This window comes from Adiantum capillus-veneris, chromosome 23 (genome assembly GCF_014529385.1).
Source record: "Adiantum capillus-veneris isolate H3 chromosome 23, ASM1452938v2, whole genome shotgun sequence".
In the NCBI taxonomy this organism is placed as follows: Eukaryota; Viridiplantae; Streptophyta; class Polypodiopsida; order Polypodiales; family Pteridaceae; genus Adiantum; species Adiantum capillus-veneris.
In genome coordinates this window covers 89,993,140-90,137,318 of record NC_140953.1, presented here as the reverse complement: position 1 = coordinate 90,137,318, position 144,179 = coordinate 89,993,140, and the positions used below count along the sequence as shown (strand labels likewise).

The window sequence follows — 144,179 nt, the reverse complement described above, 5'->3', positions numbered from 1 at the left end:
TAAGAGATCGTCGGATAGTCTTACCGCCTCTTATTACCTTGTCTTCATGTCGGAGAATGAACTCAGGCTACAGCACCTCTTCTTGGTCCTTGATCTCCGGTGGGTCTTCAATAGTTGGTTCTTGAGGTGGCTCTCCTTTGTAAGGCTTTATTAGGCTCACATGGAAAGCATTGTGTATGAGCCAATGGTTGGGAAGCATGAGTTGATAGGCCATCTCATTGATTGGCCTAAGAATCTGGAAGGGACCATAGTACCTTTTTGCTAACTTAGCATAGTACTTTTGGTGTCATGTAGGATTCTTGCCCGTCGTGTGCCTTAATCGAACCTTGGGAAATTTGAGTAAGACCCAATCATTTTCTTTAAAAACTTGGGCTCTTATGCAGCAGCCTTTTGCCTTTGCTGTGAGATAGAGATAGCATCCTTAATCTTTGGAAAGATTCTTGTAGGTCTCGGCTATACTCATCTGCAGCGAAGATCTTTCCATGTACCTTAAGTACCTAGGTACTTTTTGATCTTCCCTCAATTACCTCAAAAGGTGCTTTTCTCGTGGAAGTATGTACAATGTTATTGTAGGCATACTCCACTAAGGATAAGTACTTCTCCCATTGGGATCTTTGATTTACTTCCGTTACATAGGCTTTTAGTAGATCGAGAATTGTTAGGTTAGCTATTTCACTTTGGCCATCCGTTTGCGGGTGATAGGCCGAAGAGAAGTTTAGCCTTGTTCCTAAATTCTCAAAGATACCCTTCCAAAAATTACTGGTCATTCTAGGATCTCTATCCAACACTATGGACATTGGCAAGCCATGGTACTTGAAGATTTGTGAAATGAAGAGGGTTGCCATTTGATGGGCTTTGATAGTCTTTTTGACAGGTATAAAATGAGCTTGTTTACTAAACCTGTCTACTATCGTCCATATTCCCGTATTCCCATGGATAGAATTAGGCAATCCAAAGATAAAATCCATGGAGATGCTCTCCCATGGTGAATTAGGTATTGGAAAAGGTTGAAGCAGTCCAGGTTGCTTCCCTCTATCAAACTTTGTCTTTTGGCATACCACACATTTAGAAACATACTCTTGTATGTTTGCTTTCATGGTAGGCCAATAGAAATATGTTTCAATCCACTTTAGGGTAGATTGAATCCATGTATGCCCTACATTAGGAGGATCACGAGATTCATACATTACTTTCTCACGTAGTGAGCTAGTAACGCATAGTCTATTGCCGTAGAGAAGATAACCATCTTGTAAAGTAAATGGTTCCTCTTTCTTCCCTAGTGCAAGGGCTGAAATCACATCTCTAAAATCGAGATCAATAGCATACTCATCTATCATAGAAGATAGATCATTGTGAGTTGCTATGGAAACCGCATTCACTCTCGGCCGTCTTGAGAGTGCATCGGCTACTTGATTATGCTTGCTAGCTATGTGGGCAATATGAAAATGAAATTGCGAAAGAAAGTTTGCCCACCTCATTTGTTTGTTGGAGAGCTTGGTTTGAGTCATGAAGTACTTAAGACTTTGGTGATCCGTTCGCAAAATGAAAGGAGTCCCCAATAAATAGTGCTTCCATGAGTCTAAGGCATGTAGAACTGCAAGGAGTTTCTTTTCATATATGCCTAGAGCTTGCTCAACAGGGTTGAGCCTTCGACTTTCATAGCCTATGGCGTGCCCTTCTTGAAGCAAAACAGCTCCAAGATAATCACCACAAGCATCACATTAGACCTCAAATGGCTTTGGAGATCCGGTAGTGTAAGCACAGTTGAGAGATAAGCTTTTCTTTAAGATTTTCAAAAGCATTGTTCTCCTTGGCAGACCATGTGTACCTAATGTTTTTCTTTGTTAGGCCATGTAATGGTCCTGCTATTAGTGAGAACTTTTCTATGAAGCGGCTATAGTATGCACACATACCTATAAAGCTTTTTAACTCATGAAGATTCCTTGGTTTAGGTCATCCTTTTAGTACCTCTAACTTTGATGGATCCATTTGGATGCCATCTTGAGAGATAATGTGACCTAAATATTGAATCTCTTGTAAGAAAAATTCTTTCGATTAACATAAAGTTTATTCTCACTTAGAACTTGAAATATTACCTGGAGATCTCGCTTGTGTTCATCTAATCAATTAGAGTAGATGATAATATCATCAAAGAACACTCTAGTAAAGGTTTGGTGAGGCCTGAATAGCTTCTCCATCAAGCGGTTGAATGTGGCTGGTGCATTGGTCAAGCCAACAGGCATGACAATGTATTCATAAAGACCAAACGTAGTGCAAAATGCGGTCTTTACAATGTCTTGATCAACTATCATTATTTGATGATAGCCACTTTTCAGGTCAATCCTACTGAAGTAGGTGGAGCCTTGTAGCTTATCAAATAGGTCTTCTACCCGTTGAACGAGAAAACTATTCTTGATAGTGATCCTATTTAGTGCTCTATAGTCATCACACATACGATATGTGCCATCTTTCTTTTGCACTAATACCACAGGACAACAAAATGGAGATGAGCTAGGCCTAACCATTCCCTTCTCAACTAACTCATGCACTTGCTGCATAATCTCCTCTTGTTGAGCTTGAGAAACACTATCACGAGGTTTGTTAGGCGGTGAACTTCCTAGAAGAAGTTCAATTGCGTGGTCATCATTGCCTCGTTTAGGAGGTAGCTCAAAAGGGATGTCGTCAATAAAGACATCTTGAAACCCCTTGCGAAAATTGGATAACTCTAATTCCTTTTGATTGTGTATATTTTCTTTTGCTAAAACATTAGGTTCCTTTTGAGAATCTTTAACAAAAATCATGTACACGGAAATAGAGCTCTTTATTGACTTGTTGAAAGCTTGTATATGTACAATGGGTATCCATTTCCTTAGCATCTATATACATATCTTTTTCCCTGAACTTAAAGGAGATTCGCCATTCAGGGAATTTAACATTGGCAGCCATGCGATCAAACCATGGTGCCCCTAGGATTACATCCTCATGCTTGAGAGGAGAGATAAAGAAGTCCTCTTTTTCCACATAGCTTTGGACATGGAGCCTCAATTTCCCAATTAAGGGAGTGACTGAAGCTTCTTGCCCCTTGAAAGCACCGTCTGCAGGTAGGACATCTCCCATCTCATAGGCTTGTATGCCTAGCTTGGTGGCCAACTCTATAGATATAAAATTGTGAGTAGAACCGGGGTCAAAGAGAATTAAAGCATCATGTTCTCTTACCTTTCCCCAAGCATGGCATAGAGGAGATCCTTTGTGGTGAGTTTCCTCCTCTTGGATTTCGACCAAGGTAGCTCTAGGAGGATCATGGCAGTTGTTCTTTTTGGGACAAGCGCGGTACGCATGCCCTTGTTCGTTGCACTTGAAACACCGATTATCCTTGCGATAACGCTCAAGCTCTTCAGGAGAGAGTTTATTTTTGCCTTTATAAACTCCCTTCTCTTTAGCTTTATTGGAGTTACCCTTAGGAGACTTTTGGACATTGTCCTTTCCCTTAGGCTCATTGGAACCCTTGTTTTCAGGGGGCTTAGAATTCCTCTTAGCCCCTGTTTGTAAATTGATTCGAGAGGCCACCATAGTATGATGTATTACCACCAATATGGTGCGTGGCCTTTGGGAGTTGACATACTCCGCCATTTCTTCGGTTAAGCCCGCACAAAATTGCTGCTTTTGCTCTCCAAAATCCAACTATTTGAAGACAGTGGCTTTGAGTTGTAGGTCCCAAAACTTGTCTACATATTTTTGGATGGATTCATAGGGAGAGAGCTTTAAGCTTCGCCATTCGGTGAGTACTTTGTCTTTGGCATCGGTGGCCAAAAACTGCTTCATAATGGAAGCTCTTAAATCTTTCCATGTTCGTGGAGCTTCACTGTTGGCCCGTAGGCTAGACCACCATTGTCTGGCGCACTTTTGAAAGTGCATAGCTACATGGCATAGCTTAGAGGACTCCGTGAAGCCCTCATCTCCAAACGCCGCATCGAATTGTTGGATAAAGGCCAAGACTTTGTCCGTAGCACCAAAGGTGCCATCGTAGGTAAGGAAAGAGATGCTCTTCCCTCCCTCTTTGAAGTTCTTGAGCTTGGACGACCTCTTCCATGCGGCATAGGATTTCCTATGGCCTCTTGTTTTTGATGGTTCAAAGGTTGCACCATGACTTTCTTTAGAAGATGAAGAATTTGAGGAAGATGGAGAAGAGGGTGACCTCTTTCTTGCCTTTTTCTTGCCTTTTTCTTGCCTTGATCTTCGTTGTCTTGACCATCACTTTCATAAGAGGAAGAGGATGAAGAAGATGGAGAAGAGGGTGTCCTCTTTCTCGCCTTTTTCTTCTCTTGCTTTTTGTCATCCCTCTTTGAAGTATGGTTTGGAGAAGTATGCAATGGTCTTCTCCATTTTGGAGGTGATGGAGAGCGTTTATCCCGCCGTCTTCGTGGAGCCATCTCCATCGAGGTGATGGGAGACTCGCTTCTTTCTCGTTCCTTCGGTGGAGGCTCTTGAGTTCTCCTTTGAGAAGGAGAGGCATCATCAAGGAGTAAATTTCTCAGCCCTTCATAGGGATCCTCTTCTTCTTCCCGAATCGGAGAGAGACCTCTTTTGGAAGTCTCGCAAGGAGGCTTCCTAGGTGTTCTCTCTTCATGGTGGGGAGCTTGGAGAATCCCATGAGCACGAACCTGTCGTTGCACTTCACTTTGGAGGGATGGATTACCCATGGCTTATTGAAGCCTAGAAACAAGATAGTTAACAAGCATTGGGCATCATTAGTAGCTTGCTCATTAGCAAAATCAAAGTTATCAACATTAATTTCACTCTCTTTACTATTTTCATCCATTCTAACAGCTTTTAGGTGTAAACTTCTTAGGTGTACTTTGGCACTTCAAGCCCTAGTTGCTACTCCTCTTTACCCCTTTAGAAAAAGCACTCAAGCTATTGTACCCGTGGCTCGAATACCATTAATTGCAAGGAATAGAAGAGAGGGTCGTTCAATACCAAAACAGCATCAACTCCTATCAAGCTTCTAATAGCTCAATAGTGGTTAAGCCGTAGGCAAGCCCCATAGGACTCCACTAATAAGACCATAGCTCTCGACGGTGATCCCCCGTTAACTACACAAAGGCAAGCGCACTGCAAGGCTAAAAAATCCCTATTCTACTTACTCACATGCAATTAATAGTACCAACCATTTATAGCTAGCTTGAGGACCTCCCTTCTGAAGCAAGAAAAGAGAAACCTTGTGCTCTGATACCAATGTAACATTCAATGGCCTAGTAACTTGTGTGTAGTAGAAATTAGCATGAACATAGTGAGCATTTCATTAGAATAGATTCCTAATGAGATTAACAAGAGTTCTTGGGTGGAGAGAGCAACAAAAATCATAACATCAATTCCCTCACGGTCTCAGAACCAAGACCTCACACACCTTCAAAGATGGTGAGAGCTAGCAGGGTATGAGAGTAGATTGAGAGGAAGAAGGAGTATTCTTACAAGAAAGATGTACATCTCCTCACATAATCACTCATATTAGCATAGCTTAGCTTAGTAATTAGCATGGTAGAGGAGATGAGCATGCAATGAATCTTGGCTCTTGGTTGGATTTGCATCACAAAGCCAAGAGTTGTTGGTGTAGGCCTTCCTTCTCACAAGCTTGGAGTAAGGTGATAAGCTTTCCATTAAAGCTTCAGAAGGAGAGAGAGTCTTCTTTTCTTCACACATGAGCTAGTGTGAGTGTGTAGGTGATAATGCCTTTGAAAAATCAGCCCCCTCTCTCTCTTGGTCGACCCCTCTTGCTATTTGCTCTTGCTAGCATCATATTGGACCTCCCCAGGCTTAGCCAATGGTAATTAAGCAGCATAAGTGATAGCCTTCTGACATGTGTCCCCCTTTCCCCTTTTGTGAGAGCTTTAGGTAATTATTTAATTCAACTAAACTCTCATTCGACCCCTTTGCCTCCTGGCCAATAGGAATCAGGCAAGCCATTGGGCTGCTAAATGCTCATTGGTCCCCTTGGGAGATTGTCCAATAGTCTTCTAGAGAGCTTAATTCTTATTGGTTCTTTTATTAAGTGTTTTTTAAATTAATTAAACTAGATTTACTCTAGCCTAATTGTCATTGGTCCACCTCCAAGGCCATCCAATAGGAATTGGGTACACCTTGTGGGCATCTGGGCTAGGGAGCTAACATGTGTCCCTCATTCCCTTTGTGTAAAGGGAGCTTGTGTTTGTGTGTGTGAGTTTCTCTCTCATCCCCTACTTCTTGGGCTCGCCCCCTGCTATGTAGGCCTTAACAAAGACTTTTGGGACACACACAAAGCATCCAATTTTTCCTAAAGTTGACCCCCGGGGGATTCACTCTATATACAAAACAGGACGCCACCTGTGAGTGGAAAACTTTGAAAAAACCCCTATATATGACTCATATTAGGGAATATAACCCCCCTTTCTACGCTTATACGACAATCAATGAAGAAAAATAGCATACCCCTATCTTACAAATAAAATTTAGGAATCACATGATTTAAGTGAGTAAAACTAGTCAAAGAGTGTGTAGCATAGTGACTAGTAATGTACTAAGGAACCAATTTTGTTGATAATTAGATGTACCCTCAATGTGTCTTAGTTATACTTTCAAACTATGTGCCCGATCAACCTGCACTCTTGTGGCTACTCGTCCAATTCTGACCCATCCAAAGCTGGCGTAAATCAACCTTGACCTGCTCCAAATTAGGTCTTATCTATGATCGGCTTGATGCAAATTTGATTTGTGACCTGATAAAAAACTTTCCCTAAACTCATCCAAGTTCTAGTGCACATTGGTGACCAATCGTTACAAGTAATCAACCTAGGTCAAGTTCCCCCTCTCCCCATAGATATAACACCCCCCTCCCTTATTTTGAAAATAAATTAGTAGGGGTCTACCCCTAACTTATACGCTTATGTAACTTGTTAAAAAAAACCCCCCTCCCCTGCACTTACATAGTGCGGTAGGTTTTCCATGGTGAATCCCCCGGGAGTTGACCTTTGGACACAACCTTTGAATTTTGGAACCTTAGCATTTTGGAAGTCTTAATGGGCTGAACCTTAAGGTCTTTTAAGCCCATTGTTGCAAATAGCTCTTTTACAGATGGCCCCCCCTTTGGATCCCTACTGTGGCCGGTCTGTTAACTTAACTAATATTCTAGCCTTTTCTCCCCTGACACTTCCCCATATTAAATGATCAGTTTAACATGAGAAAATCATTTAGGAGAATTAGATATTGATTATTATGACATATCTGATGGTTGTGAAACTTTGTACACGTGGGGAAATGGTGATCACCCCCACCCATGGAAAGTTTCCCAATCATCCAACATGGTATGGGCAGTCAAGACCCATACTACGTTCTAAAATGAGACATATGGCTCATACAACAAATATTGGCACATAGTATGGGTCGAGACGTCCCAAACCATATAGGATGGCCACAAAATTTTGCATGGGTAGGGTTGAGTACTATTTTCTCACTTGTAAAAAGTTTCACAACCATCTAGGTAGTAAACGCCCATACTTGGGCCGTATGAGCCATACGATCCACTCTAGTACATAGTATGGTTTGAGACCACCGAAACTATATTGGATGGCCACAAGAATTTTCATGGACAAGGGTGAGCACTATTCTCTTATCCTTGCAAAGTTTCACAGCCATCCGATATGGTATGGGAGATTAGGGCTCATAATATGTGCGAAAATGTAACGTATGAGACATACGGTCCATTTTAGCACATACTATGGTTTGGGACCGTCTAGATGGACACACGGCTTTACACAAATGGGGCATAATCACCATTACTTCACCCCTACAATGTTACACAACCATCCAATATGTTATGGGCAGCTAAGGCCCATATTATGCACTAAAATGGGACGTACGAGCCATACGACCCATTTTAGCACATAGTATGGGCCGAGACTACTCAAACCATATTGGATGGACTCAAGACTTTTCACGAGTTGGGGAGAGTATAATTTTCTCACCCTTGAAAATTTTCTTAGTCATCCGATATCGTATGGGCAATCAAGGCCCATAGTATGTGCTAAAGTGAGACATATGGATCTTACAACAAATTTTAGCACATAGTATGGGTCGATACCTCTCAAACCATATTGGATAGCCAAACGACTTTGCATGGGTGGAATTGAGTAATATTTCATTAGTGTGCAAAGTTTCACAGCTATTCGATATGGTTTGGGTGGTCAAAGCCCATACTATGCGCTAAAATGGGCCGTATGAGCCATACGGTCCATTCTTGCACATAGTATGGTTTGAAACCACCCAAACCATATTGGATGGCCACAAGAATTTTCACGGGTGGGGTAAGCACTAATATTCCATCCTTGCAATGTTTCATAGCCATCCAATATGGTATGGGTGATCAAGGCCCATAATATGTGCTAAAATGGGCCATATGAGACATACGGCCCATTTTAGCACATAGTATGGTTTGAGACCGCCCAAACCATATCAGATGGCCACAAGAATTTTCATGGATGGGGGTGAGTACCATTAATTCACCCCTACAATGTTACACAATCATCCGATATGATATGGGCAGTTAAGGCCTATACTATGTGCTAAAATGGAATATATGGCTCATACAACCCATGTTAGCGCAAGTATGGGACTTGACCGTGCATACCATATTGGATAAATGTGAAACTATGCATGGGTGAATGAATAGTTCCCCCTCCCATCCATACAAATTTTGACAGCTATCCAATATGGTTTGGGCGGTCCTGACTCATATTATGCGCTAAAATGCGTCGTATGAGCCATACGACCCATTTTAGTGCATAGTATGGGCCTTGATCGCCCATAGCAGTTTGTATGGATGTGCATCTTTGTACAAGTAGGGAAATGGTACTCATATCCACCCTTGAAAATTCTCACAATCATTAGATATGGTTTGGACGATGCCGATCCATACTATGCGCTAAAATGGGCCGTTTGGCTCATACATCCCATTTTAGCGCATAGTATTGGCCTTGATCGTCCATATCATAGTGGATGGCTATGAAATGTTGCATAAGTGGGAAAATGGTGCTCACGCCCACCCCTAAGATGTTATAGCCAAACAAAATTTTATGGGTGGTCAAGCCTATACTATGTGCTAAAATGGGCCGTATGGCCATTTGAACACATAGTATGGTTCGCGACCACCCAAAATGTTGGATGGCCACATGAATTTGCAGAAGTGGGGTTGAGAAACATTTATCCACCCACGAACATTTTCATAGATATCCAATATAGTATGGATGGTCAAGGCCCATAATATATGTTGAAATGTGTCGTATGAGCCATACGGTCCATTTTAGTGCATAGTATGGTTTGGGGCTCCCCAAACCATATTAGATAACTATGAGACTTTACACGGATGGGTATGAGCACATGTACCCACCTCTTCACAGCCATCCAATATGGTATGGGTAGTCAATGCCCATACTATGTGCTAAAATGGGACATATGGCTCATATAACTCATTTTAGCGCATAGTATGGATCGGGACCAACCAAACCATATCGGATGATCCTGAGTTTTTGCACAAGTGGGTGTGAGTACCATTCACTCACTCCTAGAAAGTCACATAGCTATTTGATATGGTTTGGGCCGTCAAGAACCATACTTATATGTGCTAAAATGGGACATATGTCTCATACAGCCCATTTTAGCTCTTTTATCATAGATTAGGATATGATCATCTGGTATTGTTGGATCTTTGGCCATGTACATGGGTCTTTATATGGTTCTCTATATTTTCATTTATATGGTTAGATTGATTTCCATATATGTGGACCTTTATGTGTTCATCTACATTGATATCCATATATGTGGACCTTTATGTGTTCATCTACATTGATATCCTTTTATAATGGATTAGGACATGCTTATATAGTTTCTATATGGGTGTGTATATGGTCCTCTACAAGTGCATCTACAATGTTGTCTCTATGGTCATCTATACAATTGTTTTCATGGACATATACATGGTTAAGTTTGTTAATATTGGTTGTCTACGTGGATCATCAATATGATCGGCTAATGTCATCAATAGAGTCGTCTTCATTGCTATCTTTCTATGATGGATTAGGATATAATTGTCTTTATAGTGGCTCTATGGAAATTTATATTGGCCTCTATATGGTTGTCTCTATGAATATCTACATGCGAATTTATATAGTCCTCTACATTGCCATCCATATGGTCATCTAAATATAGTGCTGTCATTTTTCCATAGAGCACATGTATATGTAGTCTATATGGTCAGTTCTATGCTAGTATATATGATCGGTTCTACGATCTTCTATATAAACATGCATATGGGCATCTATATGATCATCTATATGGTTGATGTTAAGATCATATATATGGTCATCTATATAATTGCTTATAAGATTTCTCCAAGCCCTTTTAAATGGTTCTTTGTATGGGTAGCTAGATTTTTATCTGTATGGTCTTTTAAATTATTTTCTATATCATCATCTTTATTGTTGCATATATGGTCAACCAGATTGGTGTCTACTTAGACAACTAGCTCATCATCTATATGGACAACTAGATTTTCATCAACTAAAATTTAAAAAGAAAAATCTCCCTCCCTCCCTCTCTCTCTCTCTCTCTCTCTCTCTCCCCCAGGGGGATCCAAGGGGAAGGGGGGGGGGGGGGGGACAACTATTTAGGACCCCCTTGGTGGGGGAGTTTGGGGGCAGCGCCCCCGAAAGTTGGAAATAGATGTATTTTGGGATATGAATTTGTATATGATTCTACAAAAATGATATGATATTTATCATCTGGTGGAGGGACTCTTATACACATTATATGAGGAGACAAAGAGAAAGAGAGGGAAAAAGAGTCTCAATAGAGACAAGGAGTGACAAATATTTGATCCAGACATTATCCGAGTTAGATGCTCAGTAAGATTCTTGTAAAAAAATTCCATGCACGCATGTGGGTCCATGTTCAATCATCTCTGGAAGTCTCATCGAGTTCCACGTAACCCATCGAATTGCATGGCTTGCAAACTATCAAAGATGTGTTCACGTAACTCGTCGAGTTACATGGCGACCACATAACTTGCCGAGCGTAGTTTTCAAGAGTTCTTCCAGGATGGAATCCACGTAACTCATCGAGTTAGGTGGCCTGTCTATGTGACGATCTAGTAGGCTTTGCCACATAACTTGTCGAGTTACATGGCTTGCCTATGTTGGCACTGCCATGTTACTTGACGAGTTACAGAGCAATGCCATGTGTGCATGTAGTGGAAATAACCTGTCACCTTTCTGGCATGACCACGTCACTCGACGAGTTACGTGGAGCTTCTTACCACCAATAACTTACCGAGTTCTATAGGTGTGTTGCAAGTTCCTGCTTTGGGCACGAGGGTAACTCCATGAGTTAGTCGTATTGTGGAGTCACGCTTAGATGCGGACTGCGAGAAGTGGGTACACTCTATTTTGCATAGACTCTTTGATTTTCAGCAACTTTACACGGGTGATTGTGTACCTTATAGGAAAAGACAATAATCATGCAAGCTCTTTGTATCCATCACTTGTGGAATAGAATTCCGTTGTGATGGCACAACTCTTACCTCAAATTTATTCTCATATCTACCCACAAAGGACAGTAAAGTTCTTATGGGGTTGTTGCATGTTTTCTCTTTATAGAAGCTTCCATTCCAGCATCCCCGTAGAATGGGTGATTGAAGTAGGAGCACTACATTTTGCAGTAGACTCACTGGTGGTAGAAGAGACACTGCTAGTCTTGGTCTCTACGTCCTCGGTTACCTCACCGTATGTTTTGTAATTTTCAACCAAGTACAAGGCTTTCCTAGTGACTTGTTTGAATGTTGTGCATGCTTTTAAATGAAAATCCTATTTGAGAGCTTTGTTTTTCAATCCCTCATTAAAGAGAACCAATAAGCGATCATCTTGTGGTAACTCTCTCACTTGACATATTTTGATGTATTTCTTGAAGCGAAGTGAAGCTTCCTTCACCTTTTCATTTTTTTTCTACCTAAAAGCATGAATTTGAGAAACTGTGTTGTACTTGATTCCCCTCTTAGAGAATTCCTCCGCAATCTCTTGTAAGAGCTGATCATTTTTTTAAAAGGAAATCTCTAACATACAATGCACTTTTTGTTGGACTATCACAAAAGTCTCGTTTGACCAAATGAGTGTCAGCCTTCTCATATCATTGGCAATGGTATTGGTTATGGGTAATCACTAGAACACAAGCTACTACTTCCAAGATCTTTTGGAATGATAATGCCAATGTCACAAATGATATGCAAGTTAGTGTTGGAATTAGGGTTGCAGCTCATTGATATCCTTGACACTAGCAAGGAAAGTGTCCATATCATCTTCCTCATGCATAATCTTCGACTCCAGCTCTTTACGCAGCAAAGCAATTTTAGCCTCATTGCGACTTGCATAAAGACCAGCCAAAATATCCCAAGCCTGTTTTTCAGATTTTGTTGAACGGATTTGGGGGACAATGGTGCGCTTCACAGACAACGCAATCAATGCATGAGCCTGCGCATCCTTAACATCCCAACGAGCTTGTTCTGTCGTAGGCAAAGCAACTCTAACAGCTGCAATCCTTGCAGCAAGACCTGCAACATCCTCAACATCGCCTACATCCTCAGAACCAGGACGTACATCAATGCCCTGCACAATGTTCCAGATGCCCTTTGACACAAGAACATGTTGCATCATAGAAGCCCACATAGGGTAGTTGTCCCCATCCAACCTATCCTCAGCACAGCAAACATCTTGAACACATCTGTGTTGTTGTTGTCAACCATGGTAAATGCTGCACCTGATGTGAAAACTGCCCAAAAATAGGAGAAATGGAGCGGGAACAACCTGTGCTATATAGCACAAACCGTAGAAGACTATAAGGCACCTATTATGCAGAAAACGACACTGACAGAAATTCTGCAGAAAATCACGAAATAGCATGTGCAGCACTGCCTATAGTGGAAACGGAGGCCTAAATGAGCCCAAAGTATTTGTCGACCTGCGAACACTCGCCAAAGCTCACTGAAATCGGAGAAAGTGAGCAGGCGTGTGCTGGAGCAGCTGGCGACTAAGCCCGGGAGGACGTGACCTGCTCTGATACCAATTGTTGGAATTAGGGTTGCAGAGAAACGCACACATCTTGGAGAAGACGAAGGAAGCTCAAGGCACACAATAGCGAGTGTATTACTTAGTGTGCAATGGAAAGATAAATAGCCCTACAGTGATGGGCGTATATACAATGCACGGGGGAAAAAACCTCCTAAAGAGGGAAAAATTGCCCCGATGGTCCTAATGTGTTCACACACATCACTACCACATGTATATGGTAACAGTTATCTATCATGTTCGGTTGTTAAGAGAAATTTGTAATTTGAAACTGGGTCTGAGCTCTTATGAGTTGGGATGCATCAACTTGGGAGGGCAGGTTCAAAGGCCTTGGTGAGAATAGGGTCGACTTCTTATAAGGCCTACTTTCAAAGATCAAAATTTGATGTCATAAGGTCATTTTCAATAAAATAGTGTGAGATTATCATGGGAGACCAATAAGCAAGAGTTAGATGGCAAATAATTGCCTCTTAAATGATGTAACTAGGTATGTAATGGACGGCCAAAAGAATTAAAGACGGCCAAAGATATTCTTATATTGGGCGATCAACCATGGGCAACGATCGACCAAGACAGTGAGTTAGATAGGGGTGAAGTTCTTCTTTAGTAGCTAGACATGCAATGGGAGGCCAAAAGTGGTTAGAATGGGGTAGCCAAGAGAGTTTTCAGCTTGTGTTGGGTGGCCGACTAAGGAGATGAATTCAATGGTAATGTTGGCCGATGATTAAGAGGTGAAGCAGTGGCTGCTAAATTTATTTTTTTGAAGGTAAGTGAATAGGGGTGGACATGTAGTGGACCACCGATTTTTAACCACACTTTTTGAATAAAGTGTGTGAAGTGGTTGGGATTTTAGGGAGTCAACAACGAGCAAAAAGAGAGCAATAGCGTGAGAGAAAGAGAGGATGAGGGCAACACCTACTGACACCTTCAAGCCTCGATGTAGAAGAGAAAAGTTGTCAAAAAACCAAGGCGCGCCTTTGATACCAATCTTGCAGGCTTTGGTGGAGGTCAATAGAAGGGTTTCCTTCATGCAAGAGTTGGTCACACGAATTCTATCGAGAAATTCAAGGATGGTAAAACTTTGATATAAGCCGTCTTAGCATGGCTCTTGAGCAAAGAGACGTTTGAGATTTCTTTGGGAAATTCGTCAAAATAAGGCTTGAGTTTCTCAATAAAAAGATATAAGATGAGAACTCAAATCTTCTTCCAATAATTAAAATTTGCTTCAATCTTTTGGTATTGTCTTTGTTGTTTGCGCACTTGCTTGCTAACTTCTTGCAAGCACAATCAAGTGCTTTATTTTATACTTTCCTCCTCTTAAGCTGAATTTGCTACTTCCCAAGGCACTTTTATATCAAGTTGATACCACCGCTTAATCAAGCTCTTCAAAACTTCTCCTTCTTGTATCCTTGCTCTTTCGCCTTCACAATCCATAAGATTTAGCCACCATCAAATTGAATTTAAAACTTGTCATATGGAATCTTGATCATTGATAAAAGAAATTCATTGATCGATTTGTCGATTAATTACCACTTAGCCTTGATTTACAAACTTGATGTTGTCAATTTGTAAATTGCTCCTTAAAATTTGAATTCAATTGCCAATTTCCTCGAACCAGAAGCTTTGATACCATTGTTAGGGAGCATGGATGGGCTTCCACCCTTGGACATGAAATATAATTATTGACTTTGCTTTGATAGAGAAGGGAAAAGAGAGAGATAGAAGGGTTGATGTTGACATGCACATGTGCGTGCACACACACACACACACACACACACACACACACACACCTACACATAATAGTACACAAGGAAGGATAGGAGACAAACTCTTACACATGAAGATGACACAAAGAACCTCCGTAGACCAAGACATAGATTAAGGGAGGGGAGAGGAAAAGTTTTGAGCATTTTAGGTAAGAATGACGTAAAGATTGTAGGCCCAAGATCCACGGTACCTCAGTGCTGTGGAATTTGATATTTAATATTTGATATTGTTTATCGGTGCCAAAAATTGGAAGCCCCTCTTTATACTTAGTTCCACTTTAGTCTTTGTGTGGTGGATACCACTTATTGCATGACCGTCTTAGGGTGAGTTCTTGCTAATTATTTACAAGCAAATCATAGTGACTTATTGAAAAAATAAAATATAACGCTATGCAAATAAAAATGGCAGAGAATAATCTATTGTCGATGCCTTCTTCTCAACTCCCAGAGCTCTAATCTACACAACATCAACTCACTGTTAGTAAAAATAGAAATACACACAGTAATAAACATTACACTCAAGGTATCCCAATTGTAGTTAACCACATACAATAGGAGGGTGTCCAATCTCATAACTCACCCAATTATATATGACAACACTATGATAGAAGTTGTAGCACGAAAAGAAACATGGGCACTAATGATAGAAATTGTAGCATGAAAAGAAACATGGGCACTAATGATGAAGCAATCAAGCCAACATCATTAGTACCTATGACTTCATCTCATGGATAGTTATACATGTTCCTTTATCTTTGTTTCTCTGATGGTATAAGAGATAAAGTTATAATGACTAGCTGAATGAGGGAGAGCGACACACACACACACACACACACACATGCACGCACACACATACATATATATACAATAGCTTTGCAAGAACAATAGACACTACACCACTCGGACAACCTTTTCTATCACAAACTAGTAGTTGATGGATCCTTACATAAAGGTGAGGACTCACTCCTCGTTTTGTGTCATTCTCTTCTCTTCCATCAAATGGAGGCGCTTCCACTTAAATAATCATTAGGATGCATAACTCGCTCGCTTCAAAGGATTCCATGTTAGAGGCCTTTCATTTTGACCATGTATTCGTGGTGGATAATCAATTGTACTCATGCTAAGGTTGGTTGTTCTACTTAGGAAATTTGCTACTCTATATTGTAGTTCCCATTTTGGTACCTAGGATTATAATCAAACTCTTGAAGAATTTCCATCCATATGGCCTTGCGGACTTTGAGCCCTGTTTTATTAGAGATCCACTTAATGCTCTCTTGATCAAATACTATCTTGATTTTTTCACCATATGAACAGTGCCTCCACTTCTTTAAAGCAAGCACAATAGCATACAAATCCTTTTTTAGATTGAGTAGTCTGGTTTGTGCGGTCTAACTTTTTGCTTTCAAAAGCAATGGGTCGACCCTCTTGAGAGAGAACACCTATAACAAAGTTGCTAGCATCTGTCTCAATCGTAAACAATTTATTGAGATTCACAATAAAGAAGATAGGAGCTATAACTATAGCTACTTTAAGCTTTTGTATGCTACTTTTTTCTTCTTCCCCCCACTCAAAGGTTTTTCCTTTCCATTTGAGTTGGTTAGTCATGGAAACCGCTAACTTGGCGTAATCTCAAATGAATCATCAATAAAAACTAGACATTCCTTAAAAGATTTGCAAGTCTTTCAAATTCTTTGGATCTGGCTTGGAATCTAGGAACGTCTTCATCTTGTCTAGATACATTTGAATCCCATCACTAGGGATAATATATGTCCATAATACTTTACTTCTTGTGTGTAAAGAATTTACATTTTGATTCTTTACTATATAGAGAATTATCACTCAGCAATTGGAATATTTCCTTAAATGTTTCAATTTCTGTAACTTAGCCTTACTAAAGATGACCACTACAAATTTATATGGAGCATTGGTAAAGCCAAAGAGCATTACCAAGAATCCATAATGACCATATCTAGTTCTAAAAGATGTTAATTTATAAACACCTTCAGCTTTGATTCTAACTTGATGATATCCTAGCCTGATATCAAATTTGGAGAAGGATTTAGCTCTTGTCAATTCATCAAAAAGATCTTCCATGCATGACATTGAAAATTTGTTATTGATTGTGAGAGTATTGAATGCTCTATAGTCAACACATACTCACTTAGAGCCATCCTTTTTCTTTACTAACAAAATTGGGGATGCCCATGGTGAGGTTCTTGGCCTTATCAATGTATCCTTCTACATGTTTTTTACCTCTAGGTGTTGTAATTTTCCTAGTCTATAAGATGGTTAATAGACTTGTTTAGTATTACTTATCAAATCAATAAATTGATTAATTTTCTCTCTTTTTGGAGGTAACCCACAAGGTAAATAAATAGGAACAACATCTTTAAACTAATCTACCAACTCATTTAACCTTTGCTTATTCTCACAATCATTAGACATAGACGACATATTTCTTCATTTAAAAAACTCTAGAAGATCGTACAGAAACATTGGAAGACTATACATAAAGCTAACACCAGACTATGTACAACTCACAAGGAGCTCACAAGTCTCTCTTTTTACAAGCTTTAAGCATTTCCTTAAACTGCCAAATAAAGAGGCCCTCCTATACCCCATTCCCTTCCTAATGCATTATATAGGCCACCATGGGATTTCCACAACTATTCACATAGTAAAATCTCAATTTTATTGGCCCTCCCTTCGAAAAGATGTTGTCATATATGTTGCACAATCTTTTGTTTGTTAACAAATCAAGCTTCATCATGGGAAACAATATGGTTTATTGATGCCTTTACCTATTTTTGACTCTCCTTTGGCAACACATTTTTATGGATTTTATTACTAGATTTCCACTAACTTGTACACAAAATGATATGATTTGAACTGTCGTAGATAGATTGAGCAAACATGCTCAATTTCTACCTTGTAAGAAGACCCTCTTAGCGAAGCAAGCGGTTTTGTTGTTTCTTGAGCATATTTTTATTTTGCATGGAATGCTTAAATCTATCATACGTGATCAAGATACACGTTTTTGGAATGATTTTTGGGTGACACTTTTCACAAATTTTGGCACAAATAGACTTCACTTATGCATTTCATCCACAATCTAATGGACAAACTAAAGCGACCAATAGCACCAATTTAGATCTTTTACAAACATACACTCATGAGAGACTAGGAACTTGGGACACATACATCCATTTCCTTCAGTTTACATACAACGACACTTTTACAGGAAAATCACCATTTCAAACTGTATATGGGTACTCATTTCCTACTCCTTTGTCTCGTATTTCTCATGAAGTATCACATGTTGATGAAATTGCTCGACAACACACACAAAGCTTGGAGCAAGCAAAACAAGAACTTCACAAAGCACAAAATTCATACATGAAACAAGCAAATAAAAAGAGACAATCCATGGAATTCAAAGAGGGGGATTTTGTGATAATTCACATTGAATAGAGACATCTTAAGAGCATAGATACTAGTCTTGTTGTTATCAAGCTAGCACCACGGTATTATGGCTTCTTTAGAATCACTAATCGTATTAATGCCAAATCCTTTTGATTAGCTCTCCCCAACTCTTGGAAAATTCACAACACGTTTCACATAAGTCCTTTTCGTTCTTTGAAGGGTTCTCTACCATCACTTCCTTAGGGGGAATCCACCTAAAAATATGTAAGTGTAGAATGTGAGTTCACTGGACGGGGTCTTTTACATACCAAGGAGTTACAAAATTACATGTATAAAAGGGGTTTGAAAAGTTACAGGTTTATGAAAGAAGAGGGGCCTTTTGATTCATGGTGAATTGCGTGTGTAGAGGGGTTTAATAAATACCTCTTGAATGCACATGCTATAAGTATTTTTGAAAGGTGAAACCCCCCCCAACCCCCCCCCCCCCCCCCCCCCAATGTTCACTCCCTATCATTCATGATCCACACTTTTCCCTATTTGACAACTATTCATTGCATCATTTAAATCAATATGTGACTGAGGTTTTGCCCTTTGAACGGTGTAAGGTGATTTCTTTTCACTATTGTCAAGCTCTTCTTGTCTTTGTTAGAGAGCCCGCTAGCAAAGATCTCTTTGAATTTTCTAAATATTTTGATATACATATTACACTTATCTTTTTGGTTTCTTCTTTTTAGGATATTATGATGAGCAGTGGGAAGTTCCCTCTGAGTAATTTACTTGATTTAACATATATTATGTGGAGATCTGCCTCATCTCCACAAATTTTGAATATTCTTGGTTTTCTCTTTTTTTTTGCAGCTGAGGGCATTTTCCTATCAAGGAGGAATTTTTTCACTATTATTACTTTTTTATCAATTTTCCTTATGTTTTATTCTCTAAAACCTTTTAAAAAAAGCAATGTAAATAGAATTCTCCTTTATCTACTATTCTTAGAGTTTAAGTGAAAAGTAACCACTCCTATATTGGGTGCATGCATGGAGAGACGGAGAATTCCAAAATCACATCTTCGTGGGCAGCATACTTTTTCTGCAGGCATCATCTTCTTGACTCTTCACAAGGAAGACAAGTGCTTTGAAAGCATCATGACTATTTGACCTTATGTTTTACCCCTCTTTTGAAGGGCCAACGGAGCCATTAGAATCTCCTTCAAAAAAAAGCTATAGAAGATACACCTTTGGCTTCTTTTATGCACACTAATTTTCTCTCTTAATCCTGTTATACACTCTCTTGACGACGTAGCTCATGCTGTATTATTTTTCATATATTTATATTATTCTTATTCATGCTCCATGAGACAAATAAGAGTTGGAAGGCACATAATCATATTGATTGAGGGGGATGGTTGGTACCCAGTATGGTGTCTTGTGTTTTGATTCTTATTCATGTTGTTCTCTTTGTGTGTTATGATTACTTTTATTTTGCCAAATTTATTTTAATTGAATGAATCAATTTTGTGTTGAAAGTGTTGGGAAGATATTAGGAAGCCAACTTTGGCTTTACCCTTCTCCTCTTCCTTGCCAGCATCACACTTTTTCTTCTTGTTGTTCTCTTTTCATTTTTGACAATTCTTCTTAATGTGCCCCTTCTTGCAATGAAAACATGCAAGATCTCTCCTTATCTATGGACTATGTAATTTCCATAAGGCTTGCTTCCCTTAGAGAACTTCCCCTAAACTGCTTTCTACCTATATCAATAGATAATGTTGCATTTTGCTTGCCTTGATTCACGAAATTCCATCTAATCTCTTTTGCTAGCAAGCTGCTAAAACATCATCGAATTTTAGGGTATCACCATTAGCCATAGATTTGCTTATGTTAGTAAATGCCACATATAGAGATCATAATATGTATATAGCCTTAAATTCCTCATCCATATTCATCTTTTGAGGCTATAAGTAGCCAAAAATAGTGTTGAAATCATTAAGATGAGAAGTAACAAATCTACCCTCTTTCATTCGTACAGCAAAGGGCTTCTTCATAAGGTAAACCTTGTTAGAAGTTGTCTCTTTTTTTAAAGTGTTGCACAATTTCTAGAAAAGTGTGAATCTATGGTCTACTCATGATGATGGATTAGACTTAGCCAATGCATCAACCCAAACATGGTATTAGCTTATTAAACCAAAAGGTTTCAATTGCTTCTTTTGGATAAGAACATGTATTTGCTCTTTGATAACAAGAAGTTGCTATTATTTAACTTTTTAATATTATGAATTTCTTTGGTAGCATAAAGATTTCCATATTCAACCTCAAACCAATGGCAAGCACACTAGGAGAAAATGGTAGAGTTTTGGCAATAATTTGACAATATCTCAACCAAAACCGTGATAGGAAAATGAATAAATCAATGAGACACTATGGCAAGAATCTGATAAAATTTTGATTTTATTTTGGCATATGTCAAACAGTGATATCAACAAAATTACAAGAGACACAATGTACATGAAAATAGGCATAGATTGAATCTTACTGAACATAGTGTCTAGCCAACAAGGGCTAATGAGCAATAAAAACTATAGCCAACTATACACAACATTTGGTGAGGTGGCATAAGGGAATGCCTAGCAAACATGTTCCGTGATCGTAATGTTGCCATGGTCTACGTCATGGCCGATGGAGAAGGAGGTAAAGTGCTCGTGCTTACTACCCAACCATAGAGGACTAGAGAGTTCTCTAAGCACCAGACATGTTATGCATCATGATACAATGAGGATAACACCTCAAGGCCTAGCTATATAGTGGTGGCCTACCTGTTCACACTTGCCATGACACCCACATTCACTAGATCTTGGGCACCCTCACTCCTAAACCCCGAACACACTTAGCATCCACACTTTGGGGGACTTGTTCTTGATGCATGGTTGAGCTCTATCATTGCTACTAATGGTCCACAAGGTCCTTTACAAGGTACATGACATCCCCTCCCTTCCCCTTCCTCTAAAAAGAAGATTTTTTCCTCAAAAACATATCACAAAAATTTCTTGATAATAACATAACGAAATTCCCAAGTAGATGTATTATTTTTTATGCCCTTAAACCTAATTGGAACCTTTTAAAATACATCATGCCTAGTATGGTGATCCCTATATAGTTCCAAGGATTCCCTTAGGTTCATGTGGATGATAAGTGGCTCAATGAGTTGCTACAAGACTTTAAAAAACTACGTTCTTCCGATAATAAAGTTATTCATCAATGTGTTGTTATGCAAATTGGATGCATTTGAAAGCACTTTGGCAACTCAAATTGTAAGGCATTTAATTTTTAGAAATTGTCTACCTTATGTATCGTGACTATGCAAGATTTTTAAGGAATGGCATAGATTTATGTAGAGAAAATGAGTATTTTGTTTCACTAACTTGTGCACCTTGTATCTTCTCTTTTACCTTCCTTTAGGTTTTCGTCTAAGAATAAAGTCCATTTTACATATAAATGCCATATTGAACACTCTAAATAAGTACCACATGGTACCAACACATCATAACTCATCACTGACCATTAGACTATAGGTGTCTTCACAAGCATTTTATGCAAGTATGCATTACCTTTGTTCTTACATCACTACGAGTGTTTAGATGAGTTAATAAATAGTATTTACATGTTTTTCCTCTCTTTTTGGTCCTAAAAGAATTATCCCTAGCAATCTAGGTGCTAGTGTCATAAGTCCAAGATTAAAATCTTAAACAAAGTGAACCATAAGCACATGCTATTAGCACTTTTTTAGTATTTTTAGAGTTAGTCAATTTCTTTTATCCTTTCAAGAAACTTGACGTATCTCACAATAAGATGTTACTCGTCTCTACGTACTTTTAATTATTGATTTGGAATTTATATGTCCTACACGAGGAGGGGAGACAACTAGGTATGTAGACTCAGATCAATTGGGCAACATGGCATAGTGGATCGGATCCTTCCAAGAGGTCGAACACTTTCCTTGGATTCCTATTAGGATTGTTGGACCTTTTGGAGAGAGGAGAGAGGTGGATTCAGACTTCTCGGTGGATATGGCACCCAAATGGTGCTTGTGGATTTGAGAGGGTCAGCCTCTTTCGCACCTTGCTTGGGATCCAAGGAATTGCACTTGGCATGCTCTGCTGTCTAGACCGGGTATTGTGACATAATAAATTGAGGATTCATCGTCAATCCTTACTGCGTAGACAGACTCATAATCCACAAGATTCAGGATGTAGTAGCATTCTGGGTTGTTTGCTTTTTTGTAGGTATTGGACTTGGATATGGAGCCTACGGATTGCACACAAAAAAAATTTGTTTCTATGGATGGTTGCACATGCTAGATTAGCTATGGGTACTTGGGGGGTAACCATGGGTTGTGATCTAGCCTTGGGGGATGCTCGTTGCAGATTCTAGAGTCTCCAATACATTGTCTATGGTCCTATGAGAGAGCTTGCCACATCTGGAGAGCAATTGCTTTGCTTGTACGTAGAACCGCACAGTAGTTTGGCTTCCTCACTTGGGGTTTAGTGATTTGGTTGTTGCCTTATGTTGGGCTGCATCCTTTCTTCAAGGGTGAGGACTCGGATCCGTTCTTTATGCTTGTCGTGATAGGTTACCTTAGCGGTAGCCTAGGTAAGATTCCATCACTGGTTGCACATGTAGAGGATTGGCAAAAAGATGAGGTTTTCACAATGGTGGTATCGATTGCGATTTGGAACATTTGGGAGCATGTTTTCTTCATGTTCTGAGTTATACTCCACCAGAGCCACAACATACTCTATCCTTTATTTGGTTGGATATCATATGCACTCTCAGATCACAATATGACACGACTAGTGCTTCGTCTAGATCCTCCCAACATAGACACCATTCCTTTCTCTGATAGTGGGGATAGACCACTTTTTTCTTGGGCACATTAGATGGGAGTATTCCCCACTAGTTTGGTTTATTCTTCATTCTTTGCATCACCCACCATGGTTTGTATTTATAGTTAGCATGAGACAAATGGCCATACTTGTACTCTCATAACTTGTATATTTTAAAGAGTAGGCCACATTGGGACTCTTGGGAATCATATACTCAATAATACAGCCATATGTTTTTTTTTCGGGGGGGGAGAGAGAGAGAGAGAGAGAGAGAGAGAGAGAGAGAGATTGAAGGAGTGGGAGATAGAAAGAAATAGAGATAGGGAGAGGTAGTAGAAGACAAATGTGGAGTGAGAAAGAGGAGATAGAGGGAGGGGAGAGGGGGGGGGAGAGAGAGGGAGAGGTAGAGAAAAAAAAGCTTGCTCTGAAAACTCTTTTTGGAATGATTTTTGTAGCGCGATCCTTTTTTCTAGATTTGGTGAATTGAGCAATATTTGAAAAAAGCTCACTCAAAAAGCACGCTCCATTCCAATCCCCTATCTCTATGAACAAAGCACGATAGTTTGGTCCTAAAGGACACAACACTACGATTGAAAATGTTGGTGAGGTTTTTATCCTTTGACTGTAGTATTGTAGCACAATAAATGTGGTTGTTTTGACTAACGTTAGGGACGTAAGTAGGGCTAGCCTTGGTTGCCAAATGTTCAAACGCCATAAGCATTTCAACAGGATTTGTTTGCCTATTTACATGTGCCAGATTGTGATCCAACCTTCCAAAGACATAAACTCTTATATGTGCAAAAACTTGAGGTTATCTACATTGACCATACCATACACATTACTTTCACTGAAAAAAGTATAACCTTGATAGACCATCACCTAGCAAAGATGAGTATCTACCAAGGACCAATTCTTTGCAACAACTACAAGAAGTCCTTGGCAAAAACATATAGAGTAACTACATACTCTAGCACACATAAAACCTTTTATGTGGTCTGTATGCACCAAGTTCTCCCATGGATTGACATTTATGGGTCAATTTTCTCTCTGCTCTATCATCATCCAACTTGGACATGATAGCCAAATGATGCATATAAAACACATATTTGTTTTCTCCTAAAAGATTGAAATGTGGTAGCATAGTCTTGTATGAGTGTTGTTAAATCTCTTATGCTTCAAAAAAATAATCATAAGATTTACTTTTGATCAAGTAAATCCAATTTTTCAAGGAAACCATCTACTTGGTTGTTCAAGTACAACACTAATATACAACCTATAGGAGATTAAATCTAGACAAGGGTTAGGTCTATACAAACTTTCTTTACAGTAGAAAAATGCTCCCAATAGATTGATGTTGGGTCGATAATGAGAACTGCAGAGCATAAGACAAAAACGTAGCTATGGTACATTGCACATGTGTTTGTATAACATAGTATAAGTAATGATAATGACTCAATTATGATGCGAGAAATGAAAAGATGTGGCTATGTGATTGCAATATGCCAACAAGCAACAAGTGGCATGGGGAACGATGAAGCATTTACAAATTGATTACCCATAGTTTGACTCTATGGGAAGCTTGCACGTGCAAGATCTCCTCTATAGTTCATTTCAACAAGGTCATTTAGCAACTTTGACAATTAAGCTTTATTTGTGACAATGTGGTTGGGAACATACATGGACGCTTGTGAAATAGTCCAAAACACCTGGATGCCTACATGGCTATGGCATTTGCTTATGGTGCTTCATGCCAACACTATTACGACTTTCCTAACTTTACTGCGCACTATGGTCCTTTAGGCACCTTTCTCACACTATCACCTTGAGCTGCCATGGTAGACAGATGACCATAGCTCTCCCGTCTCTCCTTTTCACAATTGCCTTCCTAGTGTTCGGAGGGGTTGCTTCACTCCCATTGGTCATGGACAGAGGGTTGTGGGCTGAACAACAATGGCATCACATGTTTACAATCCTGCGGTCGTAAGTCTTTTCTAAGCAATCTATGAATCTTTTCTCGTTCATTTGAGGCATTGAACAACCCTTCATCTATGCAAAATTCAAGAGATGCAAACCATTTTTATGAAAGAAGAAGACACACATGCACAAATCATGTTTTGGGAAATGATGAATGCCGTGTTGCTGGATAACGGATACCGCCCATCCAATTTTAGAGGATTCACGGCTAATGAGGCTGGAGCAAACTGGAAAGCAATTCACATGGTGTTCAACGGAAGGCCTAACAATGTTATGGAGGGAAGAGAGCGCTCATGCTTGTTTCACTGGGAGCAAAGCTCTCAAATTCACACCATTCTATATGTACATATGAATTTCCAAGATGAGCACAAGCGTATGTGTGAATTATGGTGTTGTGCAAGGAGTGAGGATGAAGCAACTAGCTTGTACAAAAACATACAAGCTTGGTGGGCATTGTTGGAATTAGGGTTGCAGAGAAGCACACACAGCTTGGAGAAGACGAAGGAAGCTCAAGGCACACAATAGAGAGTGTGTTACTTAGTGTGCAATGGAAAGATAGATAGCCCTAGAGTGATGGGCGTATATACAATGCACGGGGGAAAAAACCTCCTAAAGAGGGAAAAAATGCCCCGGCGGTCCTAGTGTGTTCACACACATCACTACCACATGTATATGGTAACAAATCCCCCCTGGAGTGATGCGGTGAACGAGAGCTGGCACATGAGTAAAGGGAAGTGCCATGCCCTGAGGACAGGATCAGTCCACAAAGGGGAGTAAGCCCAAAGCTTTGCAGAAAGCTTCAAGCTTCTCACGAGACAATGCCTTTGTGAAAAGATCTGCAAGGTTGTCCTGTGTTGGCACATAAGCCAAACTGATCTCTCCTGCTGAGAGCCTCTCCCTGACATAGTGGTAATGCACCTCAATGTGCTTTGTGCGAGCATGAAAAACTGGCTTCCTCGCAACTGCCAATGCGCTCTGACTGTCAGTGTAGATAGTGTTGGCAGTGTCCTGTCCAACACCCAAATCAGCCATAAGGCGTCTCAGCCATACACACTCAACCGTAGCTGTGAAGACTGCCCTGTACTCAGCCTCACAACTCGAAGTGGCCACAGTAGGTTGCTTCTTGCTCAACCATGATATACATGAACTTCCAAGTATGAAACAAAAACCTGATGTGGACACTCGCGTGTCAAAACAACCAGCCCAATCTGAGTCCGAAAAAGCATGTAAGTCTGGCGGCAATGATCCCCCCTTGGGATAAAACAAGCCAAGATGTAAAGTGCCACTAAGGTAGCGGAAAATCCTCTTGACTGCCTGCCAATGCTTAAACCCTGGGCTATGCATAAATCTGCTGACCTGTGAGACTGCAAACTGAATATCTGGCCTCGTGTTGCATACATAAATGAGGCAGCCAACAACAATTTGGTAAAGAGTGACATCAGCAGGATCGCCAGCATCATGTAGACTCAACTTCAAACCTGTTTCCATGGGAGTGGCAATAGGTTTGCAATCCTCAAGTCCAAACTTACATAGCAATGTCTCTATGTAACTTTTCTGACACAAGGCAATACCACCATCACACTGCTTAAACTGTATACCCAAGTAATGATGCAACAGCCCCAAATCTTTCATCTTGAAAGTAGCATTCAAATCAGCCTTGAATTCAGCAATATGTCTCTCATTTGGTCCAGTGATCAGCAAATCATCAACATAAAGAACCACGGTGAGAAATACATCACCCTCACGCTTTACATACAATGTGCTTTCTGTTGGACTGTTACGAAAGCCTTGTTTGACCAAATGAGTGTCAGCTTTCTCATACCAAGCACGAGGAGATTGCTTCAACCCATACAAAGCCTTGTTACATTTGCACACTTTGTCCTCTTGTCCTTTTATGACAAAACCGCGAGGCTGCGTTACATAAACTTCTTCAAATATGTCACCATTCAAGAAAGTAGTAACAATGTCTGATTGATGTACATCCCAACCAAAATGAGCTGCCAATGCACATAGAAAATGCACAGTAGTCATACGACAAGTGGGAGCAAAAGTTTCTTCATAATCTATGCTTTTTGCTGTGCATAACCGTTTGCAACAAGTCGAGCCTTATGGCGATCAATCTCACCATCCGGCTTGCGTTTCAACTTGTAAACCCACTTCGTACCAATGGCCTTTTTGCCAGGAGGCAGATCACATAAAGTCCACGTGTCATTCTCTATAAGTGCATCATATTCTGATTGCATGGCAGCCATCCAATTTTCTGAATTCTGAGCTTCATCAAAATTCAGAGGCTCCTCAACATCATGTAAGCTAGACACAGCCAAAGCATAAAAATCTGATGCATAAGATGCATGGCGAGAGCCTGAACGAGTACGACTAGACAAAGGTGCATCCAATTTACTGTCACGCAAAGTGTGCACCAGCCATTTTGGCATACCTCTAGCCTGCTCATTTTCAGCCCTTTCCTCATCAAGTACATCATGTACATCTGCATCAGTAATAGGCTGATCTAAAACATTTTCAGAAACCCCCATAGGCTGTACATTTGCCTCATTGGAACTTACATTCGTATTTCCACCACTGAAAAGAGGCAACAAAGTGTCATAAATGTCCTGTGAGCTTACATTACTGTCTCTAGTACATGACAGCAAGGGCTGAACAGAATCTTCCACAAACACTACATCCCGAGAAACCAGAATACGTTTTGTTTGCGGATGATACAACCTGTAACCTTTGCTTTTAGCACTATAACCAACAAAAATACATTTGACAGCCTTATCATCCAATTTTCTGTGCTGCACTTGTGGCACCAAAGCATATGCCAAACAACCAAAAACACGCATGTGCTCAATAGAAGGCTTTCTATCATGCCACGCTTCATATGGAGTAATAGACTGCAAAGCTTTCATAGGACACCTGTTAAGTACATAAGTGGCACACATGATGGCCTCAAGCCAAAAAGAATGCGGTAAAGCTTGACTTTTGACCATACATCGTGCCATTTCCGTCAGTGACCTGTTTTTCCTCTCAGCAACACCATTTTGCTGAGGCGTATAAGGCATTGTACATTGGTGTTTTATCCCACGACTAGCCAGAAATGCATTAAATTCATGAGACATATACTCCCCCCGTCGATCGGAACGGAGGGTGCCCATAGTACATTTTGAGACATTTTCAGCCATAGCCAGAAATTGTTTGAAGCACATAAAAACTTCGGACTTCGCTTTAAGCGGAAATACCCATGCATGCCTGGAGTAATCATCAATGAAAGTCACGAAGTACAGGTAATTGCCCAAGGACGGAGTTTGCATGGGCCCACAAACATCACTATGCACAAGCTGCAACCTGCTTGTGGCCCGAACTGAACCATCCTTTGGAAACTTAGAACGTTGCATCTTACCCAAAATACAGCCTTCACAAACATGGTTGACAAGTGCTTCAAGAGGTGGCAAAGAAGCAACCATGTCAGATTTCTACAAACGCAGCAAACTGGCAAAATTCAGATGACCAAAACGTGCATGCCAAAGTTTTGCATCTGAAATAGCCCTTGAATCTGCAACAGCATTTGCAAAATTTTGTCCACACTTGTCATACAAAGTGAGCTTATACAACCCACGGCACAAAAGCCCAGATGCAACAATTTCATCACCAAAACTGAGATCATGAACTGTACATCTGTCATCCACAAATTTGACTACAAGTCCAAGTCTAGCAAGTGCGGATACAGACAAGAGATTCTTCTTGATCCCAGGTACATAAAGTGCATCAACAAGTGTGAAAGAACTGCCATTAGCAGCAGTAAGCACAATCTTTCCAACTCCCTGAACTGGATAAGAGGCGTTGTTGGCACAAGTGACAGAATTCCCATGAGGGACAGACTCGAGAGAGGTAAACAATTCACGATGTGAGGTAATGTGCTTTGTAGCACCCCTGTCGAAATACCACACATGTGAATCTGCAACAACTGACAAGCATGCATCATGGACAGCAGGATTGTAAGTGCACTCTGCGCTAAAAGCCCATTCTGCATCAACATCAGCAACACAGACTCCTTTCACAGAAGACTCAACAATGGCTGCATTTGTAGTGGAACCAGCATTTGCAGTGGAACCACCCTCTTTCTTCTTAGCCTCTTTGGCCTTCAACTTAGGACATGACTTGATCAAGTGATCATTGGCTTTACAATAATGGCAACGCATCTTCTTTTTGCCCTTATCACCAGAATTGCTAGATGAAGTACTGCCAGCAGAAGCATTAGGAACATAATTTTTGCCACTCGCAGCAGAACCATAAGAAGTGGCTGCATTGCGTTACCACCCTTTCTTTGAGAAGCAATAAAAGCCTGTTGAACTGCACGCTATCTAGTCCTGTTTTTTCTGGACAGTGACTCTTGCAACAACAATGTGCATAATACATCAAACTTGACAACTTCTGGATTTCCTTGGGTCATCAGTCTCCAAGTACTAGCAAAAGTCTGGTAGGAATCTGGTACGGCATCAAGAACAGTCTGCACAAGGGAACTGTCTAAAATGACTTCACCTGCAGAAATAAGCTGGTCATTGATATCCTTGACACTAGCAAGGAAAGTGTCCATATCATCTTCCTCATGCATAATCTTCGACTCCAGCTCTTTACGCAGCAAAGCAATTTTAGCCTCATTGCGGCTTGCATAAAGACCTGCTAAAATATCCCAAGCCTGTTTTGCAGATTTTGCTGAACGGATGTGAGGGAACAATGGTGCGCTTCACAGACAACGCAATCAATGCATGAGCCTGTGCATCCTTAACATCCCAACGAGCTTGTTCTGCCGTAGGCAAAACAACTCTAACAACTGCAATCCTTGCAGCAAGACCTGCAACATCCTCAACATCGCCTACATCCTCAGAACCAGGACGTACATCAATGCCCTGCACAATGTTCCAGACACCCTTTGACACAAGAACATGTTGCATCATATAAGCCCACATAGGGTAGTTGTCCCCATCTAACCTGTCCTCAGCAGCAAACATCTTGAACACATCTGTGTTGTTGTTGTCAGCCATGTTAAATGTTGCACCTGATGTGAAAACTGCCCGAAAATAGGAGAAACGGAGCGGGAACAACTTGTGTTATATAGCACAAACCGTAGAAGACTATAAGGCACCTGTTATGCAGAAAATGGCACTGACAGAAATTCTGCACAAAATGACGAAATAGCCTGTGCAGTACTGCCTGTAGTGAAAACGGAGGCCGAAATGAGCCCAAATCAAAATTCTGAGCAGACCAAGCTCTTTGAGCTTACCCAAAAAATTTGTCGACCTGTGAACGCTCACCAAAGCTCACTGAAATCGGATACCAATTGTTGGAATTAGGGTTGCAGAGAAGCACACATAGCTTGGAGAAGACGAAGGAAGCTCAAGGCACACAATAGAGAGTGTGTTACTTAGTGTGCAATGGAAAGATAGATAGCCCTAGAGTGATGGGCGTATATACAATGCACGGGGGAAAAAACCTCCTAAAGAGGGAAAAAATGCCCCGGCGGTCCTAGTGTGTTCACACACATCACTACCACATGTATATGGTAACAGGCATCCGGAAAAGTTTAAGACTATAATTTATCTCAAAGGGATTGTTGGCTAAGTTGGTGGCATGTACAGTACTCTTGTTGGAGGAAACACATTGTTGGGGTAAAAATTACCTAGCCATATTCTGGGTGGAGTTCATTATAGGCAGCATATATTGTCACTAAAAACAATTGTGTTGCAGGAAGTAGATGATCTGTCATTCATTCCCTCAACGAACTTGACACAAACAAAGCACACAAGTTGGTTAGCAGGTGAGGGCAACAAAGAAATGTTGAGCTTGTAGTATGATGCAGGTGTGTATGATCTATCGAACGCTTTGCTCCAAAGCGTGAAATGTGTGCTTTTGTGGAGGGAGATATCATGGGGTTGGACCTTCTGCATAAAAGCTGGCTCGTCCTACAGAACAAGGATGAGCACCCACACTAGCCGCTCTTGCAAGAGACATCGAGGATCAACTCGGAGGTACACCTCTCTGTCAACAATCACCAATTGAAGGGAATACTATCACAATATTTAGGAAGCGAAAACATGCAGGGCATGTCAGCTGTGAGGAAGAAAATGCTTCACATGGACTTGAGGTTCTAACAACACAAAACGTCTAGCGTAATCAAGGAGGTGTCCAAGCAGCTGGTAGCGTGGCCAATCAAGAAGGCGATGAACAAGAGGGGTGAATCGGTGGTTGAGAAGACTAACATCGACAAGAAAATGTGGAAAATTTGTTGTATACCAAAGGGCAATAGAGTTCAATACCAAGGGTGGTTAGGGTCTAGTGTCAAAAATGCAAAAGAAACATAAAATACAGCGATACAGGCGTTGTTGCATCATCCTTTTGGGGTATCAGACCTTGGGAAAGTGGGACAGATATTGCTCATGATAAAGGTTCAAAGGCCCAATTCATGTGGTTTTGCAATGAGAGTGTGGATCACACATGGTAGATATTAACACAATCACTCAATGCCCGCGGCTAGAGTACCTAGCATATGGCTAGTGGAAAAGGGAACAAACTTGACTCCTTTTGAGTTACAAAATTTGGACTTAGAAGGGTTCACAATAAAGAAGATTGCAGTTAAGGAAACACACAATGTGCGTTATTAGTCAGGAGTTTCAATTCAATCCTCCAATAGAATTGACTCGGTAGTAACCATGGAAGCTTAAATTGTGCACCATAATGCTATTAAGACAAACATGCATGAGAAATTTGTGGTTGAAACATCCAATTCACAGGTCTGATGCAAGAGGATGAAGTTTATATTGCAAGTAGCCCGATGTGTACATGTGGAGACTTTGAAGAATGAGTAGCATAGAGAAAACCGTACATGGCTTGCAAGCATATTTACTTTCTGTTCTTTTGCTACTTTGGCTTAGATGTGAACCACAATATGTTTATCCATATTCAAAGCAAGCTAAGAAATGAGGATCTACTTTGAGTGATCAATTGTCATCGTACCACTTAAGCAAAGAGTGAAGTGTACTAATTGTATCCCAAGAAATGAGGATCTACTTTGAGTGATCAATTGTCGTTGTACCACTTAAGCAAAGAGTGAAGTGTACTAATTGTATCCCAAGAACCTCTTGTCCCTCTGAGAACTTTTTTTTTACATTGTAATTCTTTTTTGAAAAATTCAAAAAAATATATTTTGCGTACATGATGGTGGCTTGTATTTGCTTGTTTTTCAACTAAATGGCGTTGAATAAAGAAAGTCTTGTTTGCTATCAATAGAGGGCACTATGTTGAGAGATTATAAAGACATTATATTTTTTGGATATAGAGAGGGTCACAGCAATCAGGTTGACATTGTGTTTTGAGAGAGATGGTATGTTGACACAGAGAGAGAGAGAGAGAGAGAGAGAGAGAGAGAGAGAGAGAGAGAGAGAGAGAGAGAGAGAGAGAGAGATCAATTTTTCAACGCAAGCTAATTGTTGTATTGTTTGAGGCTCTCTTAAAATAAAATAACAACAAAAAAAGCTCCCTACTAAAAGTTCTCTCCAGTACACTCTTAAGGAAGCATTTCCATAGAAAACAACATGAAAGTCTTGAAAAATATCTCTCCAAAACTCGTTTGAAAAGCTCGCTCTGTTCCCATCCCCCTCCATCATCCCCAACCTACATCACACCTTGCTCTTGAGCCCGCAATAGCCTCCCTATTTGCAAAGCTCTAGAGAATACACACCAATTGCACATCACTGCAAGTTGAAAGCAAGAGCAAATGAGGCGAGCAATCTTACGAGACGGGGTTATCTAAAGTCTCTTTTTTGCATGGAGGTGGAAGGGTTGTATGCATGGAGACTTTCTGTCAATTTCTCCAGCACGTACTCTTTTTAGAAAAGAGATCTCCAAGGAGGATCTTTCAAGATTCCCATCCTATTTCCTTTTGAAAATGTGTAACACCTGTTTGGCTCTTCTTTAAATAAATTCGATTAGTCAAAAGATTCTTTCGCCCCTCGTCTTCCCTTTTCGTCCCCACCCACTAGACCACTAGCTCAGCTCGTCTCACCTGCATTGTCTTGTCATGTGCTTCTCTATCCACCACTAGCCCTAGTTGTTGCCTATTGCAATCCCTCTATTCGACATCACTTTGCCATTTTCCAAGCCTACTATCCACCTTGGCCGCCCACTACCGTGACTTTGCTCTCAGCAAAAACTCTGCCAGTGCACCACTCACTCGCCTCAGTAATGTCCTACACTCCCCTACCATGTAAGGTCCCTACATGCTCGCATGCACAAATAGATGAAAAGTGAAATAAATTTTCAGTCGTGTGTAGGATGCCTCATGCACGAGCAAGAGAAGTTGAGCATGGCTCTCTATGCCACGATGAGAGGATGGGTTGGGTGTTACATGCATGCAAGTTTGAGAGAGAGAGAGAGAGAGAGAGAGAGAGAGAGAGAGAGAGAGAGAGAGAGGGAGGGAGAGGCTAGGGAGAGACACGACTCAAAGAAATAGTGAAAAAAGTGTAGTTTGCCTCTCCTCGAATGAATTTATTAGTTAAAGTTGAATCTCTCTTAATTTCATTTGAAAATTATTTTCATAACCTTGTGGGGTGTGCTTCCAATAACCCTTACATGTAATATGGCTGTCTCTATGACATCCCATTTACATTTTGTAGGTGCCTTTTCAAGACCATATCTTTATTGCTAGTGGCTGAGTAATCTTGCTTCTTTGGGTACCATACAATCTTTTTGCCCACACAATTTCACGTAGTGTCTTGTGTGTGCCCTCCTCCAAATTCCAGCAACATTTCCTAATGCACATACACCTATGAACTATGTGTTGTGATGGACACAATATTGATAATCCGTTCTCTCAAACGCATGATATGCTTGTTTAAAGAGAAATCTTTACAATAATCATATAACTAATGAGTAAGTTTGTAAGACTTATCTGTTTTACCTCTGGTTGCACAATAGAATGATGATTGTTACCTCTCAGTTGTTGATAGCAATGTTATGCACCCGTAACCAAGGAAGGAGGAGTTGAGGAGCTCAAATTCACCACCCAACAGTAGGGGTTAGAGAGTGCTCTAAGCACCACCGATGATATGCATCATGTTATGATGAGGATAACACCTCAAAACTTGGCTATATAGTGGTGGCCTACCTATTCACACTAGCTCGGCCACCATGGGTACTATGACCATGTGCACCCTCACCCTGGGACCCTGGGCATGGCCTGCTCTTGATGCTTGGTTGAGCTTTATCACTGTAACGAGTGGTCCACAAGCGCCTTTACAAGTTACATGACAAAACCTAATCCATCTCACACTAGAGATCTTGGTCCTCCATTGCTTGGCTAAGAAAATTTCAGCACGACCCTCACAAAACCTAAATCAATATATATCTACCAAAATCATACATCTGCCTACACTAAACTATCTAGAAATGCCAATATTATGAAGCCACACGAACATACAAAGATAGTACCGATAAGAGGTATAAAGGCTTCACAAATGAGTCCATTTTCTTTTATCATTAGTGTGGGGGAAGGAAGCAAGGAGAAATCTATACATACCCTCATACAATTGTGCATCATTGAGCATTACACCCACAAGGGGTTATACCATCGCAACAACTTCCCCAATTGGGAAGTGCGTAACACCCATCAAAGGTAGCATGTAAGACTTGGACCCTTTCCCTTCTTGGGGTTACGTCGGGAAGGCTCAAGCATTTGTGCTACTCTCTTTGGGTGAAATGAGGTCATCAAGCATCTTAAGATAGGAGAAAACCTTAGAATAGATTTGTAATCCTTTGCCTTTTCTCCTCTAAGGCATGTTCAGGCAATGCCAAAAAGGAGAACAACCTATAACCATCCATTGTGTCTTTGTCACATTGAGCCAATGCGTGTCTTCTTACTTCAAATTTCCTTGTTTAAACGAGAGATCACTCTCCCTCCTCCCCATTTTCCTGCTGGGAAGCCTTAACTTGCAGCAGCGAGGCTCCAGCGATCAAAAGGAACAACAGCAGCAGTGATGGCTCTTGGCTATGCCGAGAAGCTCTCTTACAGAGAAGACATTGGCAAAGTTGGCATGCCTGAGCTCTTTGATTCTCAAGAAGACATCCACTGCAAGGTCAGTAACGACCATTTCAGATCATGTCAGTATTTTCTATGATCGTTGTGTTCTCGTCTCGACTAGATGTTCCTTTGTTTGTCCATGCGCTCGAGCATGTGCAAGTGAGTGTGTGTGTGTGCATGCAATAAGAATATTTCATGTTCACATACACTTCATTCAATCACTTACTCTACACACACACACACACACACAAAAGAAACACCTGTTAGTTTACAGTTTCTGTAACCCTTTATTGCCACTGTAGATCAAGGAGCTTGCCAAACTTATCCAGGAGGTATGCTTCTCGTACGCTTGTCCTGAATGTTATTGCTAGAACATTTGAAGCAATGTAGTTGATAACATTGCATCTTTGCCAATTCTTTTTATGTCTATGCTAGAGCTGAAAGGTGGATAACATCTTTTGAAATATGCCCTGTAAATTGGTGTTCCTACTTTGAAAATGCTGCAGAGTCGTCATCTAGTGGCATTCACTGGGGCAGGAATATCGACTTCATGCGGCATTCCAGATTTTCGCGGACCTAAGGGGGTGTGGACTCTTCAGGTCTGCATGCAAATCCTTCATCTACTGATTCTTGTGTGGTCCTTTACATTTTGTCTTTATGTACTGTTGTTTTTATGGCGTCTCACTCTCAGTTCATTGCACATATTTGCATAGATCTACTAATTTTTTTTGACTTGAAATTGCAGCATGAAGGGAAACCACTGCCAAAATCAGACTTGCCCTTTCATCAAGCAAGACCAGGCATCACACATATGGCTTTGGTTGAACTACAACGCCGGGGTATTCTCAAGTTCATAATAAGTCAGGTCCATAGTTTTATATATGGGCCTCTCTTCTCGTACTGTTTTGATTTTATGAAGTTCATGTGAGGTGCTTTCTAGCGGATGGCTCCCTTATGGGCACACTTGCGCATTTCAGTCTTAATTAGAGCTCTATACTAGTCAGTGCATATTGGAAATCTCCTGTTGAGGGCTGTTAAGGCTTGCCGCCGTTGCCAAACAAGAGAGTTATCTAGTTAAATTGGTAAAAAATAGTCTACTTTCTCATTCAAAGGCACATATGTTTTTTCAGGTTTTGGGCTTTGTTTGGGCATGCACCAAGGTTGTAACTTCTCAAAACGGGTTCTAGATTCTTGCCTTGGCAATTGATATTTGTGGAAGTTTAAACTCATTCTTAAGCAGATTTGAATGTGCAGATTTGAATGTAGAAACATGTTAGTGCTAACTTGATTCATCTATTTGTGATCCACAATCTAGTTCAAATTTTCATATCTCAGAGTTGAAGACATTGGTCTTTTGTTTGCATTGGTGTGGCAAATTATTTGGAAATCTTATAATTTATATTGTATCCCAAAAAGTGTATCTCCGGTAAGAAAAATTCACTCTTCTTGGCATTGATCACCAACTTGTGATCTCGCAATGCCTGAAAGACCTGTAGCAGATGTGGTCTATGTTGTGCCTCATCCTTGGAGAAGACTATAATGTCATCAAAGAAAGTGCCGACAAAAGATTTGTACTCTCTGAAAATCCTGTCCATCATTCGGTTAAAAGTCGCTGGAGCATTAGTAAGGCCAAAAGGCATTACCAAAAATCCATATAAACCGAAGCTTGTTCAAAAAGCTGTCTTGTAGACATCTCTCGGTGCGATTCGGATCTGATGATACCCGCTCTCCAAATCCATCCTGCTAAAACAAGAGGATCCTTGTAGTCGGTCAACAATATCATCGATCCTCAAAATCAGAAATCTGTTCTTGATGGTGATTTTATTGAGAGCTCTATAATCAATGCACATTCTCCAAGATCTGCCTTTCTTCAAAACCAACAACATCGGAGAGCAGTAGGGTGAAGTACTCGGCTATATAAGACCCTTTTCCAAGAGGTCTTTCACTTGGTTCATAATCTCTTCATTCTGGGTTTGGCTCACATGGTAAGGTGGTCGGTTCGGTGGTGTGCTTCCAGGTATCAGATCAATAGTATGATTCTCAGGACGAGCTGGTGGCAACTCACCTGGCAGGCCCTCATAAAAACAATCGGCATGAGTGTGGAGAAAATCTTGGTGTTCTTTATCAAGTTCAGACATATTTGTCCTGTGTTCATCATTCAACTCTTTCAAAAAGATCGAGTAAGCAAACAAACTGTTTTCATTAATTTTGAAACGGCCGAATTCAATACAATAGGGACAGACTTGCCCTTCAATTTTACATCAAGTAAAATTTTTCGGCCCTTTTCATTTGTCAATGTTGCTTTCTTCGCTCAATAATCGACCACGGCGTTGTTCTTATGGTACCCAGGGACTCCAAGGAGGAGATCACAACCTTCCAAGGGCATTATGTAGAAGTCCTTGTGCCCCAAATACCCTTGACAATGCAACCGAAGTTTACCGATAACAAGTGTAATGGCTACGTCCCGTTCGGGTGCCGCTAGAATTGCCTCTGCTTGTGGTCCCATTCGATCGGGTGTAATCTCGAGCCGCACTGCCAATTCAGGTGAAATGAAGTTGGCCTTGGCTCCTCCATCAAAGAAAATCAGGGCTTCTTGATCTTTCACTTTGCCTCAAGCTTGGCAAAATTCTGGACTTTCATCAATCGTGCTTGGGTCAATACCCATGCAATTTGGAACCCGTCTTGCTTTCATCTTGCCTTTTCTTCCACGTTCCTCAGCTGCTCTCAAACTCTCTGGCCTATATTCATTCTGTTCTTGCTTTGCCTTTTTAGGGCACTTCACGGAGACGTGCCCATGTTTCCCACATCCGAAACACTTCCCCTCTTTGATGTAATTGGCCCTCTCTCGCAGAGTGAGCCGGGGTCGTGAATCCTTGTCTTTCTTTTCTTGGGAACTCTTTCTCTTTCTACTTTCATCATTAGAAGTCTGTTGGGTTCTCTTGGGTTCTCTGAGTCAAGATCTCATTAGTCGGGTAAGTAAGATTGCCTGAATGTAAAGCAAAACCCCGTTTCGCATGACCCATCAATTTTTGAATAGAATTTGACTTTTTTGTTCCAAGCAGTAGTCTCGGATCTCTGTAGGAAGTCCGCAGGCAAAACCGCTCAATCTGTTCTTTAAACGAGACCTTCTTAAATGAAGAGGTTGGTAGAAAAGAGCTCCAAAACCTCTCGCAATAAGCGTCCACAGAATCTCCCTTGGTTATCCGAAGATGATTCCAAGCAGTTCGTATATCTCGTTCATACTCCCGAGTCAGCCAAGGAAATAAAAAGCCTTTTGAATTTCACTTATTTAACCGGAGCTTCCTTTCTCAGTAGAAGGGTGGACCACCATGTTCGAGCATTTCCCTTGAAGAAAGATGCAGCCCTCCGAATCTTGGAGTGCTCTGAGTAATGCCCTTCAAAGAAAGCTATGTCAAACTGCTGTATGAAGGCCAAAGCCCTCGGAGTATCTCGAAATCTAGAAAAAGAGTCAAACCTAATTGACTGTCTGTCTTCTTTGAATTCTCTTACTTTCTTGCTTTTATCTTCAAGGAAGTCATACTAGTTGGCTTTACAGAAATGCTTCTTCTTTGCATAAAGCATGTGATCGTCGGAGTCCGAACTGTCCGAGGATGAGTCCTCAATAGAACTGTAAGAAATTGGGTAAAATTTAGGCTTCTTTAAGAAGAAGAAGAAGAAGAACTGGGTAGTCCTTCAAATCGTGCACGCTTCTTTTGCTTTCTCGCCGATGCAAAAGTAGATTGACGACCCAAATAACCCGGGAAGTCAGTTCCTTTCTTATGCTTTTTGTCGTGCTTTTTGGCTTTATTGTTTGCGTCCAAAAGCCGGTTGATTTGTGTCTGAACCACCTCTTGTAATTCTTGCTCTGTAAACATCCTCGGAGAAGGAGGTTTCTTGAGTGCCGGTTTGATGGGTGGCTCTGTGGCCTTCTGCCACTGAGTGTTCACTTCTGCGAGGGATTGCTGAGTCAAAAATTTTGCAAATTTTGGATCCTTCGCAATTTTAATCATCTGCTTTGTTGCCTCGTCAACCAATTGTCGACGCTCCATCTCTTCAATCTCAGATTGAGTAGGCCGAGGTGAGCCGTACTCTTCTGATTGCTCATGAGAATCTTCTCCGCAATCTCCTCTTGCATTCGTAGAAGTAGAAGAAATCGACCGATTTCTGTTGGAATCCATAAGTGCAGCGAGAAAAAGGATCGGATTTCCCGGTAGAAGAGAAATTGGCCGCGCTCTGATACCACTGTAACAAACTTGGACACCCCAAGTCGAGATTCTACCACGACACAACAGAGATTCGCTTCTAAACAATTCACAATTCACAATTAAGCCCGACGTAGTTCCGTGCCTAGAGATATTGGCCCCAAAGATTGGCGCCCCTTTCTGTATTTCTTTTTGTATTAATCTGTGTTCAAAGTACAAGAGAGTGGGTAGGTGCTCACTCTCAGACTCTGCGTCCAGATGCTCTGAGAAGTGAGGCCTAGCCCACTTATTTAGTGGTACAAGGGATGCCCAAAAGCAGAGCCCCAAAAGCAATAATTGAAAAGCCTCTTTTTTCAAAAACAATTATCCCCAAAAGCTACTAAAGTCAGCCAACGGATTTCTAGGAAATTATGCAATGCCACGTCAGCAGCTCCACAATTCTCGTCGCAAAATCCGGAATTCCGTATAGTAGGCCATGTCAGTATGTCAGCGCATATTGCGGGGGTTTCCGTACTGTCTGCCACATGTCACTGTCTGGGCAGTCCTCAACAGTGTGTGTCCGGGGTTAGCCACGTCACTAGTTGGTGACAATCCACGTAAAAGCGCATGCTGTTATCCTTCTTTTGAGAAAGTAACACAGGCGCTCTCCACGGGGATTTACTTGGCCGAACAATGCCCCTGTCAAGATAATCTTTCAGCTGCGGTTGAATCTCGTCCTTCTCGGTTTTACTAAACCGATAGTGTTGCTTTGAGAAAGGCTGACTACCAGCCACCAACTCAACGACATGATCTACTCCTCTCGAAGGTGGCAAGCCAGGAGGTAGATCATCGGGAAAAACATCCTTGAAATCAGTCATGATTTCTCGGATTAGGTTGGATTCGTCAAAATGTAACAGACTTGGACATGCCAAGTGAAGAATCAATCACGACAGCACCAAATAACCACTTCAAAACAGTTCACAGCTCACAATAGATTTGCACTGGCTCGGCGGAGTTCCGTGCTAGAGATACTGGCCCCAAAGACTGGCCCCCCTTTCGGTATTTCTTTATGTATTAATCAGTTCAAAGTACAAGAGTGGTTTGGGTCTCACTCTCAGACTCTGCGTCCAGATGCTTTGCAGAGTGTGAGCCCTCACCTTTTATTTATTGTTTACAAGGGTTGCCAAAAGCAGAGCCCCAAAAAGCTTAAGATCAAAAGCAAACTTTTTTCTCTCTCACATGCTCACTTGAGCTTTAATCCAAAAATAAAGCAAAAGTATTCTCTCTCTCTCTCTCTCTAGCTCAATTTGCGTAGAGAAAAGCAACTTCCGCCGCAGCCCGCATATTGCGCCGCAATTTACGGAAATTTTGCCACGTTATCACGGAAATTTGTGCTGTTGCCCTTTTAGGGTTAGGGTTAAGGTTTTTGTTGTTTTTAGGGTTTTTGGCAGATTTTAGGGTTTGCCGGTTTTAGGGTTAGAGTTTCCAGAATTTGGGTTTTCAACAATAGTCAAGGTTAGGGTTTCCCGCATGCTCTCGGGCACACGTCATCACTTTGTGACATACCCCCTCTTGAAAGCATTGTAATCGCCCTCGATTACGCCTGCAAAACAGACAGAGGCCATAAACCGTCTTCGTAGACACTGACTGTTAGTACCTACGTACTAGGAACACACATCTAGCACATGTACCAATCCATAGTCACATCACACGACATCACATGACATTCAACATTCATTCGGATCTTAGACCATGATTTATCGGCAATGTAGCTAGCAATCGCATCTAGATCCAATTGGGACCTCATCGATGTCCGATTGACTAACCCCTATTGCAACCATGTCTATTCAAGATCAATCAGACCAAAATGCTGCAGTCATTTCGTCTATTAGGTTCTGCACTTAAAAGAAGTAAAGAACAAATAAGTATCATAATCAGGAATTCCATTTCATGAAGTCATGCAGCAGAATGCTGTCAGCTTTTAGTATCCCTGAAGCTCGAAGAGACATCAGTGACTCTAGTATCTAAATCAAGGCATCTGTTGACAAAGGAGCGGAGTAACTCCCCTCTTGTGCATCCCACTGCAGCAGATCTCCGGCCAAGCTGAATTCTGGGTTCCATTTGGAGTAGACTATGCTAAACCAAAAGCCTCGAGGTAAAGTTTCACAATCTGAGGAGTATCTGCCAGGTGCTTCTCCTCCATCCACTTCGCATCTACTGCAGGATAGTTCTTGAACTTAACCAAGAACCGCCTTCGGACTTTACCTTTATTCTTCGTATCCTTATGTGCCAAAATCTGTTCAGGAACAAGGATCTCCTCGTTTTCTTCCAATTCGGGTTGCTCATCCGGCTCCCCATCATCAGCCACATCACCTTTAAAAGGTTCAAGAGACTCACATGAAATGCATTGTGAATCCTCCAAGTACCAGGGAGTTTCAGTTGGAAGGAGACATCATTTATCTTTTCAGTGATCTGGAAAGGTCCGTAATATCGCATACTAAGCTTTTGAAAAAGCCTCTCCTTTCCCTTTTTCTTTCTCAGGCGTGTCTTCTCAAAACGTAAGAGCACCCAATCATCCTCCTTCAATTTTAAGTTGCGAGGATGGCGATCCGCTGCCCTTTTCTGTCGTTCTTGAGATTTTTGCAAAGTCTCGCGAAACTTGGCAAAAGCCGTATCTAAGTCTCGCGTATATTCATCGACTTCAAAATTTTTATCTTTCGTACTTAGGAAGGGTGGAACCTTCGCAGCACCTTCAACTATCTCAAATGGCGCCTTCTGCGTCGAAGATTGTATCGTGTTATCGTAGGCAAATTCCACCAAAGGCAGGTACTTTTCCCATTGAGTCTTATGATCCGAGATATAAGACTTCAGTAAATCTAAAACCACTGAATTGGCAATCTCAGATTGCCTGTTAGTCTGCGGGTGGAACGATGATGAGAACTGCAACTGCATGCCAATGTTCTCCCAAATTGCCTTCCAAAACAAACTCGTAAATCTGGGGCCTCTGTCGGAGACAATCGTCTTAGGCATGCCTTGTAATCTGAAGATCTGGGCCACAAACAGTCTCGCTAAATGATCCGGCTTGACTGTTTCCTTCATTGGAATGAAATGAGCTTGTTTGCTAAATCTATCAATAACAGTCCAGATAACAGTCCAGATACCATCCTGACCACTCTGTGTTCTCGGGAGATCAAAAATGAAATCCATTGCAATACTTTCCCAGGGGCAGGTGGGTATGGGTAAAGGCTGTAACAATCCCTGTGCTTTATGTGTGTCAAACTTGACCTTCTGGCATACTAAGCAACTGCGCACAAACTCTTCGACATCCTTCTTGAGTCTTGGCCAAAAGAAGTATCTCTCTACCCCTTTCATGGTGGTAACAATGCCGCGGTGACCCGTAAGAGGTGGACAGTGGCATTCAGTCATAATCTTTTCCCTCAACGGCTGTGTAACGCACAACATGGTTTTTCTCATCAAGTAGCCATCCCGAATGGAATATCCTGCTATTGTCTCCCCATCCCGTATCCGTGTGAAAATGTCTGCAAAATCTGTATTTGTGGAATACTGGTCAACCATATCCTCGAAGCTCGTATGATGTATTGCGGACATAGCCAGAACCAACGGCTTCCGAGACAAAGCATCTGCCACCACATTCTTCTGTCTCTGCACATGGACAATCTGGAAGTGAAAATGTGACAAGATGTTCGCCCATTGCATCTGCTTTTCCGATAGCTGCTTCTGTGACAAGAAGTAGCGTAAACTCTGGTGGTCTATAAAGACTATAAAATCCGCTCCGAGTAGGTAATGCCGCCACTGAGTAAGAGCATGGATAACCGCCATAAGCTCTCTCTCATAAATCTGTGCTGTCATTTCCGACCTTGAGAACAATCGGCTCTCGTAAGCAATGACATGGCCTCTTGCATTAAGACCGCACCCAGACTACGGCCACAAGCATCACAATATACTTCAAATAACTTCTGCAAGTCCAGCAAAGTCAAAACTGGTCCTGTAGTCAATTTCTCTTTCAATGTCTGAAAGGCAGTCACCTCTGTGGATCCCCACGAGAAAGGGACTCCTTTCTGTGTCAAGATATGCAAAGGGGAAGCAACCTCTGCAAACTTTCGAATGAACCGCCTGTAGTACGAACATAGTCCCAAGAAGCTTCTAACTTCATGGACATTCTTCAAATCGGGCCAATCACGGATAGTCTCTATCTTGGCCGGATCCATTTGCACTCCTGCTGCTGAGACAATGTGTCCCAAAAAGTGTATCTCTGGTAGGAAAAATTCACTTTCCTTTGCATTAATCACTAACTTGTGATCTCGTAATGCCTGAAAGACCTGAGGTAGATGATCTTTGTGTTCTGCCTCATTCTTGGAGAAAACAATGATATCGTCAAAGAAAGTGCCAACAAATAGCCTGTACTCTCGAAAAATCCTGTCCATCATCCGGTTAAATGTCGCAGGAGGATTGGTTAAGCCAAAAGGCATCACCAAAAACTCAAATAACCCAAAAGTCGGTCGAAAAGCTATCTTGTAGACGTCTCCCGGTGCGATTTTGATCTGATGATATCGACTCTTCAAATCAATCCTGCTAAAGCACGAGGATCTCTGTAATCTGTCGAGTATATCATCGATCCTAGGAATCAGAAATCTGTTCTCGGGTGATTTTGTTGAGAGCTCTATAATCAATGCACATTCTCCAAGATCCGTCTTTCTTCAAAACCAACAACACTGGACAGCAATACGGTGAAGTACTAGGCCGGAGAAGACCCTTTTCCAAGAGGTCTTTCACTTGGTTCATAATCTCTTCATTCTGTGCTCGGCTCATGCGGTGAAGTGGCCGGTTCGGTGGTGTTCTTCTAGGTATCAGATCAATGGTATGATCTTTAGGACGAACAGGTGGTAACTCGCCTGGTAGGCCCTTTGAGAAGCAGTCGGCGTGAGAGTGGAGAAAATCTTGGCGTTCTTTATCAAGTTTAGATAAATTTGTCCTATCCTTATCGCTCAATTCTTTCAGAAAGATCGAGTAAACAACAGACTGGATTTCATTAATTTAGAAATGACCGAAGCCGATACAATAGGGACAGACTCGCCCTTAAGTTTAATATCAAGTACAATGGTTCTGCCCTTCTCTGTAGTCAATGTTGCTTTCCTCGCCCGTTAATCGACCACGGCGTTGTTCTTGTGGTACCAGGGAATCCCTAAGAGAACATCACAACCTTCCAAAGGCATTATGGAAAAGTTCTCATGCCCCAAATATCCTTGACAATGCAACCAAAGTTTGCCAATGACAGGTGTAATGGCTGCGTCCCTGCCGGGTGCCGCTAGAACTGCCTCCGCAAGTGGTCCCATCCGATCGGGAGTGATCTCGAGCCGTGCCGCCAATTCCGGTGAAATGAAGTTGGCCTTGGCTCCTCCATCAAAGAAGATCATGGCCTCTTGGTCTTTCACTTTGCCCCAAGCTCGGCAAAGTGTAACAAACTTGGACACTCCAAGTCAAGTCAAGAACCACTTCAAACAATTCACAGATCACAATAGATTTGCACTGGCCCGACGGAGTTCCGTGCCTAGAGATATTGGCCCCAAAGACTGGTGCCCCTTTCGGTATTTCTTTATGTATTAAAATCAATGTCAGAGTACAAAGAGCGGTTAGGGTTTCACTCTCAGACTCTGCGTCCAGATGCTCTGAGAAGTGAGGCCCTCACCGCATATTTAAATGTTACAAGGGATGCCCAAAAGCAGAGCCCCAAAAGCATGAAAGCAAAAGCAGATTCTCTCTCTCTCTCTCAATGAGAGTAAAAATAAAGCAATTCAACTCTCTCTCTCTCTCTCTCTCTCTCTCTCTCTCTCATCCAATTCTTTTCATAGCAAAAGCCAAGAGCTTGAATTTGCGTCGCTCAAAAATAATTAAATTTTTTTTTCCACCTCCGCAATTTCCAAAAATTAGTGTTTCTGTTGTCGGTAGCCACGTCATCACTTTGTGACATACCCCCCTCTTTAAAGCATTGTAATCGATCGCGATTATGTCTGCAAAACCGACAAAAGCCATAAACCGTCTTAGCAGACACTGATTGTTAGTACCTACGTACTAGGAACACACATCTAGCACATGTACCAAATCTACAGTCACATCACAGGACATCACATGACATTCAACATTCATTCGGATCTTAGACCATGATTTATCGGCAATGTAGCTAGCAATCACACATCTAGGTCCAATCGGGACCTCATCGATGTCCGATTGACTAACCCCTATTGCAACCATGTCTATTCAAGATCAATGAGACCAAAATGTTGCAGTCATTTCGTCTAACAGTTCCTGCACTCAAAAGAAGTCAAGAACAAATCAGTATCATTATCAAGAATTCCATTTCATAAAGTCATCCAGCAGAATACTGTCAGCTCTCGGTATCCCTGAAGCTCAAAGAGACATTAGTGACTTTAGTATCAAAATCAAGGCATCTGTTGACAAAGGAGCGGAGTAACTCCCCTCTTGTGCATCCCACTGCACCAGATCTTCGGCCAAGCTGAATTTCCGGGTTCCGTTTGGAGTAGACTATGCTAAACCAAAGCATCGAGGTAAAGTTTCACAGTCCGAGGAGTATCTGCTAGGTCCTCCTCCTCCATCCACTTCGCATCAAATGCAGGAAAGTTCTTGAACTTAACCAAGAACCGCCTTCGGACTTTACCTTTCTTCGTATCCCTATGTGGCAAAATCTGTTCAGGAACAAGTGTCTCCTCGTTTTCTTCCACTGCGGGTTGCTCATCAGGCTCCCCATCATCAGACACATCACCCTTAAAAGGTTTCAAGAGACCCACATGGAATGCATTGTGAGTCCTCCAAGTATCTGGCAGTTTCAATCAGAAGGAGACATCATTTATCTTTTCAGTAATCCGGAAAGGTCCGTAGTATCGCATACTAAGCTTTGGAAAAAGCGTCTCCTTTCCCTTTTTCGTTCTTAGGCGTGCCTTCTCAAAACGTAAGAGCACCCAATCATCCTCCTTCAATTTCAAGTCGCGACGATGGCGATCCGTTGCCTTTTTTCTGTCGTTCTTGAGACTTCTGCAAAGTCCCGCGAACCTTGGCAAAAGCCGTATTCAAACCTCGCGAATATTCATCCGCTTCAAATACCTAATCTGTCGTGCTCAGGAAGGATGGAACCTTCACAACACTTTCAACAATCTCAAATGGCGTCTTCCCCGTCGAAGAGTGTATCTTGTTATTGTAGGCAAATTCCACCAAAGGTAAGTTCTTTTCCCATTGAGTCTTCTGATCCGAGATACAAGACTTCAATAAATCTAAAACCACTAAGTTGGCAATGTCAGATTGCCTGTCAATCTGCAAGTGGAACGATGACAAGAACTGCAACCGCGTGCCAATGTTTTCCCAAATTGCTTTCCAAAACAGACTCATAAATCTGGGGTCTCTGTCGGAGACAATCGTCTCAGACGTGCCATGTAATCGGAAAATCAACGTGATCATTCTGTGTTCTCGGGAGATAAAAAATGAAATCCATTGCAATACTTTCCCAGGGGCGGGTGGGTATGGCTAAAGGCTGTAACAATCCCTGTGCCTTATGCCTGTCAAACTTGACCTTCTGGCATACTAAGCAACTGCGCACAAACTCTTCCACATCCTTTTAGAGTCTCGGCCAAAAGAAGTATCTCTCTACCCCTTCATGGTGGTAGCAATGCCGCGGTGACCCGTAAAAGGTGGACAATGGCATTCAGTCATAACCTTTTTCCCTCAACGGCTGTGTAACGCACAACATGGTTTTTCTCATCAAGTAGCCTTCCCGAAGGGAGTATCCGGCTACTGTCTCCCCATCTCGTATCCGTGTGAAAATAAATCTGCAAAATCTGTATCTTTCTCATAAATATGATTGCCATCTCCGGCCTAGAGAACAATCGGCTCTCGTAAGCAATGACATGGCCTTCTTGCATTAAGACCGCACCAAGACTACGACCACAAGCATCACAAAATACTTCAAATGACTTCTGCAAGTCCGACAAAGTCAAATCTGGTCCTGTAGTCAATTTCTTATTCAATGTTTGAAAGGCAGTCACCTCTGTGGATCCCCACGAGAAAGGGACTCCTTTGTGTATCAAGAATATGCAAAGGGGAAGCAACCTCTGCAAACTTTCGAATGAACCGTATGTAGTACGAACACAGTCCCAAGAAGCTTTCAACTTCATGGACATTCTTCAAATCGGGCCAATCACGGATAGTGTCTATCTTGGCCGGATCCATTTGCACTCTTGTTGCTGAGACAAAGTGTCCCAAAAAAAATGTATCTTTGAAGCATATGATCTCTGTGTTCTGCTTCATTCTTGGAGAAAACAATGATATCATCAAAGAAAGTGCCAACAAATAGCCTGTACTCTCGAAAAATCCCGTCCATCATCCGGTTAAATGTCGCGGGAGCATTGGTTAAGTCAAAAGGCATCACCAAAAACTCAAATAATCCAAAAAAGTAGTCCGGAAGGCTGTCTTGTAGACGTCTCCGATCGTGATTCGGATCTGATAATATACACTCTTTAGATCAATCCTGCTAAAGCACGAGGATCCCTGTAACCTGTCGAGTATATCATCGATCCTAGGAATCGGAAATCTGTTCTTGATGGTGATTTGTTTGAGAGCGCTATAATCGATGCTCATTCTCCAAGATTTGTCTTTCTTCAAATCCACAGTGGAGAGCAATACGGTGAAGTTCTATGCTGGACAAGACCCTTTTCCAAGAGGTCTTTCACTGGGTTCATAATCTTTTATTTTGTACTCGACTCACACGGTTCGGTGGCGTGCTTCTAGGTATCATGTCAATGGTCTGATCTTCAGGCCCTTTGAAAAACAATCGGCATGAGTGTGGAGAAAAATCTTGGCGTTCATTTGATCAGGTCAAAACATATTCAACTTTATCCATCGTTCAGTTCTCTCCCAAAAGAATGAGTAAAGAAACTGAAGTTCATTAAGTATAATCTCTAAGCCCTTCATTTATCAAAGTCGCTTTCTTGGCCCGGTAGTCAACCACGGCGTAGTTCTTGTGGTACCAAGGGATCCTGAGTAGAACGTCACTCCCGTGCCCTGAACACCCTTCTCATTGTAAATGAAGTTTGCCAATGCTCGGTGTAATGGCAACATCCCATCCGGGTGCCAGTCGAACTACCTGCGCCTGTGGCGTCAGTCTGTCGAGCGTAATTCCAAATCGAGCCGCCAATTCTAAGTGAAAAGAAGTTGGCCTTGGCTCCATCAAAAGAGCTTCCTGATCCTTCACTTTGCCCCAAAAGCGGCAAAGTTTGTACTTTCATTCATTAGATTCGGTGGAGGTCCCACGCCATGTGGTACCAGTTCTGCTTTTCTATCTGCCTTTTCTGCCACGTTCCTCAGCTGCTCTCGAACTCTCAAGCCTGTCGTCGTCTTTATCATTCTGTTCTTTCAAGTTTCTGTGCCTTTTTAGGGCACTTCGCGGAGATATGTCCATGTTCCCCGCATCCAAAGCACTTCCCCTCTCTGATGAAGCGAGCTCTCTCCTCAAGAGTAAGCTTGGGTCGTGCATCCTTTTTCTCTGGGTTGCTCTTTTTCTTTCTACTTTCATTCCCAGAAGTCTGTTCGGCTTGTTGTGTCATGGCCTCATCTGTGGGGTAGGTCAGATTGCCAGAGTGAATGGGAAAGCTCTGCTTCGCATGACTCATCAACTCCTGAATAGAAGTTGACTTCTGTTCCAAGCAGTGATCTCGGATCTCTGTAGGTAGACCCAAGGTAAACCGCTCAATCTGTTCTCTGAACGAGATCTTCTTGAATGAAGAGGCGGGTAGAAAAGAGCTCCAGAATCTTTCACAGTAAGCATTGATTGTATCTTTCTTGGTCATCCGAAGATGGTTCCAAGCAGCTCGTACATCTCGTTCATATTCTTGCGTCAACCAAGAAGAAATAAAAAGCTTCTTAAATTTCAGCCATTTAACTGGCGCAGTCTTGTTTAAAAGAAGCGTGGACCACCAAGTACGAGCATTCCCCTTAAGGTAAGAGGTAGCTCTCCGAATCTTGGAGTGCTCTGAATAGCGTCCTCTCGCGAAAGCGATGTCAAACTGCTGTATAAAAGACAAAGCCTTCAAAGCATCTGAGTATCCTCAAAAAGTATCAAACTTGATCGAGTGGCCACCTTCCTTAAACTCTCGGACTTTCTTGCTTTTATCTTCGAGAAAGTCATACTGGTTGGCTTTGTAAAAATTCTTCTTGTTCGCATAAAAGTTTCCGTCATCGGAATCTGAGATGTCTGTAGACGAGTCCTCAGTGGAACTGTCAGTCTCTGGGCGAGATTTAGCCTTCTTTGCCTTTTTGTTGCCCTTTCCAAAGCCTCGTTTCTTGCTTCGCTTTTTGCCTTTTCTGGCTTCTTCGCTCGAATCTGAAGAGCTAGAAGAACTGTCAGAAGAAGAAGAAGAAGAAGAAGAAGAAGAAGAACTGGGTACTCCTTCAAATCGAACACGCTTCTTCTGTTTCTTTGCTTTATCAAATGTCGACTAACGACCCAAATAACTCGGGAAGTCAGTGCCTTTCTTCTACTTTTTGCCGTGCTTTTTAGCTTTGCTTTGCGCGTCAAAAAGCTGAGCAATCCGTGCATCAACCACCTCTTCTAATTCCTTCTCTGAATATGTCTTGTGAGCAGAAGGTTTCTTGAGAGCGGGTTTCGGGGGTGGTGTTGTAGTTTTTTGCCACTGCTCGTGCACTTCTTGAAAAGAAGTCTCGCTCATATATTTTGCCAATTTCGGGTCCTTCGCAAAACTGAGTATCATCTTTGTTGCATCGCTTATCAATTGACGACGCTTCATCTCTCGTTGCTTTGCCTGAGTAGGCCGAGGCGGGCCATACTCTTTGTCGGAATCTTCGTTGTGATCCTTGCCCGCATCTCCGGATGCAGAGGGAGTCGATTGATCCTTGCGTGAAGCCATAGGTGCCGCAGAAAAAAAATTGGGATCGGATTTCCCGTAGAAGAGAAATTGACCGTGGTCTGATACCACTGTAACAAACTTGGACACTCCAAGTCAAGAATCAATCACGACAGCACCAAATAACCACTTCAAAACAGTTCACAGTTCACAGTTCACAATAGATTTGCACTGGCCCGACGGAGTTCCGTGACTAGAGATATTGGCCCCAAAGGCTGGCGCCCCTTTCGGTATTTCTTTGTATTAATTAGTTCAAAGTACAAGAGTGGTTCAGGTCTCACTCTCAGACTCTGCGTCCAGATGCTCTGGAGAGTGTGAGCCCTCACCACTTATTTATTGTTTACAAGGGTTGCCAAAAGCAGAGCCCCGAAAAGCTTCAAATCAAAAGAAAACTTTTTTCTGTCTCACAAAGATTCAGAGTTTTTTTACGTTAATGCACGTAGTTGCCCGGGTTGTTGCATTAATAAGGTTGTGTTTGGCCCAAGATCTTCTTCGGGTTAAAGGAGAGATCAATGGTGTAACAAACTGTTGACGTGTCAAAGCCTAAAGAATGGAGGCAACTTACAGATGCCGACCCAGGGCCCTAAACCCTAAGAAGAACAAGGAACAAAAGAAGTCCTCCCAACTTATGGGGACCACGTCCGATTGGGCCCCAAGTGACATAAAGGATTAAAATAAGCAGGACCCGCACACACATCAAAAACTGATGACATGGTAGATTTTTGAAAATTGCGCTGGCTGATGACGTGGCAGCTATACGGATTTCCGTGATTTACGTTGACAGCTTTTTGGCTTTGCTTTTGGACCAGATGCTTTTGAGTTTGAAGGCTTTTCACTGTAATTGCTTTTTAGGCCAAGGGCCTTCAAATATGAGGTTAGGGCTCATTCTCTGGCATGCTTCCTGGAGAAGGTGCAGAGTCTGGAGTACCAGCTTGTACTATGTTGATGCAATATAAAGAAATACCGAAAGGGGCGCCAAGGTTTGGGGCCAATACTCTTTGGGATGGAATTCCGCCACTTTATGTCGTGTGTCTTCTCTCTCTCTCTCTCTCTCTCTCTCAGTTCAGTTGTTATTGAAGTGCTAAAAGTCTGTTCAAGTCTGTTCTTTTCTATTGGCACGTGGTGCCCGCCTTGTGACAGTGGTATCAGAGCATCAGGCGTGTGCTTTTCTGAAAGCATACCGGTCCTACAAAAGAGCAGACAGAGCTATTGGAATTTTATTCGAGGGATCTTCGCCCTCCAACCCGGACTTATTAGCCACTCCCACCCTTACTTCATCGCGCATCGGGCGCGCTCCGGTCTTCACTGCTCAATGTCTTACATGGCATAAGCCAATTAAGATCACTTGCAAGAGAAGGATCCATATTTGTTTCAAGTCACTGTATTTCTCAGAGGGGCTGCCATGCAGATGTTGTTAGCTACCAAGCAACATACTCCAAGTACTTGGCAAGCTTTCAAGGAAATTTTTGCCCGAAATTATATGGTTTCTGACATCTTCCTTCGGAGTGCAACTTTTGGCAAAGTGGGGTATCCTGAAATGCTTGCCATGGAAACCCTAGCAGATTATAACTTGAAATTTCTCGACATTTCTCAGTAGATGTCTCTTCACGAGCAGATGACCTTGGAGGTCCAGTGCGATTGCTATCTTGGGACTACCATCGCAGTCCAAGAAACATTGTTTGTCCAAGAGCTGATGGACCATGCTGTGCTCGGCTACGACCTTACGGAAGGAACCTAACCCTAATTTTTGATGCAGGTTTCAGGATGGAAAGTCAGTCGACTTTTCAAGCTCGACTGATGTCGAGATTGCTTTTTAAGACCCGGACCTTTTCAGGTTATGCGGGAGGAGTGATGAGGGAGTCATTGAATATCTCCCGGCCCGGACCTTGTCAGGTTATGCGGGAGGAGTGTTCATCGGCGACTTTATGTTTCTATGTCTTGTAACATGCATATGTGAGCATTTGTGTTGCATTGTGATGTGCCAACTACTGAATATTCCTAATTGGATGAGATTGCCTGGGTATGTAATTTTAGTGCATCAAGACACTCGTGGAAGATTAGTACGGTCTGGGTATGATGGCTAATTTTACTACGCCGGAATATCAAGAGTTCCGATCTGGACGAAAGGAGAAGCTAACTCCTTGATCAAAACAGCCGAAAGGAGAAGCTAACTCCTTGATCAAAACAGCCGAAAGGAGAAGCTAACTCCTTGATCAAAAGAGCAGAAAGAAGAAGCTAACTCCTTAATAAAAAGAGAAAACTGATTGTCCCTCGGAATGACCCTCGGAAATTTTTGAGCTAACTTGAGTTGTTTTGCAGAAATGCTGTAATCGCGGACGATTACTCTCTTTCAAGAAGGGGAGATGTAACAAACTGCTGACGTGTCAAAGGCTAAAGCCTAAAGAATGGAGCCAACTTACAGATGCCGGCCGAGGGGCCTAAACCCTAAGAAGAACAAGTAACAGAAGAAGTCCTCCCAACTTATGGGGACCCCGTCCGATGGGGCCCCAAGTGACATAAAGGATTAAAATAAAGCAGGACCCGCACACACGCAAAAACCGATGACGTGGTAGAATTTTGAAAATTGCGTTGACACGATGACGTGGGAGGCTGTACAGATTTCCGCGTTTTGTGCTGGTTGAGGAGGTGGCAACTGTACGGATTTTCGTGATTTACGCTGGTAGCTTTTTGGCTTTGCTTTTGGACCGGATGCTTTTGAGTTTGAAGGCTTTTCACTGTAATTGCTTTTTAGGCCAAGGGCCTTTAAATATGAGGTTAGGGCTCATTCTCTGGCATGCTTCCTGGAGAAGGTGCAGAGTCTGGAGTACCGGCTTGTACTATGTTGATGCAATATAAAGAAATATCGAAAGGGGCACCCAGGTTTGGAGCCAATACTCTTTGGGGTGGAATTCCACCACTTCGTGTCGTGTGCCGTCTCTCTCTCTCTCTCAGTTCAGTTGTTATTGAAGTGCTAAAAGTCTGTTCTTTTCTATTGGCACGTGGTGCCCGCCTTGTGACAAATGGCTACGCTGTACCCGAGCATGATCAGGGTTCAGTCAGTCCAGTCAGTCTAGAATTAGAAGTGATCTTGCACTTTCGTGAGTCTGTTCACAGACCGTGCATGTCCAGACACTTAGTGTAGATGCATATCCTCTGGTTGCGCACAGCATGATCATAAGCATTCCCATCAGAATCCATCAGAATCCTTCAGGGGAATTTTCTAGTGCATTTAGCCTATTTTACCAATTTTTGACATTTTTCACTTATTATTTTTAAGTGACTTTTGTTGGAAAGTAGGTAGGGCAAATTGAGTAAGTTTGTATATAAGCAAACCTAGACTAGCACTAAATGGTAGAAGAGGCAGCAGGAGCCAAGCTCAACAGGCAACTTCTCAAGCAAGAACCCCTTGGTGGATTTCCCTCCAAGCAAGAAGAACCATCAACCTAGCGTTTTCTCCAACAAGCAAGCCTAGCATTTTTGGACATCATCGCCACCCACTCCAGCATTTGGCGTTTTTCAGCAGATCTTCACCGCAAGGACCCCTCAGCCCTAGCGTTAGTAAATAGCCCAGATCGCCCTCCCTTCTGGCTGGCGTTTTTCAGCAATGAAGCAACCTCAGTTTCAACCATAAAGACCATCAGTTTTCAGCCTACAAGAAGTGCAGTTTTCAGCCATAAAGACCAGCAGAAATCAGCGTTTTCAACAAGCCAAATCAGCGTTTTTTCGCCGCAACAGAATTCAGCCATTAGCGTTTTTGGGACAGCAGTAGAAGGACCTCAGATTTCAGCCCATAGCGTTTTTGGACAGCAGATAAAAGGTTGCAGATTTCAGCCCTTAGGTTGGTCTCGCCATCACCGTTCGTCGACGCCGACATAGCCTAGACTTACATCAGTCACATGCATTCCCATTGTACCAGTTTGTGCAATCAATAGTAGAGCACTCTCGCCGACGAGAGTGGGGCCTTTGGAGGAGGGTTTTACAACCTCTCTGGTGTCGTATCTCTCTTCTCTCTCTCTATCTCTCAGTCTCATACACTTGCACGCACAGTGTCCATTCACTTTGTTTGTGATCATAACACTCTCTCATTAAGAACGGAAGGCTCTCCCTTCCATAAGAACAAAAAGGAACCTTGAGCACAGTTCGGAGCACTCATCTTGAGCAAAGCGCAAACATTCATTCCGTTGCACCTTACAGTTACCACAAAGTCTTGGATTTCCGCATCATGTGCCTTGAGCTTGTAGATGTTATTCTAGGTATGCCATGGTTTTATGATAAGACAGCTTCTTTGATTATGGATTATGCATCGCATATAGTTTACTTTGAACTTGATGGTGTATACCATGTGGTTGAGGGATCTCCTTCTTCCTTGACCACAGATTAGTGTGCAACTTGGAGTTTATTGGGTTAAAGATTCTATTGTTAATCTCCCATCTCAATGTCATTCTCTTTTTTCAAAAAGTGATGTAACTGCATTGGAAGTTCCTGAGTCTCCGTCTGATCATGATGTAACTGTTAAGCGTTATTTGGATTCCGTTTTGGCTGAATTTGCGGATGTCTTTCCACTAGATTTAGCAGATGGGCTTCCACCGTCTCCGGCCTGATCTCGATTATAAGATAGAGCTTTTGGCCAGTCGCCATCCGGTCTCTTGACAACCTTATAGGTTCAGCCCGAAAAAGGAAGACGAGATAGCTAGGCAGCTTCAAGCCTATCTTGCCAAAGGTATTATTGAACCTAGTAAGTCTCTGTGGGGCGCTCAGGTTCTTCTTGCTAAAAAGGACGGAGAAATGCGCTTTTGTGTGGATTACAAAGGTCTCAATAAGGTTATTGTCAAGAAAAAGTATCCGTTACCTCGTATGGACGACCTTATGGATTGACTCTTGGGTGGCTCTTATTTCACCAAGATCGATCTACGTTCCGGATACCATCAGATACGGACACATGCGCGTGATGTTCTGAAAACCGCGTTTCGTACACGATATGGACATTACTAGTTTTCGGTTTTACCCTTTGGGTTGACCAATGCTCCTGCCACTTTCCAACAAATGATGAATGATCTCTTTCGTCGATACTTGGGAAAGTGGGTTGTTGTGTTCCTGGACGATATCGTATTTTACAACAAAACACTCTAGGCGCACCTTTAACACTTTCGTCTCGTCTTATGTGTTTTGAGACGAGAATAGTTGTATGCGAAGCAAACCAGGTGCGAATTTTTTCGCATGGAATTGCTGTATCTGGGTCATGGCATCTCGGCCAGTCGCATTCGTATTGACCTCGAAAAGATACGCGCAGTGCTGGATTGGCCCATTCTTCGCACAATTAGACAAGTAAAATCTTTTTTAGGTTTTTTTGGCTTCTTTCAAAAATTTATGAAAGACTACGCTCGTATTGCCGAGCCCCTTACTCGTTTGTTAAAGGACGTTCAAAGCAAAAAGCGTAGTGTTAGTCCGTTCGTTCGATGGACCGATGAGCTCTATCAATGTTTCCAAACATTGAAGCGACATGTAACCACTGCACCGATGTTGTAGATCGTGGATCCGAATAAACCCTTTGTGGTGGAAATGGATGCAAGTAATTATGCCATTGATGCAGCCTTGTACGAAGATGAGCGGCCTGTAGCGTTTGAAAGTCACAAGCTCGCAGACATGCAAACACATTATAGGAGAAGGAAGTGTTGGCGATCATTCATGCCTCGAAGGTTTGGCACCATTACCTCTTTGGTGCCCACTTCGTGGTATGGACGGATGAAAGTGCTCCGTAGGGAGGTAGACTTTGGCTTTCACCTGAAACTTTACTTTAAGCTTTAACACACAGAGAAACCTTGTAGAAGAAACCTGTAACGGGAATTAACACTTCAAAGCGCACACAACTCGGAAGCTAGAATGCTCTGAGCAGACGCCGACAACCTGTGGTCCCCAAAAACTGGCGCCCCTTTCGGTTTTAACTTATTCCTTTAGAGAGTAAAGTTACAAAACTAGAGTCTCGGGGATCTTCACCTGTATCCGACTAGATCACACCTGTTTTGGCAAAATTCCGGCAGCATAACAGCCCCAAAACTCGCTGTGAACAAATTCCCTTGCTGGAACTCGCTTCCAAAGACATAAACCCTCTGTTTTCAGCCCAAAAACAGCAATAACAGCTCGCTGTATTTACTGTTTTTAACCCTGTTTTCAGCCCCAAACAGTCCCGGAACTGTCCTCTAAGAGTGGGGCATTGTTCCCAATGCTTCTGGCATCCATAGGGTTGCAACACAATCCAAAAATAGCGCATAACCAGCATTGAAGATGCACCTGTAAGGTGAGGTTATCACCCTCACCGGTGCCTGCTTTTGGAGTAGCAGTTAGCTACTCCTGTTCCTGCTCAAAGAGGCTCTTGCCTCGGCACATAAGCATAAGACCACACAACTGTACATAGGTCAAATGAAGAGCCCTCTTGTGGGGCATCACGTTACTGCAGGTAGGGCAGAGAGTCTAGTGTAGAGTGTGCAGGACATCACTTCTTGCACAACACTGTACATGAGAGGGAACGCTTGCACACAATAGCTCTTAATCTGTGACAAGTTCTCAATGAAGCATTCCCCCAGCATAAATCTAGCGCCCCCTCTTTTGCGCTTGACCTGTAATGCATCTGTGAACAAATAGATGCAAAGGGGAAAGAGTTCCATGGCTCCCAAAACCTGCATATCGTTGAAAACGCAGCAAAACAGCCTTGTAAACATGCATCTGATGCCTTCCGATGCTGAAAATGAGCTCCTTGGTCCTAGGTAAAGTCATGGGAAGCTCAAAATGCAGAGAAATGGTTGAAAATCAGAGTTATCAGCCTCCAAAACTTCTCCAAAAAGTCTGTTACGAGTTCTGGTAAATTGGCCGAAAAGTGCCATTTGGCAGTCATGCATGCAATTTTCCCGCATTGGGCTTCCCGCTTAAAAATCTCTCAACTAGTGCATCAGTTGACTTTGCAATAGAGTAATAAAATGTTCCGCTTGTCATTCTGAAGCTAATGACGCGAACAGATTTCGTGGCCCAAAATAGCAGTTCCCTAAATTTTAGGAAATGCTTCCATTGGACTCTCACTGGTCATCTGATCATCTTTCACCATTGGGACCATCATCCATGTCCAAAAATGCAATGTAGCCTAGTTCTCGGGTGATTTTCTCTAGGTGACCCCACCTTGTCAGTGTGCCTCTATGGAGTTAATTTCCTAGTATCCACCAACTTACTAAGTGCCGCGAGGGGACCTAGATGACTTTGAACTGAGCCTAGGCACCCTTTTACTACTCGAATTCCAGTGCCGATCAACTTCCCATCAACTTCCCGTTTGGGGATGAAACTACTGTTGTAACAAACTTGGACACTCCAAGTGAAGATTCTACCGCGACACAGAAGAGATTCACTTCAAAACAGTTCACAATTCACAATTGATTCGACATGGCCCAACGTAGTTCCGTGCCTAGAGATATTGGCCCCAAAGACTGGCGCCCCTTTCGATATTTCTTTTTGTATTAATCGGGGTTCAAAGTACAAGAGTGGGAGGGTTCTCACTCTCAGACTTTGCGTCCAGATTGTATTAATCTGGGTTCAAAGTACAAGAGTGGGAGGGTTCTCACTCTTAGACTCTGCGTCCAGATTGTATTAATCTGGGTTCAAAGTATCCACCAACTTACTAGGTGCGGCGAGGGGACCTAGATGACTTTGAACTGAGCCGAGACACCCTTTTACTACTCGAATTCTAGTGCCGACCAACTTCCCGTCTGGGGGTGAAACTACCGTTGTAACAAACTTGGACACTCCAAGTCAAGATTCTACCGTGACACAGAAGAGATTCACTTCAAAACAGTTCACAATTCACAATTGATTTGACACGGCCCGACGGAGTTCTGTGCCTAGAGATATTGGCCCCAAAGACTGGCGTCCCTTTCGATATTTCTTTTTGTATTAATCTTGGTTTAAAGTACAAGAGTGCGAGGGTTCTCGCTCTTAGACTCTGCGTCAGATGCTCTGAGGAGTGAGGGCCCTGCCCACTAACTTATAGATTACATGGGATGCCCAAGAGCAGATCCCCAATAGCAATCAATGCAAAGCCTTGAAAATTGAATTAATTGAGCCCCAAAAGCTGCCAATTTCAGCCCATGTAAATCAGCCAACGTAAAACCTCCTTTTTCTGTACATGAAAAGCGGGGATCCGTACGGTAGGCACGTCAGCACTGTCAACTGGTTTTACGGCGTGAAATCCGGAATCTGCCACGTCAGCCTCTCTCTCCGTTTCTTGGTGTTGCCAGCCGAGGTGTGTGTGTGTGTATGCTCTGCTGCCCCATGTCCAGGGCTGTCACGTGACACATCCAACCCTATGTGTCCGTGGGCAAGCTATAGCATGACCAGAGTTCAGTTTAGTCAAGTCAGTCTAGAATAGGAAGCGATCTGGCACTTTTGTGAGTGTTCTTAGACCGTGCACGTCCAGACACTTAGATTAGATGCATATCCTCTGGTTGCACAGTGCATGATCATCAGATTTCCAGCAGAACCCATCAGGAGCATTTTTACAGTGCATAGACCTATTTTCCCTGTAGAGATTTGTGCAATCAATAGTAGACCGCTCTCGCCATAGAGAGTGGGGCCTTTGGAGGAGGGTTTGACAACTTACTGGTGTTGTATTCTTCTCTCTCTATCTCTCAATCTCAGCACCTTCATTCACAGTGTCATTCACTTTGTTTGTGTCCATTGCACTCTCTCACTAAAGGAACGGAAGGCTTTCTCCCTTCCGTAAGTAAAAGGAACCCTTGAGCACAGTTCGGAGTACTCATCTTGAGCAAAGTTTAACATTCACTTCCGTTGCACCTTACAAGGGCCATGCCACATCACCCATTTGTGACATACCCCTCTCTTGAAAGCATTGTAATCGCCCTCGATTACGCCTGCAAAACAGACAGAGGCCATAAACTGTCTTAGCAGACACTGATTGTTAGTACCGACGCACAACACATCTAGCACATGTACCAATCGACAGTCACATCACTTGACATCACATGACTCCAATCTCAGACCATGATTAATCGGCAACGTGTTTAGCAATCGCATCCAGATCCAGTCGGGACCTCATAGATGCCCGATTAACTAATCCTGCAGTCATTTCGTCTATCAGTTCTTGCACTTAAAGAAGTCAAGTGCAAATCAGTATCATATTATGAGGAATCCCAAATCTTAAAGTCATTACAGTAGAATACTGTCAGCCCACAGTATCCCTGAGACCCAATAAGGACATCAGTGACTCTATTATAAAAAATCAAGGCAATCTATTGACAAAAGAGCGGAGTGACTTCCCTCTTGTGCAAGCCCGCCGCTGCACCAAATTCCACCCATGCTGAAATCAGGGTTCTATCGGAGTAGACTATGCTAAACCGAATGCTTCAAGGTAAAGGTTCACAATTTGAGAAGTATCTGCCAGGTCCTCCTCCTCCATCCACTTCGCATCCAATGCGGGATAGTTCTTGAATTTAAGCAAGAACCGCCTTACCGCTTTACCTTTAATCTTTTTATCTTTATGTGCCAGTATCTGTTTTGGAAGGAGTATTTCCTCGTTTTCCTCCACTTCCGGTTGCTCATTTGGTTCCCCATCATCGTGCACATCGCCTTTAAAAGGCTTCAAGAGACTCGCATGAAAAGCATTGTGAATTCTCCAAGTATAGGGAAACTTCATCTAAAGGAGACAATATTTATCTTTTTGGTTATCTGGAAAGCTCCATAGTATCTCATGCTAAGCTTTGGAAAAAGCCGCTCCTTTCCCTTTTTCTTTCTCAGGTGTGCCTTCTCAAAACGTAAGAGCACCCAATCGTTCTCCTTTAATTTCAAATTGCGACGATGGCTATTCGCTGCCTTTTTCTGTCGTTCTTGAGATTTCTGCAAAACCTCGCGGACTTTGGCAAAAGCTGTACTAAGTCGCGCGTGTATTCATCTGCTTAAAAAATCTTATCTTTCGTGCTTAGGAAGGGTGGAACCTTCGCAGCACCTTCAACAACTCAAATGGCGCCTTCCCCGTCAAAGAGTGTATTGTGTTATTGTAGGCAAATACCACCAAAGGTAGATACTTTTCCCATTGAGTCTTCTGATCCGAGATATAAGACTTCAATAAATCTAAAACCACTGAATTCGCAATTCAGATTGCTTGTCACTCTGTGGGTAGAAAGACGACGAGAACTGCAACCGCGTGCCAATGTTCTTGTTAGGTGCAGCGGAATGATTGTTGCGCTTTGCTCAAGATGAGTGCTCCGAACTGTGCTCAAGGTTCCTTTTAGTTCTTATGGAAGGGAGAGCCTTCCGTTCATAATGGAAAGTGCTATAATCACGAACAAAGTGAATGGACAATGTGCGTGCAAGTGTATGAGACTGAGAGATAGAGAGAGAAGAGAGATACGACACCAGAGATGTTGTAAAACCCTCCTCCGAAGGCCCCACTCTCGTCGGCGAGTGTGGTCTACTTTTTGATTGCACAAAGTGGTACAATGCGGATGCAATGGACTGATGCAACTTGGGACTATGCCGATGACGACGACGGTGATGACGACGACGACCTTAGGGCTGAAATCTGTGGTCTTCTAACTGCTGAAATTCGGGACTGTTTTGGTGGCTGAAAATGACTGTTTTGGCTGTGTTTTTATGGCTGAAAATGGGGGTTCTTCTGCATCCAACTAGGGATGAATCTGTTGCTATGGAGACTGCTGAAAAACACTGCTTTTCTGATGCGGCAATGGCTGAAAACCAAAAACGCTGATCTGTTGGCTGAGCGTTAGTAAAAACGCTGGCTATTTGGGGAAGCTGGCGATCATGGGAGAAAACTCCAGGGATCTGGAGTTGCTACTGCTAGCGATCTGCAAACGCCAGGGCTTTGGAGGACTGTCGGCGATGATGCAAATTGAAAACGTTGGGTTGATGTGTGGCGAAGGCGGGGAATTAAAAACGCCAATGGTACTGCTGGGGTTCTGCTGAGAAGGTGCCTGTTGAGCATGTGCTCCTGCTGCCTCTTCTGCCAGAAAGTGCTAACTTGGGTTTGCTTATATATTAACTTAGCAAAATTGCCCTACCTACTTTTGTTGGAAAGTCACTTAAAAATAATAAGTGAAAATACCAAAAATAGGAAAAATAGGCTAAATGCACTGGAAAATTCCCCTGACTGAATCTGTTGGATCCTGAAGGGAATACTGATGATCATGCTGTTTGCAACCAGAGGATATGCATCTATGGTAAGTGACTGGGCATGCACGGTCTACGAATAGACTCACAAAAGAGCCAGATCACTGCTAAACTAAACTTGATTGGATTGACTGAACCCTGATCATGGTGTAGCTTGTCCACGGACACATAGGGGTGGATGTGTCACGTGCTGTGGGTTCTTTAGATTCATTCGATTCAAGCTTAGGACATGTTCTTTTTATGTGACCCTTAATGTGACAATGAAAACAACGACCTTCCTTAGAATAAGTGCTTTGCTCTTCCGACGTGATGTATCCTCCTACAATTCCTTGTGCTACCTTTTCATATGGAGTAAGCTTAGGTTTAGCAATTGTGTTAGCCTTACCCTTAGATTCAGTGGAAGAATTCTTTTCTGAGAGACTGTTGGAAGATTGGTTAGAAGAGTTACCATTCTTATCGTTCTTACCGTTCTGAGGGTTCTGAGAAGTCTGCGAGGTACTTGTGGAAGTCTTGTTCTCCTTAGGCTTTCCCTTGTTGTGCTTCATCTCCTGTGTGAGCAATCGCTACTGCCTTGTTGAGATCGATTGGATCGAGTACCTCGACATCGTACTTGATATACTCGTCCAATCCAAAGAGAAAAGCCTCTTTGTGCTCATCATCTGATTTCCGTAATTGAGTACCGAGCTGCAAAACACGATTAGAAAAAGACATAACCGGCATACCATTTTGCTTAAGAGAGCGCCAATCGTCCTTCAATCGTGCGAGGTACTGAGGTGGCATAAACTGCGCCTTGAGCTTGTCTTGGAAATCAGCCCAATTGAAGGAAAGGGGTGTGAATCCGTCGGCTTCCTCTAGGTGTGCGGCTAGCTGTGTCTCTTGTCATGCGTGGTACCAATCGATGGCATCACCGGCAAGGTACGTAGCTGCCGTCAAAACTTTGCTATTTCTTGTCTTCTTAGTTGTTCCAAAATAAGCATTAAATTGATGCAACCAAGAATGAATAACCGTAGCATCCATCTTATCGTCATACTTACTGAAAGTCAACTTCTCTGTGATTGGATGGTTGGAATCCGTATCGTGGCTTGCACCACTTGAGGAACTCCCACGATCTTTGGGTGGTTCGGTCTTCGAGGCAAGTACCTGTCGAACCAACTCTTGAGTTTGTAGTTCTCTTTGAGCCTCTCGCTCGACCTCCAAGGCCGTGCTTCGTGTTGCCGCTTCCTCTTTTCTTAGTTCTTTTCTTTCTTTTTGTGCGTTGCGTTCGCGTTCGAAAGCAAGGCGATTGTCTTCTTGTTGTGCGGCAAGTCTTGCGTATCTTTCGTCGTGCTCGCAGTCCTTAGCTGCTTGTTCTGCGGTAAGTCTTGCAATTCTTTCGTCACGCTCACGGTCCTTAGCTTCTTGTTGTTCTGCTTTGCTTGCGAGTTGTGCCAACGTAACTCGATTCGTTTTTTGTTGTTGTGCCATCATGTCCAACATCGACTTGACCATCATCTCCATAGGAGTTGGTTCAACTCGTGGCGTAGATGGCGAAGGGGAGGGTCGAAAAAATCTCCTGCTGGGGAAAAATCTTCGCCACCTCTCTCATGCTCATCACCTGTATGCGAAGTATCCATTCCGCTTTGGGTGACGACCATGCACTATGATCTTTGGTTCTTAAGTTCACGAGGAACTTGGGTTCTTGAGGGTCTTGGTTCTTGGGTTCTTGGGTTCTTGAGGATCTTTGAGGTTCTTGAGGTTCCTGAGGTTTTCTTTCGCTTGCAAATCGCGTTGGAGAAGGATCTTCTCTTCACCCGAGTTCTACTCTTTTCCACGGGCGCATCCCTTGGCGGCCTTGCGCTCACACCAAGGTTGCTTTTTCCCACTTTACGTCGATTGGCCGGCCGCTAAGTGCAATGGTCCGCTCTCAATGAGTGAAAAGCGACACAAGGGGAGGCTGGACAAGCCCTTCTTTCTTGGGATTCCTGTCACTCTTCAACAAAACACGATTAGGAATCGACACGCCCAAGCGAACTTGGGTTCGTGCGACCTCAACAAGCAAAAAAATTATTGTGGTTCTTGTGGTTCTTTTCTTGAGTGATACAGAACACTGCCAAAGCTCTAATACCAATGTTAGGTGCAACGAAATGATTGTTGCGCTTTGCTCAAGATGAGTGCTCCGAACTGTGCTCAAGGTTCCTTTTAGTTCTTATGGAAGGGAGAGCCTTCCGTTCATAATGGAAAGTGCTATGATCACGAACAAAGTGAATGGACAATGTGCGTGCAAGTGTATGAGACTGAGAGATAGAGAGAGAAGAGAGATACGACACCAGAGACGTTGTAAAACCCTCCTCCGAAGGCCCCACTCTCGTCGGCGAGAGTGGTCTACTTTTTGATTGCACAAAGTGGTACAATGCGGATGCAATGGACTGATGCAACTTGGGACTATGCCGATGACGACGACGGTGATGACGACGACGACCTTAGGGCTGAAATCTGTGGTCTTCTAACTGCTGAAATTCGGGACTGTTTTGGTGGCTGAAAATGACTGTTTTGGCTGTGTTTTTATGGCTGAAAATGGGGGTTCTTCTGCATCCAACTAGGGATGAATCTGTTGCTATGGAGACTGCTGAAAAACACTGCTTTTCTGATGCGGCAATGGCTGAAAACCAAAAACGCTGATCTGTTGGCTGAGCGTTAGTAAAAACGCTGGCTATTTGGGGAAGCTGGCGATCATGGGAGAAAACTCCAGGGATCTGGAGTTGCTACTGCTAGCGATCTGCAAACGCCAGGGCTTTGGAGGACTGTCGGCGATGATGCAAATTGAAAACGTTGGGTTGATGTGTGGCGAAGGCGGGGAATTAAAAACGCCAATGGTACTGCTGGGGTTCTGCTGAGAAGGTGCCTGTTGAGCATGTGCTCCTGCTGCCTCTTCTGCCAGAAAGTGCTAACTTGGGTTTGCTTATATATTAACTTAGCAAAATTGCCCTACCTACTTTTGTTGGAAAGTCACTTAAAAATAATAAGTGAAAATACCAAAAATAGGGAAAATAGGCTAAATGCACTGGAAAATTCCCTTGACTGAATGTGATGGATTTTGAAGGAAATACTGATGATCATGCTGTCTGCAACCAGAGGATATGCATCTATGCTAAGTGACTGGGCATGCACGGTCTACGAATAGACTCACAAAAGTGCCAGATCACTGCTAATCTAAACTTGACTGGATTGACTGGACCATGATCATGGTGTAGCTTGTCCACGGCCACATAGGGTTGGATGTGTCACGTGACAGTTCTCCCAAATTGCCTTCCAAAACAAACTCGTAAATCTGGGGTCCCTGTCGGAGACAATTGTCTCAAGCATGCCATGTTACTGAAAATCTAGGCCACAAACAGTCTCGTTAAGTGATCCGGCTTGACTGTTTTCTTCACTGGAATGAAATGAGGCTGCTTGCTAAATTTGTCAATAACAGTCTAGTTACCATCCTGACCACTCTGTGTTCTCAGGAGATAAAAAATGGAATCCATTGCAATACTTTCCCATGGATGCGTGGGTATGGGCAAAGGCTGTAACAATCCCTGTGCTTTATGCCTGTCAAACTTGACCTTGTTGCATATCAAGCAACTACGTACAAACTCTTCCACATCCTTCTTGAGTCTCGGCCAAAAGAAATATCTCTCTACCCCTTTCATGGTGGTAGCAATGCGGCGGTGACCCGTAAAAGGTGGACAGTGGCATTCAATCATAACCTTTTCCCTCACGGCTGTATAATGCACAACATGGTTTTCCTCATCAAGTAGCCATCCTCAATGGAATATCCCGCTACCGTCTCCCCGTTCCGTATCTGTGTGAAAACGTCCGTAAAATCCGAATCTGTTGCATACTAGTCGACCATATCCTCGAAACTCCTATGATGTATCGCGGAAATAGCCAGAACCAACGGCTTCCGAGACAAAGCACCTGCCACCACATTCTACTGTCCCTGAACATGGACAATGTGGAAGTGAAACTGTGACAAGATGTTCGCCCATAGGATCTGCTTTTCCGATAGCTGCTTCTGTGACAAGAAGTAGCGTAAACTCTGGTGGTCTATAAAGACTATAAAATCCGCTCCGAGTAGGTAATGCCGCCACTGAGTAAGAGCATGGATAACCGCCAAAAGCTCTTTCTCATAAATCTGTGCTGTCAATTCCGGCCGTGAGAACAATCGGCTCTCGTAAGCAATGACATGGCCTTCTTGCATTAAGATCGCACCCAGACTACGACCACAAGCATCACAATATACTTCAAATGACTTCTGCAAGTTCGGCGAAGTCAAAACTGGTCCCGTAGTCAATTTCTCTTTCAAAGTCTGAAAGGTAGTTACTTGTGTGGGTCCCCACGAGAAAGGGACTCCTTTCTATGTCAAGATATGCAAAGGGGAAGCAACCTGTGCAAACTTTCTAATGAACCGCCTGTAGTACGAACACAATCCCAAGAAGCTTCTAACTTCATGGACATTCTTCAAATCGTGCCAATCACGCCTAGTCTCTATCTTGGCCGGATCCATTGGCACTCTTGCTTCTGAGACAATGTGTCCCAAAAAAGTGTATCTCTGGTAGGAAAAATTCACTTTTCTTTGCATTAATCACTAACTTGTGATCTCGTAATGCCTGAAAGACCTGAAGCAGATGATCTCTGTGTTCTGTCTCATTCTTGGAGAAAACAATGATATCGTCAAAGAAAGTGCCAACAAATAGCCTGTACTCTCGAAAAATCCTGTCCATCATCCGGTTAAATGTCGCAGGAGCATTGGTTAGGCCAAAAGACATCACCAAAAACTCAAATAACCCAAAAGTCGTCCGAAAGGTTGTCTTGTAGACATCTCCCGGCGCGATTCTAATCTGTTGATATCCACTCTTCAAATCAATCTTGCTAAAACACGAGGATCCCTGTAATCTGTCGAGTATATCATCGATCCTAGGAATCAGAAATCTGTTCTTGATGGTGATTTTGTTGAGAGCTCTATAATCGATGCACATTCTCCAAGATGCGTCTTACTTCAACACCAACAACAGTGGAGAGCAATACAGTGAAGTACTAGGTTGGACAAGACCCTTTTCCAAGAGGTCTTTCACTTGGTTCATCATAATCTCTTCATTCTGTGCTCGACTGACACGGTAAGGTGGCCGGTTTGGTGGTGTGCTTTTAGGAATCAGATCAATGGTATGATCTTTAGGACGAGCAGGTGGTAACTCGCCTAGCAGGCCCTCTGAGAAGCAATCGGCATGAGAGTGGAGAAAAGCTTGGCGTTCTTTATCAAGTTTAGACATATTTGTCCTATCCTCATCACTCAACTCTTTCGTAAAGATCGAGTAAACAAACAGACTGGATTTCATTAACTTTGAAATGGCCAAAGCCGATACAATAGGGATAGACTCGCCCTTAAGTTTAATGTCAAGTACAATTGTTCTGGCCTTCTCTGTAGTCAATGTCGCTTTCCTCGCCGGGTAGTCGACCACGGCATTGTTCTTGTGGTACCAGGGAATTCCCAAGAGGACACCACAACCTTCCAAAGGCATTATGTAAAAGTCCTCATGCCCCAAATACCCCTGACAATGCAGCCGAAGTTTGCCAATGACAGATGTAATGGCTACGTCCCTGTCGGGTGCCGCAAGAACAGCCTCCGCAAGTGGTCCCATCCGATCGGGAGTGATCTTGAGCCGTGCCACCAATTCCGGTGAAATGAAGTTGGCCTTGGCTTCGCCATCAAAGAAGATCAGGGCCTCTTGGTCTTTCACTTTGCCCCAAGCTCTGCAAAGTTCGGTACTCTCGTCCATCGTGCTGGGATCGGCACCCACGCAATCTAGAACCAGTCCTATTTTCATTTTGCCTTTTCTTCCACGTTCCTCAATTGCTCTCGAACTCTCAGGCCTTTCGTCGTCCTTGTGGTTGTGTTCTTTTTGTGCCTTTTTAGGGCACTTCGCCGATATATGTCGAGGTTCCCTGCATCCAAAGCACTTCCCCTCCTTGATGAAGCGAGTTCTCTCCTGAGGAGTAAGCTTGGGTCGTGCATCTTTCTTTTCAGAGTTGCTCTTTCTCTTTCTACTCTCATTTGCCGAAGTCTGTTCAGCTCTTTGAGTAATGATCTCATCGGTGGGGGTAAGTCAGACTGCCAAAATGGATGGCAAAACCCCGTTTCGCATGACTCATTAACTCTTGAATAGAAGCTGACTTTTGTTCCAAGCAGTGATCTTGGATCTCTGTAGGTAGACCCAAGGTAAACCGCTCAATCTGTTCCTTGAACGAGATCTTCTCAAATGAAGAGGCGGGTAGAAAAGAACTCCAGAATCTCTCGCAATAAGCGTCCACTGTATCTTTCTTGGTTATTCGAAGATGGTTCCAAGCAGTTCGAATATCACGTTCATACTCTCGAGTCAACCAAGAAGAAATAAAAAGCCTCTTGAATTTCAACCATTTAATTGGCGCAGTCTTGCTTAATAGAAGCGTGGACCACCTAGTTTGAGCATTCCCCTTAAAGTAAGAGGCAGCTCTTCGAATCTTAGAGTGCTCTGAGTAACGTCCTCCCGCAAAAGCGATGTCAAACTGCTGTACAAAAGGCAAAGCCTTCCAAGCATCTCTATATCCTGAAAACGTGTCAAATTTAATTGACTGTCCACCTTCCTTAAACTCTCGGACTTTCTTGCTTTTTATCTTCGAGAAAGTCATATTGGTTGGCTTTGTAAAAATTCTTCTTCTTTGCATAAAAGTTGCTCTCATCAAAGTCTGAACTGTTTGTAGACGAGTCCTCTGTAGAACTGTCACTCACGGGGCGAGATTTAGACTTCTTTGTCTTTTTCTTGCCCTTTCCAAAGCGTTGCTTCTTGCTTCGCTTTTTGCCTTTTCGGTCTTCTTCGCTCGAGTCAGATGAGCTAGAAGAACTGTCAGAAGAAGAAGAAGAAGAAGAAGAAGAATAAGAAGAACTGGATACTCCTTCAAATTGAACACGCTTCTTTTGTTTCTTTGCCTTTTCAAATGTCGTCTGACGACCCAAATAGCCCGGGAAGTCAGTGCCTTTCTTCTGCTTTTTGCCGTGCTTTTTTGCTTTGTTTTGCGCGTCAAAAAGCTGAGCAATTCGTGCATAAACCACCTCTTCTAATTCCTTCTCTGTATATTTCTTGTGAGTAGAAGGTTTCATGAGAGCGGGTTTTTGGGGTGGTGTTGTGGTTTTCTGCCACTACGCATGCACTTCCTGGAAAGAAGTCTTGCTCATATATTTTGCAAACTTTGGGTCCTTCGCAAAATTGAGCATCATCTTTGTTGCATCGCCGATCAATTGATGATGCTCCATCTCTTGACGCTCGGCCTGAGTAGGCCGAGGCGGGCCATACTCCTTGCCGGAATCTTCGTTGTGATCCCTCCTCGCATCTCCGGATGCAGTGGGAGTTGACTGATCTTTGCCTGAAGCCATAGGTGCCGCGGAAAAAAATTTGGGATCGGATTTCCCGTAGAAGAGAAATCTGCCGTGCTTTGATACCACTGAAACAGACTTGGACACTCCAAGTCAAGAATCTACCGCGACAACACCAAATAACCACTTCAAAACAGTTCACAGTTCACAATTGATTCAACACTGGCCCGACGGAGTTCCGTGCCTAGCGATATTGGCCCCAAAGACTGGCGCCCCTTTCGGTATTTCTGTTTGTATTAATGTGAGTTCAAAGTACAAGAGTGCGGGCAGGCGCTCACACTCAGACGCTACGTCCAGATGCTCTGAGTTGTGAGTGGCCTACCCACTTATTTAAAGAGTACAAGGGATGCCAAAAGCAGAGCCCCACTGAAAATCAAAAGCTCAAAAGCTTTGTAAAAATAAAACAGGAGTTTCTCTTTCTATCTCTCTCTCTTGCTAAAATAAAGCAAAGAGGCTTTTCTTCTCTCTCTCTCTCTCTTGCTTAATAAAATAAAGCAAAGAGGCTTTCTCTCTCTTCCCATTGCCTGGAAAAGCATAGCCAAAAGCCATGCCCAAAAACTGTTGCAGCTTTTTATGCATCCGTAATTTGCACCGCAAAACGTGGGGATCCCTACAGCTGCCGCGTGTCAACTGCCACGTCAGCAAAATCAGCGTTTCTGATTTTCTGCAGTTAGGGTTAGGGTTTTAGCAAATTAGGGTTTCTTGCACAGCGGGCAGTCACGTCATCGCTTTGTGACAAACTGGATACTCCTTCAAATTGCACATGCTTCTTTTGCTTTCTTGCCGAGGCGAAAGTAGATTGACGACCCAAATAACCCAGGAAGTCAGTTCCTTTCTTCTGCTTTTTGTCATGCTTTTTGACTTCCTTTCTTCTGCTTTTTGTCATGCTTTTTGACTTTGTTGTTCGCGTCAAAAAGATGAGTAATCCGTGTATCAACCACCTCTTTCAATTCTTGCTCTGTAAACATCCTTGGAGTAGGAGGTTTCTTGAGTGTCGGTTTGAGGGGTGGCTCTGTGGCTTTCTGCCATTGGGTGTGCACTTCGTCGAAGAATGTCTGAGTCAAATATTGCAAATTTTGGATCCTTCGCAAGGTTGATCATCATCTTTGTTGCGTCGTCAACCAATTGTCTACGTTCCATCTCTTCAATCTTCGCTTGAGTAGGCCCAGGCGGGCTGTACTCTTCGTGAGAATCTTCTTCATGATCTCTTCCCGCATTGAGGAAGTTGACTGTTTGTTAATATCCACAAGTGTCGCGAGAAAAGGATCGGATTCCCGGTAGAAGAGAAATTGGCCGCGCTCTGATACCACTATAAAAAACTTGGACACTCCAAGTCAAGATTCTATCGCGACACAACAGAGATTCACTTCAAAACAGTTTACCGTTCACAATTGATTCGACACGGCCCGGTAGAGTTCCGTGCCTAGAGATATTGGCCCCAAAGATTGGCGTTCCTTTCGGTATTTCTTTTTGTATTAATCTGGGCTCAAAGTACAAGAGGGTTCTCACTCTCAGACTCTGCGTCCAGATGCAGTGAGGAGTGAGGACCCTGTCCACTAATTTATAGATTACAAGGGATGCCCAAAAGCAGAGCCCCAAAAGCAATCAGTGAAAAGCCTTGAAAAATAAAGCAATTCAGCCCCAAAAGCTGCCAATTTCAGTCCACCTAAATCAGCCAGCGTAAAAGCTGCTTTTTCCATACATTGTCAGCGTGAAAAGCGGGGATCCGTACGGCAGGCCATGTCAGCGTTGTCAACGGTTTTACAGCGTGAAATCCGGAATCTGCCACGTCAGCCTGTCTATGCGTTTCTCGGTGCTGCCAGCTGGGGTGTGTGTGTGTGTGCTCTGCTACCCCATGTCCAGGGCCATGCCACGTCACCCATTTGTGACAATTGTTTCACACCGGCCATACAATGTCCGACCATTTGCAACTTCAAAAAGAGGGTCCCAGAATTTAAACAAAAATCATCGGAAAGAAACCAATAACTCAAGTTAGCAATTGTACGTCCTCGTGACAACGGACCACCATTCTTTCAAATATCTCTGTGATCAGCCCGACCTTCGTGGTCGAAAGGCAAGGTGGGCCGAACTCATGCAGGAGTTCGACTTCGAGATACGCTATTGTTAGGGTGTTGCCAATATGGTATAGCCAACGCCCTTAGTAGAATCCTGGAGGTCAATTTTCTTTCGTTTGCTAAAATTTCGATTGACTCTGTATCTTTCTCTCAAAGGATGTTGCCAAAACGATCCTCACTTTGGTGCGATCTGGCGACGAGTCCAAGAGGGAATACGTAGCCCGGAAAGCTATGGCGGTCGGGACGCCTCTGAGCTGGCTACGGAGAGAAAGGTAGCGGAGAAGTATTCCATTCGTAATGGATTACTTTTCAAGCAAGACAAAGGGTGTGTGCCCGTTGAGGATATCGGCAAGCAAATTTTGTTCGAGTGTCATGATGCACCTAGTGCAGGGCACCCTGGCATACACCGTACTTTGGCCTTGGTTGGCCGGTATTTTGTATTGGCCGCACATGAAAGCTTTTGTCTGTTTTTGTTCCACTAGTACCAATAATAACGTGGCCTTCCTTGCAATAACATGATAACACAAATATAAGATATTAAGACCACCACACTTCTTTGGAGTACATAGTTTATCCATAGCAAGCAGTCGGAGCCCTTTTTTATGATAGCAAGTAGACTAGAGATGATCCAAAATCCGAGACATGAAAGCACGAAGTCGACGAGTTGGCCAATGCAACAATGGTAAGAAAAAATTGCATATATGTCATCAAGATGGATTGCACTATTTTGAGTTGTACATATAACGGCCTGGTAGACAATTTCCTGTCATTTGGATGTAATTTTATGCTCAACCCAATCCAAACATTTAGCGTTGTTCACTGACCAAGCCAACGGGTATCCAAGGTGTCGCACTAGCTTATCAGATTTTACTATTTCACCTGGCCATAATATAGATTGCCAATCCATTTGATGTAACGGCAAAAGCTTAGATTTACGGAAGTTAACATGAAGACCAACAGCCAACGTATAAATATGCAAGGCATCCATGATACAACGAACAGCATCTGGATGATTTCTGGGCCATAACATGGAATCATCAGCAATTCTTGCGCCACAAATTGATTACGATCTAACAACTTTATATGGGATGCATGTAAATCATTCTGAACAATGGTAGTCTCTCCATATTCAAGCCATATCTGGCAAACCATCTCTCCATTGTAGCATACCTTGTGTGTCTCCTCCCTAGGGAAGCTTATGCCTGAGAAGCCCCCAAGCCCTCACAGTCATCCTGTCTTTGTTTCTAACTTGCTGAATAAATGCCACAGTCTGATAAAGTGCCTCAATCATCATAAAACTCAGCTCGTACTGTGTCATGTGGTATTGAGGGTTTGTTGCAAATCATCCTCAACAGCATAACAACTTGAGGCCTCTCAATCTGTCAAGTGTGCATACTATTACGTAGATGCCACCATCAAATGTGTGCTAAACTGGTCCTTACCAGGTTTTGACTGGCCTAAGTACGTTGGTAGTGTAAGATTTGAAGGTCACTGGGAACTGTAGGAAATTGAGTTTCTCTAGGCTCCGTGGGCTACCCTGATATCAACAATGCATACCGTTGTTTTCAATTTGCTAGTCACTGACACTTAAATGTTTGTAACTAATTTTGGTCTTGCTTCTTTTATAGAATATAGATGGACTTCACCTGAAATCTGGAATACCTAGAAGCTGTTTGGCAGAACTACACGGGAGTTCCTTTCGAGAAGTATGTTCATCATGCGAAAAAGAGTAAGAGAGAGAGAGTCTTTCACATAACTAGTTGGGGCTAGGCTGTCTCATTGTGTGAAATAATTTCTAGTAAAATGCACTTCTATTTTAGAGCTATTGTATTTTGAATAATGTGGGATGCTGTTATGGGCTCTTTTTAACCTCATCCTAGAGGTTTGTTCCAAAGAAGCTGGATTCTTCTGCTTTGATACTGCTAGATTTTCAGTTTGTACTTACCGAAAGCTCCTCATGCCCATTTTCTAGTTGCCTGGAAATCAGTAATGGGTTCATTTCTGAACCGTGATTCTTTGGAAAAGAATGTTTTTGAGGTATTCACATACACATTGCTCATATCTTAGTTGTCCTCAGTGAAATCGAAATTCAAATTGATCCTTCATTGCAGTAAATGTTCTCAACCACTGTAATAGCTATTGCAGGGATATATTAGTTGCAAATTCTCTTTGTCCTTGCTCTTCATGTTCATGCCCACAAGTTAAAAGCAATGTTGTAATTGCTTGCTTCTTTTCCTCATGTGTGATCCGATTTGTGTAATCCTTCTCTTGCAAGGATATAATACTTACAAATTAGATAGTTATTCTCTTCTCCTTGCTGTTCATGGTCTTATTTGCCCACAAATTAAACGCAACGCTCTTTGGGATTGTAATTTCTTGTTGCTTTTCTTTGCGTGTGAGTCTATTGATGAACTTTCCATATTTAGGTACGTGCGTGACTTTGAGGTAGAAACAATCGGTTTGAAAGAAACCGGTAGACGGTGCTCTGTTACTGGCTGTGGTGGAAAACTGAAGGATACAGTGTTAGACTGGGAGGTAGATCCTGACATAATTTATGAGCCAAATAGTTTTCGTCTCCTATAAGAAAGTTTCTTTTATCTCTAATGTGCTCTCCACCTACTTTTGGCAGGATGCATTGCCACCCAAAGAATTAGTTCCTGCTGAAAAGCACTGTAAAGAAGCTGATGTTGTTCTATGCTTAGGAACTAGGTAACACTTGATTTTTCCTTCGCCCTGAAAAGTGTATTTTTAGAACTGATTGATCTTACAGTCGCCTCAATGTGCACTCAATGCAAGAAGGTCATATTGCTTGGTTTTTTGGTGTATTCTGGGACTGAATGACACACAAAATTTCGGATATCCAAGTATCAAATTAACAAAGTTGCAAGTCCGATTAGCTTCTATATGTTTATCAGAAAGAAGTCAGCTACAGCCTAACTGTCTTGATATGCTGCGGGTAGAATATATCAGACATTGGATATGCAGAAAATGATCCCAACATAACAAGGATTCAACATACTTCACCTGGTTCTTCATAATATTCTGTTTAATGTCAAGATGGAGGCAGGTTACTGATGGAAGTTATTGGTGTCTTGATCTTGCTATCTCGGAGGCTTCATTTTCTAGCCACACTCTTGGATATTGGATGGGAGATTCTTTGGTAGAGGTTGAATGGGAGCCTGGTGACTAGTTCTGGTCCTCCTGCCAGGATCAGTCTACGCTGCCTGCCAGGATCACTCTGCTGTGAGCGCATCTACGGGAGCTTCGTCATAAATGGTTCATAGACACTCGCAAGGTTGAAGCTTCTTATAAGCAGTACACAGTGGTATTTTGATTCTTGACTGTTGAGTTTTTGAAGGCCTTTGGGCCGTCAAGTGAGAAAATGAGATTCGGCCTACCAGTGGGCAATTCACTAGCACAGAATGGGGCAATAGGTTTAGGCCCCAGGGGGTTTCTTTAATTAGCTTGAGTGCTTTTGGTGTTTTGTACAAATCAGACATGTGTTACGAAATGGAAGCCTGATTTGAATTCAGCCCATCAATGGTAAGGACAGCAGGCCCTTTCCTAAAGGGGAATGCTCAGTAGTGGTGGTCGACCTTGTTGTTCTAGGAACAGGCATGTGGGACATGGTTGGGATTCAAGTAGGTGTTTGCTTCCCTTTTGTTGACACCAGCTATTGAAGCAGATATCCTATCTGCATGAAATCATTATAAAGACAACCTTGCGCCTTACTATCAGAAGGTATGAGACACCTACTTATCGGTGGCCTCTTTGAAATTGGCCACTTTGGATGAGCAGATGGAAAAGCACTGCTGTGAGCTGCAAAGTGGTCTTGCCTAAAGCAAAAGGCCTTCCAACATTTAGGGGATGATGGCCCATGTTCATGATGGCTATGTGCTACTCACACGGGCGTTGAATATCGAGGATGAAAATTTCGTTTAGAAACCTCAAGGCTCAAGAGTTAGGAGGAGAAATTCAAGGGTTAGAAGAGGGCAACCGATAGAAGAATGGTTCTAGCAAGAGGAAGTTTGGCCAACAAGCTAACACCATTGAGTAGAAGTCTATGTGAAAGTTTCATCTTCTATCCGGTGGTGGCTCCAATATCTCCCAAAAGCCGATAGGGATTGAGGGCTGTTTTTGGTTGTGCACGGCTATATTTCAGGTGGATGTATGTGGGAGTGCCTCGGAGGGCTGCCTCTTATTTTAAGGGGAATGCTCGAACTTGGTGGTCCACACTTCTATTAAACAAGACAACGCCAGTTAAATGGCTGAAATTCAAAAGGCTTTTTATTTCTTCATGGCTGACTCGAGAGTATGAATGGAACATAGGAACTGCTTGGAACCATCTTCAGATGACCAAGAAGGATGTAGTGGACGCTTATTGCAAGAGATTCTGGAGCTCTTTTCTACCCGCCTCTTCATTTAAGAAGATCTCGTTCAAGGAACAGATTGAGCGGTTTACCTTGGGTCTTCCTACAGAGATCCGAGATTACCGCTTGGAACAAAAGTCAGCTTCCATTCAGGAGTTGACGAGTCATGCGAAACGGGGTTTTGCCATTCACTCGGGCAATTTGACTTACCCCACAGATGAAATCATGACGCAAAGGGCTGAACAGACTTCGACAAATGAAAGTAGAAAAAGGAAGAGCTCTCTACATCAAGGAGGGGAAGTGCTTTGGATGCGGGGAAACTGGACATATCTGCGCGAAGTGCCCTAAAAAGGCACAGAAAGAACAAAACGACAAGGATAATGAGAGGCATGAGAGTTCGAGAGCAGCTGAGGAACGTGGAAGAAAAGGCAAGATGAAAACAGGTATGGTTCAAGATTGCGTGGGTAGTGATCCCAGCACGATGGACGAGATCACAGAACTTTGCCAAGCTTGGGGCAAAGTGAAAGACCAAGAAGCCCTGATCTTCTTTGATGGAGGAGCCAAGGCCAACTTTATTTCACCGGAATTCGAGGCGCGGCTCGCGATGACTCCTAATCGGATGGGACCACTTGCAGAGGTTGTTCTAGCGGCACCCGGCAGAGACGTAGCCATTACACGTGTCATTGGCAAACTTCGGTTGCATTGTCAGGGGTATTTGGGGCATGAGGACTCTTACATAATGCCTTTGGAAGGTTGTGATGTTCTCTTGGGAATTCCCTGGTACCACAAGAACAACGCCGTGGTCGACTATCGGGCGAGTAAAGCGACTTTGACCACAGAGAAGGGCATAACCATTGTACTCGATGTAAAACTTAAGGGCGCGTCTATCCCTATTGTATCGGCTTCGGCCATTTCCAAATTAATGAAATGCAGTCTGTTTGTTTACTCGATCTTTTTGAAAGAGTTGAATGATGAGGATAGGACAAATATGTCTGAACTTGATAAAGAATGCCAAGATTTTCTTCATGCTCATGCGATTGCTTCTCAGAGGGCCTGCCAAGTGAGTTGCCACCCACTTGTCCTGAAGATCATACCATTGATCTGATACCTGGAAGCACACCACCAAACCGGCCACCTTACCATGTGAGCCGAGCTCAGAACGAAGAGATTATGAACTAAGTGAAAGACTCTTGGAAAAGGGTCTTGTCCAGCCTAGTACTTCACGGTATTGCTCTCCAGTGTTGCTGGTTTTGAAGAAAAACGGATCTTGGAGAATGTGCATCGATTATAGAGCTCTCAACAAAATCACCATCAAGAACAGATTTCCGATTCCTAGAATCGATGATATACTAGACGGACTTCAGGGATCCTCATGCTTTAGCAGGATCGACTTGAAAAGTGGATATCATCATATCCGAATCGCGTCGGGAGACGTCTACAAGACAGCCTTTCGGACGACTTTTGGATTATTTGAGTTTTTGGTGATGCCTTTTGGCTTAACCAATGCTCCTGCAACATTTAACCGGATGATGGACATGATTTTTCGAGAGTATAGACTATTTGTTGGCACTTTCTTTGATGACATCATTGTTTTCTCCAAGGATGAGGCAGAACATAGAGAACATCTGCTTCAGGTCTTTCAGGCATTACGAGATCACAAGTTAGTGATTAATGCGAAGAAAAGTGAATTTTTCCTACCAGAGATACACTTTTTTGGGACACATTGTGTCAGCAACAGGAGTGCAGATGGATCCGGCCAAGATAGAGACTATCCGTGATCGGCCCGATTTGAAGAATGTCCATGAAGTTAGAAGCTTCTTGGGATTGTGTTCGTATTACAGGCGGTTCATTAGCAAGTTTGCAGAGGTTGCTTCCCCTTTGCATATCTTGACACAGAAAGGAGTCCCTTTCTCCTGGGGACCCACAGGGGTGATTGCCTTTCAGACTTTGATAGAGAAATTGACTATGGGACCAGTTCTGACTTTGCCGGACTTGCAAAAGTCATTTGATGTATATTGTGATGCTTGTGGTCGTGGTCTGGGTTTGGTCTTAATGCAAGAAGGCCATGTCATTGCTTATGAGAGCCGATTGTTCTCACTGCCGGAAACGACAACACAGATTTATGAGAAAGAGCTTTTAGCGGTTATCCATGCTCTTACTCAGTGGCGGCATTACCTACTTGGAGTGGATTTTACAGTCTTTACAGAACACCAGAGTTTACGCTATTTCTTGTCATAGAAGCAGCTATCGGAAAAGCAGATGCGGTGGGCGAACATCTTGTCACAGTTTCACTTCCACATTGTCCATGTTCAGGGACAGAAGAATGTGGTGGCAGGTGCTTTGTCTCGGAAGCTGTTGGTTCTGGCTATTTCCACGATACATCATAGGAGCTTCGAGGATATGGTCGACCGGTATGCAACAGATTCGGATTTTGCAGACATTTTCACACGGATACGAGATGGGGAGACGATAGCGGGATATTCCATTCGGGATGGCTACTTGATGAGGAAAACCATGTTGTGCGTTACACAGCCGTTGAGGGAAAAGGTTATGACTGAATGCCATTGTCCACCTTTTACGGGTCACCGTGGCATTGCTACCACCATGAAAGGGGTAGAGAGATATTTCTTTTGGCCGAGACTCAAAAAGGATGTGGAAGAGTTTGTACGTAGTTGCTTGATATGCCAGAAGGTCAAGTTTGACAGGCATAAAGCACAGGGATTGTTACAGCCTTTGCCCATACCCACGCGTCCATGGGAAAGTATTGCAATGGATTTCATTTTTGATCTCCCGAGAACACAGAGTGTTCAGGATGGTATCTGGACTGTTATTGACAGATTTAGCAAGCAGGCTCATTTCATTCCAGTGAAGAAAATAGTCAAGCCGGATCACTTAGCGAGACTGTCTGTGGCCCAGATTTTGAGATTACATGGCATGTCTGAGTCGATTGTCTCCGACAGGAACCCGAGATTTACGAGTTTGTTTTGGAAGGCAATTTGGAAGAACATTGGCACGCGGTTGCAGTTCTCGTCATCTTTCCACCCGCAGACTGACGGGCAATCTGAGATTGCCAATTCAGTGGTTTTAGATTTATTGAAGTCTTATATCTCGGATCAGAAGACTCAATGGGAAAAGTATGGCGTTCCACTTGAAGACTAACGAGCAATCAGAGATTGCCAATTCAGTGGTACTAGATTTATTGAAGTCTTGCATTGGAGCAACCTGAAGTGGAAGAAAACGATGAGATCCTTGTTCCAGAACAGATATTGTCACATAAGGACAGAAAGATTAAGGGTAAAGTGATAAGGCGGTTCTTGGTTAAATTCAAAAACTATCCTGCATTGGATGCGAAGTGGATGGAGGAGGACCTAGCACATACTCCTCAGATTGTGAATCTTTACCTTGAAGCATTTGGATTCTACATTGAACCCTGAACTCAGCTTGGGCGGAATCTGGTGTAGTGGGTATGCACAAGAGAGGAGTCGCTCCGCTCCTTTGTCAGCAGATTGCCTCGATTTTTGAAATTGAAGTCACTAATGTCTCTTTGAGTGTCAGGGATACTGTGAGCTGACAGTATTTTGCTGTATGACTTTGTGATCCGGAATTCCCGATAATATGATACTGATTTGTTCTTGACTTGTTTAAGTGTAGGAAATGATGACGAAATGACTGCAGCATTTTTGGTATGAACGATCTCGATAGACATGGTTGCAATAGGGATTAGTCAATCGGGCATTTATTGTCACAAGAAGGGTACCACGTGCCAATAGAAAAGAACAGACTGAACAAACTTTTAGCACTTCAATAAAAACAGAACTGAGAGAGAGACGACACGTGACACGGAGTGGTGAAATTCCACCCCAGAGAGTATTGGCTCCAAACCCTGGTGTCCCTTTCGGTATTTCTTTATATTGCATCAACACAGTACAAGCCGGTACTCGAGATTCTGCACCTTCTCCAGGAAGCATGCCAGAGAATGAGTCCTTCGCACATATTTAAAGGCCTTTGGCCCCAAAAGCAGTTTACAGTGAAAAGCCTTTAAACTCAAAAGCATCTTGTCCAAAGCAATGCCAAAAAGCTACTAGCGTAATTTACGACAATGTGTATAGTTGCCATGTCATCAGTCAACGCAAAATGCGGAAATCCGCACAGCCTGCCACGTCATCATGTCAACGCAATTTTGGGGTTTTGATCGTACAACTGCCACGTCATCTATATTGGCGCAAGTCTTTTCTCTATGTGTGTGGGTCCTGCTTTATTTTAATCCTTTATGTCTCTTGGGGCCCCATCGGACGGGGTCCCCATAAGTTGGTAGGACTTCTTCTGTTACTTGTTCTTCTTAGGGTTTAGGCCTCTCGGCTAGCATCTGCAAGTTGGCTCTCTTCTTCAGGGCTTTGACACGTCAGCAGTTTGTGACATCTATGAGGTCTTGAGTGGATTTAGATGCGATTGCTAAATACGTTGCCGATTAATCATGGTCTGAGATCCGAATGAATGTTGAATGTGATTTGTCACGTGATGTCTTGTGATGTCAAGTGAAGTCGTGTGATGTCATGTGAAGTGACTGTTGATTGGTACATGTGCTAGATGTGTGTTCTTAGTGCGTCAGTACTAATAGTCAGTGTCTGCTAAGACAATTTATTGCTTCTTTCTGTTTTGTAGGCGTAATCCAGGGCGATTACAATACTTTCAAGAGGGGGGTATGTCATAACCCAGTGACGTGGCATAACCCTAGGGTCGCAGACTGGACACACACACACACTCTCTTGCATGGGCAGAAGCTCTCTGATTTTCCGTTGTCTTGCTGACGTGGCAGGCCCATACGGCAGTCCCGCAAATCACGTCAGAAAATACGCTGCAGAGTTGACGTGGCAGATTTCCGTAGGGCAGCTGTACGGCAGTTTCTATGTAAAAAGCTGGAAGCTTTTGGCTACGCAAGGCATAAGAGAAAGAGAGAGCTTTTTGTTTTATTTTTTTGCAAGGCTTTTGATTTACAGATTTTGGGGCTCTGCTTTTGGTATCCCTTGTAAAATATTTATAAGTGTGGGCAGCGCTCCCACTTCTCAGAGCATCTGGACGTAGAGTCTGAGAGTGAGACCCTCCCACTCCTTGTACTTTGTGCAATAGATTTAATAAAAAAGAAATACCGAAAGGGGTGCCAGTCTTTGGGGCCAATATCTCTAGGCACGGAACTCAGGCGGGCCGTGTCAAATCAATTGTAAACTGTGAACTGCGTTGAAGTGGATTTCTATTGTGTTGCAGTAGATTCTTGACTTGGAGTGTCCAAGTCTGTTACACATGGAGTCAGTGAGAGAAAACTGATGCTGCAACAACAACCAACCTTGCTATCTTCGAGGCCGGCTTGGATGGGGAGTAATCCGCATCCGAGCGACCTCGAGATAGGGGTGACTGTAAAGACTGTCCAACCCAAGACTATTTCCATATTTGGTATTGTCGTTAGGCTTTCGGTACTATATATAACCACTAGCACAAGGAGAATACCAAATTGGGTAGTTCAAAGATTCTTGGGTACTATTCATGCAACCTTTGGTACTATAATATACTATTTTCATATTTGGTACTGTCTTTAGGCTTTTGGTACTATGTACAACCATTGACATGCAAGAGTGTAATGGAAATGGCCTATGAACTTTGAGGATAGCGGAATTAAGAGAACTCGAGTGAGCATTTTTGTGAGATTTCTTTGAGAACATAGAGGGTGAACTTAATTGATGGTAGCAACATAAACGTAGTACTTAATTAACTTGGCATGAACAGTACCTTTGCAAGAGAGAGAGTATTAGAGAACATGATAATAGTTGAGGACTGGATTTACTTGGAGCCGGTCCCCCCTCCAAAAGACGTTTATATTATAGATTCTCCCATCAAGAGAGACTTGATACAATACAATCTTTGTGTTCGTTGTGACCTAGGTAATGCAATGAAGATGAAAAGCTTCATGCATCACAAGCATTTCACTTGTATACAATAAGCACCTCAAAAAACATATTGACAGGCACCAATATAACCCGCTAGTTGACACTACGTAGGCGACTTGCCTTGAATGTCCATGTGCTTGATACACCAAGGTAAAAGTCTCACAAAAGAAAATCATACCCACTCTCATTTAACTCAATAGCATATCCATATGTGCAATATTTATAAAAGGGTCTTCCAAATGCTCACAACAACGGCTACCCATGAAATGCGACAAGATTTGTGGTGGAAATTACACATGGCAGGGCTGTACGGACGTGGGGGGTTGCTCTTTCGACTTACAGGTCTTGAAAGCATTGACTTTTTTGGCGTTGTAGATTTTGGACGCTCCTTTTGGCAGTAATTGCCTATGGGCCTATGTGCCTATTAAATTAAGCCTAGGGGGTCACTCTTGGTAGATCAGCTAATGGTTGCACAATTATAAAGTGAGTGGCCGGTAGTTGTACTCTTTGACTTATCAACATAAAAAGAAGTGCCATGTGGGGCACCCCACGAAGTTGCAAGTGTGTATCTAGGTAGAGAACTCCGCTCTACCGTGTCTCGTCTCCAATGCTCGTTTAAGATCCAAGTGTTATCTGTTTTCAAGTTCATTGGTGTAATTGTTGTGATTTTGCCCCCTTGCAAGTGGCTTGCTGGTTGGAGTACGTTCGCAAGTATCATATTTGTTATGCTAGTCAAGGTACTTATTTTGGGACTTTCGCAGTGTGACATGAAACGTTTCGTGGTTTCGGTCGTTTGGGGGTTTCGAGGTTTTGAAACGTTTCGTTTCATAGCGTCAAAAACATGAAACAGGTTTCATAAATGACATTAAATTATATATTAATAAAATATGATAAATATGTATACAATGTAGCACACATGACTCTAGACTTTAATGTCCACGAGAGAGAGAGAGAGAGAGAGAGAGAGAGAGAGAGAGAGAGAGAGAGAGAGAGAGAGAGAGAGAGAGAGAGAGAGAGAGAGAGAGACGTGCTCATTGCTTAGAAGCGACTTCAAGCGAGCACGATCAAAGAGACGTTCAGTATTGATGAAAGTTAAAACACAGCCACTAGTTTCATGAATCATAACTAATGCATCATTGATTCATTTAGCAAAGTACTTCTATTGAACAAAGTTTCTGGAAAAAAAGCCCCAATTTTAAACGTTTCATAAAAAATGCCTGTCCGTTTCATGCGTTTCGGCAAAACGTTTCATAGGTTTCGGGGTTTCATTTGCATGAAACGCGTTTTTATGTCACAGTGGACTTTCGTCAAGATATGCAATGAATTGCAGCTATGCGTTTCTTAACACAATGATCCTCTTGGGAATATGATCGTGGTGGAGTGTGTAATGGAGAGGGAGATTTATGAATTTACGAGTATATATGCCTCTCTGTCTACGCATCATTGGGCTCAATTGTGGATTTCTTTGAGGCATTATCCTTGGGTGACCAATGCTTTCTTTAATTGCTATTTTTGGTAACTTCTCTACTTCTTAACACAATGATTGTCTTGGGTATATGATCGTGGTGGAATGTGTAATGGAGAGGAAGATTTATGTACTTATGAGTATAAATGCCTCTCTGTCTACGCTCATTGGGCTCAATTGTGGAATTCTTTGAGGCATTATCCTTGGGTGACCAATGCTTTCTTTAATTGGTATTTTTGGTAATTTTCCTCCTTCTAATAACAATTCCTTGCATTGCTCGCACATGTTGACTCAGGCTCGCATGGATTGGGATTATTTGCTTGCAATTTTACATGCATCTGATCTCTTGGAGACAGATATGCTTGGTCTTCTTCGTTTTACATTCCACAGTATGCACAACATGATTACTTTACCCGTTTGGATCGACATTATTTGCATCATTGTATGCCTACACTTGTTGGCCATTCACTTAATCTTTTTGATGATGCTCCTCTATGGTTAACATTACGTTTTGGTGTATCCACTCGTGATTTGGTTGTTGGACCATTCACTTAATCTTTTTGAATATGCTCCTCTATGGTTAGCGTTACATTTTGACTCATCCACTTGTGATTTGTCTTTGCTTCATGAACTGTTGCTTCTTGTAAACAACAACTATCTACAACATCATTCCTTTGTTGCAATGGTTCGTTTAGCTATGCACCCTTTTCTATTACAAATTTATGAGGTCTTGATTTTAACTAGCGTACTTTTGTTACTTGTATGCAAATGATTATATGTAATTATGGTTGTATTTAAGTCACAATAGCAGAAGAGTAAGTGTGACTATATGCTTCGGAGGAGCCTTGTCAACTTTTTCCAAGCATGAAAAATTTTAGCGAATCCCTCATCCATAGCAACGAACACAAACCAAGCATCTAAATTCTTTGAACTGTGAGATTGCTATTTGTCGACGTACTTGTGCGTAGGTTTGACATTGGCGAAGCATGGTCACAAGTGTGATGACATGGTACAAGGCTTCCTTGGCTCTGCAATGAACTTGAAGAGGCCGGACGAAATAAAGGCCACTTGAAGAGGCCGGACCATGCATTGTCAAGGGTTGAAAAGCTTAGGAAAACCTCACAGGCATGTGTGGATGTTGAAGAGAATTGTAACTTGGGAAAGTTAGGGCAGCCATGATAACATGGATACGATGGATGTTTTGTCTTGGCTTGATGTGAGTGATACATCTCATGGTGGTGAGAATGCTGATCCATGGTCTTTTGGTTTGTATGACATGAACGCTCATGGTTGGAGCTCACTAGTGATTGATGATTGTCCTTGTGACTTTGAACGATGCCATTATGTGTGCACGATGGATGCAAGGGATAATACTTTTCCATTTGATCGTGGTAAGGGTATATGGCGATGATGTCTTTGTACATGATGTATCTTTGTACATAAGCTTGTGCATAGTCTACTGTTGAGCATGAATGCTCTAGCAAGCAAGGGGTTTGGCAAACTATGTTGCATGCATTTTGAGCACCTCTTGTTTTTGTAAATTTGTACAAATGGGTATGATTTTGGATGTCAAAAGGGTGTGTGGGCTTTGTTTTTGTGGGCTTTTTAGCTTGCTTTAGCAAGCACATGTACATACAATGCAAGTCGCTAGTGTAGCGCCAGTTGTCGGGTTGCCTTTGGTGCTCGTAAGCAAGTTTCATGAAGTGTCACTTGTTCATAACTAAAACTCATGTCAAAACTAAAAACTAGTTCAGCCAAATATCTGAAATTTGTAGGTTTTGGCTCATTATGCTTTCTTCATGCAGTTTTTTGCCCTCAACTAGCCCTTCCTATGTTTAGTCGAGCCATGGAAGCTTGCTTTTTGCGAGAATACTGCACATGGAAGCTTGCTTTTTGCGAGAATACTGCACATAGAGGTGCATATATTTGAAATTTGTGGTCTTCAGAACTTAAAAAAAAAAGAAAATGCAAAGAATTTTTGAGGTTTGAAAGCATCCCTTTTGGAGTTGTGGCTTGGGAGTTAGTCTGTTTCTCGCAGGGTACAGGATATGGCAGCCTGCAGGCAGTTTGGTGTAGAGCGATTTGTGGAAACTCGCTTGTTTTGTGGGGTGTGCACACTGTTAAATTGTGATTTTGAAGAGTCAATTGGTGAAGGAGAAGGCTCTTTTCCTCAAGCGCATTGGTTGGTGTGTGTGATGTAATCCATGCCAGGGCAGGTGCTTCTTAGTTTCCATGGTGGTCTTTGGGTGGGGTGTGCTTGTAAATTCCCAAGGGATCGCTCATCTTTGAGTTGTGATTTTGTTCGGGTTCTTTTGATGCTATATGGTGCTGATCTTGTGTCTTGAGTGCTATTGGAAGACATTGCTATAGAGGCGTCCCTTGTTCTTGTTTTCCCAACAATGTGCACATGGTGTGCCACGTGGACATGCTTCATCGACTTCCAAAGCTAATTTTCTTCCTAGATAGGAGTGTCTAGAAGCCTAGGAGGATTAGTATCGGCAATTTTGTGAGCCTGTTCGTAGGACATGCATGTTTGGACGAGTTCATTAGATTAGGATATTCAGTTTTGGAACTCTCTTGCATTAATGGTTTGTACACACGTTTTGATAGATGTTATTACACTAGGTGGCCATCTGACATGGCGTGCATATAGTTTTAGGTTAGAGGAATCCAATGAGCCATTCCCCACGTCGATCGGATTCTGAGGTGGGTAGATGTGTGACAGTTTCACCCAAATTGGAATCTCCTCGCCAAACTTATTAATAAATCAATTTATTGATTTATTTGTTGGGTCTGGTGGATAGCTTGCCCTACGTACGCCTTAATAAATTTATAAGGCTTATTCTTCACCTATAATGGAAGCCAGGCAGCCAGCACTTCTCCATAGAAGAACCTTGCGCTATTCATCAGAGCTACTCAGCTCTGGCATTTTGCAAAGCCTGTTGTTTTTGGGAGATTGCAGATGTGCCTAGCGTTTTTGCCATCCTCAGCCTTGCGATCTCCATCTTCAGCCCTAGCGCTACTTCGACAACAGCAAATCAGCCAGCGTTTTCAGTTTTCAGCCCATCTTCCTCGAGGAACCGATTGGATTTGACCTCGCTTGCATCTCTGTTGTGGTCCTGTACTTTGGCAGCCCATCAAGACTCCCCTCGGCCATTCCCTTGCCGGCATCGAGTGCTCCATTGCTGCCCATCATCGCTGTAATCGAGATTTGTGTTTTCAGCCCTGCTTTACGCGAGAGATCTGCTGCGCTACGTCGCAGGTCTGCGTTTTGAAGCCAACTTTCAGCCCTTCATTCCTCTCACATTGGTAGCACAGTTCAGCCCCAAATCTTCCCCTTGGTGGCCATCCGCAATCCCACATTGAGAAGGATCCAAAGGTGCATCAAATCAACCTCGGAGGTGCCTCATCTTGAGGAGTTACTGCCACAAGACGGGCACCACGTGCCAATAGAAAAGAATAGACTGAACAAACTTTTAGCACTTCAATAACAATTGAATTGAGAGAGATAGATGACACGCGACACGGAGTGACGGAATTCCACCCCAGAGAGTATTGGCCCCAAACCTTGGCGTCCCTTTTGGTATTTCTTTATATTGCATCAACACAATACAAGTCGGTACTCCAGACTCTGCACCTTCTCCAGGTAGCATGCCAAAGAATGAGCCCCAACCTCATGTTTAAAGGCCCTTGGCCTAAAAAGCAATTACAATGAAAAGCCTTCTAACTCAAAAGCATTTGGTCCAAAAGCAAAGCCAAAAAGCTGCCAATTCAATTTACGAAAATCCGTACAGTCCTGCCACGTCAGCATCGCTAGTGTGAAAAGCGGAAATCCGTACAGTTCTTCCACGTCAGCATCGCCAACGTGATTTTTGAAAATCTGCCACGTCATCAGCTTGCTTCGCAAGTTCTTGTGTGTGTGTGTGTGAGCCCTGCTTTATTTCCTGCTGCTCTGCCTCTTCACTTAGGGTTTAGGCCCCTCGGCCCACATCTGCAAGTTGGCTTTCTTCTTTAGGGCTTTGACACGTCATCAGTTTGTGATAGTTACCGTGTCGACATTCATGATTCGAGTCAGGAGAGTCTGCACATAAGGTATTGCATGTATATACATTCCATTTACTCAACACAAGGAAAGAAAGAAAGGATTTTGTGGAAGTGTAAAACAGGATCTTCACCATTTCAATTCCGTTGCACCTGACAGGTTTCCCACTTGTAAATTATATCACCAAGATTTACCACAAAAGAAGTGTTTGTTTGTGTGTGTGCGCCTGCTGTGTAGTGTGAGTGTGCTCATAGATTTTGTTTTGTTCTTGTTCGGGTGTTCTGGGTGGCTTGTGTAAGTGTTTGTGTGCCTGAGAGTGGGTGTCTCGGAGTGTGTGGCTGTTATGTCTGTCTGTGCGTATGTAGGTTTGGGCGTGTATGCGTGGTTGTTTGTTTTCCTTGTGTGTTGTGCGTGCATGCATGTCTTTGTGGTGTGCTTTTGTGGAGTCCCCAAGCTCGGCAACAATCCTCTCAAGTGTCTCCCAGTGCTTTTTCTCGCCCATTCTCCTTTCTACAGAATCAGTTTCTTCTTGGTCGCCTGGCGGACTGGGTAGCATAGCTACCCCTTACCACTTACTTGGAGGTTTCTTCGTCGACAGCTATGATGTGCTTATTTTCGAAAAGCATTGGAGGATGCCTTCTCCTCTCGGCTTTCTATCTAGTTCCAACTTCCCAGGCACTTTTACCCGCACTAGGAGGCGTCTGGTTCAAGTGCTTATATGATGACTTCTCCCTTGTCATAAAGGTACCCTTTACAAGGAGAAGAAAATAGGGGGGTTGGGATCTTGTGGTCCCCAATAGTGTGTGAATCCTGAGACATTGATGTTCATTATAGTTCCTATTTTACTTCTTTTTATTTTGTACCCAGACATTGTATTAGATCCACTAGGATTGTATCAGTTTGGTCTCATAGGTCATTTCGGCCTTTTGAAGACGTTTAATATAAAATTTCATTTCCTCTCTCTCTCTCTCTCTCTCTCTCTCTCTCTCTCTCTCAGTTGGAGATTGAGACTGGTAGATTTAGAGGGATACCAGCAGAAAGCAGGATATGCCGCTTATGCAGTTAGAGCGAGAGACAAAGCTACATTACATATGTCATTGCACAGTGTACTATGAGATACAAGGCCATTTCCATTGCTTATTCAGAGAGGGTTTCGGTCCTTTCTCTAGGGTCATGAGTTATGAGGACCAGAGATGTCTTGGGCTATATCTACTTGAGTTACAGAGATACAGAGACAGTCCTAGAGACAGATTACAGATTTCTTTTCACTAGATATGGGACAGCTAGAGGAGCAGTCATCATTGCAGAGCTCGGCCCACACTCATTCGGCCACTACCGGCACTCTCATCGACCGAGCACTGAAGCTACGGAGATCCAAAAAGGCTACGATTGAGGAGAGGGGCTACACAACATCGACGGAGACCACAATAGAGGATTCGAGCCATACTCTCTCGATATCCAGAGTGCAAATGAGGATGGATTCTTTTGTACCCAAACATGGTATTAGATTCACCATTTTGTTACAGATTGGTCTCATAGGTAATTTTGGCCTTTTGAAGACGTGAATATAACATTTCATTTCATTTCTCTCTCTCTCTCTCTCTCTCTCTCTCTCTCTCTCTCTCTCTCTCTCTCTCTCTCTCTCTCTCTCTCTCTCTCTCAAAAGCACATTCTCTATTACTTTGATTCCCTACAGGCGCCCACGGGGTGCCAACCTACAGGGAAGTAAATTTGTTACAACCACCCGAAGGCATAGAATCGATATAGAACCCAGTGTCACGTGACACATCCAACCCTATGTGTCCGTGCACAAGCTACAACATGATCAAGGTTCAGTCAGTCCAGTTAGTCTAGATTTAGAAGTGATCTGGCACTTTTGTGAGTCTATTCGGAGACCGTGCATGTCTAGACACTTAGTGTAGATGCATATCCTCTAGTTGCATATAGCATGATCATAAGTATAATGGCACGTGTTTCCCGTCTTGTGACACTTGGGGTGCTGCTACTTAGTCCACCCTCACGAGCGCATCACTTCGTTTTGAGCTATCCTCAGCTAGTAGGATTATTGTGATACAGGAGGGCTGACCCACACTCAAGGTTGTCACTGAGCTTATGCCACAAGAGTGGAGCAGTGATAGAGAGCTTTGAATTTGCAGCCTGACTCTATGGTTCATATGGAGAGCTCGGGACTTCGTCATCTTTGAGACCCGTCCCATCCCATCGGCGAAGATTGTACGAGATATACGATTGGATCTAATCCACACACTTCAAGGTCAGTTCAAGAGGTTGCAGGGCAGCTCCGACCGTATGCAGGTGCGCCGCGAGGCATTTCTACGACTCAGGCGCCCAAGGCCTTTCTACACCGTGGTCCATGGGGCTCTTAGATACACTACTGGCCACCTGTGTGGTTGTTTCCTCCTCCCATATCCTGATTTAGCCGTCATTGTACATATCTCATTTTTTCATTGGGAGAATTTCCCTTCATGCTGATGTAGCCCCCCCCCTCTTGTTGGGGCAATCTGTAGGCCAATGGACAATTTTATTAACTAATAGAAGGATCTTTTTCTTGGGAAAAATAAACAAAGAAAGTCTATCTACTCACTTTGCCTCTAGTTTTGCACAATTTGATGGGCTCTTCAACTGTAACCCTATCTAGTACCACGCCAACAATAGTCTTTAGTTTCTTCGCTTTGCATAGTCCTGTATTCTGAGCCCCTAGTGATAGAGATCCACCCTCCCTCCATCCATCATAGTCACCACTCATTGTACACCCCCGAGATCACCGGTTTATCAACTAGTTATGTCTTTATTTTAGTTTAGCTTTTCCTTTTTTGGGACGACAGAGGACACATCGTAGATGTACATTGATTGTCTCGTAGGCCGAGTTCTATTTTTTTTTGCTTTAAATTTCTCCCAATCTTTGACTAGTGAGTGGCTAATTTTTTTACAAACAATAAGCCCTTGTTCACCACATATGATGTCACAAAGTGATGACGTGGCGTGCCCAATTGGAAGGAAAGTGCTCGAAAGGACAAGGAGAAACTGATCCCAAAAGAACTTGTAGAAGTTATGGGCATAGGGTCTAAACGAGGGTTAGGATTAAAAATCCTAACCTAAAATAACTTATGAACATAAAGAGCACGGTCGTGGGGCTTAAACCTATAAAATTCAAAAGCTTGAAGTCTGAGGCCGATTTCCGCAAATCGCGTTGACATGCCACATGGCAGAGCTGTAAGAAAGTTCCGTAATTTGCACTGATTTGATAAGGTGGCAGGCTGTTTTTTTCAGCATTCAGGACCAGCGTTAGTGGGTCTACAGATCAGCGATTTCAGCCCCATAGCCTTGGCGATTTTCAGCAGCCTTTAGACAGCGTTTTTGCAACTTTTGCATCAGCGTCTTTAACCCAGCCAGCCCAGCGTTTTTGATCCAGCAAATCAGCGCTTTTAAAACAAGCAGCAGATCAGCGTTTGCTACAGCAAATTCAGTCGAAGAACCATCAGACTTAGCAGATAAGAACAGCTCGACAAGAACCAATTCACCGCATTCAGTTTCAGCTTTAGCGCCGTCCTCGTCATCGTCGTCGAATTCAGCATAGCAACACTTAGACTCATTGCATCAGCATCTTGTACCAGATTGTGCAATCAATAGTAGACCACTCTCGCCACCGAGAGTGGGGCCCTTGGAGGAGGGTTTGACAACTTTCCGGTGTCGTATTCTCTTCTCTCTCTATCTCTCAGTCTCAACACCTTCACGCACATTCACTTTGTTTGTGATCACTTGCACTCTCTCACTAAAGCACGGAAGGCTCTCCCTTCCCTAAGAAAAAAGGAACCTTGAGCACAGTTTGGAGCACTCATCTTGAGCAAAGTTCAACATTCACTTCCGCTGCACCTTACATTGATATCAAAGCTTTGGCAGTGTTCTGTATTACTCAAGGAAAGAACCACAAGAACCACAATTTTTTTTTTTGCTTGTTGCGGTCTCACGTAACCCAAAACCTCTTGGGCTTGTCGATTCCTAGTGTTTTTGAAGAGTGACAGGAAACCCAAGAAAGAAGGGCTGTCTAGCCTCCCCTTGTGCCTCTTTTCACTCATTGAGAGCGGACCGTGCACTTAGCGGCCGGCCAATCGACGTGAGGTGGGAAAAAGCAACCTTGGTGTGAGCGAAAGGCTGCCAAGGGCTGCGCTTGCGGAAAAGAGCATAACTCGGGTGAAGAGAAGATCCTTCTGTAACAGAGATTGCAAGCGAACGAAGACCCTCAAGAACTCAAGACCCCCAAGAACCCAAGACCCAGAAGAACCGAAGTTCCTCGAGAACTTAAGAACCAAGATCACAATGTATGGTCATCACCCAAAGCGGAATGGATACTTCGCATGGAGGTGGTGAGCATGGGAGTGGTGAAGAAGAGTTTTCCCTACCAGGAGGTTTTCCCGACCCTCCCACTTCCCCATCTACGCCACGGATTGTACCAAATCCTATGGAGGCTTTGGTCAAGACGATGATGGACGTGATGACACAATAACAAGAAGCGAATCGTGTTGCGATGGCTCAACAAGAAGCGTAGCGCATTACCTTGGAGCGTGAGCGCCAAGTACGATAGGCAGCCTCCGAGGAACGGATGATTCGCGAGCGTGAACACGCGGACAAGGAACGAGAAAAAAGAAAAGCAGCTTTGGAACGTGAGCGCGATAATGCGCGCTCGGTGGCCGAAGAAAGATGAGCGGCCTTGGAGGCCGATCGTGAGGCACATAGAGAACTACGCACGCAAGAATTGGTTCGACAGGTTCTCACCTCGAAGTCCGAGCCAATCAAAGATGCTGGTAGTTCATGAAGTGGCGCAAGCCGAGATTCGAACTCCAACAACCCAGCCCACAGAGAAGATCCAGTTCAGTAAGTATGATGGTAAGATGGATGCTACGGTTATTCATTCTTGGTTGCATCAATTTAATGCTTATTTTGCGACAACTAAGAAGACAGTAAATAGCAAGGTTTTGACGGCAGCTATGTACCTTGCCGGTGATGCCATCAATTGGTACCACGCATGGCAAGAGACACAGTTAGCCGCGCACCTAGAGGAAGCCGACGAATTCACACCCCTTTCCTTTAATTGGGCTGATTTCCAAGACAAGCTCAAGGCGCGATTTATGCCACCTCAGTACCTCGCACGATTGAAGGACAATTGGCACGGTCTCAAGCAAAATGGTATGCCAATTATGTCTTTCTCTAATCGTGTTTTGCAGCTAGGCACCCAATTATGCAAGTCGGATGATGAGCGCAAAGAGGCATTCCTTTACGGATTGGACGAGTATATCAAGTATGATGTCGAGGTCCTTGATCCAATCGATCTCAACAAGGCGGTAGCGATTGCTCTCGCACAGGAGATGAAGCACAACAAGGGAAAGCCTAAGGAGAACAAGACTTCACAAGTACCTCCTAGACTTCTCAGAACCCTCAGAATGGTAAGAACGGTAACTCTTCTAACCAATCTTCCAACAGTCTCTCAGAAAAGAACTCTTCCAATGAACATAAGGGTAAGGCTAACACAATTTCTAAACCTAAGCTCACTTCAGATGAAAAGGTAGCACAAGGAATTTTAGGAGGATACATCATGTCAGAAGAGCAAAGCACTCATTCTAAGGAAGGTCGTTGTTTTCATTGTCACATTAAGGGTCACATAAAAAGAACATGTTCTAAGCTTAACTCTAATGAATCTAAAATCCACGGAACCCACTTCCTCTGTCAATGCAATAAATGATAACACGAGTTTGTCCCAAGTTTCTCATGACCCTCACGTTGATGAGTCTCTCATTAAATGTTATGGTCATATGACGGGGCAGCGTGTTGTCATATTGTTTGACCTAGGCAGTATGCATGATGTGATCAGTCCCTTTCTTGTTGAGAGAGCCCGCCCGCCTAGAGGTTAGTCCGAAATATCCTCTCGAGGTCTCTGGCTTCGCTCCCTGTATGGACTCTCTCATCACGAAAGAGTGGCTTGATGTGTTGTTTACAGTTTAACAAGCTGCTTTCCGTAGAATTTTTTTTCTCTCTCCTCTCTCAGGATGTGATATGATTTTGGGCATTCGATGGTTTCGTGAGCATAACGCTGTCATTGATTGGGCGGAAAATATGTTCGCTTTCAATGCCAAAAGTGACTCTCTCCTTGTCATTCGTGGCGAGCATGTTGTTCATTCTCCATCTCTCATTTCTAATGTGCAGGCGAAGATTGAAAGGATTTAGGAGAAGGAGACTCTCTCAGTCTCTTCTTCTCCAAAGCATGACACACAGGATTTGCATGATAAATTGAATGATAATGATACGCATGATGATTTGAATGACAATGACAAGCATGATGATTTGCATGATGATCACACTGTGATTTCTCACAAGCATGATGATTTGTAATGATCAAGACGTGATTGTTCACAAGGATGATGGGTTAGTTGATGCTTTTTCTAGCGAAGCTAACCTCGTTGTAGATTCTATCAATCACGAAGAATCGATCTTGGCTTTCGATTCGAGTTCCAGAGTACCCCTCCCAGGCAGATTCGATCAAACATGACGAACCGATCTTGGCTCTCGAGCCTAGGTCCAAAGAACCCTTATACTATGTGTACGAATGATTCGTCAGCACGTATTGTTCGAGTGCTTTATTCCTGATCGTTTCCTGTATTTTAGTCAGTGTCTTTATGTGATCCCTTTTCCTAGGCATGACATATTGTACGTTGAACACGTTTCACTCATGAATGAGCACGGATGTATGTGGATTATTCATGAAAAGGTGAAAAGTATGCATTCAAGGAAGTCACATTCCATGTCTCTTCCTCTCTTCCTTGGCACGACACAGTTGTAGAAAGAGCACAAGAAAGTATGAGCACCAAGTATGGGCATTTTCGTTGTGATTTGCCACAGTTGATTGATTTAGGTCAGCAAGACAAGATTCGATCTCATTGTTTGCATGTGTGTGGTGAACGGTTTGACACTCCGTCTATTTGTTCATCTACATTGCATGCACAGTCTTTTAGGAAGACGAGATTTTTTTCAGTCACCTTACATGGAATAGATATGTTCATGTTTTTGTGTTGGAAGTGGGTTCAGGAATGTTCAGCCTTGGAGATTCTTGAAGAAGATGGACCTACGTCCATAGACAAAGTTGAAGCATTGAAGGAGCTACAGATGATTTTGTGTCGCTTTCGGCGCGGCCCAAGGAAGCAAGCGTTGCAGACCTTTATGAAGTTCAAGTATCGCACGACCCATACCTCAGAGTGGGCCGGCGAAGAGTCCTTTCGAGGATTCCGGAAGTTGTTGGCGATCTCCCTCGACGCCATACAATTCGCTACCAGTACCTCACTTTGAAAAGGAGGGGATGTCACGTGACACATCCAACCCTATGTGTCCGTGGACAAGCTACAACATGACCAAGGTTCAGTTCAAGTCAAGTCAGTCTAGAATAGGAAGTGAACTGGCACTTTTGTGAGTCTGTTCGCAGACCGTGCATGCCCAGACACTTAAGAGTAGATGCATATCCTCCGGTTGCACACAACATGATCATCAACATTCCCATCAGAATCCATCAAGGGAATTTTCCAGTGCATAGACCTATTTTCCTTATTTTTGACATTTTTCACTTATTATTTTTAAGTGACTTTTGTTGGAAACTAGGTAGGGTAATTTTGCTAAGATAATATATAAGCAAACCAGAGCTGACACTTTCTGGCAGAAGAGGTAGCAGGAGCATTGCTCAACAGGCAACTTCTCAAGCAAGAACCAGCAAAACCTGGCGTTTTCCTCCAGCAAGAGCCATCGTTTTTCATCAGCCTTTGGCCCACGTTGCAGCATTGCAGATCAGCGTTTTTCAGCTTCAATGCTTGGCGTTTTTCAGCATTCAGGACCAGCGTTAGTGGGTCTACAGATCAGCGATTTCAGCCCCATAGCCTTGGCGATTTTCAGCAGCTTTTAGACAGCGTTTTTGCAACCTTTGCATGAGTGTTTTTAACCCAGCCAGCCCAGCGTATTTGATCCAGCAAATCAGCGTTTTTAAAACCAGCAGCAGATCAGCATTTGCTACAACAAATTCAGTCGAAGAACCATTGGACTTAGCAGATAAAGAACAGCCCAACAAGAACCAATTCACCGCATTCAGTTCAGCCTTAGTGCCGTCCTCGTCGTCCCCGTCGACTTCGGCATAGCAGCACTTACTCATTGCATCAGCATCTTGTACCAGATTGTGCAATCAATAGTAGACCACTCTCAGTGACGAGAGTGGGGCCCTTGGAGTAGGGTTTGACAACTTTCCTTGACAACTTTCCGGTGTCGTATTCTCTTCTCTTTCTATCTCTCAGTTTCAACACCTTCACGCACAGTGTCTATTCACTTTGTTTGTGATCACTTGCACTCTCTCACTAAAGCACGGAAGGCTCTCCCTTCCCAATAAAAAAGGAACCTTGAGCACAATTCGGAGCACTCATCTTGAGCAAAGTTCAACATTTACTTCCGTTGCACCTTACAAGCGCTTTCTTGGAATGAACTCCGCCACTCTCGTCTGTGTCGTGCATCTCTTTTTGTTCAGTTGTTATTTGAAGTGCTTAAAGTTTTTCAGTTTGTTCTTTCTAATTGGCATGTGGTGTCCGTCCCGTGACAGTGGTATCAGAGCTTCAAGTATGTGCTTTTCTGAAAGCATACCCGGTCCTACCAAAGAGGAGATAGAGCAAGAATTTTTGTATAGGGAATTTTTAAAAAAATCTTTATTTCCCGACCTCGGACTTATTAGCCACTCCCACCCTTACTTCATCGCGCATAGGGTGCGCTCTTGTCTTTATCGCTCTGACCTACGGGGCATAAGCCATAAGGAATTCAAGATCACTTGCAAGACTTACGGAGCATAAGCCATAAGGAATTCTAGATTACTTGCAAGAGAAGGCAGTGCCGTGAAGTGGTGGATGTCTATAGTACTAAGCCGCACACTCCATGGACTTGCCAATCTTTCAAGATTTTTTTTTTGTTTGCCTGAAGTTACATACCTACAGTCATCTTCCTTCGGAGTGTAGCTTCCGACAGAGTGGGGTATACTCAAATGCTTGCCACAGAAACCCTAGCAGATTACAACTTGAAATTTTTGGACGTCTGGCAATAGGTGTCTCTTCTCAAGTTGATAACCTTGGAGGTCCAGTGTGATTGCTATGTCTTGGGACTACTATTACCACCACAGGGACACTATTTGTTCACGTCTGTTTAGACTATTTGAGAGCTTATAGACTATGCTGTGATCGACTACAACCTTCTGGAAGAAATCTAACTCGTATTTTGGTGCAGGTTTCAGGATGGAAGCCTTGTCGACTTTCAAGTTCTACTTATGTCGAGAATGCTTTTTCAGTTTAAATTAGCAGTTTTTTGAATTTTGCTCGAGAACTTGTTTGGTGATCTTGTTTGGAATTTGTTTGAAATGAATGGTATCTGTTTTAAACCTGTCTTGGTGCCGATTTAAATTGTTTGACTCTGGTTTTAATTTTGGTTTCAATGATTTACTCCTAGGTGGAGTAGTGAGAAATGTTGTTTTGGTATTGTTTGAACCTCGGAATGACGTAGACAGGATGTCTGGGGAGTGTTTCGTTGTATGCTGGAAACCCTTCGTGCGACGCAGACGGGATGTCTGGGGAGCGTTTTGTTTGTATTCTTGAACCTCCAAGCGACGCAGACTACGGTTTGGGGAGCGTTTGGTTGTATTAGTCCTCTGAACTCATGGTGCGGACTTTTTATGGTTATATGCGGGGGGAGTGACGAGATAGTCATTGAGTAGCTTCATACCACCGTTGATCGTCTGTCTCGGGGGAGTGCTTATCGGCGCTGCTTGTTGTGTTTTGTAACATGCATATGTGAGCATTTGTGTTGTATTGTGATGTGCCAACCACTGAATATATTCCTAATTGGGTGAGATTGCTTGGGTATGTAATTTTAGTACATCAAGAGAGTTGTTGGAGATTAGCGCGGTCTCGGTGTGATGGCTAATTTTACTACGGCGGAATATCAATGAGATTTTTCTGGGAAGCCAACGACCCAGGATATCAAGTGCTTGAATTTGGATTGAGAAAAATTGATTGTTCCTCGAAATGTCTCTCGGAATGACCCTCGAAAATTTTTGAGCTAACTTAGTTGTTTTGCAAATATGCTGTAATCGTGGATGATTACTTTCTTTCAAGAAGGGGTGATGTCACAAACTGTTGACTATCAAGCCACTGAAGAACAGAGCCAACTTGCAAAACCCGGCCGAGAGGCCTAAACGCCAAGAAGCAGCAACAAAAGAAGTAGAAGCGACACAAGAAGTTTTACCAACTTGCAAATCTTGCCAAGAGGCCTATTTTTAAAGAAGAGTTCCCACCAACTTATGGGACCTCGTTCGATGGGGCCCAAGTGACTAAAGGCATTAAAATAAAGCACCCAAAAAACTTGCGTGGAGAATCGATGATGTGGCAGCAGCTGTACGGACAACCTCAATTTGTGCTGGAGTGCTAACATGGCAGACAATATGGAATTCCGCCTTTTACGCTTACTGTATTGACATGGCACCTGTATGGATATCCATAATTTGCGTTGGCTGATTTTCAGCGTGAGCTTTTGGTCCAGATGCTTTTAGAGTTTGATGCTTTTCATGTAACTGTTTTTCATAGGCCAAGGGCTCATTCTTTGGCATGCTTCCGTGGGAAGGTGTAGAGGATGGCGTATTGGTGTTGTACTGAGTTGAAGCAATTTAAAGAAATATCGAAAGGGGCGGTAGCGTTTGGGGCCAATGCTCTCTTAGGGTGGAACTCCGCCACTCTCGTCTGGTGTCGTGCATCTCTTTCTGTTCAGTTGTTATTTGAAGTGCTTAAAGTTGTTTAGTGTGTTCTTTCCCATTGGCACCTGGTGCCCGTTCCGTGACAGTCAACCTCAATAGGGCAAGAGTCTTCCATTGAAGAGAAAGAATCAAGGGAACCAAATGCAAATTTATTTGAGGATTCCGGAGAAGAAAAGGAATCAGATGATAGTGCATATGAGGGTTCAATCGAATCAAGGGAACCAACTGCAAGTTTATCCATACAAGTTCATCCAAGGACTTCGGAGAAGCAAGGGAATCGGATGATAGTGCATCTGAGGGTTCCGAGGAAGAAGGGGAATCAACTGATGGTTCCTTAGAGAATGCAGACGATTGAGATTAAGTGCCAGCGGATAGGAAGGAAGGCCAGCGAGGCTACCCATAGGTCCCAAGACGTGCAAGAAAAGAAAGGGAATCTGCTGGTAGATCTGAGATTCCAAAGATCCAGATTCAAGTGCGAAGGATAGAGAGGCCATAACATAGAGGGCTACCAATAGGTCACAAAGCACAAGAAAAGAGAAAGGTAAGCTAGGTCCACCGGATAATTTGGTCAAGGGTACTTTTTGGTCCTTGATGCAAAGTGGATGGAGAAGGAGAACATCACAAATTCTCTTTAGAGAGCTGTACCTTGAAGCGTTTGGGCTATTAGTAGTGTCTAGGCCAAAAGTTATCGATGAGTTAGTAGGTTGCATCTAGAGCGGTGTAGACTGCACAAGAGGGGAGTCACTCCACTCCTTTGACGCAGATTGCCTAGATTGAGTAAAGTCACTAATTTCTCTTTGAGATTTTAGGGTGTTGACGGGTTCGGTTCACAGTATTTTGCGTAGTGACTTTATGAACAAATGTGCACTGAATTGGAAATTTCCTTAATTGAATTGAAAACATGTGCTCTTTCATGTATGTATATTGTTAGAGGCATGTAGAGAAAGATGAAATGTTTACAGTATTTTGTCTGATGAATGTTGAACTTAGTACATTTAGACATCTGTTGAAGATTAGCGAGATCTTGATGTGATGGCTAAGTAAATGAGAACTGAATGAGATTCTAGTGTATCAAGATGTCTATCTTGATGAGATGACTAGATACTGGTATGAGTGCATCAAGAGTTCCGGAAGGATGAGATGACTACTGAGTGATCTAGGTGTATCAATAGTTCTGTATGGAATGAGATGGCTAGATTGAATGATTGTAACACGGCGTTCAGTATGAACTAAGTGTGTGATTTTGTGAATTGCATGCTATGTGGATGTGCTGTCCCTTGAGGATAGTCATGGGCATTGTTTGCTTGATTGAAATGTGAAATGAAAGGATATGAATCTGATAGTCACAAGATTTAGTAGGTCAAGACATTTTTGAAAAGATCAGTGTGGTCCGGATGTGATTGCTAAACAGTTACAATGATCATGATTTGTATTTGAGACCCTCGACATAAATGTGACTGACGTCTTTGTAGAAGTGTTGGATTGGTGGACTCTGGTGCATGAGTACATAGAGTCAGTGTCTACTAAAAAAAGTTTCTATCCTCTGGCTGTTTTGCAGGCGTAATCGAGGGTGCTTACAATTCTTTCAAGGAGAGGGAAAAGTGGCCGAGAGGACAAGGAGAAAGTGATCCCGGAAGAACTTGCAAAAGTTTTGGGCATAGGGCCTAAAAAGAGGGTTAGGATTAAAAATCCTAACTCAAAATAGATTATGAACATAAAGAGTTTTAATCCTAACCCAAAATAAATTAAGAACATGAAGAGCATTGGCTGTGGGGCCTAAAACTCAAAAGCTTGAAGTCTAAGGCTGATTTCTGCAAATCGCGCTGACATGCCATGTGGCATAGCTATACAAAAATTCTATGATTTGCATTGATTTGATGACACGGAAGGCTGTACGGATTTCCGCGTTTCACGCTGGCAGCTTTTGGGGATTTGTGTGGAGCCCTTTGGTAGCAGATGCTTTTGGGTACTGTGCTTTTAAAACTAAAGCTTTTCGGGGCTCCACTATGGGGCATCCCTTGTATTGTTTATAAGGACCCTAGGGCCTCACTTTGCAAGGCATTTGGTCACAAAGTCTGAAAGCAGGAGGCCCTTGGGAGCAGTATTGTTGTGGCGAGAAAAAATAAAGAAATACTGAAAGGGGCGCTGATGTATGGGGGCAGTGCATCTAGGCACGGAACTCTACCGTCCCGTGTCAACTCTCTCTCTCTCTCTCTCTCTCTCTCTCTCTCTCTCTCTCTCTCTCTCCAAAGTTAAGTGATTTTGCATTTTTTGTTCGTGTGTTGCTATTCATTTCTCGCTTGGAGTGTCCAAGCCTGTACCATATGAACATGTATCCTCCTTGAACTAATCCATCTGATTAACAACCGTTTTGCGAGATGAATTCATTCTTAACTTTCAATCTTCTTTGGATTTGAGATGTTAGAAGTGTCATTTGCAACTTACGTGTTGCTTTTAAATGGTTTAATAGCTCTTTGGCATAAGAACCTGCTTTTAGTGCATATATTTCTTTGGCTCTCTTGTAAAGCGTGATATTACATCCTTACCTTTGTTGTACAGTCTGCAGATTACGCCTGCATGCAATCTTCCACTGAAGGCTGTGCGAGGCGGGGGAAAGATGGTGATTGTCAACCTTCAGGTGAATCTGTTTTTGATGTCATGGGCCTTAAGTTGGGAATTTTGTGTAGGTAAAGATACCATGTTACCTGGGCTAGGCTAGTTATAATTGCTTTTTCATGTGATCGGAGCTTGATAAGTGAGATGAGCAAAGTTGATAGTCACAAACGGAATTGGCATGTATAAACTCCTAATGGTGCATTACTCATTTTACGGAAGTTTCTGTATGGTGTACAAATGCCCATATCTTACAAATACGCCATACTCTATGATTTTCCTGTATGACTGTTCGTTGATACAACACGCCGTAAGATATTAAATGGCTCTTAAGAGTTAAAAAAAAGAAAACCTACGGTACAAATCTAAACCGTATGAAATGAATTGTGATACACTATATTTTCCCATACAAAAGCGTACGGTACTACGGTACAATGCGAACCCTGATTATTATAATTACGTAACAATTTTTGATTCTGATTCTTATTCTGACTCATAAACATAATGTTTAGAGAACAGAAGTTAATTTTGATAATGTTCGAGATGGGTTTGTCCAAGCTGCAGATTTTCTGATTAGGTGCACTCTGTGTTGGTTATGTATTCAAGTAGGAGTCTAATGAGAGGTTATGTGAGGACTATCTGTTGAAACCTGTGTGAATACAGCAACTGCTTAAGGTTAACAATAGGTAATAAATATATTTCATACACAGGATTGATTAGGTATTGCTAGAGAAAGGAGGTGATAAGGAGCAAGAGGATGTTCTTTTGCCAATCATATTTTCCAGAAATGTCGCTTTTGCAAGGCTGAAATGTCCAAGAACACTTCAACTTTCTAGACATACTTTATAAACCCCCAAATTGTTAAGGTTGAAGATTGTCAAACAACTGCAAAAGGCTTAACCTATTTTGGGAGCCAATTTTTGTCCTTAGTGTGTTGTGCCATGTTTTCCTTAGTGTGTTGTGTCATGTTTTAAAGAGGGCAAGCGTGTGTACACACAATGTCAGTTTGTGTGCATTGTTTCCAAAGAAGAGAGAGAGGGTGCTTTGCATTGTTTGGTGAACCTCCTGCTCGAGACTAGCCGAGTCGCTTTGGATCGAACATGGAAGTAGATTTTTAAAGCTCAGCAAAGTATGGGGGTTACCCATAAGTCATAAATTATTTCTTGACCCCGGAAGATAAGTCATCTAGATATAATTAATGATTATTGGACGGTCTGTTACGTCGCCTGTCTAATGTAAAGTTAGGAAGCGTTTTCCTAGGATGTAGACAGAATCAGCCTCTGAAGTAAAAGTGTACCGGATAACGAACGGCTCGCTGCTGCTCGCTGCCCACCGTACGCACTCCTATCGCCATCCATGCCCCTTCTTTCTGCCCTGCGTTGCTGCTTTCCTCCTGATGCTGGCTCCCGGTCCCGCTCGCCCCCCTGCAGCCCGCTAGCCCTGCCCCTCCCCGCTAGTTTTCATAGCCTGCCAGCATAGCCCCCCCCCCCCCCCGGATTTTTTTCGCCCCCCAACCCGCCTTCTCATCCTCTGCCCCTTGTTTGCTCAAGGCAGGGGTGTCGCCTCTCGACCTCGACTTGGCATCCTCACATTCGCTCTTCCTCGGTTCGTCATCGTATTAGCAGACACAGATGGAGGATTCTACTCCACCTAAGAGGGACTCGACAGAAGCCCCCTCGCCCGACCTCGTGGAACCCACCACTTGACTTGCTCTCTCGCTAACACAGCAAGCGAGCCTAGAGGCAGAGGTGGCGTGCCCTCAAGCCACCTTTGTTCTATGCAAGATCATCGACACCCGACCTAGCCGATAGGAAGTGTGTGATCTCCTCTAGGCCCGCCTTTTAGCAAAGGTGGGCAAGATCATTGATGTTCAGCTTCCCGGACGTGGCTACTACCAGATAGAGTTTGAGACCCCCGAGATGGCGTCCAAGGTCATTGCAATGAGCCCCTTGGCCATCCGAGCAGTTCGAGCTCATTTTCGACCCAGCTACCGATGTTCTAGTGGAGAAGGTAGACCTTCCCATCTTAGTATGCTTCCCCGGTCTGAGGAGAGAGTACCTTCCGCTTTGTCTAGGATTGGCTTAGAGATTGGGACTTCCTGGGCTGCTAGGAGATCTCTTGGCCGTGCATTTTCCACGAGTCGCCTGGTGTAAACGTCTCCCTTTGCGACGAGCTTCGACATCCGTCGTAGGTGGGACTTCTTTGCCTAAGACTTCAAAGGATTTCTCGGCAACCCCTCACCAGACTTTGAGGCGGCTGGTTTCAGAGTTTAGGACTCTGGACTCAACGATGGATTGGCTGCAGGCCCAAGCCCTCGAGTTCTCTCACCATATGGGAGACTTGGGGGTTACAAATTGGTTAAGACTCTGTGGCCGTTGGCCAAGTTCTTAGTGACACCTACAGACAGTAGGATGTAGACACATTGTGGTACACTATTTTGCTGACTCGTAGAGCCCACCATGCTATGTATACATACATGAGGACTCCTGGACAAAGGAGGTTGCCCTCCGTACGACACGCTCTTCTTGGGCTTGGGTTGGACAGTCTTTGCAGTCACGTCTATCTCGAGGACGCTCGGATGCGGTTTATTCCCCATCCAAGCCAGCCTTAGACGGCTCGGCTCAGACGGTAAGGTGGCCGGTTCGGTGGTGTGCTTCCAGGTATCAAATCAATGGTATGATCTTCAGGACGAGCGGGTGGTAACTCCTGTGACAGGCCTTCTAGAAAGCAATCGGCATGAGTGTGGAGAAAATCTTGGTGTTCTTTTGTTCAGGTCAAAACATATTCGACCTTCATCCATTGTTCAGTTCTCTCCCAAAAAAGTGAGTAAAAATTCTGAAGTTCCTCAAGAACAATCTCTGAGCCCTTCATTTGTCAAAGTCTCATTCTCGACTCGGTAGTCAACCACGGCGTTGTTCTTGTGGTACCAAGAGATTTTCAGTAGAACGTCACAACCTTCCAAGGCAATTACGTAAAACTCTGCCTGCCCTAAACATCCCTGTCATTGCAAACGAAGTTTGCCAATGCTTGGTGTAATGGCAACATCCCGTCCGGGTGCCACTCGAACTACCTCCGCCTGTGGCCTCAGCCTGTCGGGCGTAATTCCAAATCGAACCGGCAATTCAAGAAGTTGGCCTTGGCTCCTTCAAAAGAGCTTGCTGATCTTTCCCTTTGCCTGGCAAAGTTTGTACTTTCATTCATTTGATTGGGTTCAGGCCCCACGCAATGTGGTACCAGTTCTGCTTTTTATCTGCCTTTTTTGCCACATCCCTCAGCTGCTTTAGAACTTTCTGGGCTTTCTTCATCCTGTTCATTCGGTGCCTTATAGGGCACTTCACGGAGATATGCCTAGTTTCCCCGCATTCAAAGCACTTCCCCTCCTTCATGTAGAGAGCCCTCTCTTGAGGAGTAAGCTTGGGTCGTGCATCCTTTTCTTTCTGTTCTGGGTTGCTCTTTCTTTTTCTACTTTCATTTTTCGAAGTCTGTTCAGCTTTGTGTCATGATCTCATCGGTGGGGTAAGTCAGACTGCCAGAGTGGATGGCAAAACCCCATTTCGCATGACTCATCACTCCTAAATAGAAGAGCTGACTTCTGTTCCAAGCAGTGATCTCGGATCTCTATAGGTAGACCCAAGGTAAACCGCTCAATCTGTTTCTTGAACAAGATCTTCTTAAATGAAGCGGCAGGTAGAAAAGAGCTCGAGAATCTCTCGCAATAAGCATCCACTGTATCCTTCTTGGTCAACCGAAGATGGTTCCAAGCAGTTCGTATATCACGTTCATACTCTCGAGTCAACCAAGAAGAAATAAAAAGCCTCTTGAATTTCAGCCATTTAAATGGCGCAGTCTTGCTAAATAGAAGCGTGGACCACCAAGTTCGAGCATTCCCCTTAAAGTAAGAGGGAGCTCTTCGAATCTTAGAGTGCTGTGAGGAACGCCCTCCCGCGAAAGCGATGTCAAACTGCTGTACAAAAGACAGCCTTCGAAGCATCTCTATAACTAGAAAACGTGTCAAATTTAATTGACTGTCCACCTTCCTTAAACTCTCGGACTTTCTTCCTTTTGTCTTCTAGAACGTCATACTGGTTGGCTTTATAAAAATTCTTCTTCTTTGCATAAAAGTTGCCACCATCAGAGTCTGAACTATTTGTAGATGAGTCCTCTGTAGAACTGTCTCTCACGGGGCGAAATTTTGGCTTCTTTGCCTTTTTCTTGCCCTTTTCGAAGCGTTGCTTCTTGCTTCGCTTTTTTGCTTTTTCGGTCTTCTTCGCTCAAGTCAGATGAGCTAGAAGAACTATCAGAAGTAGTAGTAGAAGAAGAAGAACTGGGTACTCCTTCAAATTGAACACGCTTCTTCTATTTCTTTGCCTTTTCAAATGTCGACTGACGACCCAAATAGCCCGGGAAGTCAGTGCCTTTCTTTTGCTTTTTGCCGTGCTTTTTCCAGCTTTGTTTTGCGCGTCTAAAAGCTGACCAATTCGTGCATCTACCACCTCTTCTAATTCCTTCTCTGTATACTTCTTGGGAGCAGGAGGTTTCTTGAGAGCGGGTTTTGGGGGTGGTGTTGTGGTTTTCTGCCACTACGTGTGCACCTCATCGAAGGAGGTCTCGCTCATATATTTTGCAAATTTTGGATCCTTCGCAAAATTGAGCATCATCTTTGTTGTGTCGCCGATCAATTGTTGACGCTCCATCTCTCGACGCTCCGCCGAAGTAGGCCGAGGCGGGCCATACTCCTTGCCTGAATCTTTGTTGTGATCCCTTCTCGCATCGCCGGATGCAGAGGGAGTCGACTGATCCTTGCCTGAAGCCATAGGTGCCACGATTTCTCTTCCCGTAGAAGAGAAATCGACCGTGCTCTGATACCACTGTAACAGACTTGGACACTCCAAGTCAAGAATCTACCACGAGAGCACAAACAACCACTTCAAAACAATTCACAATTCACAATTGATTCAACACTTGCCCAACGGAGTTCCGTGCCTAGAGATATCGTCCTTAGAGACTGGCACCCCTTTCGATATTTCTTTTTGTATTAATCTGAGTTCAAAGTACAAGAGTGTGGGCAGGCGCTCACACTCAGACTCTGCGTCCAGATGCTCTGAGTTTTGAGAGGCCTGCTCACATATTTAAAGGTACAAGGGATGCCAAAAGCAGAGCCCCAAAAGCTGAAAGTCTAAAGCCTTCTAAAACTAAAGCAGTTCCACTTTCTCTCTCAAGCTCTCTCTAGAGCTCTTGGATAAAGCAAAAGATGTCTCTCTCTCTCTCTCTCTCTCTCTCTCTCTCTCTCTCTCTCTCTCTCTCTCTCTCTCTCTCTCTCTCTCTCTCTCAATAAAATAAAGCAAAGTGGCTTTCCCTCTCGCTCAATTGCTTGGGAAAAAGCAAGGCCAAAAAGCTATGCCCAAAACTGCCCAAAAGCTGATCTGCCGCAGCTGTTGATTTTCGCAATATGCGGCGCAAAACGCGGGGATCCGTACAGCTGCCACGTATCAAGCCACGTCAGCAAATTAGGGTTTCTGATTTTTTGCAGCTAGGGTTAGGGTTTTAGCAAATTAGGGTTTCCTGCAGAGCGGACAGCCACGTCATCACTTTGTGACAATTCAAATTTCAAACATGTAGAGCTAAAAATTGCATTATTTGGGTGTTTTTTAATGCCTCCCTTTTCTCACTGTTTTCGTTCCGAACCCCTGGCCGTTCCCGCGGTCCCCGTCGCCGGTTCCGTTCCGCATTCCGGGTAACTATGCCTGAGAGACCTTCCATTAGGTGGATCTTTACAGAGATGCGCAAAGTTGGTCTGAGTAGGAGACTGGAGGATCGATTGCTACAAGCTTGCTTCGCTCTTGGGAGTAGCTACGATGTGGCTTGGACCAGCAACCACCCCACTTTCACGGAGGAGCGCTTGAGACAACGCCTCGTTTGGATACCCAGGGTTCGCACTCAGAGAGGCCACTTGGGTGGTAGTAAGCCTCATGTTTCTTGGGGTCCCATGGTAGCATAGTTACACGGAATGGGAACGGGGAACTGGAATGGGAACGGGAACGGGAACGGGGGGGCCTCGGGACGTTTCCAGAACGGGGGGCCCTCGGGGTGGTTGAACGAGAACGAAGGCTAGAACAGTGGCCTTGAGGGAAAGGGAGAGGGAGAGGGAGAGAGAACGTTGAGGGAGAGGGTGAGGTAGAGAGCTTGAGAGAAGAGGGTTTAAAGCCCTTCTTTATATAGGAGAGGATGGAAATAACACCCCCCCAAAAGGTCAAAAGACCTGTCCCAAACTATCATTTTTTAAAACTTTGGTGTTCCGGATTGTGTCGTTCCGCGTTCGGGATCCCGTTCCGTCCGTTTCGGGCCCCATTCAGGCTGCCGTTGCGGTTATGCTTGGGAAGGGAACGGCGTTCTGTTCCTGTTTCCGTTTCGAGGAGGCGTTGGGTTTGGGAACGCGTTTCGGGATCGGGAGGGCCTCGTTCTGCTCGTTCCCTGTTATTATGCATGGCAGAGGGTCCAGCACGCACTCTAGGAGACTGGCTTCAAATCTCAGGTTTGCCAGAGGAGATACAGAGCATCCAGCTCCAAGGCATGAGAGGGGTGCAAAGCATGTGTGTTATGTCTCGCTCACAGGAGAGGGGATCTAGCCTAGACGCCCTCAGGATGGGCGTCCAGTGTCCGGGCAAATGTAGTGTGAACCTGGCTAGTGTGGCCGGCTGTTATTAAAAAAAGGAGGCCAAGGCCTCATTTGCAGTTGTCGACCCCCTCTCTCTCTCTCTCTCAATAAAATAAAGCAAAGTGGCTTTCCCTCTCGCTCAATTGCTTGGGAAAAAGCAAGGCCAAAAAGCTATGCCCAAAACTGCCCAAAAGCTGATCTGCCGCAGCTGTTGATTTTCGCAATATGCGGCGCAAAACGCGGGGATCCGTACAGCTGCCACGTATCAAGCCACGTCAGCAAATTAGGGTTTCTGATTTTTTGCAGCTAGGGTTAGGGTTTTAGCAAATTAGGGTTTCCTGCAGAGCGGACAGCCACGTCATCACTTTGTGACAATTCAAATTTCAAACATGTAGAGCTAAAAATTGCATTATTTGGGTGTTTTTTAATGCCTCCCTTTTCTCACTGTTTTCGTTCCGAACCCCTGGCCGTTCCCGCGGTCCCCGTCGCCGGTTCCGTTCCGCATTCCGGGTAACTATGCCTGAGAGACCTTCCATTAGGTGGATCTTTACAGAGATGCGCAAAGTTGGTCTGAGTAGGAGACTGGAGGATCGATTGCTACAAGCTTGCTTCGCTCTTGGGAGTAGCTACGATGTGGCTTGGACCAGCAACCACCCCACTTTCACGGAGGAGCGCTTGAGACAACGCCTCGTTTGGATACCCAGGGTTCGCACTCAGAGAGGCCACTTGGGTGGTAGTAAGCCTCATGTTTCTTGGGGTCCCATGGTAGCATAGTTACACGGAATGGGAACGGGGAACTGGAATGGGAACGGGAACGGGAACGGGGGGGCCTCGGGACGTTTCCAGAACGGGGGGCCCTCGGGGTGGTTGAACGAGAACGAAGGCTAGAACAGTGGCCTTGAGGGAAAGGGAGAGGGAGAGGGAGAGAGAACGTTGAGGGAGAGGGTGAGGTAGAGAGCTTGAGAGAAGAGGGTTTAAAGCCCTTCTTTATATAGGAGAGGATGGAAATAACACCCCCCCAAAAGGTCAAAAGACCTGTCCCAAACTATCATTTTTTAAAACTTTGGTGTTCCGGATTGTGTCGTTCCGCGTTCGGGATCCCGTTCCGTCCGTTTCGGGCCCCATTCAGGCTGCCGTTGCGGTTATGCTTGGGAAGGGAACGGCGTTCTGTTCCTGTTTCCGTTTCGAGGAGGCGTTGGGTTTGGGAACGCGTTTCGGGATCGGGAGGGCCTCGTTCTGCTCGTTCCCTGTTATTATGCATGGCAGAGGGTCCAGCACGCACTCTAGGAGACTGGCTTCAAATCTCAGGTTTGCCAGAGGAGATACAGAGCATCCAGCTCCAAGGCATGAGAGGGGTGCAAAGCATGTGTGTTATGTCTCGCTCACAGGAGAGGGGATCTAGCCTAGACGCCCTCAGGATGGGCGTCCAGTGTCCGGGCAAATGTAGTGTGAACCTGGCTAGTGTGGCCGGCTGTTATTAAAAAAAGGAGGCCAAGGCCTCATTTGCAGTTGTCGACCCCCACTAATAGTGCCAGTGGTTAGCCCACGAGGCTAGGAGTGCGCGAGGTCACCTCGAGGAGGTGAGGCCGGGTGGTATGGGACGCTCGGTCTTACAGGTGCATGCCTACGTCCTCGGACGCTGGCCCCATCACGGAGGAGTTGTCGGATGGTGGCTATGGTCGGGTGGTTTGTTCGACGCGTGTCTGTAGGCGGTCCGTGTAGCCAGGAGATCCACTCCCTGTGTTCGTTTCATGGTATCAAAGCTGGCTTGGCTACAGAATGGACCGTGTGCACACCTACAGTTGGATAATAACTGTTTCATGTAATTTTTGATGAAATAATTGTTCAATCGATTAGTTTCTTCTCATGAGTAGGTTTGCAGGTGAAATTTAATGTGTTTTTCACTGATTTTTGATTAAATTTAGCAATTTAGCAAGCGGAAAAGCTGAGAATTGCAAGTTTTTAATGAAATTTACTGGTTTTCGACGAAAATTAGTGAATTTCTTTTTGAATTGCTGATTTTAGATTAAAATTCAGCATGCAGTAAAGATTCTTTGTACTTCCTGTGTGCGAAGCATAGATGATGATGATGATGTTGTATTTACGTCCTCGGGGGGCCAAAATGACCCATGGGACCACAAGAAAATCTACAAGAGGCTCCCCTCGTGTGTAGAGGGGGTAGTGGGCTAGTAGCTTTCTTCTGTGTTAGTGTTGTGTGATGATCCAATACTTTGGCAAAGTAGATGCCTAAAGCTATTGGGGAGGGGTGTGTCCGAGAGAGAAGCTCCTCAAAGGTGACATCCCCTTGCAATAGCAGTGGGAAATCAGCACGGATGTGTGCGTATGCTGGGCACTCGATGGTGACATGGGCCTCGCTTTCCACTTTGTTTAAATTGCATTGTGTGCATGTCCTTCTATTTTCCTTAATCTTCAGTGTCCTGATATGCATCTGGGTGTCCCCAGTCTTGTAGGTCTCCCAATATTGTGTATTGATGTGTTTGCCGTAGTATTCAAATTTGGACCTGTGTACTGCTGTACTCCATCTAGTGTGTAGGGCTTCAAGTATGCTTCTGTCAAAATTCAGCCCATGCTCATGTTCAGTGCCTTCCTCTATGTGCATGTCCACATGGTCTCCCACATTCCATCTAGAGAACCATTTCCGTATGTCTTCTACGAGACTGGATGTGAGAAATTTACTCTTGTAATTCTTTTGTGGTTTACATCCGGCTTGCCATGCCATGTGGGGTAGATGGCTCTCCGGCATCATCTTAACTTTCATGAGGTATCTGTGTACCCTCTGTAAGGCTTGCATTTCCAAGGGTCTCTTGCCTGTCTCCAAAAGCATCACTGAGTATGGGGTGGTAGTTTTGATCCCCATGTGTCTATATAGGAATTTTTTCTGTATCTTTTCAATGTCATTCCAAGTGCTAGCGGGGATACTCCCCCCCCATACCTCTACACCGTAAAGTATTGTTTGGACCACACATACATCAAATGCCAGAGACTTGATTTCCCATCGCTTTGTGACACTTTGCTTGCATATGTTCTCAAATTCATAGTATTTCGCTTGTCCTGCATCAATTCTGTTTTGCGCGCAACTTCCCCATGCATGGTTTGAAGGTACATAGATGCCCAAGTACTTGAACCTCGCAACCGCTTGGAGTGTTTGCCCGTCATACGTGATGATGGGCTGATTCTCATTTCTACATGTGTGGACTGACATAACCTTTGTTTTGGCTACATTGACCGACAAGCCCGTTGCATTGCAAAATGCATGTATTGCATCCAAAAGTTTTTGTAGAAGGAGGGCCTTGTAGGCAAAGAGAACCACATCATCGGCATATATGAGGAGAAGAAGCGTGAAAGTACCAATGGTAGGGTGATCTCCCCCCTCTCCCATAGCCTTGTTAATGAAATCATCAAGTTCATCTATGCATAGTCCAAAAAGTGTAGGTGACAAAGGGCATCCTTGTTCAACTCCCATAGTGCTCCTGAACTCTTGTGAGAAACCTGTGTTTGTCTTGAGTTAACATCTGACCTCTTGGTAGAGGGGTCCCACTGCTACCCTGAGATTGATAGGAACTCCCAGAGTTTCCATATGTGACCATAGCCCTTGACGGGGTACTGTGTCAAACGCTTTCTTGAAGTCCACAAAACAACAATATTGGGTTTTGCCTTTTAGCCTGGCTTCATCCATCAAGACCCGGAGTGTGATAAGGTGGTCTATCGTGCTGTGACGGGCTCTAAATCTTGCTTGTCCAATGGCACGTTTCCCGTTATTTTCAGCCCATGTGCTAAGATCTTTCTCAATAATGCTTCCAAAAAGTTTTGCCATACATGAGCTCACCATGATGGTGCGATAATTAGTGAGCAAATTGCGGTCACCTCCTTTAAAGAGAGCTTTCACCCAGTTTTCTTGCCAATCTTGGGGAAGTATTGGTTGATTGCTTGATTTATCATATGGTGTATCCATTTCTTAGCCTCAATACCTGACCATTTCAGCATTTCAGAGGTAAGGTGTAATGTGTCAGCTGCTTTCCCATTCGCCAGGCTTTTGAGGCCTTTAATGACTGCTTGGAAGGTGATGGGCTTTGGATGTTCGGCGTGAGCCCTTGTGTATATCGCCTCTTGAGTCCCCGACGGGGCATACAAAGTTTGTACATAAGCATACATTTCGTTTAGGCTGAAATCTCCCATCACATCCCCTTTCTTCCCCTTCATGTTACGCCAAGCCTTCTTGGCTCTTTCTTGAACCTGCTCAAGTCTAGTTGTTCTTTTGAGAGTTCATACATGCGTCTCTTTTTCCTCTTGAGTGTATTGTATTCTCTAGCAGCCCATTCCCATTCATTTGAGTGTTGTGCTAAGCCTCTCATCTTACGTTTGGTCTCCTTGCATTCTGCATCAAACCAAGGACTATGAGGTAAACCCTTCCTAGTCTGTTTACCACTTTGATACTTGCCTATAATAATTTTTGCCGCTTCCTCCATTGCATGTCGGAAGATCTTCCACGTCTCTTCAATGTCACAAGGCATGTTCCGGTCAAACAGTAAGCTATCTAAGAGACTAGCATAGTCCTCTTTCTTCGTGAGTTGCATTTTGTATGACCAATTCGGTGTATTCATTGTGTTGACAATAGGCATGCCGCATACTTTGCATGTGTAGGCATATATGGATTGGTATATGGTCTGAGTTTGGTAGCTTGCTACCCACTTCAAAACTATGGACCAAGTCCAATGCATCGTATCTCACCAAGGCATAATCATTTGTACTCCTCCCATGATTTGCCGTGTAGCAAGTGTATGATCCAGAGTGGACGAACTTATCCGCACCATTCATGGCTACAAGCTGCATTGAGTTCATCATACTTATCATGGCTGACCCCTGTGCATTCATGATGTTATCACTTGAACATCTATCCCACATAGAACCAAGCATAAGTTCCCCATTCTTATCCGCAGGGTGCAGTGAATGGTTTGTCAATTGTACGTGTGTGTTTCCAATCTGGGCATTCAAATCCCCAAGAAGGACAACTGCTCCCTCTTGTGCATACATTGCAATGTCTGTACATAGGTCAGGAAAGGGGTCATTTTTGGATAGCTGGTTTGTGTCATAAAAAGGTGACTCTCGATGCGGGATATAGCATCCTGCAACAAAGATCAATCCTTTTGATGAGCAAACCTTAACCCATATATAGCGCTTGTGGTCATCAATCTTGCATACCTCAACCATCTTTTGAAGCTCTTCCTTATACATTACAGCTACACCTCCTTGTCCTCGCATTTTGGTACCATTCCACCATACGGAGTGCTTGATATATCCACTAATGTCCGGCAGCCTGCATGTGTTTTGTTCCCATGTTTCCAATAGGAAGAGTATGTGAGCTTGTGGTAGAATATCCACCAGCCCTTCTCCCTTATGCCATGGGAAACCTCTACAATTCCAACTTGTAACCTGTATGGTCGTGATCCCATGGGTCTCGTGCCCCTATGCATTTTTAGGTGGTGATGTTGGTTTTTTCTCCTTGAGACGTTCCTCATATGCTTTCCTTCTTGCTGCCTGTTGTGTCGGTGTTCTATCTTCACTTACATAGTACTGAGTGCCTTTCAAGTAGAAGCGTGCAATTTCCAAAATGATGGTCCTTTTGTGAGCATCCAACATTGTGCATACAATTGCCCTATGAGCATCAGTCTTCTTCTGACCCACTCTATGTGCCCCATATACCCCTGCATCTTGCATATCAAGCTTTTGTGCTAACAAGGTGGTAACATCTACGTTGATAGACATGATTGTTTCCCCCTCAGGTTCTGGCATGCCTCGTATCACAATGTTTTGGGATCTTTTCTCCCTTTCCTTGTATTCGGTAGAATCCTCATGCGTATACATACTCTCATACGTATACATCTCTCTTGTCTTGTGTCCCATGGTCCTCTCTTGTTTCACTATCTATGCCCAAGATGGAGGAGACCCCTCGGGTGCATCGGTTACATTATTGGTGACCTGTGTTATGTGACTGCCTTGTTCCAACACTTGAGTTTGCAGCGTTTTCAGGGTGTCTTCTTGTTGCTGAAGTCTCAGAGCTTGTAGTGCAATGGTATGATCCAACTCTTGGTTGCGGAGTGTCAGGTTTTTGATGTCTTCATTTTGGCGTGAAATAACCTCATTCTGTTGTCGTACCTGTTCTTGGATAGAAAGTAGCAGTCCCCAGATGTCCTGTGTAGTACATGTGATTGTCATGTCCCTTGAATCCTTGGGGGGCGTGTCCTTCGGCATTGATTTGATAGGTGATGAGCTCACTGTTCGACCGCTTCTGGATACCCTTTGATTAATGTGCGCTGATTGCATAGGTGGGGACTCATGCAATACCTGTCAGCACTGTCGGCACTGTTGCTGTCGGGTTGTCACGGCAGTGAGGGGAGTACCTTGGCAACCATGGTGTACAGGCGGGCAGGTGCGCAAGCAAGCGCATGCGGGCGGAGATGCAGGAGAGAGAGAGAGAGAGAGAGAGAGAGAGAGAGAGAGAGAGAGAGAGAGAGAGAGAGAGAGAGAGAGAGAGAGAGAGAGAGAGAGAGAGAGAGAGATGATGATGTATTACGTCCTCGGGGAGCCAGAATGACCCATGGGACCCAAAATCTCATATATGAGACTCCCCCCTTCCCATGTGAAGGAGGGGGCGTGTCATGATTGTGTGGTGATCTTGTTTGTGAGTGTGGTGTGATGTTCTAGCACTTTGGCAAGATAGATGCCTAGTGCTACTGGAGAGGGATGTGTTCTTGAGAGAAGCTACTCAAATGTAGTACATCCTTGAATAAGTTGAGGAAAGTCGACCCGAATGTGCGCATATGCTGGACATTCAAGGGTTACATGTGCCTCATTTTCCAATGAATTCAAGTTGCATTGAGTGCATCTCCTCATGTTTGCATCAATATTCCACCATCCTTCCGTTTCACTTTTGAGCATGTGTGATCTTGTCCGCATCAAGGTGATGGCCCGTCTCGCACGGTAGGACATGGGTGTCCTGATATGTATTTGGGTTTCCCCGGTTTTGTATTCTTCCCAGTATCGTGTGTTTATGTGCTTGCAATAGTATTCAAACTTGGACCTGTGCATTGCATTCTTCCATTTGCTATGAAGGGCCTCAAGTAATTGTAGTTCAAAATTCAGCTCGTGCTCATGCTCGGTACCTTCCTCTACATGCATGTCCACATATGCTCCCACATTCCAGTTAGAGAACCATTTCGTGATGTCCTCAACAAGGCTAGAGGTGAGAAACTTGCTTTTGTGGTTCTTTTACGGCTTACATCCTACCTCCCATGCTATGTGAGGCAAACGGTTATTAGGCATCAACTTCACCTTCAAGAGATATCTATGCATTCTTTGCAAAGCAAGCATTTCCAATGGTCTTTTTCTAGTCTCCAATAGCATCACTGAGTATGGTGTTGTGGTTTTTATCCCCATATGTTTACATAAGAACTTTTTCTGAATTTTCTCAATGTCATTCCATGTGCTGGCCGGAATACTTGGTCCCCATACCTCTACCCCATACAATAGCGTTTGGACCACACACGCATTGAAAGTCATGGACTTTATTTCCCACCTTCTAGTGACGCTTTGTTTGCACATGTTTTCAAACTCGTAATACCTTGCGTGTCTTGCCTCAATTCTTGTTTTTGCACATTGCCCCATCTATGGTTCGAAGGTATAATGATGCCCAGGTATTTAAAGCTGTCAACTGCTTGAATCTCTTGCCCATCATACATAAGGGCGGGTTGATCCTTTGATTTGTGTGTACAAGTCGCCATACATTTTGTTTTTGTGACATTCACTGAGAGTCCTGTAGCTTCGCAGAAAGCATGTACCGCATCCAAAAGTTTTTGCAAAAGAGATATGCTATACGCTAAAAGAACCACATCATCAGCATGAATGAGGAGTAGCAAAGTAATGAGGCCTATGTTTGGTGCATCGTCATTATCTTGCGTCGTTTGGCATATGAAGTCCTCAAGCTCATCTATGCATATAGCCCAAATAATGTTGGAGACAAAGGACACCCTTGTTTGACGCCCATTGTGCTAAAAAACTCTTTGGAGAAAGCTGTTTGCGTTTTCGGTTTACATCGAACCGCATGGTATAGGCGTGCCACCGCAACTTTCAAATGCATGGGAACCCCAATGGTCTCCATGCGGGACCATAACCCATGACGAGATACTGTATCAAACGCTTTCTTAAAGTCCATAAAACAGCAGTACATAGTTTCCCCTTTGAGTCTCGCCTCTTCCATGATAATCCGGATTGTAATCAAGTGGTCTATGGTACTATGTTTTGCTCTAAAACCTGCTTGACCGATAGCCCCCTTTTCACTGTTTTCAGCCCATGTGCTAATATTTTTTTCTATTAGACTCCAAAAAAGTTTTGCCATGCAAGAACCCACCATGATGGTGCGATAGTTTGTGAGTAGGTTACGGTCTCCTCCTGTAAACAAAGCTTTGACCCAATTCTCTTGCCAATCTTCAGGCATACCTTGGTGAATAGCTTGATTCATGATGCAATGTATCCATTTCTTAGCTTCATTACCAGACCATTTCAACATTTCGGAGTTTCAGTGCAAAATGTCAGAGGCTTTCCCAGCGGCTAGTTTTTTCAAACCTCTCATAGCCGCTGCAAAAGTTATAGGTTCCTTAGTGTTAACCTGAATTTCAGCTTTCATCATTATTTGAGCATCGGTGGGAGCATAGAGTGTTTGTGCATATACATACATTGCGTCCATGCTGAAATTTCCCAGTATATCCTCCTTTTCACCTTTCATGTTGCTCCATGCTTTCTTGGGTTCTTTCTTAAATCGAATCACCTCTTACTCGTCCTTCAAAAGTTCATGCATCCTTCTCTTTTTCCTTTTCAAGATTGTGTATTCCTTGGCTGCATTTTCCCACTCCTTCGTGGACTTCTTGAAGCACTTTAGCTTGCGTTTGGCTGCTTTACACTCTTCATCAAACCATGGTTTATGAGGGAGACCCTTCACTTGTTGTTGGTCTCTTTTAGATCGCCCGATAGTGACCTCTGCTGCCTCTTCTATTGCTTCACAAAAGGTAGCCCAATTTTCTGAAATGTTCTGGGATATGCATTGTCTACTCAATAGGCTGTCCAAAAAAGTGGCATAATCAAATTTCTTTGTAACTTGCATTCGATATGCCCAACTGGTCGCCTTTTGGAGGCATTGTGTAGGCATGTGTGGGAGGTCTAGACATACATGAATTGGAGTATGGTCCGAGTTCGGTGACCGAGCACCAATTTTAAAGTGTCCAATTAAATCCAATGCAATGTGGCTGGCTAACGCATAATCATTAGAGAGAGAGAGAGAGGGAACTACCTCTCTGTGTAGCGTGAGCGTGAGCTCCCGTGCAGGGAAGGAACCGAAGAGAACAAACGTTGTTGACCTGGAGGGTAGGCTAAAGCCAACCTGGCTTTTTTCTACGTGCCAGGCACAAGCGGGCACATGCCCAGATTTTTCTCTCTCCTTCCACGCGTCATCTATTCCACGGTGGCATTCAATTTCCCTCTCTCCACGCGTTTGTAAACGCTGGCTACTCGTTGGATTTTCTTTAACGCTACAAGATGGGTTGTCTTTTTAACTTATTAAAAGACGAGGTCCTTTTAAATGTGGACACCTTGATTTTTTAAAAGGGCGAGTGTGAAACCTGTTGGTTCATAAAAACCATTTACAGAGAGTAAGTTTTTACAGAGTTCACTTTTAAAAATTCTCTGCTTCTCTCCTGCGTCCTCCCTCTCTCACCCGCTCGTGCTCCCGCCACCACCTGCTCGCCTTCGAACGCTCACACCGACGCGTAGAGCTCCTCGAAGTTCAACTTTTTGCGACCGAAAAGTACACAAAAGGCCCCAGTTTTGTGTGAAACCTTCAGGTTTTCACTGATTTCGCCATGGATTTCTCCAGCTCGGATGTGCAGCGTGATGACGTGCCAAGTAACATTCAAATTCCGTTCACGCATGCTCTATACACATGGATTACAAGTACTTTCCAGAGCGTTGACCAGCGTGTTATCGCTCTGGAAACGCAAACGTTCAGACAAACATTCGCTTGGCTTATCTTGAAGGGTCGTGCAGGGGTGTAATTCCCGGCTTACGGCTCTTGAAAATCAGGCTTAGTTAACGACTGTGCGTATTTTCGAGGGTGAAACACATCTCTAGCAAATGCGGATGCAGGTCGTTGCTTTTGGACGTTCACAGTGAGGTTCAGCTCCCACAATATCGTACAAAACTACAAATCTCTTAGGGGAGGAGAAGGAATGTACGGAATTGGCCGTAAATAACCGGTTGCACCAGTGGACCACGTATTTTGACCTCTATGGGGAGCATGATGAACGAAGGATTCAGACGATTTTTCTTTATCTGCGCAGTAAGGCGCTTACTTGGTGGCCTGATATGACAGAGAAGCGTACGACGTGGGTTGATTTTTGTGTGAAATTCAAGAAGGATTTCGCCAAAATGGATCCTTTGAAAGCTTACGCCAAAATTGCATAGTCTTTCGATGAAAGCTCTGTCTTTTGATAAGTACACCACGGCTTTCAAAGAAGCGCTCATCTTTTGCAAGGTGGATTCCACGCACGCTGTGCACATGTACCTGTTGGGATTTCATGAAGATTACGGTTGGGCCTTAATTAAGGACAAAGCCTCGACTGACGTCTAGGATGCAGTGGCAAAGGCGAGGACGTTCCATTTGATAAATGGAGCGAACTATGAGAAGAAAAGAACTTCGGACCATCAATCCGGTGAGGGCGCTTCGAGGAAGCGACCCCGATTCCAGCAAAAGTCCAAATCACCGCCGAGATCTTCTCAAGAGAAGAAGAAAGCCAAAAAATTACTCTAAAGTTGCTGCTCCGCTTACGCAACTTCTAAAAAGAGGGGTGAAAGGACTGAAGGCTTCAGGTCCTCACCGTAACGGTGACACCGGAATGAGCGTCTCGATGAGACCTTTCGGACACTAAAGCACTTGGTGACTACTGCGCCAATATTGCACATTGTGGATTCTAGCAAACCGTTTGTGGTTGAAAGGATGCTAGTGAATATGCCATTGGTGTGGCATTATACCAGGATGGACGTCCTGTTGCGTTTGAAAGTAAGAAACTTTCTGACGCTGAGATGCGTTATCCAACTTATGAGAAGGAGCTTTACGCCGTAGTCCACGCCTTGAGGAAATGTTGGCACTACTTGTATGGCTCTACGTTTGTTGCATGGACAGATCATCACTCCTTGCGCTATGTCTGTGATCAGGGTGATCTCAAAGGCCGGAAGGCTAGATGGATTGAGCTTATGCAAGGATTTGACTTTGAGATCCGTTATAGAAAAGGATCGAGCAATCGAGTTACCGATGCACTCATCAGGATTCCTGAGGTTAACGCCTTGTCTATGGCCAAAATCTCGACGGATTTCTCTCTCTCTTCGAAGGCTATGTCGTTTCGATAGCTATTTTGGCAAGATATGGAACGAGGTCGAAGCGGTGCATGACTCGTGTACAGGCTTGGGTGGTCCGGAGACCCAAGTGAGTCATGCTGGAGAGACGAGACGGCGATAATACTCCATTCGAGGTGGACTATTGTTCAGAAATGAAATAGTCTGCGTGCCGGAAATCGATGAGGTCTGACAAAGGATTTTGTTTGAATGCCACGATGTTCCTAGCGTTGGGCACCCATGCATCGAGAGAACTGTGGCTTTTGTCAAGCAATATTTCTATTGGCAAAGAATGCTCTCTTACATAGAGAGTTGTGAAGAGATGCACTCAGTGTCAGGTCAATAAGGCAGAGCGCCTTAAGAAAGTTGGCCTGCTACATCCATTGGAAATCCCAGATGCCAAGTGGCAAAGTATTTCCATGGACTTCATCGTTGGTTTGCCAAATACTAGTCGGGGCAATGACGCCATTTGGGTTGTGGTCGACAGACTTACAAAAATGGCAAAATTTATACCAATGAAGTCGACAGTAAAAAGCCATGAGTTGGCGATTTTATTTGCTGATCAGCTTTACAAGCTGTATGGTCTGCCAGAGGATATCGTCAGTGATTGAGATACTAAGTTCACTGGCTGATTTTGGCGAGATGTGTTTGCTCATCTTTAGACGAAGGTGAGTATGTCGTCTTTTGACCATCCCGAGTCCGACGGACAAATTGAGAGGATGAATCAGACGTTAGAGGACATGTTAAGAGCCTATGTCTCTCACAGACAATCTGATTGGGAAAGGTATCTTCCACAATTAGAGGTTTGCCTACAATAGTAGCAAGCATTCTGCTACAGGTATTAGCCGATTCATGTTGATGTATGGATTTGAGCCTAAATCCCCGATTGCTATTGGCTTAGAGAAAGTCAAGGAACGCCAAGCTTGTGATTTCCTGTATGACATGCAAGAAATGCTCAAATTGGCTAAGGATAGTATAAGAACGGCTCGTGATTGGGTCACTAATACTAATCATAAGAGATCTCCCAGGACTCTAGAGGTAGGACAATGGGTCTATTCGAAGATACCCAAGGATTCTAAGACTATGCGAACGGGAAAACATTATAAGCTTTCAGCTCGATATTGTGGTCCATTCTTGGTCACAAAGAAGATTGTCCAAGCTGCCTATAAATTGGCTCTTCCTTCGGATGTTAGTGTACATCTAGTATTTCATGTCAGCCGCCTTAAAGAAAAACTAGGATAGGCCGACGTTGTTGTGCCTATTGAGGAAAATGTATGGCAAGATATGCAAATTGAGTATATTCCTTGAGAACTAGAGGCAGTTTTAGATCATCGTACCCGTCACTCGCTCCGAATGGCTTATAACGAGTACTTAATTAAATGGAAGGGTCAATCTGAAAGGTTTGCTACTTGGAAACCAGTTAGAGCTTTGAAAGCTCAGTATCCCCACTTCATTGATGAGGACATCAATGGTTCTTAAGGAGGGAAATATGTTATGTCCCGCTTAGAGGAGAGGGGATCTAGCCTAGACGCCATCGAGATGGGCGTCCAGTGTTCGAGCGGATGTAGTGTGAACCCGGCCAATGTGGCCGGCTATTATTATAGAAGGGGAGGCCAAGGCCTCATTTGCAGTTATCGATCCCCACTGACACAGTGCCAGTGGTTAGCCCGCGAGGCTAGGAGTGCGCGAGGTCACTTTGAGAAGGTGAGGCCGGGTGGTATGGGACGCTCGGTCTTAGAAGTGCACGCCTACGTCCTCGGACGTTGGCCCCAGCACGGGGGAGCTGTCGGATGGTGGCTATGGTCGCGGGTGGTTTGTCCGACACGTGTCTGTAGGCGGTCTGTATAGCCGGGAGATCCACTCCGTGCGTTCTTTTCAATGTGCCAAGACATCATAGAGGCTCTACCAGTTGAGTGGCTCACTCCTTTAGAAATAGCAGTTCCCCGATGGATGGGGGCCTTCACGCGACTGAAGGTCCTTATTGCAGTTCAGGCTTGCTTAGAGTCTGTACCCTCCATGATCTTCGAGATCTAGGCCGAGTGTAACAAACTGCTGACATGTCAACCTACTGAAGAACGACGCTACCGGCCGAGGGGCCTAAACACTAGAAGAAGCAGAAGCAACAACAGATTTTTGAAAATTGCGTGGTTGCTGATGACGTGGTAGATTTTTGAAAATTGCGTTGGCATGATGACGTGGCAGGCTGTACAGATTTTCGCGTTTCGCGCTGGCTAATGACGTGGCAGGATGTACGGATTTTTGTGATTTACGTTGGTAGCTTTTTGGCTTTGCTTTTGGACTAGAAGCTTTTGAGTTTGAAGGCTTTCTACTGTAAACTGCTTTTGGGGTGTATGGCCTTTAAATATGAGGTTATGGCTCATTCTCTGGCATGCTTCGTGGAGAAGGTGTAGAGTCTGGAGTACCGGCTTGTACTGTGTTGATGCAATATAAAGAAATACCGAAAGGGGCGCCAAGGTTTGGGGCCAATACTCTTTGGGGTGGAATTTCGCCACTCCATGTCACGTGCCGTCTCTCTCTTTTAGTTCAGTTGTTGTTGAAGTGCTAAAAGTTTGTTCAGTCTGTTCCTTCTATTGGCACGTGGTGCCTGTCTTGTGACAGTGGTATTAGAGCATCAGTCGTGTGCTTTTCTGAAAGCACACCGGTCCTACCAAAGAGCAAACAAAACAAACCGGAGACTTTTGGAATTTTACCCGGAGAAGCTTCATGCTCCGACCCTGGACTTATTAGCCACTCCCACCCTTACTTCATCGCGCATCGGGCGCGCTCCCGTCTTCACCGCTCATGTCTTACAGGGCATAAGCCATAAAGATCACTTACAAGAGAAGGATCCAAGATTTGTTTCGAGCTGCTGTTTTTCTCAGAGGTAGTGCCATGCAGATGTTGATGTCTATAGCTATGAAGCAACACACTCCAAGGACTTGGCAAGCTTTCAAGAAAATTTTTTGTCGGAAGTTATATGGTTTTTGACATCTTCCTTCGGAGTGCAACTTTTGGTAGAGTGGGGTATCCTGGAATGGTTGGCATGGAAACCTTAGTAGATTATATCTTGAAATTTCTCGACATCTCTCAATAGATGTCTCTTCTCGAGTTGATAACCTTGGTGGTTCGGTGCGATTGCTATCTTGGAACTACCATCGCCGCCAAAGAAATACTGTCTGTCCAAGAGTTTATGGACCATGCTGTGCTCGGCTATGACCTTATGGAATGAACCTAATCCTAATTTTTGGGTCAGGTTTCAGGATGAAAAGTCAGTCGACTTTTCGAGCTCGACTGATGTCGAGATTGCTTTTTAAGTCGGATTTCTGTTTGATCTTGTTTGGAATCTGTTTGAAATGGATGGTACATGTTTTGAACCTGTCTTGGTGCCGATTTGAATTGTTTGACTCTGGTTTTAATGATTGGTGATTTTACTCTCGGGTGGAGAAGTGAGAAATACTGTTTTGGTATTGTTTGAACCTCAGAACAACGCAGGCCGATGCCTGGGGAGCGATTCGTTGTATGTTTGAAAACCTCGGAACGACACAGGCCGATGCCTGGGGAGCGTTCCGTTGTATGCTAGAAAACCTCCGAACGACGCATGCCGATGCATGGGGAGCGTTTGGTTGTATGCTTGAACCTCCAAGAGACGCAGACTACGGTTTGGGAAGCGTTTGGTTGTACAGTCCTCTGAGCTCATGGCCCAGATCTTTTTAGGTTATTTGCGGGGGAGTGACGAGGTAGTTGTTGAGTAGCTTCATACCGCAGACTGTTTGTCTCGGGGGAGTGCTTAGCGGTGCTGTTTGTTGTGTCTTGTAACATGCATATGTAAGCATTTGTGTTTCATTATGATGTGTCAACTATTGAATATTCCTAATTGGATGAGACTGCCTGGGTATGTAATTCTAGTGCATCAAGACACTCGTGGAAGATCAGTATGGTCTGGGTGTGATGGCTAATTTTACTACGCCGGAATATCAAGAGTTCCGATCTGGACGAAAGGCGAAGCTAACTCCTTGATCAAAAGAGCTGAAAGGAGAATCTAACTCCTTCATCAAAAGAGTTGAAAGGAGAAGCTAACTCCTTAACAAAAAAAATAGCAAACTGATTGTCCCTCGGAATGTCCCTCGGAATGACGCTCGGAAATTTTTGAGCTAACTTGAGTTGTTTTGCAGATATGCTGTAATCGTGGACAATTACCCTCTTTCAAGAAGGGGAAATATAACGAACTGTTGACGTGTCAACCTACTGAAGAACGGCGCTACCGGTTGAGGGGCCTAAACCGTAGCAAAAGCAAAAGCAGCAACAGATTTCCGAAAATTGCGTAGCTGCTGATGACGTGGCAGCTATTGGAAAATTGCGCTGGCATGATGACGTGGCAGGTTGTACGGATTTCCTCGTTTCGCACTGGCTGATGATGTGGTAGGCTGTATGGATTTCCGTGATTTACGCTGACAGCTTTTTGGCTTTGCTTTTGGACGAGAAGCTTTTGAGTTTGAAGGATTTTTACTGTAAACTGCTCTTGGGGCCTAGGGCCTTTAAATATGAAGTTAGGGCTCATTCTCTGGCATGCTTCCTGGAGAAGGTGCAGAGTCTGGAGTACTGGCTTGTACTGTGTTGATGCAATATAAACAAATACCGAAACGGGCGCCAAGGTTTGGGGCCGATACTCTCTTGGTCGGAATCCCGCCACTCCATGTCTCGTGTTGTCTCTCTCTTTCAGTTCAATTGTTATTGAAGTGCTAAAAGTCTGTTCAGTCTGTTCTTTTCTATTGGCACGTGGTGCCTGTCTTGTGACACCGAGGGTCGTTTACACAGAGTCTGAGTAGAGGTTCCACAAGTTGCAAAGTGCCGTTTTCAGAGGATTCGAGTAGTAGGCATCTGTGGGAGGACTTTTGTCATAGATCCTGACCCAGCAGATCTTGAGACAGTCATTTGAGGCTTTGGGCTTGGGAGAACTGCCCTCTAGCACAAGTGCAGTGGGATCATGGAGAGTGATTTTGGAGAGACTTCTCTTCAGCCGCCGACCACCCTGGGATCCCTTTCTTTCAGTACATCGTTCAACTGGGGCGTCACATACTGGCAGCACGGAGAGAGGCTCGTCTTGCTGCAACACTTCATTGGCAGGAGGAGGGTCTCATAGCGGAGTTCTTGCCAGGCTTTTGGGAGAGGTTGTGGGACTCCAGATAGCTGCTTGTGACCATACTTTGGAGAGTCAGCGTCATTGTCTCTGGGATTGCCCCATGGCCTAGCAGGTTTGGCTTCGGGTTATTTGGTGGATAGTGCGAGCTGTTTCCACAGCGCGACAGTACACTTCGGGTGCAGCTGCTTGGTCCACCGTCACAGACCCTGTACTCCAGTTTGAGCTATCCTCCACCAGCAAGATGATAGTGATCCAGGGGGGTCGACCTACACTCCAGCCTGCTACAGAGCTTACCTCCCAGGAGTGGTGCAGTGAGAGAGAGGTGTGTTGGGAGCTCGTCTGTGGCCTGACACTCTAGTTCATTTGGTGGGCCTGTTGCTTCCGCATCTTCGAGGCTGGCCCTGTCCCACCAATGGAGATTGTTCGTGACTTTTGGCTGGAGTCGATCCATACTCTTAGGGGACAGTTCGAGAGACTTTAGGGAAGCTTTGACCGCATGTGGAAGCGCAGAGAGGCGTTCCCGCGACTCTAGCGCCCTGGGCCTTCCTCACCATGGTCCAGGGTGAGCCCAGATGGCACTACCGTCCACCTGCGTGGCTTTTCCCTCCCATCTCTTGATTTAGCCATATGTTGTTTTTTCATTGGGAGAGTCTCGCCCATGGTAGATGTAGCCCTCTCTTGTAGAGGTGGTTGTAGCCCTATGGGCAGTTTTATATGGAAGGATCTTTTTATCGGAAAAAAAAAGGAAGCGTTTATTAATTAGAAATCAGAAAGTGGTTATTGTTATAACTTTTTTTTTTTCCGAGGAAAACGATCCTTCATTAGTTAATAATAACTGCCCATAGGGCTATAAATCACTTCTAAAAAAGTGGGCTACATCAAAAACATGGGAAGACTCTTCTGATGAGGAAACAAAGTATGTACATTAAGGGCTAGATCACGAGACGGAGGAGGAGATAGCCACAATGGTGGCCGATAGTGCCATCTAGGCACACCCTGGACCATGGTGAAGAAACGCCTTGGGAGCCAAAATCTTAAGAAAGCCTCTTGGCACTCTTGCATGTGGTTGGAGTTGCCCTGCAGTCGCTCAAACTGACCTCTGAGTGTATGAATGAGCTCCAGCCAAAAGTCACGAACAGTCTAGCCTCAAAGATGCGAAAGCTGTGGGCCGCAAACGAGCTCGCAACACCACTCTCTATCACTGCACCACTCTTGAGGGGGGAGCTCTGTGGCAAGCTGGAGGGTGGGTGGACCCTCCTAAATCACTATCATCCTGCTGGTGAAATCCAACTCAAAATGGAGTGCAGGGCCCGTGAGAGTGGACTAGGCTGCAGCGCCGCAAAGTGTATGGTCGGCGGGCTGTGGGAAGGACTAGCCAGAACCTAGAGCCAAACCTGCTGAGCCATGTGGCAATCCCACAAACAATGACGCTGACTCTCCAAAGGATGACCACAAGCTACACATGCTAACGAGAAGCTGTTGTATATCAGCCAACTCCCAATTGTTGTAGCTCTGTGTGCAACTAGCCACTGAAACAAAGTAACTCGCCTCGGTTGCCTGTTGTCCCACAACCGCTCCCATAAGCGTGACAAGATCTTGGTTGTGAGACCCTCCTCTTGCCAGTGAAGTGCTGCAGCAAGGCGAGCCTCTCTCCGTGCTTCTAGTATGTGACGCCCCAAGCAAGCAGTGTATTGGAAAAAGGAAGTCCTTGGGTGATTGGCTAAAGAGAAAGGATCTCGCCAGAACCACTCTCCCGGGTCCCATTGCACTCGTGTCAGAGAGCGGCTCTCCCAGGCCCAAAGCTGCGGGTGTCCTATCTCAAGGTCTGCTGGGTTCAGGATCTATGACACTGGTCCTCCCACCTATGCCACAACTCGGATTCTTTGAAAACAACACTTTGCAACCTGTGGAGCCTCTACTGAGACCCTCTGAAGGGGACCCTCTCCGTGAACCTCAAAGAACATGTAGGGTACTACTGACTCCGAGCAAGCTAGAACTGCAATGAGGACCTCCAACCTCGTGAAGGCCCCCATCCATCTGGGAGCTCCTGCCTCTAGACGGGTACACCACTCAACTGGTATAGCCTCTGTAATATCTTGAAACATGCTCTGCGTCCCCCTCATGCCTCGTAACTGTATGCTATGAACCTCCTCGGGCAATCCTGAAAATCGAAGCCAGTCTCTGAGTGTGTGGGTTGGACCCTTTGCCATGGCCCCAAGAGACGTGAGGCCTACTACCAACCAGGTGGCCTCTGTGTGCGCTAACCATGGGGTTCCAAACAAAAGGCTGCCTCAAGCGCTCCTCCGTGCAAGGGGGCTCATGCTGCTCGAGGCCGCTCCTCAGTTGCTGGCAGGACCTAAGTAGGCTTGCAGCAAATCAGTCCTCCAACTCTTGCTCAGACCAACTCTGCGCACCTTTGTATAAGTCCACCTGGTGAACGGGCTTCAAGGGCCGCCCATGGGAGGGACTCCAGCTCGAATCCAGCGAAGCAACAACTCCTTCCAGGGCTCCTCCCTTGGAAGCATTCCTCTTAACCACAAGCTTCCCAAGGAGGGCTCTGCTGTGATGTGATGGGTCTATGATCCCCACCCTCCCCTAAGAAACTGGTAAGGTGATGACATGCTAGGCCACTTTGGCCTGGGTTAACTGGGTGTCGCGTTCTGACCACAGAAAATTCTTGATCAGCCTCTCCAGCTGGCTGATACAGGAGCTCAAGAAAATCGAGCAAGACGTGATGTACCACATAGTAGCCAACAACACCTGATTGGCCACTACAACTCTGCTTGCCAAAGAGAGTCGTGCCGAACTCTAATGGAGCAGTTTTCTCCTAATGGACATGAAAGGGGAGCAATCTGTTGCTTTGGGGACAAATCCAAGCGAACCTGACAATCCAGATAGCGTACAGAACTCCATGGGGGAATCTACTTGAAGGGTTCACCCATCGAGCAATTAGGCGTAGAGGCACTGCCAACCCATAAAGCCCCTGTCTTCCTCTAGCTGATCAGTGCTCGTGATGCACAACAAAACACCTCCAGAGCCTGCTCACACTTGTGCAAATTGGCCTCATGGCCCTCCATGTACATGACTGAGTCGTCAGCAAACTCAACTTCAAGTAGCTCATCTCCCCTAATAGGGAGCTCTAGACCATGTAAGGCAAGCTCCTATGAAGCCAAGAATGTGCCCATCGCCTCAACATAAAAGAGAAAGAGGAAGGGGGCAAGAAGGAAACCCTGTCCAACCCAACTCGTGAGCATGAAGCGTTCCCCTCTTCCCCCTGCCCAGAGCACTTGTTTGTGCACGCATTTGTATAGGACTGACACACTTCTGATCCAAGCATCTGTATAGGACTGACACACCTCTGATCCAAGCCTTTGAGAACCCCATCCCGCTTAGAGTGCCCTCCAAGAAGTCCCAATCAACTCTGTCGTAAGCCTTGTCAAAATCGAGGAGGAGTATCACCAGATCCTGTTCTCGGAGATGCGCGAGGCTGACGCCTCCCAAAAGGTGAAAATGTTGTGAAGGATACTATGCTCCTTGACAAAACTTGTATGGGTCCCATATATAATGCTCTCAAGCAGTGGCTGAACCCTCAAACTCAGAGCCTTGGCTAAGATTTTGTAGGCTCAGTTGAGAATGGTGATTGGTCACCACTGCCTAATCTCATCCAAGGAGCTTCCCTCTGGGGAATAAGGTATATCAAGCCCTCACTCATGCTGTCAGGCATCTCTCTAGTGTGCAAAATGTACTGGTAGGCGTTGCACAGATCCGAACCAAGCATGTCCCAGTACTCCAAGAAAAAGTTGGGTGGGAGTGCCCTGAGAGCCTCATGGAGCTCCTTTGGCTGGAGAGGCATCTCTAGTCTCTGACGCATCTCCTTAGTAACTAGGCAAGGCATCTTTGCCCAAACCTGCTCTCTGCATGCATCTTGACGCTCTGAATGTGGCTCAATTGACAACAAATCACGGTAGAAATTGCACGCATATCCTCACGCTCGGTAGCAACTGACCTGTCGCGTCTCCTCAACTGGCTGACACTCGTGTGCGCATGGTGCGGCCCCACAGTCTCAAAAGTAACTCTGTCGCCCACCTAGGTCAATGAGATGCCTGTCGATGGAAGGCAAACTCATGACACCGCTCCTGAATGCTAGTTAGCTCATGTCAAGCTTGCTCCATCTGCTCCTCCACCCAAGGATAGTCTGGATGGTGCTCCTGCATCCATTGTAAGGAGACAATGGCCCGTCGAAGACGCTTCTCCTCCTCTCTCGTTGCACCGAAGCGAGCTGCAAAGTCATGGAGGAAGAAGCGACTAAGCTCAGCAAGTCCAGAGGCCACTCTATCAACAGGGGTGCCCTGAGTGTTCAAACTGTGTCCATAGTGCCACCACCCGCTTTGTAAGCTCTGAATCCCGCAAGATCCTTTCAAGGATGCGTAGCATCATACTGCCACTCCTCTGTCTGTCTTTCACGGTGAGGATCACTGACGCATGATCTGAAAATGTAGTCCCTGCCTGAATGCAAACAGATCCTCCCATGTCACATATGTGATCATTGAGGCAGAAGCGATCTATCTGAGATAGATTCACTCCTCCTACTTTGCGGTCAGAGCGAAAGAAAGCTAAGCTGTCTGGTAGCCGCACAAAGCTTGCACACTGCCAAATGTCTGAAACCCTCAAGGTGATACATAATCACTCTCATGCTACCAACTCAGCTCCGTGCACAGTAGCATGGCTACCTCCAATCGTATTTGAGGGGTGCTCCAACATGTTGGAAGTCTCCCCCGACACCCCACTGCTCTGCATGCAGAAAGGAATCTACAATATGTGACCGAAACTCAGCTCGTGCACTTGCTACATTGGGTGCATATATGTTCAGGAAGCCCGTGAGGTAATCATGAACTTGCATAGTAATCCAGTGGGCCTTGCCTTGCATAATAATACCTTTGTCCACAATGGCTTGTTTCCATGAGTCCGCAATAGTCATACATACTCCTCCCTGAATGCCTCAAGGCCCAAAGGCAGCTGACCAAAAAGTTTCATAACGGCCACGCAAAATCTGACCACATTGCCAAATGCAGCTCTCACAAAGATGATGCTCGTGAAGCATAAGAATATTAATCATACCATTCACAAGGCATCTTTGAAGCTTCTGACCTAAGCAACCCCTCTGACATTGAAACTGGGGGCCACCTAATCCCTGCACATTCCATGAGACGATCCTCATGGAATCAATGAGAAAAAACGGATGCTGCAACAACAACCAACCTCGCTATCTTCGAGGCTGGCATGGATGGAGAGTAATCCGCATCCGAGCGACTCCAAGATAGTTGTGACTGTAGAGTCTGTCCAACCCAAGCCTCTCTCGCTAGGCGGCTCGTGGCAAAAGTGCTGTCAAGAGACCTTCTAGCTGACGATGTAGGTCGTGTTCCCTGAGTCGGCTGCGAGGCAGGAGAGGGAGTGGATGATGGAGCAGGGGGGCTAATGGGTGGGATGGGAGGAGAGGGGACGATAACTGGGGAAATGGGGGGAGGTGGAGGTGGCGGTAGGTAGAGCGGGTGGAGGGGGGGCTGTCGATGGCGAATGTGGGCTCATTCTGCTGTAAGGGGTCATGACGGTTCCCTCTGGGAACCTACTGCTACTGGCTTGGTGTAGGTCGACCACCAGGGGCGCCAAACTGACGTGGTGGTCCTTGACGACGTTGACCATGGACTTGATACTTGCCCTTCTCCGCCTGAGCGCCAATCTCGAAGGAAGAACTTGCCTGAGCTCCCCGTGTCTTTGCCTGTTGGGCGTGGCCAGCCTTAGGAGTTTGGGTCAGGGTTAGAGTCAGGGTCAGGGTTTGGGTTTGTGCCGCGGGTCAGGGCCTCCTCCGTGGATTGGCCTTCGCAAGATGGTCCATATGTCGACAAATGAAACATTGATTCGAAGGGCTTGAATACTCCGCAGTCTGACGGAGCCAACCACCACTCACTCGAGGTAGTAAGACGACCTTTGAGAGGGTGTGGGTGTCTCGAATCAAAACGCGTACCGAAGGTATGTCCGCTGCCTTGGCAGCAACATCAGCTATTGTGCGAGGTGACTCCAAGACAGTCCCAATCTCGGTGCCTATCTTCGAAAGTAGCGGGAGGTACTTCCTCAGGCTAGGGAAGCAGACTCATATGGGTAGGTCTACCTCCTCGAAAAGAGCATCGGTAGCTCGATCGAAGCCATGGTGCCACTGTTGAAAAGGAGCTTTGGTTGCTCAAATGGCCAATGGGCTCATCGCAATGACCTTGGACGCCATCTCGGAAGTCTCAAACTCAATCTGGTAATAGCTGTGCCCGAGAAGCTAAACATTCCCACCTCTGCTAAAAGGCGGGCTTGAAGGAGATCTCGTACTTCCCCTCTGCTAGGTCGGGTGCCGATTATCTTGCAGATGACAGAAGTGGCTTGAAGGCGTGCCACCTCTGCCTCTAAGCTCTCTTGCTCTGTCGGCGAAAGAGCAAGTCGGATGGTGGCCTCCATGGGGTTGGGCGAGGGGGCTTCCGTCGAGTCCCTCTGAGGGGGAGCAAAATCCTCCATCAATGTCTGCTGTTGTAAAGACTAGCGAAGGTGGAATGAGGACGTCAAAGACGTCGAAAGTGCCGAGTCGGTGCTGCCAGAGATCAACACGGACGACGAATCTCGAGGAGATGTCAATGAATCCTGTTGAGGAGAGGACGCAGCACGAGGGAAGGGATGGGAAGGAGGAGGCGCTGTAAAGCGGGGCAGGGTGTGGGAAAGAGGGATAAGGGGGGGGGGAGGGGAGGGGAGGGGGGGCGGGCAAGCAGCTGCAGCGAGGGGGTGGAGATCTGGGGCAGCGAGCGAGGGAAAAAGGGGGGTGGGGGACTGCGGGCAGTGTGCGGGGTGGGCAGATAGGGCAGCACAAGGAAAAAGGGGAAGGAGGGGGGGGGGGGGGGGGGGGGGGGGGGGGGGGGGGGGGGGGGCAATGTCGAGGTGCAGCAACAAGGGGGTGGAGAGCTGGGGCAATGAGCGAGAGAAAAGGGGGGGTGGGGGACTACGGGTAGTGTGCGGGGTGGGTAGATAGGGCAGCCCAAGGAAAAAGTGGAAGGGGGGTGGGGGGCAATGGTGAGGTGCTGCAGCGAGCACGCAATCTTGATAGTTTGGATTTTGTCTATGTTATTGGTATGAACGGGTTAGAATCATACCTTTTCCATTGTTTCATATGCACCATATGGTTGGTGTATGAAAAAATACTGGACCACTGTCCGTATCCTTGCCACGTGTCACTGCCCAGCCGAGAGAGTCTGTCCAGTGTGAACCAGACCAGACCAACTGTACTAACTGTGTGTCGTGTGAAAGTGACACTGTAGCCTTGCTACAAACGTACATGTCATACAAATCAAAAGACCATGGATCAACATTCTCACCACCATGAGATGTATTACTAACATTAGGCCAAGACAAAACATCCATTGGATCCATGTCATCATGGCTGTCTCAATTTTCCAAGATACAATTCTCTTCAACAGCCACACATGCTTGTGAGGTCTTTATAAGCTTTTTCACCCTTGACAATGCATGGGACACATTGACTTGCATTTCCTTATCCATGTGAACTTGCGGTTTAATGAAAGCCCCAATTAATACTACCGTCACAATCCACATCACTTAAACCAACCTCTTGCTCTCAAATAAAATCATAACTAGTAGGAGACTCAATGCCACCAATAGCATCATCAACATCACTTAAACCAACCTCTTGCTCTCAAATAAAATCATAACTAGTAGGAGACTCAATGCCACCAATAGCATCATCCACATCACTTAAACCAACCTCTTGCTCTCAAATAAAATCATAACTAGTAGGAGACTCAATGCCACCAATAGCATCATCAACATCACAAACATCAATCTTTGCATCCCAAATGGGTCCACATGCCCACAAGTCATCTGGATACCACATCAACTCATAAGATGGAGGAGCAAAAAGATCACCCAGAATGTCAACATGCATGTCATTTGCACCACAAGCAGGAGAACTGATAAGCATGTGATCCAAATACATAGAAGTATGAAGACCTCATCTTCGCAAGCATTTGTATAGGAAACCAAATCAGCCATGTCATTGCTCTCTTTGTCATACATGCACTCCAAGGTCTTTTCTTTCACAATAATGCTTGCACGTAACTCCTCATCAATATCTACACCATCAAGAGAGAAAAACCTCATCTTCTACATCTGACAACCTCATCATCACTGCTACAATCATTACTAGTGACATAGGAGCTCTTGTGTGAAATTTAACTCTTCTAACGTGCTAAGCTTCAACTGTTTCATCACATCATTCATCTTCAACAAGGCATCACTGAGCTTGACCATGGCTTCACTTCTATATATACATCATCAAGATTGAAGGTAACTCAAGCCAGCAAGCCAATCAAACTTGTAAATTGAAGGTCACTTGAAGCAACTCCTCGGTGGCGGACACCAAAACACTATTGGGAAAAGAAAAAGTGGGACACGTCTATACCTTTATAGCCCAAGAGCGTTTTAACTTCAATCTTAGCACCAAAAAGTATACCAAAACCACTGTTAGTAAACCCCAAACAAAATGCTTATGGTCCTTTGGGAATTTACAAGCACATGCCCACCCAAAGGACCATAGCACATAGAAGCAAAACCCTGTCAAAGCACGGATTTGTAGCACACACCGACCAATGCATATGAATATAAGGGCATCCCCTTTCACAATTGAACATCACCAACCCACAATTTCAACAAACTGCACAATTCATAGATACATGGCCTCGCAATCTGTCTGCACACAATTTGCCACTAGGTTGCCATAGCTATAACCCTGTAGAGAACTAGTCATAATTTGAAGAGCACAACTTCAATTGGGGCACTCTAAAGCTTGGAAGAAAGCTTGAAAAATGAATGACGAGAAAGCTGATGATGACCAAAATTGAATCTACGTGCCGCTACATGTAAAATTAATGCAAACAGAGAGCTGTCCCGATACGACTACACATAGAGAAGGCAAGGCGAGGGCAAAAACTACATCAGAAACCATGAAGGAGGCACACTGAGCTAAAACTTGCAATTTTTTGAACTTTGGCTAATCCTTTAAGTTTGTACATGAGATTTAGTTATATACAAGTCTCACTTCAAAAAACTCACTCACGGGCACTTACAGTAGCCCGACAGACTTTCCCTGCATGTACATGCGCTTGCCAAAGCAATCATAAAAACCCAAAAGAGCATGTCCAAACACTCTATTGAAAGTCTTTCTCAAGGCCATATGTACAATTTTTACCAAAAACGGGGTTCTCAAAATGCACGCAATAACGTCTTTTCGTCAATCTCTTAAATATGCCCATGACCTGGACGAGCCCCCCTCCTTCATTATGAGCTCTACTTTAGGTGTCTCTGATTTCCCATATGTAATGTTTTTTAATGGGTTTTCCTCGATTTGAGATTTCCCATTATAATTCAATCTATCATTACTAAAAACAAAAGTATTTGTGAGTATGTGTGTGCACAGTGTGTTAGGCCTATTCAATGACCTTGCCATGGATGCTGACCCGGGCCTTCTCTTCACCGTTGGTTTCTATACCCCCATGCTTTTTCATGAAAGGTCTGCTTATTGTCGTTTCTCTAAATTGTAAGATTAGTGCTCATAAATTTGAGTCCTCCTATGTCCTCTCCATGCTTTCTGCAAGGGACAATCGCTCCTGGTTTTAACTCCTAAAATCCAATGCTCAGCTTTTTCCTTTCTTTGTTTCAATAAGTCAAATCTTTTGGTAGACATTGCCTGTAAAGGCCTTTTTTTCATCAGAATGAGGTCTTGCATTGCTGCGAAAGTTTTATGTTCACAACCTTAAAGCACCTTGTTATAAGATTATATTGCCATTATTGCTTTTTACAAGAAATAAGGATTTTTCCAGATGGCAAGAATATATAATTACATTGCTTATTGTTAATACAGGCCACTCCCAAGGATAAAAAGGCAGCACTAGTCATTCATGCTCGTGTAGATGAGGTAAGGATTGACTTAATGGCGGGGAAAGAATTTCAGATTTGATACCTGGCACTGTTATCATAAAAAAATAACAATGGGATGTGGTAAAGCTGTTTTTCCTGGGGGTGGAGCTGGAAAGATTGTGATTGTTAAAGGTATGAATTGAGAGATAATTGGAGTCTTAGGACAATACACATAGTACTGTTTTATTGAGCTTTTGGAATTTGAATCGCAAACTTTCTCGAAGCTCAAGAAGCACTCAGAGCGCCATTAAAGTAAATGCCACAGGAAAATTTGAATCCACGAACTATTGGGGCAGACTCTAGGGCCTCAATTTAAATTTCTGGGTGCCATTTAAGAACTGCTGCTTTTGTCATTTTGGATACGTAGGATGAGGTGTCTTCTGGGGGTTCAGTTTGATTACGGTTCCTCAAATCACGATCTCGGGAGTTTGTTAAAATGGATGCATTCTTTTGCTTGTGATGTTTTGGAGCCTATTTTAATTCCAATTCCTTAAATGCTGTTTGCTTTCAATGTCTCATCTCCGTCTCCAAAAGTGCCTGATGGCCCTTATACGAATGGTGTTTGAAAGGGACTAGCAAGTTGCTCACTATTGTCATTTAAGAGTGTCCTAGAGTCAGTACTTCAAGGCTTAATTTTTTTTAGGAAAGGCCTAGTGGCAAGGTAGGATCATGCATATCATGAAGTATGACAGTTTTGGGAAGTCCTTGCTTACAGGTAATATCTGGAATTATGAAAATGCTCGACTTATCAATTCCCCCTTTTGTACGTGTGGATAGAGTTCTCATCACATCATACTTTACATCAAAGTCCAGTAAGGGATATTGCAATTTTGTAGTTTACTGGAATCACCATATTTATATTCTACCTGATTCTTTTCAGCTGAAATGTCTTTTCTTAGGAAATCGCACTATCAATTGGACATTACGAGTGAGCAGTTCACATGGTATAAGGGCACCTCTTCCTTTTATTGACTCAGTGGAGGTAAGATCTTGTATGCATGGTGAAAAGAGCAGAGCAGAGTAGTTTGCTTTGGTTGCTTCTATGTAAGAAGATTGTTTTATTTCAGGTCTCTTTCCCTGATAGGCCAGATTTAAAAAGTGCTATGTTGAAGGATCAGCCTTTTATTTTGCGCCGGTAAGGGTGCCACTTGCAAATGCTTATGTACTGCAAATGCAGATGAATCTTTCTGATCCTTATTCACTTTCGTTTTGCGTTAGAACTACCATGAGGCTGAAGGATTTTGACGCACTTGTGAAACTACATTTTAGTGATGGCTGTATGTGCACTTCCGTCGACATACGGCATCCCTTCGAATTTGGAGTAAGTACCATTCATGAACCTGAAAACTAACAAACTGACATTGAATTTCACAAGGATACTTAGCACTTCAACCCAAAGTGGAGCCAAAGAAGCAGGCAAACTAAGATGTGTGCTCTACAAACTACAGATTGTACTTACTATGAAAATTCTTGGGCTCAATCTGCTTTGAGGCAGCCAACGAGGTTATAATTCTCTGAGCAGCTGAATATCTGATCCGTGGTGGTTTTAGAGATTGTTTTACACTAAAGTGATTAGATAGAAGCCACTCAGGATTTGTTTGCTTGCAATGTTGGTAGTGTACTGAAGTCGAGTGAGTTAACCTTGTGACGCTTTTGAACAGGATAAAAGGGAGTGCTCGCTTAGTGGAGACAATGGAAATGATCTTGACTCACTCAAAGAGAAAGCCATCAAAGATGGTGTAGTCGGTCATGTGTTGCAGGTTGAAACAGGAAATGGAGATGGAGGAAAAGAGTATGCTATTGTGACAGGCATCCTTAGATATGACGATAATTTTGTAAAGCTGCCGGACTCCAACAGCCCAAATTGTAGAAACGGTCAGCATGATACTGGTGAGAGTACATCAAAGAGGTGTAAAGTGTCCACTCCAGAAGGATAAATTTCATGTAGAGGTTTGAATTGTCTACTCCAGAAGATTTTATTCATCTGAGACGTTAAGGCATGGAGCATTTTTAAAGAGATCAATCTGCAACAGCTTTGGTTTCGGTCATGGGTTGCAACTTTGCTGGGCCTTCGTTCTCATATAATTTCTCCTTGATTCGTATACCAAGGGCAGGGGTAAATGCTGCCCTGATTTTTTCTCTTCAACGCAAACAGTTAAAAGGCCTTTCTTGAGGGCGGCTGCTTGTACATTAACACACTTTTATTCCTAATGATATGATGAGATAAGAATGGAACCTGTTATGCAGTTATTGATGCCTACCTGAGTAGGTCATAACTACCGTTAAGTGTATCACTTGAGGTAAACTTTCAAATTAAATTGGGCTTTAGTTACCTTGAACTAAATCCTTGTCTCTATGAAATAGACACCAGTACACCCAACTAAAGGTGAATGGACATTGTAGATTTTGAAACCCCCTTTTTGCAATGCCTGATCCGACACATGTTTCATGATGTTTGATCCAAAGCAAAATGCGGTCCAAAGAGTTACATATGTGCACGATCACTGGGCCCTGTTTGGTGACCTGTTTGAATGTATCACTCTAGGATCTTTTTGCAAGGCTGGTGCAGGGGTGGGTTGGGGGGGGTGGGGGGGGGGGGGGGGGTGGGGGGGCGCGGAGGGGGTTTCGTCGATGTCGCTCAATGATGCTCCGTAACAGCCGATGTAGACCTTGTCTATAGTGTGAAGATCCTCGCATCCTCGGGTGTCGCGAGCCAAGCTGGATGGCTCGATCAGGAAGAATGTCCCAATGAGGGTGTGATTGGGTAAACTGTGGTGGGCCATCCCATGTAGTCCCTCTGTAAAGAGAGAGAGAAATGAAATGAAATGAAATGTTGTATTAACGTCTTCAAAGGGCCAAAATGATCTATGAGACCAAATTGATACAATCCTAGTGGATTTGATACAAAGGCTGTGTGAAACAGAAAAGTATGTACAAATAACAATAAAGAAAGTGATAAACTCGGTGGGTAAAGATCTAGGGAGGTGTCAAAGATCAAAGGGTCACATGTGTCGATGCCTAATGGCATCAATATCCTCCACAAAGTCTGCACAGGACGGCTCCCGTGTCTCGCCAAGATAAGTCTTAGCTGTTGTAGTCTCGTGCGCCTGGAAGAGCGGCCTCTCATCTTGGGTCTCCTGGATCTCCCAATCTCGGTGGCTCGATCACTCAGTATGCCTCTACCATGATATGGTCTGTCTCTCCGCTATCTGGCTGTTCTCGTCTATGCTCTGGTATGAAAACATCTGTGATCTGACTCTCGGTCTCTCCTAATGTAGCTCTTTCTCTCTCTCTGGCCTTGATGTCGTTGTATCGCCATCAAATATAGACCAAGGCATCTCTGGTCGTAGAATCGCATGATTCTAGATAGAGGTCCAAGCCCCTCCAATGGAAGCAGCCACGTATCTCATAGAATCGTAGAATTGCATGGAGGTCCAAACCCCTCCAATGGAAGCAGCCACGTATCTCATAGTAGGCTGTACACTGGGGTATGTAATGAAGCCCTCTCTCTCTCTCTCTCTCTCTCTCTCTCTCTCTCTGACATAGCTAACAGAGTCTGTCCTCTGCTGGGATGCCTCTAAACCTGCCTCTCTCTATCTCCAGCTAATGAGATGGTGTGCGGATCTGTCCAATAGCACACCGTAATCCATGTGACAAGTGGGAATCCAGGCAAGCTTGGTCTGATCAGAAATTCATCCTCTGTGAGCTGTAGAAGATGCTCTCTGTGGAAAGCTATCTTCGTACCTAGCTCCTCTGTCGGCTGAATCCATGTCCTCTGAATGTCGAGCTGGAATATATCCATCCATGTAACTTTGCTCATCTCCCTCTGTGTCAAGGAGAGGGAGGGGGCATCAAGCGAATACTGTAAAGGAGTAAGCCTATCCATAGAGAAACCATGTTACTTAAACCATGATGCCATCTGTGCATACCAACATGATGTGTCTCCCTTAGTTGTGAGCTTTTGAGAGGACTGTAGAGCAAGCCAAGCATAACGCTACCGTGGTAGCTCCCATAGGCTATGTAAAAGATTCTAATGTCGTGAGCGCCTCTACTACTAGTGGGGTTGCGGCCATCTCTGCTTTAATAATCTCGTGTGAACTGTGGTGCGCGCGCGCGCGCACACACACACACACACACACACAGAAATGAAATGAAATGTTATACGAACTTCTTCAAAAGACCAAAATTGTGAATTTGATACCATGTCTGGGTACAAAAGACTAGAACAAAAATACTATTACTACTACTAGAATCCATCCTCATCTGCACTCTGGATGTCGAGAGAGTATGGCTCGAATCCTCTGCTGTAGTCTCCGTCGATGCTGTGTAGCCCCTCTCCTCAATCGTGGCCGTCTGGATCTGCGTAGCTCTAGTGCTCGGTCGATGAGAATGCCGGTAGTGGTCGAATGAGTTTGGGCGGAGCTCTGTAGTGATGGCTGCTCCTCTGGCTGTCCCATATCTAGTGAAAAGAAATCTGTAATCCGTCTCTGGGATTGTCTCTCTCTAGCTCTCCCCAGTAAAGCGTCTCTATATCTGTGTAACTCAAGTAGATATAGCCCAAGACATCTCTGATCCTCATAACTCATGACCCTAGAGATAGGACCGAAACCCTTCTCTGAATAAGCAATGGAAACGGCCTTGAATCTCGTAGTACACTGTGCAATGACATATGGAGAGAGAGAGAGAGAGAGAGAGAGAGAGAGAGAGAGAGAGAGAGAGAGAGAGAGAGAGAGAGAGAGAGAGAGAGAGAGAGACCTGCTTGCTGCCCTGCCTGCGCGCGAACCTGCATCTGCCCTGTGCTGCACGATTCTGCCCTGCTGCCGTACGCGACCCTGCAGCTACCTGCCTGCGCGAACCCTAAATGTCACCTGCAGCCATTCGCGACCCTGCAGCTGCCTGCCTGCGCAAACCTGCCTGCCTGCGTGAACCCTAAATGTTGCCTGCAGCCTGCGCGAAACCCTAACTGCGCGAAACCCTAACAATGCGAAACCCTAACTGCCCGAAACCCTAATTGTGGCCTGCGCGCATCTACCTACTGCCTCTCTCTCTCTCTCTCTCTCTCTCTCTCTCTCTCTCTCAACTAGCCGCCCTGAGTAGTGCCCAATGCAATCTGACACCAATCACGTATAGAAGATCAGGATGGAGACTGTCCAATCATCCGTCCATGAGTAGTGCCTAATGCAGTCTGACACCAATCACGTATAGAAGATCAGGATGGAGACTGTCCAATCATCCGGCCAACCAAAGCATGCTGAGCCGAGTGTTGTACTTTGGAGTCAATGCGTGTCAATAGGTCGCCAGTGCAGTCGACGCGACAGGCAAGTGGTGATGGAGCGCCATGTGTAGCACTCGAGACCGGCAAAGCCGCCATGAAGAATGGGCGAGACTGGCAAACGGTAAAAGCAAGACCCGAAGTGAAGCTTGGACTCTCTCTCTCTCTCTCTCTCTCTCTCTCTCTCTCTCTCTCTCTCTCTCTCTCTCTCAACTAGCCGCCATGAGTAGTGCCCAATGCAGTCTGACACCAATCACGTATAGAAGATCAGGGACGGATCTGGGAGCTTACACTCCTTGGCAGAGGCATATTCATGGTACGTCTTTCAGATTCCGCCACCGTCTCAGCTCTCCTGGCTCGCTCTCCGATACTCTCTGATCGCAGGATGATATACTTGATGAGGTGGTATCCCGAGTTTTCCACTGAGGAGTTTGATAGTCGACACCTTATTCCCAGATTCCCTCTGACACTCTCCTTGCCGGATATGCCCCTCCATTTTATTGATGAGCATCTCCTCCAGATGATTGCTGCTCATTTTGGCACGGTAGTTCCAGGATCCTGCATCTTCTCATCTGGCCCACCTCGCATTCAGGTCTTGGTGTTTGGGTATACTTCATTACCAGATACAGTTACTGTGGCTGTGCGCGATCGAGACTACTCTCTCCGTATGGTAGTCACTGGCCGCCCAGGACAGCGCTTACGTTGTCACGAGATGGGACACTTGGCGCGAGATTGCCCCACCCTGCCACGACATCGGCGACAACAACAGTCGGCTCGTGGCAGTCATGCTCAGCCACGTGGTCAACGTCAACAGCCGGTTCCTCCTTCTTTCCCATCTACTACTCAAGCACCGCAGCAGCCTACAGGCGCTTCTCGAGCTCCGACCCTCCATGTTCCTCCCTCCACTTCAGCTCACACTGAGGCAGCATGCAGATAGTGGGTCGTAATCATTCCTTCCGTCCTCGTCAGCAACCAACAATGTAGCTAGCCCCCAGTGTTACCTCTCCTGCTCCCTCTCAAGTTTCCACCACCCCCTTACCCCCTGCATCTCCTCGCCATTCTTCTTCTTCGCCACAGGATCACTTACCTTTGCTATCAGGTCCTCCTTCACCTGCAGTTCCCCCGTCCGCTCCTTCCCCTCTTCCCGAGGTACCTGTTCCCATGCAGATGGATCATTCACCACTACTACCTCTCCCTTCTCCTCCTCTTCCTCTCGCCCTTACTCTCCCCCCTCCGCCTTCTGGTCCTCCCCCTCCCTCAGCAGCTCATACTTACGTCCCACGCAGTTTTCTCCGCTCTTGCCCTCTTTCCTGGGGCACTCATCGGGCTGAGCTGTGCGGTGACTCAGAAGGGCCATTGCGGGTGCAGCTCTATCTTATGCATCACAAGACAGGTTGTGTTCCCTCTTTAATAGGCAGTCGCTCTCAGCCTACCCATTCCTTTTTCCTTCCATTCCATGCTGCTCAGGAATGGTTCGAGGATCAGGTTCTACATTTTGTACACGCACAGACTATGGCTCAGCTTCATTTATGGTTGTCTACTTCCGCTCCTGATGTTTTGTCTCCTCACTACCCTTCATGTATTGGTGCTATGGAGTGGAGTGATGTTTATGCTTGCTATTCATTGCCTATGGTCATTCATGTATCCTCAGATGTGGTGCTTCCTATGTCTATGTGCATTTGGGGTGTCAAAGCTGCAGCATCGATAATGCAATGTAAACAAGCTGAGGTCCGCAGTTGGTGCAATGAGACACCATATCTTAGAGAGGGCTTGCGGGTAGCTTTCCTACCGCCTGAAGCTCGCCCCTTGGATGGCCCAGCTGCCTCCAAGAAGATGCGCAGTTAGTCAGATGCTATTCAAACTCTTTCATGCAGTCTATGGATTTACATGTAGTTTCTTGGAATGCTAATGGTTTACAGACTTCTCGGGTAAAAGGTTCTTGTAAGCTTTTACTTCGCAGAGATTTACACGCTCATGTAGTGGGCACTGTGGATATATTACTAGTATAGGAGGATAAGATTGCCACTCTCTTTGGCAATCTCATGCCCTCGGGTGCCCGCACTTTTTGGGAGCCTGCTCTGGGCCTTCATGGACAGAGTTGTGGTGTATGCATCTCAGTGGGGCCACGTTATTTGGCCTCAGTTCAGCAGCATGGCACCCTTGTCGCTGGCAGAGCAGTTATGTTTCTATTCGGATTCGGGAATCTATCATTGGTTTTATGTCAGTCTATGCACCCACTACTCCTCGGGAGAGGGCTACTTTTTGGTCCTCTTTGGTTGCTGTTCTACCTACTGTAGACTCTTGGTTTGTTGGAGGTGACTTCAATAACGTTGAGAGCGACTCTGATTGGCGAGCCATTACACCTCCAGTTCTATCATCCATTTCTCCCGATGAGCAGCCAGCTTGGGATCGATTTCTTCTAGCTATTCAAGGTGTTGACGCTTGACACATACCCTCTTTTGGTCACCACCCTGCTACACTTCATTACTCTTGGGGGTTTCAGAGACAGTAGGGGAGATTATTAGAGTGACTTGATCGTTTTTACATTGGACCTTGGGCAGCAGCTCTAGGCGGATTTACTATTACGGAGAGGGACCAGCCTCTCAGATCATTTACCCATCTCATTGTTTATCTCCTTCACTAGATCCTCTGCATAGAGACGAGGTTGCCGCATCCCTGACAGTGTTCTCACCACTCCAGTATTGCATCAGCAGATTCGTGACTTATGGTCCACGGATGCTTCTTATTGTGGACCCCCTGGAGAGTTTCTTGCTCATTGCATTACTCAGTCTAGTATTTACTGCCGTGATCAGACTGCTATTATTCATCGTCAGTTGAGAGTACCCGAGTCTGATCTTCACATCCCTATTGGTTCCACTCAGCGCTTGCTTGAGGAGTGGCCTCAGGATGCTTATCTCGCTGCTAGACAGACATAGCTCACAGAGGAGATTCATCGCGTACAGGAGGCTATGTTTGAGTTCACTCATCATGCTTCAATATCTCATTGGATAGCTAAAGCTGATCGAATGAATAAAGACTTCTTCGACCCTTTGGACTTTGTGCGATGCTCAGGGGACACTACATATGCATCTTGATGGTATACTTGATATGTTTGCAGATTATTTTGAGACATTGTTCACTGCTGATGTACGCACTACTGAGGTTTTACTTGCCCGTGAGCAGATCTGGCATCACACGCGACACCGTTGTACAGACACTATGGCAGAGATCTTGTTGGCACCCTTTACACTTGCAGAGCTCCATGCTGCTATAGAGAGTCTTGATCCATCCTCCTGTCCAGGAGAGGATGGCCTCACTAGAGCTTTCTTTTTGACATATTGGGATGTATTGCATATACCACTGCTTCGCGGTTGTCAGGACATCTTTGCATCAGGATATATGCATCCGGATCTTTATTCAGGTCTCATATCTCTTATTCCGAAGGGGGGTGACACCACTCAGCTCCGACAGTGGAGACCTATTACCCTACTCCCTTCGGTCTATAAGATATTAGCGTTACTGATCAGCCATCGCTTGCGGCTGTTCTTACCAGATATTATTCATACTTCTCAGACAGGCTTTGTCATGGATCGATGCATCCTGGATAATATCTTCACTTTTTATGAGGCAGTAGAGTGGGCAAGATCATCTTCTGAGCCTCTCGCTTTTTTCATCCTTGACTTCGAGAAAGCATACGATCGTGTTGAGTGGGACTTTCTCTAAGGATCTTTAGCCAGATGGGTTTCCCTTCGAGATGGATCTCAGGCATTTCCGCTCTCTTCAGGACTGCCAGCAATGCTATTACTATTGGTGGCCGTGTCAGTCGCAGTTTTGAGCTTTCTCGATCTGTCCGTCAAGGATGTCCTCTAGCAGCATATCTTTATCTGTTTGTAGGAGAGACTATGTCTGCCTTTCTTCGTGCTCAGAGTCATGCATTTCGTGGCTTGACCATGCCAGTACCTACAGTTCCAGACCTTCGATCAGGAGTTTGTTGATGACACTATGCTCATGTTACGCTATTTGCTAGCTGCTCTTGATGCCATGCGGGAGGCCCTAGAGGTTTTTTGCATTGCCAATGGTGCACGCATTAATTGGCATAAATCCTATGGGTTACTGGTTGGCAGTGATGACATACCTACTTGGGGGGTAGCTGATGGTTTCACATGGCTGCAGCCGGGTCAGACATGGTGATATCTAGGCTTTCAGGTTGGATTCGATGTTACCTCACAACAGCAGTTTGCACCCGTACTACAGTCTATTCGCCGGAAGCTATGCCATTTGTCTTCACGTCATTTGTCGTTGGCTGGCCGTGCATTGGTCGCCAACCAGGTCATTCTGGCTACAGTATGGTATACGGCCTCTTGTTGGATGTTACATTCTGGTGTGATAGCTTAGCTCCGCTGACTAGTGCTGAACTTTTTATGGAGTGGCACAGATGGGACTATTGATACTCGTGCTCGAGTTCGCTGGTCCACGATTATTCGTCCTAGGTCAGAGGGAGGCCTTCGCATTATTGATCCAGAGTTACAGAGCCGCGCCCTTCTTACCAAGCTTATTGTTCGGGGTCTTTTTCCCGGCAAGAATCTTGGAAGATGCTTCTTCAGGCCGCTCTTTGCGCAGTGACTCCACGACTGGGCACTAGAGATGGTCATACTTGGCATACAGGGTATCGTTTTCTCTTTACGGATGTCCCATTGTCCATCACCACCCTCTCATCCTTCATCCGATCGGTCCTTTAGATTTGGGTTTCCATGCGACGGGCTATCATACGCTCACCTCCCTCATGTTGTGAGGAGATTGAGCGCCAGTCTCTCATTTGGAATGCTGCAGTTCTTGATTCTTCGGTTAATCCATCCCGTCAGCTTGGAGAGAGGACTCACATTGATTGGGCTGCTTGGGACACTGGCCCTGCTGCCTCTATGTGGTTGTTTCATGAGACACGTATGCTGGATGCTGATTTTGTGGCAGAACATTATGACATCGGTCGCGGGGTGACAGACAAACTGCTTGAGATTGATTCCGCCGTTCCTTCACAGTGGGATGCAGTCATGCGAGGCACGGTTCAGATGCCTCCCCATTGTGGCTGGGAAGGCCTCTTTGCTCAGAGCACTCTCTTATTAGTTCGTTTAGATACCATGCTGTTCACAGTTGATATTGACCAGTCTCAGGGGATTCATGCTAGATTGACATATGATGCCACCTCTCCGCACCTTGTCTTCCCCGGCGCTCGATGGGAGGCCATCAGGGTAGTTGGCTCCCGCGGGAAGCGTCGTTGTGTTGACCCCCGTTTCGCTTCCGTTGATGTTGCACTTTGGA

General features: G+C 44.2%; 1 protein-coding gene and 1 pseudogene across 7 annotated transcripts; one reads left to right on the top strand and one right to left on the bottom strand.

Annotated features, from left to right (window-relative positions):
• The first annotated feature begins 35,006 nt into the window (after positions 1–35,006).
• On the top strand, positions 35,007–135,831 carry LOC147428145 (NAD-dependent protein deacetylase SRT1-like). 7 transcript variants are annotated; one of them, XM_086497260.1, is made up of 15 exons: positions 35,013–35,305; positions 35,553–35,582; positions 35,757–35,849; positions 35,996–36,115; positions 36,381–36,410; positions 72,691–72,791; positions 73,489–73,597; positions 73,692–73,771; positions 100,266–100,344; positions 133,536–133,589; positions 134,307–134,403; positions 134,491–134,573; positions 134,659–134,726; positions 134,810–134,912; positions 135,253–135,831. In XM_086497260.1, exons 1-15 carry the CDS (start codon positions 35,207–35,209, stop codon positions 135,526–135,528), a joined length of 1,422 nt encoding a protein of 473 aa, XP_086353386.1. In that variant the 5' UTR covers positions 35,013–35,206; the 3' UTR covers positions 135,529–135,831. The 7 variants fall into 7 exon arrangements, with proteins under 7 accessions (XP_086353391.1, XP_086353388.1, XP_086353389.1 ...); XM_086497262.1 differs by lacking the exon at positions 133,536–133,589 and having other exon boundaries at positions 35,010–35,305; XM_086497261.1 differs by lacking the exon at positions 36,381–36,410 and having other exon boundaries at positions 35,015–35,305.
• On the bottom strand, positions 112,459–113,437 carry LOC147428146 (uncharacterized; annotated as a pseudogene).
• Positions 135,832–144,179: the final 8,348 nt, after the last annotated feature.

Bases quoted from the DNA above. Each gene is read 5' to 3' on its own strand.
- LOC147428145 (XM_086497260.1), top strand. From the start codon at position 35,207: ATGGCTCTTGGCTATGCCGAGAAGCTCTCTTACAGAGAAGACATTGGC. The intron at 35,583-35,756 runs GTATGCTTCTCG...AAAATGCTGCAG, and splicing joins TTGCCAAACTTATCCAGGAG to AGTCGTCATCTAGTGGCATT. The intron at 133,590-134,306 runs GTAAGGATTGAC...CCTTGCTTACAG, and splicing joins TTCATGCTCGTGTAGATGAG to GTAATATCTGGAATTATGAA.